The 125,202-nt window shown below is 41.9% G+C and overlaps 2 protein-coding genes across 4 annotated transcripts; one reads left to right on the forward strand and one right to left on the reverse strand.

The window, feature by feature from the left end:
• Positions 1-80,505: 80,505 nt before the first annotated feature.
• LOC142379741 (teashirt homolog 1-like) lies at positions 80,506-118,319 on the reverse strand. 2 transcript variants are annotated; one of them, XM_075464970.1, is made up of 3 exons: positions 118,188-118,319; positions 115,425-115,999; positions 80,506-85,407 (listed from the first exon to the last, which is right to left on the reverse strand). In XM_075464970.1, the coding sequence occupies exons 2-3, from the start codon at positions 115,462-115,464 to the stop codon at positions 81,881-81,883; spliced, it is 3,567 nt and encodes a 1,188-aa protein (XP_075321085.1). In that variant the 5' UTR covers positions 115,465-115,999; positions 118,188-118,319; the 3' UTR covers positions 80,506-81,880. The 2 variants fall into 2 exon arrangements, with proteins under 2 accessions (XP_075321085.1, XP_075321084.1); XM_075464969.1 differs by lacking the exon at positions 118,188-118,319 and adding an exon at positions 116,212-116,659.
• Positions 117,388-121,473, forward strand: LOC142379742 (prostaglandin reductase 3-like). 2 transcript variants are annotated; one of them, XM_075464972.1, is made up of 3 exons: positions 117,937-118,026; positions 119,949-120,195; positions 120,375-121,473. In XM_075464972.1, the coding sequence occupies exons 2-3, from the start codon at positions 120,086-120,088 to the stop codon at positions 121,303-121,305; spliced, it is 1,041 nt and encodes a 346-aa protein (XP_075321087.1). In that variant the 5' UTR covers positions 117,937-118,026; positions 119,949-120,085; the 3' UTR covers positions 121,306-121,473. The 2 variants fall into 2 exon arrangements, with proteins under 2 accessions (XP_075321086.1, XP_075321087.1); XM_075464971.1 differs by lacking the exon at positions 119,949-120,195 and having other exon boundaries at positions 117,388-118,026.
• Positions 121,474-125,202: the final 3,729 nt, after the last annotated feature.

A 125,202-nucleotide genomic window follows, 5' to 3' on the forward strand; every position in this document is an offset into this window, starting at 1 on the left:
ATTAACAGGAGTGAAAGGAGACAAGGGAGTCCTGGTGTATCTGATTCCTCTAAGATGATGCTTGGGTGGGCGCAGTGGTGGGATAAGAGCCTCCGCTCCTTGGCAGCTGCCAATCAAGCAGCTCTTTGAAGGGCAATCAATATCATCAAGAACCTCGTCAACCCGACTCACCTCAGAACAAAACATGTCTCAGTTCATTTGGGGAGAAGAAAAGAAGATTTCCATTAGGAATTGTGAAGTAAATGTCAAAACGCATCCGTCACTCAAACAACCCTCCTTATGTATCTTTTATTTGATGCGTGCCTGTCATCATAAAAGCACAACAACAAATGTTTTGGGAGAAAGTTTTCTTGCAGGAGTGCTGGCTGGTGAAAAAAGGGCTCGGGTGGGGCTCCCAGACTGTGGGACTAAAGGTGTGTCACAGGGGCGGTGGAAGGGGCGGGGTGGCGGTGGATTTGCGCTGACAGCTCAACACATGGAGAGCTGCTGGCTCCCTCATGACAGAAAGAACGGCATACTAAATGCCTACCTGAGGTGCTACAGATGGAGAAGTCAAAGACAGAGGATCCTTTACAAGGCATTTTGGAAGGTGCCATTAATATTTCATCAAAACTGCGTTTACACATGCAAACAAACAAAAAAGGAAGTATGTCGCCTTAATCCACCCTGCAGTCTCTCACTCACTGACGCTCACATATGCTCTATTCTGTACTTCTGATCCCCTCTTCACTCACTCCTCTTTTCTTTTTATTGCTTCACCCACAAGTCCCAGCCAAGCATTACATTTTGTTCTCTCACTTTGTTTCACTAACTCCTAAAGCAAATAGGTTTAGAAATGCTTAGCAATGACATACTTAACAGTTACAGCCAGGTATTTTGAGTTGTTAAATTCAGCATTTTATAAATTCCTCAGCAGGAGGTTCGATGGTGTTAAATCTTGTATTTTGCATGAGCTTTAGTCTGGCCTCTTATCATTTCATGCCAAGATGGAAAAGCTTCTAACAAAAGAATTGTAAGACCAAAATTCATGTAAGTTCACCTGACAGGCTGAAAGCTAACATCCACTTTTCTGTATGTGTGCAGATGAATCCATATACAGTAACAATGAAAAGTTCCGACACATATTCAGGATCAATTGGTTGTTGTGCCCAAAGTCTTAACCACAACTGAATAATCAGACAACAACATCTTCAAATGAGATGGGTCACCACCATCTTTTTTGTTGCTTCCGTTTCTGATAATTGAACGACACTTACTTTGTAGCTTATCTATCCGATCCATGTGTACAATATCCATATTGACAAAAGCTCAAACATTAACTTCCATATGAAAAATGCTAAGCAGCTTTGTACATACTTAAATTGGTCTCTGGCAATCTGGTGGCTCTTAAGAGGATAAGTATTTGTAAAGACTTTTACGATGGTATTTCAGCATTGAGCCTCTGAACTTATTTTGTTATAAAAGCTGCTCTATTGACAATGGATCTGTTGGACACATGTAAATAGTGGGAAAAGTATTCTGATCATTTACTTAAGTAAAGGCACAATTGCAAAAATGGAAAACACATGCATTGACAAAATGCAGCTTGAGTAATAACATCAAATATTAGCTTCAAAACTTGAAGTCTATCTAAAGCTGTGAGTTGTAGCAGGATGTACAGTAACAGAATACAAAACAGCTGAAATGTAGTGGAGTGCATGTAGGCTATGTTGGCTATGTTGTAGCATAGAGGTACTCAAGTAAGGCAAAATAACCTCAAAACTGTACCTAAGTGGGCTGTCTGGTCAGAATAGTATTAGTGGCTCAATCATCCATCTAATTGGTGTATGTTTGTGTAAACTGGTGAATGAGAAGCTAATTTGCCTTGTCTAAAATTGTTAACCTACATTGTTACACTTGCTGCTGTGAGTGCATACGCGTGTCAAATTGACAAGTACTGACAGCGTGACCGCCAACCAGTGTTTAGATGGAAGCTATTGGCAATGCTAGCTAGCTAATTAGCAAGATATTTATAGGGCATTACCAATATATGCTATGGCATTGCTCTTGTTTATAATATGCTTGGTGAATTGATGTCTAATGTGTACCATTTAAGTACAATTTGATGGTTTTGGTCGCGCACAGAGCTTTTTTAGGTGGTAGTTAATTATTATGCGCATCTCATTAAACTGCTTTGACATTACTTTAAATAGAGAGAATAATAGATAGTTGGGTTTCCATAATTGTTGAGTAAATTTTATGCCGACTTCTGGAATGTCAAAATGTCCCAAAACACTCTCACTTCAAAATGCCTTCAGAAGACGATGCTACAAGTTATATACACATGTCCATAAAACAACAGCAACAACAACAACACTTTATTTGGTAAGTAGAAATAAAACCATGAGTAAGTACTCTTACTTGGTTAAGTTTACTTGGCCACAGCTACATTCCAGTAAAATGACAGCGGCCATCTTGTCCGGCTCAGTGGGCTGTAGCCTATGCTAAGCTCAGCATCATGGCTCCAACTTCCACGCAATTGTCGTACGGTTGTGTGACTTGTTTAGATTATTCTTTCATATCTGATATCTGCAGCAGAAAAGGATGATTGCCAGTAAAAGTGAGTAAAATATTTACTTCATCAGAACTTATTTTTAAATGTTATTTCTATCTCCCTTCATCATCTTTTTCTGTGTAAAAACTTTTTTTTATTTCTTAGTTTAGCTGTTTTCATCAACCTTTCCTAATCTGCAACTTCAAAATGCACCACAAAAAATACTGATGGAAACATGACTGTGGTATACAATATCTCTCAGGCTACTTAAAATAATAGCACATCAAATTCAGAATGGCAGATGATGATCTGGTAACAATTCCATCTGAAAATAATAATCTCTGATGTCATAATCTAGCGTATTCTTATTAAGAGGCTGTTCTTGAAATACTGACAATTTTTTTTTCTGGTACTTAACTGCCTTTATTCAATAAAACCCACCAGCGTAAGGAGCACAAAATCAGAGACATATTCATTCAGCCTTTTAACCCTGCTGCTGCACAACAGATAAACTCTCCTCTGATCATAATGTGCTTCACTGATGCATTGTGTGGCACTCTTGGATTGTTGGCCAATGTGATCTGAAGCCATCAAAGTATTTATGGAAGCAGGCAGTGACCACAGACATCAAGGTAGCAGCAGGGTGGAGCTGCTTCGGCATGTTTTAACATTTCTTTAGAAAGGCATTGAACTGTTTAGATTAGAGATATTGGGCAAGCTGGAAATGTGTATTGCCTGTTCAGTCACTGTAAAATCTAGAGTAAATATTGCTGTGCTATGAGGACCAGTGCCTCCGATCCACTTAATCCAAACATTCAGTGGCCTGACCCGACTTTATTTGAACAGAACAGACTAGCCTAACAGAGTCTCCTTGTAATATAGGAATGCAAGATCCTTCAGAACACAGGAACATAAAGGCGCATAAAGAACAATGCCAATTCACACACATACCGTCTCACTCACACACACTTGGAGTAACACATGGCACAGTGGTAGATCAACATGTGACGGTGAGAGATAGCAGCAGCTTGCCGTCTTTGCCGGGAGCAGCCATTAAATAAACATGTCAAGTTGTGTGCGTTTTAATGATGATCAGCCGAGCCCTGTGAAGCGCCAGCCAAAAAGGATCGACACAGTGCAACTCCCCAGACCTCCTCTCTCCGTCTCTCTTTCTCCGATCCCGCCTCCCATCCGCACTTCCCTCACACTGACAGAGATGGAGAGAAAGAACAAGAGGCAGGGCCCTTTTGAATCAGGTTTGGGAGTGAGGAGGGGGGGGGGGGGGTTGTTTGTGTGATGACTTTTCATTTGAAAAGAAAGAAAAACATCAGTCAAGTGTATGCTTTTGTGAGGGCTTTAGCACAGCGCTATCCCCGGTAGTGCGCGTTTTAGTTGGTTCTGAGTGCTATGTGTTTGACATGAGAGTGAGTAACAGGCCGGCTGGTAAACGCTCTGTTTGTGTGTTTATGGTGTCGCACACCCTTAGGTGAGGCGGTTCTCTCTCTCTCTTTTCCTTACTTCCGTCTCGGCTTTGAAGAGCAGGGGCTCGGCGCCGGATTAAAGTTTGTTTGTTTTACGTTTAGCGAGCGAGAGTTGCCATTTCTCCCCTCCTTTCCTCCTCGTCTTCTCCCACTCGAAGTATGAATGCTCACACTCTGGCGCACACATCCCATAGTAAATCTCACAAACGCACCCTCACACACATACACCACACATCAGAAGTAGTGTGGAGTGCTGAGGCTGCATATGTAAATGCTGAGAGATTGTCAAGTGTCTGGGTGTGCATACATCAGGGTAATCAAGCCAGCGCTGATGGGGAGCGCTCGCTCCAGGAGCAGATCCGCAGTACTGGCAGTCACACAGCCGTCACTGAACTGCTGCCAATAATGGGTTTGAGAGGTGCTAGAGGAGGGGGTTTAGAGCATGTGTGTGTGTGTTTACTCGCGCACAAACATGCCCATCTGCAAGTTGCCATCTATTTTGTATGGCTTGTGTGCATGCATGTATGTTAATGTGACACCTCTATGATAGAAAGGCTGATTGAGAGTGTGAAGGTGAAGCCAATCTGCCCGCACTGGCGTTGGAGTTGCAGTTTGAGTGCTGCTGAGTTCCAATCTGATAGAAAAATGCCCGCAGATAAACTGGCGTTGCTTCACCTTTTTTTTTCCACAGAACCAAGTAAAATCCAATAATAACCTTTTAGCTCCTTTCCAACCCAATCACATCATAGGCGGCGGTTTACGTATCCCTGTGACACCAATCAAAGGCCAGATGAAGCAGTACCTGACTGTCAAGCTGCCAGCTCATCCTACCACACCCCAGCCCACATCCAATGAAATGTCCTGTACTTTCTTAGTTCCATGGTTCACAGCAATACAAATATGAAGTGAAAACGTCAGAGTACTTCGAACTCTGTAGTTTAGAAAAAAAAACAGCAAACGCCTTGCTTGCCACCAATTTCACTTATAAGTGTGGAAAGCTGGGAGTAAGAAATCCTCAGAAACCATAGACTAGAAAACAGCTTTTCATCTGCAGAAACGTGGGTGTCTTCTTTACGAGGGGTTGAGGAGGTACTCAGATGCATAGAGTAGCAACAATGCTGCATAAAATTGTTCAAATTAAAGCAAAATTTGAAAAAAACAACAAAACATGTAAACATATATATTCTGTTTAATAAAATTAGCCCTGTTGAATCTCACTCCCAAATAATGACGAATTAATTGATGCATGGGCACGCTGGCATCAAATTATCCGATATATTGTATCCTTTACCATCATTTTTGTGAGTGGGTGTATTTTGAGCCAAACAAAGATCTCTTAGTTACAAAGTAGATATTTTGACCAACCAAATAGTTTTGGTGCCGAAACCTAATCCCAAACCAAAATGATATTAACTGAGTGAACAATAGTCTCACACTGGACTCACAAGAGAGGTGAAATACTGTCTGCTTTTGTCCTCCCTGTCAGAGGAGGTAACTTACACTACCATGACTGACAACAGGAATACTTTGTTCATATGTCAGAGATCCGAGAGGCCTTTACAAAACCTGAGTATTTTATGCCTAGAGAATAAGAAAGGGTTAATAATTATTTACAGGTGAACTAATATGGAGACATTTTACCATTAGAGACAAGGTAGAGCAACTTTTTCCCTCTTACTCTCAGTAAGTATTAGTATCGATCATATTCATCTGCTCAGTATATGTTCGGCATGTAAAAAATCTTCATCGGCAGAACACCATCTTTCAGTTCTATAGTTGTACATATGCTGATATGAGAAAAATCTTCTGGTTCTTACACTGTGTCATTATTTAGTCAATAAAAACTAAGCCAAAATGCAGAAGCAGTATGTAAACACTAAGTACAAACCACGATTCAACAGCTTGCAGAACCAGCTTCAGCAGAAATAACTTGGAGTAATTACATGATCAATCTTTATAATCACTGTGGAGGATCTTTAGCCCACTCTTCTTTACAATATTGTTTCAATTCATTGAGGTTTGTGGGCATTGTTTATGCACAGCTCTCTTAAAGTCTCAACAGCTATTAAATCAAATTGTGATCTGGGCCATTACAACATTATAACCGAGCCATTGAAACACCTTTTTTCTTTTCTTTTTTAATCATTTTGTTGTAGATTTGCTACTGTGCTTAGACTTCAGTCAAGCTTTAGCTGTCAGACAGATGGCCACACATTTAACTCTTGATTATTTTGGTATACAGAGGAGTTTGTGGTCCACTGAGAGACCTGAAGCTGCTATGGTGCTATGGATGCAAAACAAACCCAAATCATGAGCCCTCCACCACCATGCTTTACATTTGGTATGAGGCATTTGTGCTGATATCCTGTGTTTGTTTTTCACCAAATGTGGTGTTGTGTATTAAAACCAAACATCTCATCTTTGGTCTCATCTATCCGAAGGATATTATTCTAGAGGCCTTGTGGTTTGTTCAGATGTAACTTTATAAACCTAAGCCGTGTTCTCTTTAGAGAGAAGAGGTTTCCAAACAAACCGTATTGATCAGTCTTTTTCTAATTTTGCTATTCTGAGCTTCAACATTAGTGATGGGAAGTTCGGCTCTTTTGACTCGGCTCCCAAAGAAGAGCCGGCTCTTCCGACTCCCGAATGGCTCTTTATTTAGGATCTTTTGTAGCCTATATTTTACCTTAACTTTGCAAAAAAAAAAATCATGTTTTATGTGTTGAAAACCCTTTTGCTTTCAGTGTTTTTATGAGAGACCTTATAATTGGCTAATTCTGTGCATTTATTCTGTGACAAAACCACTCTTACATTTGTTTATTTCAATTAAACTTTTTTATTGCACAAATTAACAATAAACTTCAAACAAATCCACAGAACAGAACCAAACTCAAGCTAACATTAATAATGTCCTCAATTGAATTTTTTTATTGGACAAATGAACAAAAAAAATTCTGTCCCGCCCCCCTCTCTGTTTACACATCCTTAAAGGGGAACTGCGGTATTTTCAACATTAAGCCTCTTTTCTGAGTCGTCTGCAATGTTTTAGAACCCCCCTCACCGCTTTTTTGATGTTTACTGCTGTCTCCGGTATTTGCCTAATTTTGATTCCTCTCAACCTGCTTCAGAATGGCAAGTCATACACATGTCTAGAAAGGTCCGTAAAAGCACCATAAACGTCCGTTTTCAAAATAATCAACTCACCGGAGTGGTTACTGGTGTGCACTGGTAATCCATATCAAATTTCGTGGCGAAAAGTTGATTCTGTCATGTTTTATTTGACATTTTGTACTGGATGTTCGTTGATATTACTCCGCCACCGCTAAGAAAATAGTGCGAGCATGAACGAGCTGCCAAAATAACACATGACAAAAGCAACTTTTCGCAACGAAATTTGATATGGATTACCAGTGCACACCAATAACCACTCCGGTGAGTTGATGATTTTGAAAACGGACGTTTATTGTGCTTTTACGGACCTTTATAGACATGCGCATGACTTGCCATTCTGAAGCAGGTTGAGAAGAATCAAAATTAGGCAAATACCGGAGACAGCAGTAAACATCAAAAAAGCGGTGAGGGGGGTTCTAAAACATTGCAGACGACTCAGAAAAGAGGCTTAATGTTGAAAATACCGCAGTTTCCCTTTAATTCTCACGTGAATGCCGCATGCTGGTCGCCATGCTGGCCAATCATAACAAAGCTCTGTCATAACCAGAGCTGGGACTGAGCACTGAAAGTGAAACTTAAGCAGTGAATGGAAAAAAACTGGGAGCCGGCTCTCAGAGCCGATGCTTGTGCGCATGACCCATCACTATTCAACACTAAGCATGCTAACTGAAGCCTGTAGAGTCTACTCTAAAGTGCTTTTTTTATTTGAAAATTCTCTTACTCTCACATGGCCTGGTCTCGGTGTGAACTTGCTGGGATGCCCACTCTGGGGAACATAAGTAACTTCCATGAACGTTTTTCACTTGTGAATAATGAACCAAATAAACCAAATAGTTCGGAAACCCTTCCCAGATTCAGGGCTCTCAAGTCTCACGCAATGAGCGTGAGACACACGCATTTCAACAAGTTCACACGCTCACACGCCACACATGCCATTTCTCACGCTGAGAAATTATCAACTTCGTCGCACAGAAATTATAATGGCCTATACTATAAACGAGTCAATGGCAGGTGCGCTCGTACAGCTCAGAACTATAGCTCTGGTACAGCTGTCTTGATTTAGCAACCCATCGGAAAATCACAAAATAGAATTTCTCAGCCAATCAGAAAACAGAATTTTTTGTTGCCGGGTGAGGTCTGAAATAGCTTTAAGCTGTAAGCACGCGTTCCATGAATGCACAGCGGACATAACCTTTATGCTCTGAATGCGTGCAGAAGTTGTAGACGAGCTGGAGGTGGAAGAGAACCGTCAGGATCTTCAGCAGGTCATATCTTCATTTATTTTAATCTTTTGTTAGTTACTATAGTTTTCCTACTCCTTGTAAAAGACCAATACCTGCCGATTAAAGTGTTCGTTGGAGTAGTAGGCCTAAATATTCAGCACACACCCTTGGACATGAGCAACTTAATAAAAAATGAAAAATATGTAGGAGTGTAATTAGGCTTCCGTGGTTAATTCTTTTCAAAGGTGACTGGTATGAGTAGATTCCCAATAAGGCTATCTACAATTGCCAAACTGGTATTAGTTCTGTCACACTGAAATGCTGATGCAGAGAGGGTTTTTTCCATGGTGGGGCTCAATAAAACCAAGACCAGGAACACTTTGTTTCTGAATGGAACTCTGTCATCCATCATGACTGTGAAAATGGCTGTGCTTTAAATGGGAGCCCCCAATATCAGTCATCAAGCATCAAAATCTGCCACAAACACTTACAACAACACTCATAAAAAAATTTTGTTTGTTAAGACTTTGCATACCTAAAACAATTTATTTTAAAATATAGCAGAATTTAGTGTAAAAGTGAAGATTTGTGATTTTGGTATAAATAAAACAATTGTTCTTTAGCTAGTTTATGGCGATGGAATACTGCAAGGGACCATATCATATGTCATGTGTCATTGTGCGTTTGAGGCTGTATCTACCTCATTTTCCAACTTGGTAATGACCAAAACTTTCATTATGTCCTGACATTTGAAACCTTTGGACTGAAAGAGCGCGCACTTTAGTTTTCACATGACTGAAAACAGAGAACTTTCTAGAGCTGACAGAACATTTTGTAAAGAAAGACTGTAACATTTCTCTATAAACTGCTTTTAACTGTAAAGTTTTAGCCAAACTTCACTTAAGACAATCCTCTACCATAATGTCAACTGGATATCCCTCATCTATGTAAACCCAGAACACTCTGCTCTTGCATGTAGTTACACTTGTATCCATTCCAGAGATCATTCTACATAACAGTGTATTGTCTTTTGTCTGCTATGTTATTCATGCTTAGCCTTACAATGCTATTCTGCTCTGAAGAATCCTTTATCTCATCCTTTTCTGTCACACCCTGCTTTTATATTGTATCCTGCACCAGTCTGCTCCCTAGCCTGGCAAGAGCATTGGCACGTCTGATCAGCTAAACAGATCCCCCAGCAGGCCTTATTCTTCCCCGTGGAGAGCCTGGGATTGGGAGGAATGTTAACGTTGCATTACAGCACGCCGCCACATACACCATGTCCTCGATGAACGACACGGCTTTATCTGTCTCTCATGGGATCTCAGCGATGCCTTCTTCTTTCACCCTCGTTATTCCTATGATATTCTCACTGTCCCCTTCTCTCACCTCCCCCTCCCTTTCTGCACACACATGTGCGATAGAAAGAATATCAGGATTACAGTATGAGCTGACATGGTGACACGGTGTTAATCGTTAGAGTCGTGTTTGTTTCCGCCCAGAAACTGTCACCCTCTAATAACGAGCCCCCAAAACCCAACACAATTGGCGCTGGAATGGCAGGAGCGGCACAATAGGCACAAAAACCCGGCAATCTTGTCAACATATACAAATGGAAGACGTGGAAGGAAGCCACACGCTTCCCCTTTTCTCTTGTTGTCATAGAACACATGCGCACCCTTCATGTCTTCTTCCTGAGTCGTGTCAGCAGAGGTCTGCAATTAATTTGTGTAATTGCTCCCTCTATACACACAAATCTGCACACGCACACACACACACACACACACACACACACACACACACGCACACACGCATCAATATCGAGTCCAAATCCAACTACCTCTCCATCCCATCCTTTCAACCTCCTTTGAGTTTGGCAGCACAGTCCCCTTGTTTTATCCCAACACATGCCAGTCAAGTCCTGCACAAAATGTGTCCAAAGAAACACAACAACACACAAAGACAGATTTTCATTAAGGCTTTATAAACAAAGTTTTTACAAGGCTTTCAAATGGGTCATAAAAGAACTGAAAGGCTTAAAGTAAATACCCTGCTAATGAAAGAGGAATAGACTTACGAAACTATTATCTTACAAAACAAATCATTTTTCCAGACTGTGATGGACTGGTGACTTGTCCAGGATGTACCCTCCTCATTACCTATTGGTAGCTGGGATAGGCTACCCCCTGTGCTCATAAGATGATTTAATATACTGTCAAAGTTTCTTCATGCAACAAAGTTTTGCAGTAAAGTTTGAAACTTTTAACTGTAAATCTTTGCTTTTTGCAAAGTGCTGATGTGCTTACAAACATGCCAAACTAACAAATTTCATTCTCATATTCAATGGTGCCATTTTGTCAAAGCTGCCTGATGGAAGGTCTGCTTCAAGAGAGACACTTCAAGAGACAGAAGTTTGTCGATGGAGTACATTGCAGGAATGAGACTTGTTTTCTTCCCACTTAGTTTTGTGTGTTTGGTTATCGATTCATTTTTTACACCGGCTTTATTCGCCCAATTCACGGTCACGAGAGTCTGGAGCCTATCCCAGCTGCCGTCAGCCAAGAGGCGGGGCACTTTCATCACAGGGCCACACAGAGACAAACAGCCTCACAGTCACTTTAGAATCACCATAATTACATTTAACCAGCAAAACTGGTTAGGGACACACCTCAAATGGGCAAATTCAAGACCCATGAGTCTGTATCCTCCTCCCTTAGATTTGCTCTTTGGAACTACTTTGTAATGTTCAGGCACAAAAATACTAAATACTACAAATACAAAAATAATAAAAGATCATGATTTGGCCTTAAGATATACCTTTTCTAAAAATGTAGGTTCAAAATACACACCAAAAGGTTTCGTACACATTTTCAGGATCTCTTGGTGACAGTTTTTAATAGACACAGCACCCTTCAGCAACACTTTTAATTGTAGCAGGAAGTTCAGTCCTATGGCTCTAAATTGTTCTGTTGACATGCTCCCACACTGACAGTCAAACTCCAACACCTGTCCAGGCCTGAAAACATGGACCCTGTGGGCCGTTATAAGACCTTGGCAGGCAAGATGCAGCTGTATATCAGCATCCTGTGTTTAAAAAAAACAGTCTCCAAAGGGGTATCAAGTTTGTCAAAATATAACGCAAATGGCTCTTGTCAAACCATCAGGATGTGACAAGTTGGGAGCGAGAATGTGTTGTCCTCACAAAGCGGCATGATGTGGAGCTGGGAGTGACGGAATAACATCAGCCCTTTTCCAGCGGAAACACCCTTTCTTTTGGGCTGAATGACTTTTAAAGCAATGGTCTAATGCATATCTGTAATGATTTCCTCCGAAATGGAGAGAATTGCAAGGCATACCATTGAGTAAAGCTCTATTTCAAAGCTGAATTTTTAATTATCAATTATTTCAAAGGTCACTGTGATTTTGAATGAAGTTCTCATACATCTGAAAGAGAACACCCCTTTGCTTTGTCTTGTTATGGCATGGAGAGTGATTTTTTTTTTTCTTTCTAATTACATGTTCTTTTGATTTGAAAGTTTCCTGCCAGAGACAAATAAAAATGTTCTCAAAATTCTTTTGCTTTCTGGGGTTAGGTCATGGTAAGACCACAGCACATTTTAATAACTACAGTTTTAATCATGTTGTTTTCCGTGCATCATTGACTACTGTGATTGCCTCATATTGAGTTTTGATTGAAGGCTGGTATCTGTAAAACAATATATCAGTCCAACGTCAGTGTTTGTGTGTGTGCTCGTCTTTGTGCTTTGATAGCAGCACTCCTGCACTGCCATAGGGAAAGCATGTGTAGAGCGGCAGCTGCAAAAAAGGGCCCTCCCAAACCCGAGCTGACGCGAAGTGACAGCTCTGCATATCTCTCACTGGCACTGACAGCTGACAGATGGATAGCACTCATACACCGCAGGAAAAAAGACAGGGAGAGAGTGGGGGGGTGGAGAAAGGGAGAGAAAGAAAGAGAGAGACAGAAAGAAAGCCCCCAGGATGATTCGCCAGCACTGCTCTCTGTTCAGAGGGCCGGCGTTTGATTGAGTGCTACAGAGAATAATAAACCCTCTACTACCCGGTGCAGTGCCAAGCTTTCTCTCCCCCTTATCTCTGGCTTTCTCCTCCCTTTTTCTCTATAACCCCTCTCCTCCCTTAATTTTCTCCCTCTCTCCCCAACCCTTTTATTGTCGCCCCTCCTTTGGCGCTCTGCTCTTGCTCCTTTTGCTCAGGCTCCTATTCCCAAGGCCCATCTTCAACACCTCGTGGGCTATCTTTATGTTTTTCTCTCTTGCTGCTCTCCCTTTCCCTCGTCTGCTATCTGCCTCTATCTGCCGTCCCGGTGTATTTGTCTCTCTCTATCTGAGGTGTGAGAGACAAGGGTAAGAGGTCCCTGTCAAACAAACCAACAGTACTCACTCACAGCTATTCCCCTGTGGATCTCACTGTGTATCTGGATCTTTACGGCGCTCTCTGTTTCCGCAACTACCGATACACCAGGCACACATGCACACACACAAACACACACACATGGCAGCTTTCCCCACAGCAGGGGAACATGTGATCTGCAATATGAGCAAAAGCATTACATCAAAGGCAAGTAAACATTCATTATGCTTGGAAACTGGTTGTATGAGAATACATAAACCCTTATGCAATTTAATTATCTCATCGGAAGAGTGCAGCAGCACAATTTGATTACTGCCTGTTAAAGTAATACCTTGTAAAAATAATAATCGTTATTTTAGTGATCTGGTGAAAGAATATTATTTGCCAGAATGCCCCAAATTTTTGGGAGATAGTGTAACATTTTAAGAATGTTACAGGCTGAATATTAACTCAGGGTGGGGGCAGGGTGCACCTTTGACAGGATGCGGGACCTTTATGAATCAGAATCAGAAAAGGTTTTATTGCCAAGTAATTTGTACATCACAAGGAATTTGGCCTGGTCTGTTTGGTGCCATAAGAACAAAACAAAAAATATAATAATAATAATAGAATAAAGTAATAAATGTAAAAAAAATAAAAATATGTGCAAAGTATTTGTAAGAAGAGTGGATCTGTTCACAGACTTCTTAAAAGTATGGAGAAGAGAACCTAACGGTGTGCAGAGATTGAAGGAGACAACTGGAAATCCAGGCTTGAGTGACAGTCATTATGGAACAAACCTTTGACAACCTTTGATCAGTTATTTAGAATTACCCATTTGTGGTCCGTTTAACTGATGTGTTTTTGCCAAGCATCTGATGGGAAATAAGTATAACAATGCTCATTTTGGTCTGCATTGTGGTTGAAGGTTAGATGTTAGCAATTCAGATTTTGGTTCACAATTGACTTCACACAGTCAACAAGACAACAATTATTATTATGATTGCGCATCTTTACCCAACAGCTCCACCAAAACAAGTTCCACTCTGACTGTACTGTTTCTGCATCCTGAGTTTAGCAATTGTGATTGGCTTAAGAAAAAAGTGCTTTCCTTCCTTTAACAAAATGTTAAGGCAGTACAAAGGGCCTTCCTCTGCTGCTGACAAAACGCTGCAGAAATACAGTACCTGTGTTCAAACCCAGCAAAAAAGCCCTGTCAAATTCAAGGAGTACATTTTCTGGATATCATCCTGCTGGTTCTCTGAACTGTAGATGTTACATCTGTCAATATAGAACATAAAGTCTTTAAATAAGATTAAAAAACACACATATATTTTAAACAATCTATTGACAGTAAGTTTTTATATAAAGTCATGTATGCTGGACCTGGCTTTAACTCCAACTGAGGTACAGTTGCCTAACATAAAAGAGGCTATTTATATTTGACTTTAAATGAGTTAAAGGATCTTCCTTAGACCACTCTCGATAATCCATTTACAAAAACAACACCAACTATGGCGTTTTTTTTTCAGTGTTTGAGATTGAACAGATTCAAAACCAGAACCTTCTATGAGGCAACACTGTTAACCACTGTACCAATGTGCCACCCTTCAAATGCAGGTGAAGAAAATAAACAGCATTCCTGCTCATCCTGATGTCAGGGGAAAAGCACTATAAGTGAACCAGCATGCTATGTTTTGGTCACATTTGGTGTAATACTCTATTGTACTTATGACGCATTTGTCTGGAGATTTAATTGTAGAAATATGACAATGTGATCCAAAAACCTGAAGAGGACTGTTACACGTCTGAATATGTCGTTCCACAAAGATGATGTCATCCGAAAGGTCACTTTTGTTTTCTTCTATTATTGAAATAAAATTCCCTTTAACTGTTAAGGAAGAGGAAATGTTCGTTATGATGAGTTCACTGACTTATGATGACACGTTTTCTTTTAATATTCTGGTTTTATATTTTCAGATTGTCAAGCTCATAGATCAGCCTAGCAGTAAATGCAAGTCATTTTAGGTTGTATTGTGTTCAATGTGTGTGGTTTACTGGTTCCATTTACTGCCGTGAGTGTTTACAGAACTGTACAGAACTGTTATAATAACGGACAATATAATCTGTTAGCACTCAGTGAAGATATTACAGACAGTAAATCCTTCAACTCCAACAGGTAAAAGTTATCCAGCAATGATAATAAAATCATTGCTCGTAGTTCAGCAGACATGTCAGTGAAGTGGTCAGGGTCTTACCTGCAGCAGACAGCAGTCAAAGTGCTCAGCTAGAAGAATCTGAGGAACACTGACGGGGGGGGGCTAAGCTTAGATTTACTCCAAAGGGAGCCTAAAAGAAGCAGATGTTTGCCATATAAAACAACTCAAACCTCAGAAATTTCATGGCAGTTTGAGTGAACTCTATGCAAGGTTACTTTTGCGGACAGCTGCGACTCATACGTCTGCCGGTCTAATCCTGAAATACCCCTACAGGACGGTAAAAACCGGAGGAAAAGCCTTGGAAAGTGCAAACACGTAGAGTCGTTAAAACAAAATATTTGTAACAAATAATGCCTGGCAGTAAGGTAGCCAAGAAAATTTGTTTTAGATGGAGAAAATGTTCTGTACTGTTGCCCCACTCTGAGTAGCTGTCAGCTTAGCTCCCCCTTCTGAATTCCTCCCTGCTTCTGCATACTGACTGCTGTCTACTGCACGTAAAACACTAATTACTCATAAGTACCTCACCCAATCTCTCTTTAAATAAGCAAATAATTAAACAAATAATCCTTTTAATCAAAGTGACGAGTGCAGATTCTCAATGTACAAGGAAAATGTGTGACCAAATCCAACATACATATACATACAGTATATGATATATATATACATGTATATATATATATATATATATATATATATATATATATATATATATATATATATATATATACACATGTATATAGTTTTGTAGAAACTCGAGTTTTTGGATGCTCTTGAGGCCAGATTATATTTTCTACAGTGACATTGCTTTTGGCACTTTGATCCATCCCAGAGAGAAGGAAGCCTCTCTCCAGCTGATATTTCCAGACAATATCTTCTAATTAAGAGGAACGTTTCATACAAAGGTAAAGGTAACTAACCACTTCTTGCATCCCCATCCCTGCAGCTCTCTTTTTTCTAAGTTGGCAGGTGGAAGGGAAAATGGGAGTACATGGGGAGAGATGGAAGGGAAGAGACAGGAATTAGAGGTGTGCATTTATGGTGTTTTGTGACTGTTAATGTCCACACTGTGAGATTTAAAATGAACATCCTCGTTTTGTGGTGCCAGACACATCTGAATGTCGCTGTTCATCCTTTCTGTGTTTCCCCACACACACACGTTTGCGCAGTTCCGCTCTATTTTCCATCTCCATGAGGGTTAATCTGTGGATGTGTTCCAGTGCCCTCCTCTCTTTCTCTGTCTCTCTGCCCCCTTCTTCTCCTTCTTTTCTTTTCCCCTCTCATCCCTCCATCCCCATGGGTCTGCAGACGGCCTGTTTCACTGCATCTCAGCGTTGAAGGGGAGAAGCTGAAAGAATGCCTAGCTGCTCGGCCGGCCGGCTGGCTGGCATGAAATTGAAAGATGTTTACTAAATAGCCCCCATGTCCCTGCGCCTGGCATTTAGTAGTCAAGACTCCGCTTGCCTGTTAGAGCAAAATATGAAGGGGAAATGACTCATAGCATGCCTTAGTGACATCGAGCATGCACAGTGCACTCTATTTGGGCCCAACATTCACAGTTTTTAAATATTTTAATAAGTCATTTCAATTATAGCACTCAGTCTTGAAACACAATTTTATCTGGGGAAACACTAGATTATCATTTTCACTTCCTGTAGCACCCTTCTTCACATTTACTCAGACAGAAATTCACACTGGATGCCACTCAAAGAAAATAAAGCACCTCCTCGTTGCTGAGGGAGTGCAGAGTTTCTCTGTTCGCTCACCTCTTTCACTTTTGGAATGAAGTTGGTGGTTGTTATACGACTAACTTGCCAAAAATGTGTACTTCTGTTGTGGATGGTACAGCCTGGAGATTTTCTTTCACACACATCCAATAAAACGCACATACAACCTCAGACTTGCTCATCTCTGTGTGGGAAAAACCAGGTTCATCATAAATCAAGATGATGAATCCCGATCATAAGTCAGTCAGGCTGCCGTCAGAGCCAGCAGGCAGACATGCCCTGGGATGACAGGGACACCGGTGACACACCCATCACCTTCACATGTCACCCAGCTGAGACACAGTGATTTCTCTGTCCACTACTGCTTACTGTCCTGTCCTTCAAATATCCCGCCAAGGACATACCCTTCCTGTCGCAAAAAAAGACAGAAAAGAAAAGAAAACGCACACACACACATTATTGCACTTGTTCTACTTGGAGATAGAGCTCTCTGTTACAGAGCCAGAGCTACAAAGGAGGAAAAAAAAAAACATGTCTACCTTCACTTATGTGAGTCAGAAATGGCCTTGGCTATTAGCCTGGGCCGACCCTCATTAAGAGATTACCATTGATTTCTCCGAACGAGTTGTGTTACCTAATTAAAAACCCAGAACCTCACGCTGGTTTACCCAAATAAATGTCTAATAAAATATCAGCACAATATGTGTAGTCAGAGGCGACGAGTGGCCTGTGCTGCCAGGCTTTGCAGGAGGACACCGAGGTAAATCACACTCAGAGAAGTGAGTGTTTGACAGACCTGGTCCTTGTGCCGCTTGTCACGCACATTTGATATTTTGATAGCTCCCCGTCTCTTCCCATTAGCCCCTGGGGTCCCAAAACCATTTTAGATGTTTATCGGCAAAGCGCTGGGGGTTAATTTCGTGTCTCGTCAGGAGCTCCGGCAAAGAACGGTATCGTGCTGTCACCCATCGTGGCCGACCGCCGCAATCGGACAGCTTATCAGGGAGAGTTGTGTTACACTGACTGACACATGACAATGACCCTGGTGACTCTCAGTGGGCTGATAGCATCTGGGTTTTTCTTTTCGCTAGTCTCTCGCTCTTTTCCACCCGCCTCCCCTCCATCTTTCTCTCTCACTGCAGGCAATGGAGAAATTGAGACTTTGTCTCAGGGGAAGTGAAAAGAGTAGGAGGGAGTCTTTGTATGGTGTCTTTGAAGGAGTGTAATGCTCACACACATGCAAAGATAGGACACATAGAGAAAACCCCCCATAAGCTCAGTGTGTGCGTGCACGCACACAGCAGCTCTGATTGTGCAGAGGGTGTGTGCATGGGTGATAATATGCATGCCTATCTGTGGCCATCCAGTTTTATCAGTGACAAAAAGGTATTGGTTTCACTGTTTGGTGTGGAACAGCATGGAGCCACAGGGCATGCCTGCTCAATAATCAGCTAACACACACACACATACAAGAAAAAGAAAGGCTCATAAACTCATACCATCAGCATGCCGGTGGCATACGTCAGACTGCACGTGCACAGGGCACGTAAAAGTACACAAACAAATCAACACACAAAAATTCAAGAGTCCACATTGCACAACACATCGTGGACACTATCCATCACGTCTCTGAGTCATTTCCACTCTCTGTAAGGCACATGTCACAGCTTGCCAAGCTAACAGTTTGTTAGCCTCTTTGCTACTTTGTTTATCCAGCTTTCTGGCTCACAGTGCGGCCTTTCTCCACAATCCGCTGCAAAAGTTCAACTTAATCGACTGACTTGAGGCATATTGATCATGGCTCCTGATTATGCAGCTCCACATTGGATTGAATGGATTTCTGGTCAACTAGTTTGAACACAAAACTATGTGGAGAGAAAGAGCAGGTGCACCATTTGAAATTTCATTTTGAAACTCTTAAGTAAAGCATAGTTAAAAAATAGGACAAAAATTGGAAATTTAAATAAAGTAATGGTGCTTTTCTATGACATGGCACAGTACACTTTGGTGTGGTACAGCTAGCATTTTTGTTTGTTTGTTTTTCATATCGGGTAGTAGGCCCATCATGTAATTGACACTATCTGACACTTTTTGCGATATTACCTCAGTTGAGTTTCTGAGTGAACTGAATCGAGACTAAGTCGACACAAAGTCGCGACGTGGAAACACTGCAGACTGCTGATTGGTCAGAAAGAATATTCACGTGTGGGTATAAACAACTCTTAACAGCAGCGTCAACATGCCAACACACTCGGTTGTACAACAAACAATTTACACAGATATCTCATTTGTGTGCACAGATCACATCTTGTGTGCATGACTAATGAATACATGAGCGTCTTTACTGTATTAACCGTGAGTATGGATTTATAAATCAGACTGTGTTTCTCCACTGACCGGAGATGAGCTTCGCAGATCTCAGTCATTATGATCACTACCAAAAGATATTCAACCCCTGCTGGATTAAAAGCCTGTTGGAAACTTATTTGGTGCAATAACTACTCTGAAGTCATCTAAACTTCTGACTTGAAAGTCACTGCTAGCGTCTGAAAGCATCTGCTAAATCAATGTAAAGCAATAAACACGCGTACACGATAAAGTTGTGTCTCTTCTCTGTCACCACAGCTTCACACACGCTGTAATAACAAAGAACTAATCCTGAACTGGGCGAGCGGACACTGCAGGGAAAAATGAAGCGTGGAGGAAGCATGTCGAGTCGATCTGTACTGTACCCTACTGTACCATGTGATGGAAAAATGCAATATCAAAGGTCTGCCTCAAACAAAGACCTGGTATCATCAGTTGTTGAGGTGAAAGCAGGTCATGGCCTTTGTTTTGAAGAAATAAGGTACACTCATGAATGTAATTTACTTACATTTTTTGTCTTTTTTATGGATATATATTTTTTAGTTTTATATTTTATTTTGTTGTCTGTTTTCAAGAGCTTTGTATTCTGTTGATGTTTGGGTTGGAGGCTTCAAATAAGCACGTATGGATATTCTTGCTCTTCTTGCACTTTTTGGTGTTTGTAATTCTTTTTCCTTTAACTGTTTTCCAGAATCCCGGGTGGGGTCACGCATATTAGGCCAATTGGTTATTCTAAAATGTCCCTCGGAGTCAGTGTGAGTGTGCATGGTTGTCTGGCTGGTTTGTCTGTGTGTGGCCTTGTGATGGACTGGTAACTTGTTCAGGGTGTACCCCGCCTCTCGTCTGATGGCAGCTGGGACGGGCTACAGCTGTCCCATGACCCTAAATTGGATGGAGTGGGTATAAAAAAAATGTATGGATATATGGATGGTTCTGTTATGTGTTTTAAATGGTGCTAACTAAACAAAGAGGAAATGCAATGACGTGCAAAAAACGTTATGACAACTCACAGATGATTACTTTGTAAAAATGGGAGGTTAGGGTCTGATATGTAGACGATGGTGAGTACATTGTTGGTTTTTAGTCACTGTATTAATCTAGGTTTAACAATTTGAACTGGTAAGATCCTAATGACCAGATGACTGGGCACAGCATCTTGTGTGGTGCTCGCTGACAAAAATGAGGAGAACTTCCTCACAATGATCTGAGAGGACCGATTCTTCCGACGTATGAAGAATAGAGGAGAAGCCTGCTGCAGAAGGAAAACATGTACCTTCCAACACGCGATTGTTGTTGGCAAAAGCTGCTTTTTAACACAAAGCATGATACTGTCCTAAACTTAAGTTTTGGTGCCAAAATGTAACCAGACAACAGGAAGTCTTGAGTTTTATTTATCCTGCACTCCTTCCTCTTCAAATTCCTGCAAAAGGAATACTAACACTAAAGGGCTACTCACTGTATTAACGGTGATGCCAAGACCCCCTGACCGAGCATCACCACATAATGAGCTGGTAGCAAAGATGACAGGTTGTTTGCTGATGTTTTGGAACAAGTCTGAGCTGCAGCACCTTCAGTCTTTAACATATGCAGCATCAAGGATATGCCGCCAACGTTTTGCTGCCAGACACCCCACCACACCCTCAGAGGTCTTGCAGAGTTCAGGCCTAGCAGGTTGGAGCTGTTTTGGCTGTTTCGCTGTGGACCAACAGTAGTGGTGGTAGTAATGTTTTGCATCATCGGTATGTCATTGCTGGGCTGATTTAAACTGAATTCAGTAACTTATAGTCAGTACAATTCTTTTCATCCTGGACTGCAGAAATACTGAATGTGTTACTCAGTCACAAGATGATGCATCTGTGCATGTTTGCTCAAGTGAAGAAAGCGAAAGGGGCGTGTGTGTGTGTATATGTGTGTGTAATTCTTTGGGCGCCAGCCATGTCAATCAGCCCCCTGCAGCGCAACTGCCCTTCACACTTCTGTTTATCTACTGCTGCTGAGGACTGGCAAGACTGATAAGAGTACATCACTCCCTGTCTCCCTCTCTCTGTCTCTCTCACAAGTATTAATACACACACACATGCACAGATTGCTTGCTGTCCCTTTTAGCAGTCTTCATCAGGAGTCAAGTTTATCCGGAGTGTGTGTTAGTACAGCCATAAAGAGCGCTGTGTTGTTTGAAGCAAGACCTGTTCATTGTTGATATTCACCCCCTGCTCTCCACATCCTGTGTTTTCTGCTCAGGTTTCATCTGTGTACTTTGGGGATCCTTTCAGTGGTGTCATGTTTGTCCTCCGATGCTGAGGAAATGATCAAACTTATGTATCTAATGGTCAGGGACAGACAATTTTCCTGCTTTTCAATTTGCTTCTTCAATCACCACGTGTGTCCGAGCTGTTTCAGATCGTTCCTTAAATTATAATCAAGGATCAGAATCCATTTTCCCATCAAAGAGCTTGCCGGCGGCTATGTTGATTAACACGAGACCCTAGAATGTTTTTTATTCCCGTTTTTTTTGTTCTCACTGCCACCTGAAATGTTCTCAATTCACGTCTGAGGGCTGGTGACTGCAAGGCTTTACATTTCCCTGGAGACTGGACATTGTTACCATGGTCTCCAGACATTATGGGCAGCTATTGTGCCACTCATGTACACCTGTCACTCATAGACAGGGCGGCTACTCTGAGGACGCAGACATAGGCTTTTGGTCTGAACGTGAGAAAATGGATGTCCTGAGCGTTTAGTGAGTCTATGTGTGTATGTCGAGTAGCTGGAGTTTACATGCATGTGTGTGTGTGTGTGTGTGTGCGCTGGGGTGAATATGTGTGCATGAAACCGTCTGTGTGTGTCCTCACTCAGTCAGCCAGCTGAGTCTGCAGTCAGTTTACGTTTGACTGCAGGGTAAAAGCAGGGCAAGAAATGAATTCTGACTCGCCGAGCGCCTTACATAAATTCCCTTTCTCGTATTCAGACACAAAAGACAACATATCTGCATTGCATTAGCCCTGGGACTCCTTTCTCATTCTGATGATGATTTAGGAATGTTGAGATCTCCCCATGAACGTCAGAGAGAAACAGTGAGACAGAGATGAGGAGGAAAGACACACAAAGAAATGACTTTAGGTTGTGGAGAGGGGGTGCTAAGAGAAGAAAAGAAAGGCTGAAATTATTTTCAAGCGGACGCAGAATTATTTGTTAGCCAACATTTAAAGGTGCACATAGTTAAATCAAAATTGCAATTTATAAAGAAAACGGCCATACTTCTGTCCATCTGTATAATCAAATATTTTTACTTATAACGTTACTGTTATATTTCATGTTTGATGATTTTATCTATAACATACATTTTTAGGTTTATTATAATATTTATTACCTCACTTTTACAATTTGCTAGAGTGCTTATATCTCCTAAAACCTTATGATGTAATGTCTGATCATTGTATTGTACAAATTTTCTATACCTTGCAGCTGTGCTGCACTGATTTTTTTTGACATGCACTGGCACATTCCATGCACTTTTTCATGGTAATAAAGCTTACAAAACAGGTCTAGATTTAAATGAGAGATGTCCATTTTTTTGTCTCAAACACTCCTGTCCTTGATGAGGACAGATAAACGTACCAGAGAATGTTTTCTTTTGATAAGGTGACAGACTTCGATTGTCATTTAGTCCCAGCAATGCCACTGTACCAAGAGGCAGATGTTAAAACAGAACACAACTGATTTCAAATTTGTATTTTCTTTTTTTTACTAAAAGATGAACTCTTTATGAGATATACGAGTGCACTTTACCTATATCTCACCTCACTGTGTTGCTACAATCATACTGCAATAGAAAACGTTGATGGAAACGGCAAACTTCGCAACAGCAAAAAGTTTCTTTATACTTCATATTCACTAAACACATTTATAAAGGTTTGAACATGGCAGAGTGTCATTTGTTCGTTCATGTGCATATGGCGCTGAGTTTCATATAAAGAAAATATGAACACAGTGATCACATGTCTAAATACTGCAAAATTGAGCATATTCTGCATTATGGCTTTGTGTTCTTTGACCCGGAAGGTGGACTGCATCAGTTAACCAATTTACTGGCAGCATCTATACCCACATTTGAAACAGTGACCTTTCAACACTTTAAAGCAACATACTTAATGGTCCAAACGGTGACTGCATCATTGGTGCTTCACTACATGTTGTATTGTTATTATTGTCTCTGGTACAGTACAAGTAAGAAAGGTTTTAACCTTCATTTGGTGCTCCAGGGATAAAGGTCTGGCACACAGGAGGGTGGGGTTTGTGTGTGAGTGTATGCGTATATGCGTGCGTGTGTGTGTGTAGTGGGGGGATGAGGGGTGTTTCCTGGTAGCAGAAAGGAAAGGGTAAGATGCAACTGTGAACCTCTCATTATCGAGTGGCATGTGTCCTGTCACTCATTCATTGTTACTGGCTATGTTCACATCTGAGCTCTTTCACATTACTCATCCTCTGTTTGCCCCACCTGACCTCCCTCTCTGACACACACACACACACACACATACACACACGCATGTGTGTTAGTGTGCAGCTGCGTACGCAGGCAGACACAGCTTCATTGCTCTACAATATTTATACATCTCAGTTCATGTGTGGTTGACTTAGAAAGAAGAGGGAACTGTCTACAAAATACCCCCCATGCAATATTTACTCCTTATTTCCCCGTTTATACTCACCATTTCTTTGTAACCCAACTTTATAAACACAACCATAAAGAAATGCCATTTCAGAGGAGATGTGCTGGAGGACAATTAATAGTCATAACCGCTTATAACGTCACATCAGACAATTTCAAAAGGTTTTCTACAGTAGGTAAAGAGACGTTATGACTAAATGTAGAAGACCAGAGGAAAAGTCTTTTTTTTTCCCCATCTTGGGGTGGTAGTGTGTGATTATTATGGTATGGGGAATTGCATTGGGCTGTGCTGTGCGCATCATTTCATGGGTGACAGAAAATGGAGAGCCCCCAGTGGGCGCCTCCTTCTGCTCGGAGAAGCCAGAGGACAGAAAGACTTTAGGGACTGAGAGAGTTAAGAAATGGAGTGAGAGAGGGGGGTTCTGCCTTCACATGGGATGGATCAAACCACAGCTGGCTGATTTCATTCGTCCCTTGCCTCCCAGTCTTCACATCTGAACCTTCGTCTCATTCTAACTTCTCCTTCCTTTTCCCTGACCTCTTTCACAGGGGAACATAGAAGATCTGAAATGTTTTCGGTGTTCAGCCTGTTGATCATATATGAAATTTTTATGAACATGATTTTTGTATTTATAAACTAAATACTTATAAAAATATCATCAACCCCCAAGTCTTTGTAGTATTGAAATAAATTAAAGTGTCCCTCTGGACAAACAATTGCAACATAATGACTGGAGAGAACAGGAACTCTGCTCTTTATAAATACAACCGTACAATTAACCTGACTTCCCATTTCATTGTATATGACTACGGTATGCAGTTGGCTAAAATCTACTGCTGTTACACTTAAAAAACAGAAAGGTTAACTATGTAGTTGGGATTATAATATGCTTTAATCTTGCTGTGCATTGTCATACTCTTTATATTTTCTCTGATATTAGTTACAGCAAACGTTTGCATAGCAGTACTTTGGGCTCAATGCTAATGCCAATGTGCTAACATGCCACTATCTTAGTTTGCCATTTTAACATGATATTTTTTGGCATTTACAAGAAGCTGACAGGAATACCTCAGGTGTTACTCATAAAATGTACACCTTATCAGGTGTACACTTTTAAATTAAAATATGAATGAAATTATGAAATTATTACAACAGGGGACCTGTAGTGGTACAGAGATTTGGCTGCTACTGCCTGAAGTCAGTAACGTATCTACAAAAAAAGTGACAATTGAATCCTTTCAATAGTTTTATAGAAATTATCGTCTGGACCAAAGTGGTTGACTGGCAAATTGACTTGTATCACTGAAGCCAGTTTAACTGATTTAACTGATTTAGTTCTATCTTCACCACGAATCAATTAAAATGTGCTGTAATTAAACAAAAAAGAAAAAAAAACTGAACATTGTTATTATTTTTAACTTTTAATCGCACATCAAAAAAGTTAAGACATCTGGCCCTTTAATATAGAAGCTTATAAGTCACTGGTCAAAAATCTAACACTAACATCTAGCTTTTGAGTGTAGTGGGAGTTGAGTGAGTGTTCAATCACCATTCAATGACTCAGCAGTGGCCATGGGTATTTACAAGTTCCAACTCCAATTTGCATTGATAGGATAAGCACGTGCACCCAGATGCAAAGGGTGGGGCTACAATAGTAGGTACAGTTCACTTTTTCTGTACAGAAACACACATTAACTGACAGCTGGCAGCTCACTCTAATCTCTCTGTGTGGGGCCGACATCTGTATTCCTTTTAAAGAAAATCAACTGGCTTAAATGCCTCAGAAAGTCGTGTTTATCAGAACAGTGTGCTCCAACACAGCCTTAGCATTACAGTGTAATGCTATAACTTAATGTTTGTGTAGCTACCAGGCCTGTCCCAAAGGAGGAAGTGGTAGTTGCTGAACCTGTTCTAGATAAATTCTAGCCCCCCAGATCACAGAAGATAAGTACAACATTAGCAATGGGGGAAAAAAATGGATTTGCTTTAGCAGGTGTAACCACGTTTAAGAAAACCTGTTAAAACATGTACATTTTTAAACAGCCTGAAAGACATCTAGCTGTGAAGCTGCAGACTGCAAACAACTGTGTACGCCTTCCCTCAATCTTGTGCTCCCTACTGGTCCCTAAAAATGCAAGAGATTGACTTTTCTGTTTTGGGCTAGTGTGAAAATAACTGTGTGGAAAAGAATTGACTCCATCTGTAGAAGAAATACTTATCCCAAGGTAACAAACACACACTTGATTCTACACAGATGAAAACACACTTATGAATATTACCATGCATTTCTGCCAACAGACGACCAAAATCCTACATAGTGGAACTGCAAGTGTACCCTTTCAGTTTCAGTCAGAGTGGGAATACATTCAAAGTTAGCCTTTTGAATATACCATGCAAGTAGCTTTTTTCCTGCTTTTTGTCAGTTTATGTATAACTCTTTTTGATCGCTTAAGCTTTCTGAGGATACTGCCAGTGGCAAGGGTTGTATTTATCACATACAGTATCAATTGTCTCCTTCTAAACTGTAAGTACAGATTACCTAACTCAAGGCCAGAAAAGTCCACATGACCACCAGCCCATGGCTATATTTCAATCAGCGCTGTTACCCCTACCTCCTACGCTTCCTGCTCCGTGCTCTTTTTTTTTTCCATGCAGAGAAGGCGGAGGACGGAGAGAGAGATCAGACCACACATACAGATCCAGGCCTCCACCCCCAGCCTCCAGTTCCCCCCGCCATCTGTGCACGTCCCTCTGCCTGCAACTCCACAACAACAAGGCCCTGAACCTCTGCAGAGGAGTCAATCCATCACTGGAGAGAGAGAGAAAGAGACAGAGGAAGGAAATAAAAAGAGAGAATGGAGAGGTGGGGGTGAAGGGGGGGTAGAGAAAAAAGGAGAAGTGAGGAAAAGCGAAAGTGAGATGCCATGAAACTTAATCATAGAAAGGGTCGTGTCGGGCAGAGGAGGGGAACAGATTAAATTAGCATAGCATTAGATATGGAAAATGATCTCTGTCAAAATCATCCGCTGCACAATTATAATATGTTAATTACTTATTTCATTAAGGAAGTTTATTATGGCCTCGCAGATGAAATCATGCAGGCCAAAGACACCTGGAGGAAAAGCACTGATGCCTGAATCTCTCTCCCTCCCTCTCTCCCGTCACTCCTCAGTCTCATCTGGCGCTCTCGCGTCCCCCCGCCCTCATTCCTTCACACATCTCTCTTTGTTCCTCAGCACATAACTTACAATGTCACATTTTTAAAACATCATGTCTGATAATCTCTCTGATCACTGCAGAAAAGAGGTTCATTGTTTAATTCTCTGTCATCTGACTCGTGGTCCATCGGGTAGAGAGTGTCCAAATAGGTAATCTGCATGTGTACACATAAAGACAAACACACACATATAGACGCTGTACAAATAATTTTATACACAGATAAACATGTACGGACTTCGGAAGCGGAATGATTTTTGTAACAATACAGGAGTTTGCTATGACTTTTTTTTTATCTTACTTAATCTTAAACTGCTACATATTCTAAACTAACTGAAATAAAATTCATGAAAAGGATTCTGTCAAATGTCGCTTTGAATGATCTAAAATGTTGTTTGAAAGAATCCTGTTCATAACCAGCTCCAAAAGAGGTCTGTGCCATTGTTATGCAACCCAGTCACCGGAATAAAATGTTACCATTTGATAATTATCGAAACTCAGAATCTCAACGTCAGTGAGCGTGATTGATACGCTTCATTAGTTCCCACTGGTTAATTATTGAAGTAAATTAAATAAATATCCGTACCTGTCAGACTCACAATAATAAAGCTGTGGTAGGTCATACGCGTGTGTATTTGAATTTTCCAACTATTCACCATCAAAACTCATGTGGATCCATCTAGCTGGGCTGCTTTACCTGACTCTGTCACTGCCAAGGTCTCTCAATGTAAGTTGCTCTTTAAACAAATCGACTACACTGTAGCGAAAAGATGCAAATCACTTTAGACTGAATGATTTCTATTGTTTTGTTATGAGTAAAGGTTTGAACTTGGTTGTCTGACTTCAGCTGTCCACTAAAAAAGATGTGGCTGCCAACTAATTGTGTTATTTTTTCCTTTCTAAACATGATCTACTCACTCCGAACCCATCTGATAAAAACACATGCAAATCTTGTTCTCTTTTTGATACACATTTTGTTGCATATCCATATTTTGTATGTTAAAGCTTAACAGCTTAACATCCGCACATGTGCCATGGGGCAGTTTGCATTTGTTTCCACAGTCCTGCTGTCTGGCTCGGTGCTCTTCTTGCTCGTCCACCCCGGTTGGACAGACAGGCGACGATGATGATGATGACAGTTATCAGGGATGCTGCAGTCTTCCATCTGTCCATCTGACCATAGGAGCGAAAGAAGCAGGTGTTGTAAATCGAGAACTAAAATGGAGGTGGGGAGTAAAGAGCAAAAAGACCTTTGTTTATTCCTGGCTGTGACGTTTGTGAGGTTATTTTGGATTATAATCAAGGTCAGAGAGACACATGCTCATTAAAAGTCTGATCCATCAAATCCTCATTTTCAAACATGTGTTTTTGCCAAAGTGAAATTCCTCTGCATTAATAAATCCTATACAACATGTATCAGTTTGTTGCACTGATGAGTAACACTTTACATTAATTAATTATTATAATATTAGCATATAAGGGTACTAAATATTTGTAGGAAGATGATATAGCAGATAGACCACCTACATAGAGTAGTCTTGCCATCACAATGATGTGCTTTCAATTTCCAAAACTTCAAAACACAAAGAGTTTGATGTATTTTCAAGATTTAAATAGCAAAAGTGCGATTTAATCTTTGCTCTAGGTATTTGATTTAGACAAAAGTACTAGATACATAACTGGGCGATGCTACCAGAAATGTTGGGGGACCACTGAGCTCACAACAGCTCTTACACAGTTACACAGTTCTTACAATATTTTATTTTGCATATTCTATATTAGTATGATTTATATGACATAGCCACGGTGTAACAATGTGATAAGATTACATTGGATGAAGTATCTAAAGCACTTTTTATAGAATATTGTACAACTGAAGTTTCAGTGTTGCAGACCCACAACACAGCTCAGTGTCAGCGTGTTTGGATTCTCCTTGCATCATATATGTCTGTTCCTAAGTCCTCGCGAATATCTCCTGCCGTCTTTGCTTAAACCCGTGACATTTTCGAATGAGGTTAAGGAGGACAAAAGATTTTTTTTGACAAATCAACCAGATCCCATAAGTCTTTCAGAGCTAAATTTAACAGCCTTCCATCAACGCTTGCTGAGATCTTTTGGTCAGAACCAAATCGGTGGAACATATAACTAAAAGACGGGCATTGTGATTCATGCTGCCAAAATGGCTAAAGAATTTAAACAAATTTGGGTGTTTATTAGTTGACGCTAAAGTGTGCGATTTTTATCATTACGCACAGGGATGATGCTTTGAGTTTGTGTTGCAGCCTGCGGCACAAGGAGTAGGAGAAAATAGACTGAATCAAACACCAGAAAACTGTGGAAGCAAACATAAAACAAAGCACACCCTCGTTCTGTTCAAAGGTTTTATGCATCATTCACTGTAATCAAAAGATCTGGTCCTTACCAGGACCTAAAATGATTTAATTACAACCTCATGTGAACAGCAACAAGTGACATATTTGGGGTAAAATAAGCTGCCAGGTGCTGCTGATAGAACGTACATTATCGTTATCGTGTTCTAAAGGTAAATAAATGTTGAGGGTTTTAGCTCTGGCACTCACAGTCCTCTGATCTAAACATCACTAAGAGAGCAGTAGTGTTCACTCAAGATGGCCCCAGAATCTCACGCAGCTAGAAGCTTTCTGAAAGGGGAAAGGAAGATGGAAATAAAAAAGGAATCTCGCTTGAAATATTAAACAATTGCGTCCTCTCTTTAAACTTCAGACCTTTGGCAACAGAAACTTACGTCCCCTTGTCAGGACAGATGGATAAGCCTGACAGCGATGTGTTTTTGTTATTGTTAATTTATTCTACATCTAATATTGCTTATTTATGCTGCATTATAATTTTATCAAGGTAGTCCAAGAGTGAAAAAAATTATTCTTAAGGAGAGTATAATGCCTAAGAATGTACTCAAAGAGGAAGTTGCACCTGAAAGCCTTTTATTGCCTGAGTAAAAGGTTATTAACACCATATATATGTGAATGTGATGCTTTGAAAACCCACTAGAGACACTAAGTCGGAACTTTTCATGTTCTAAACTTTATGTTTTAAAAAGTAACAAGGTCTCCACAGAAACCAAGCAAAATATCATACACAGTACAAAGTTGTTCAGTGCTGGTTTCAAATGTAGCATACTGATTTCAAAGTAAATTTCTAAATACATAAATATGCATATCACATGTTCATTTGGTAACGATAGCTGCTACATCCCTGATTTAATGATTCACTAATGGATTCACGAATCAAAAAAATGATATAAAAAGCAACAGAAAGATCAAAGATAGCTGATAAAAAGCTATAACGTCTCATGCATGTACAGTAAGCAGCTGGGAGCAGGGAAAAACAAATTCAGACATTCAACATCTATCCGATGATTCAAAATTTTCAAAACATCTTCACTGTTAAATATGTTTAGCATTCTAGCTTCAATCCCATGGTACCTCTCATATTGGCCGCCAAGCTTCAAGCGAAAACCGTATTGATCGCAAAGTGAGAGAACTTGCAGAAGATAAATAAAAGGAAAAAAGAAAGGAGACATGTGAAGAGAATTGGGAGATATACATGGCAAGAGAAAGAGAGAAAAAGAGAGACAGAGACAGGCCAAATAAACCAGGGGCAATCTTTAGTATCTGGGGTTCTGTTCTGGAAGAAACACCAGGAGGAGGGAGGGAGGAAGGAAAAGAGAGCAGAAAAAGTGGAGGAGAGTGAAAACATCTTAGGGAGTGTGTACAAAGAGAATGAAAACACACACACCCGAAGGCTGGGGTCACAGTCAGAATGCTAGAGAGGTGCTGAAGACCCAGCGGCTACGTAAGAGCACCTCGCTCTGCCTTTAATATCGCCTGCCCACCGCGCAGATTTCAAAACAGATAGTCAAAAACAAAAATCAACGCCCCCAAACAAGCACACATGCCTCTCTCAAACAGCCTCTGCCGTGTACATAAACTCTGCAGCCCCCATGCAGATGTACTGTAGTCTTGTTAGGTCGAGCTCAGAGGGTGGGAATGGGTAAATTCGACAACAATGGCAGCCTCTGGGGAATCGCAGAGTAGTCTCACACATACACTAAACTCTCCCTCTCTCCACATAATACTCTCCCCATCTTGATCTCTCGTACGTACGCACACACACAAACAGGGGAAGTGGAGAAATGAAAGGTAAGCTTTTCTTACAGTTTCATGCATAATTCTGCCTTATGGTGCCAAACACTGATACATTTTCACAGGGCAGTTTTTTTTTTGGTGATTCATTTAGTTTTTTTTCCTTTGTTTATCTTTCTTACTCTCATTTTCCTTTCTGTTTTCCTGTTTCTCTTTGTTTTTTGGTTGAGTACTTTTAGGGCCACAAGGTCCCGTGATGGGATGGTAAGATTGGTTCGGGGCAGACAGCTTGATTTCAATCAGGACATTTATGAGGAGTTGAATCATTTATGCACCGAGCGTCCTGGGTGTATGACAGATCCCTTGGAAACACAAATTATCATGTTGACTTGCAACAAACACAGTGTAATTACATCATGGCCTGTCAAGAAGCATTAAGGAATCTTCTCCCTATCTCCAAAGTAATGAGACGCTAATGCTGCTACATACGACATAGTCATCGGCATCTAAAAGATTCATCCAAATACACCGCCGCTGAATAATTCTAAAACATTACAGTTTTAGATCCAATGAAGTTAGAGAGTCTCTGGCATGTTGGTTCAATTTCAGTAAAGTGTTCAGTAATAAATTCACCATCAGGGACAAATGTCTCTGTGGCATGTTGTTACATCTGCTATATCCCCCGTGCATCAGAGCTGCCTCTGATTTCATTTGTACATTTCTATTCTTAGTCCTGCTCTGACTTTAGGTCCCATTTGAAATCCAATGCTAAAGAGCTTGAAATGGGACGGTCCTCCTGAATGTGTTAGCACTCCACTTGATCCATCAGGCACCTATCTATTCACAGAGGTCTCTTTATGGGCAGACTGCTCAGGGCTGTTTGCCTTCGCAATGTAAGTGTGAGAGAAATTGGGAGGGCCGTAGCCCTTAATGGTGTTGCCCCTCCCCACCCACCTCCAGCCTCCTATCCTTAAATCTGCAGGGAATAAAGAGTGCTGTTAAACCAAACTGGAAGACAAATGGTTTTGTTCAATGGGAAGCTGCCTCTATAAATCCCCACTTAATGCGGTAGAGGAAGGCTGAAGCAGGAACAGGTGAATTTGCTGCTGTGAGGGAAAACCATACATTACTTCTTTGGAAAAAGGGTGAGAACAGGAAGAGAATAGGCTGGGATGATGGACAGATGGATGGGCAAGATGAGAGATAAGAGCGAACACAGAACAGCTGTATTCCAGTCGTCCATGAACTCTTATTTGATGGATGCAGATACAACAAGTTCTCCAGACCATACAACATTACACAGTGTTGCATTAGGGTTAAATAGCACTCATAGGGATGTTCTTTAAGTTAACACCACTACAGGGAGCAGGTGTATATCACACAGCAAACAGAGCAAATATCATTATGGTAAATGGACTGTACTTACTGTATATAGCACTTTTCTACTCTCGTTGACCACTCAGAGTGCTCTTATACTACAAGTTACATTCACCCATTCACACACACCAATACAGCACATCTTAGTCTCCACGGAGTTGCAGGCTACTCTCTCTATTACACTCATTCTTGCGCACTCATGTCTTGCGGAAAGACAATAATATACCAGTGAACCAAGGAAACCGACCATGATTCATACAGAGGAATACAATCAGAAATTAACAACAGGTTTGGTAACTAGAACCCGCAAGTCCGTGTGTGGCAAATGGTGGAATGAACAAAGGAACTGAAATTAAAAGAAGGAGTAAAGGGAGTGAAATTTACTCCAATACAGAACATGAAAACAAGGCAAAAGCTAATACAGAAGAGGAGTAAAACAAAAACAAAGAACATAATAAAGTCAAGGCTAAACTAACTAAACCAGGAGGTATTAACAGGAATTGTAAGTCAAACTAAAAAGATGAAATCCAAACCAAAAGAATATATATAATATAGTAGAAGAATAGAATGTCTTTATTGTCATTGTACAGGTACAACGAAATTAAGGTGACGTAATATCCCCCAGGTGCCGTATAAAAAATAAGAATAAAAAAATTTACAAAATATAAAAAAAACACTAACATGTCCCATTCACACTCAGTATATATATATATGTATATATGTATATATATAAAATATAAATAAATAATATATATATATATAAACATATATGTATATATGTATATATATAAAATATAAATAAATAATATATATATATATATATAAATGTGTCAGATTCCAGACAAAATTCTAGCTCAATGGCAATGACAATCATGTTGTACCTGTAGTAATAATAATGGTAAACTGAGACATGTAATCAATTATGATCTGAAAATGCTGATATCTCGATCAGCACTCAAACATCTAAGTAATGAGCCTTGACAGAAATACTTAGTATGTACGATAACAGTGGAACAGATTTGGATTTCCTGCCAAAGAGCAAAAAGTGATTTCAGTTCAATAATGCAATACATGTGCACAGGACCATGGAGAGGAGATATTCACCAAAGAGATGAGGCGAGGATAAGAAAGAATAAGAGGCTAAGGGGGTGGGGGGTGAGATAAGTGAAGGGAAGGGAAAGGTAGCCCGGGAAGTGGGGTGCTGGACAAACAGTCGAAGGAGAAAAGGGGACTGGAGTATGGAGTGAGCAGTAAGTGAGTTATTTTTAAACCATTAGGCAGCTTATTCGCTCAGTACAAATGCAAATGAACCGGCATTATCATCATGGCCTCTTCCCTGGAAATCGACTCTTTCTGTAATACCTCAGCAGAAGTGGACCGGTCGTGAACCCTCCTCCTCTGCAGTGCCAGCTAGCCCTCAAATGACCTACATAGACAGCTAGATGCACACACAGGCACACACAGACACACACACACACCACACACACACACACGCACACAGGGAGAGTACCCCCTCTCTCTCAGGCACCCGCCCAAATCAGAGATCAAAGGCTGGATTTGTAAAGCTAATGGCTGCTGCGCTGCAGCCAGGAACAGGGAATAAGGGAAGAGAGAAACAGAGGGAAAGAAGGAAAAACAGACAGCAACAGTGGAGGCAGAATGACACAGAAGCACAGAGGAAGAAAATGTCTGTGTTTTTCACATGCAAAAATGCCTTAACACCATGTCGCATGTGGCCGTCTACTGCAAATGCCACGCTGTTTAAAAATAAGGTAATGCAGCATATAGTAGGAGGTATCTCTGAAACACCTAGACAAACGCCACACTGAGGCGTTCACACTTTAACTTTTGCTTGGTACAGTTTTACTTTTACGCAAAGTGATGAGAAACACATCCACAGATGGTGACTATCTCTCGCTCATCACTGTGTGGGATTGTGGGATTGATGGTGTTGAAACAGACCTTTCTCTTTGTCTCGCACATGGCGCAAGTGCTGCTGCTATTCCCACAGTGCACTGAGGGGCCATTGAGATAAATGGCATGAATACAAGAAAAGGAGTGAAAAAGAAGAAAGGAAAGGAGGAAAAATGTGCTTTTGCCTTTCAGAGGGAGAAATCTTAAGCCTTCAGTCTGCCAGTTTGTATTGTCCCAACATTTATAGTGCTTTAAGCCTGTCAGTAGTGCTCTGTCACTCCCACTCATTACATTGGAATCCTCACTGTCACACAAATGAAATAGAAATTAAGACAAGACTCTTTTCACGTGATTTTTGTGATCACAAAAACATACTGAGAAGCATATTCAAGTGGAAATTTTAAACTCCACATCTTCCACACTTCAGCTCACATCTTGGCTTTTTACTGTTTGCAGTTCGATAAATCAGGAGCCATTTTTTTTGGGGGGGGGGGATCAGCTCGCTGACAGTGATGAGTGAGGAAGAAGTAGCTCTTGCATGGATTAGCAGTGGAACCAGGCCAAAATGCTAGATTTCTCCTGATGACACCAACACTGTGACTTCATTATCATGACAATAAACAAGCAAATTGAGCAAAAATAAAATAGTCTGAGCAGTGAAAACGTGTCAGTGGCTGGTGAGAGCCTCTGTCGTGGTTACCTTTTTAAACATGTTATTCAAGACAGGTGGCAACTGTCAACAACAAGAATTTGTTTTTAACAGAAAACAAATTTTACTTCCCTGAATGATAATTAATTCCACGATTTTTGCAGCATTAAGAATCAACATTAGTCATTAATCTTTGAAAAGAAGAAGTAATTGAGTAGATGTGTAATGAGTAGCGTTGTTGCAGCAGATCTGAGGAAGCCTCTGGCTGAAGACACTTTGTTGTTTGATCACAGTTATGCAGAGGGTGAGCAGTGTTGTCCTTCATGTGTCGAAACTTTTGCAGCATTCTTGGCACAATCAGCGGGGGCTCTAAAGTTAGAATCCCTGCGTTATTTTAATTTTCTTTTCTTTTTTCTTTTAATGCCATAAAAAGTTTCCCTGGGATGAAGATAGCCTTTGAGTATTCCGTCTCCCCCCACCCTCTACTCCTCACCAATCCCTGAGACTCCATCAGTCATCGTGATGGGGTGCTGAGGCCCCTCCATATCCCCGTGAGAGAGAGGATGAGGAAGAGGATGATGCAAAGGGATGAGGGCCAAAGCCACAGCTCTTTTGTCAGATGACAAAAGCTTGCAAACACAACAATGGCTATCAGTCACTCCCGGAGCCTGTCGGATTATGCGGATCACTATACAGCTGCAGTGGTATGTGTAGGTGTCTGTTTAAGAGGTGTGAGTGGGTGCGGGGTTTTAGAGTTGGCAAGGAGGGTGTGGGGATTGTTAGGAAGCTGGTCATGCTTACAACCTGCTCTGACCCTCTACACATTCAACATGGACCAACAGTAGATCACAATCATTCTGCTTACCTGATAGACAAGTAGTCACACCTCCGGGTGACCCTGGAGCCACATGAAGTAACCTTTCATTTTGTGGACAATGCCAAAAAAAAGAAAAAAAAAACTCAAGTCAAAGCATTATTATTAGCATCCATGATTAATTCTACATGATTAAATATCTATTACATTGTTAACATGGTGTATTAATGAATATTTTTTGTTCAAATGTAGTGGCGATGGGTGAGTGAGGCAATGACAGTGACCTCCACTTCCACTCACTTCCAGGTCAAAGTTCAGGGTGAGGTGATGCTAAAGGATCCTGAATGTGAATACGTGGATAGGCTCCTGGTTCGAAAAAAAAAAGAAAGAAAAAATCAATTCATAGCTGGTGGTGAGTCTCCTTCTCAATCAGCCACTATGACAGCTGCTCCAGATGGCCACTGGGTAAGTTGGCTGTCAGGCGATCAGTATCATCATTACCCATAAGGCCCGGCATGGTCAAAAGGTCAAGGGGTGGCCTCTGTAGATTTGTCAACCTGAACCACCAGGGAAGCACCAAATATTTGTATCGCTGTCAATGTTTGTGACATTTATCTTCTTTTTTTTCTTTTTTTTTTGCAAATGGCACATTACAGAATCCACCAGCAAAACGCACACACACAGTGGAGCTAAAAGGGATAATTCATCATGGAAAGTCAGCATTTTACATTTTATTTCTTCGCAAAATGGCATAAATGTTTGCAGCGGAGACAACTGTGGGGACTTGTGTTTTGCTTTGTTTTTTCGTACGACAGTTTATGCAATACTTTTCCTCACAGTTGAGACTGAGGCTCAGCCAGTCAGACAGCACTTCTAGGAATGATGATCTGAGAGCGCACACGGCAGCTGGAGGCTCTGTGTGTCTTTGAACAGTAGATGACCTGTGTGAACTTAGCAGTAACGTCACCCTGATGAATCTGAGGCCTCGGGGTCATGAAGGGGTCAGGGGTCACAGAAAGGACTTCTGTCTGACCTTTTGCCCTGTGTCTCACTGATAACCTTGCTGTGGAATGAGGAAGCTGGGTGTTCAGAGAAAGTAAAAGGGGAGCATCACTTTTGAGCCTTTAAACAATAGCTGCATTAGCCATTGATCTCTTCTCACTCTGGTTTTCAGTAGGTGCTCATTTAGCCAACAACACATCTGGTTCAGTTTAGCCATATTTCTTTTCCCTTGTCATCCACATTTTGAGCAATGCCAGCTGAGAAGAAGATAAGAAACTACTATGATACAGTTTTCATGATTTTTCCTTTAAATGTATAGTTGGAGCCCTTAACCGACTAGCTTAGTTTGGCTTACCTGTCTCTCCAACCAAGGTAATAGTGTAGAAACCAAAACATGGGTTCACTAATTATCTATTAATCCTGTTTGTTTAAAAAAACAACGTGAAAACATAGCACATTAGAGAGGAATATATGTATATGTATAGATATTCATATATATATATGCCTCTTAGAAGAAAAGATTGTAGGTTAATTTCTACAATGTCCAAAATGATGCATGAAGTTCTGAATTATGGTTTGAACCATTCTTGATTTGTGAATAGGTATTGAATAGGTATTAAATTATCTTGGGAATGATTTTCTGATATAATATTCAACTTACTAATACCTGTAATGTTTATAATGGACAGCCATGGTATAGCTATCCTCACCTTTCAAAATGTTATAATTTTTTAATACATTGAATGGTATACTGAGACCCAAATTCAAACTCACTCATCCACACTTCCATAATGAGGGAGGAGAGTTAGGAGTTACCTGGCCTCTAAACGCTTTGGGTTGGAGTTGTTGTGGGGATGCTGGGTTGTCTGATGGGTAGTGAGGCCAAGACGAAGGAGGGGCTGCAGTGGCAGATGGGAGAAACAATAAGAGGCCAGAGTGGGAGTGGACACGAATGGGCCTAGGGAAACCCCGCATGAAATGATCAAAAGATCCCTCTAACTACACCCTCTATCCAAAGGACCAGCTGGGAAAAGTCCTCAGAGAGATCCAGAGACATCAACTTACCTTCTTGTCCTGGATGGGGAAGACAATGTAGGAGAGGCAGCTTGTCTAGGGCAAGCACAGGTGACTCATTGGGCATTACTGGACTGACAGTATCCTTCCATGCCACTAGTCTAGAAAAGCCTGCTCTGTTACTCTGAGGATCATGTTTGACTTTACTAAATTAACTGTGACTAACTGTGATGACTAGTCTGAGTCTGACAGCGACAAATCCTAATTAATCCCGTTGGACCTACCTCTCTCAGTTTTGCAGGGGTAAGGCGTCACTTTTCTTTGGGGAATGAAGGAAAAATGGACCTTTAACTGGGGTGTTGGGGTCCTTTTGCATGGCAAGAAAACTGCTACTCCTCAGCCCTCAAAAGAAAAGGGGTACCTTACCCCCACAAGATGGAGGAGTTGGGGCAATGAGACGAACTCATCAGGCCTGTGTAATAATGTATCTTTAACAAGGCTGCAATGCAACTTGAATGCATTCCACTGTATGTTTTAGAAGTATGCACAAAGCCAAATCCTTCTGAAGCAATAGATTAATGCAAATGCAGTCAATAGTCAGTGGAACTACACGCTGTCATATTAAAAGGCAGTACAAATTAAGGCAGTACCACCTTTGACAGACAGCTATAATGAAATATTTTCAGTTTCCTTTCCTGGCTTCCAGTGATTAAACACAATGAGGGATCAACAGCATGTTTTTAAGACTGCTGTCTGTTTACTGTCATGCCTGGTCAAAGACTAAGAGTTTGTGTATACAAACATTATGTGCTGTCTCTCACACACACGGCTGTATGGGGAAAACAGCATTCGTGTAGGAGGTAATGCAGTAGCTGTACGTCTGATGAAGCCACAGTCTGACACGACCCTATAAACAACAGATGTAGCCACACACACGCTGGCAAATCCAAGCACGATGAAACACACCCGTACCTACTCTGACTAACAGAGGCGAAAAGACATCCACATTCCATCACAAATGCACATAATACATGCGCTAAATGTGACCTTGCCCTGACAGTGGCATCCACCTACGCCACAATCTGTTTGACAGTAGAAAGAAGAAAATAAAATGAGATCCCCATTCTTCTTGAAATGGCATTTTTCTTTCTGGCAGCATTCTGTTCCGCTCTTGAGCAACTGCAGTTAAAATTGACAGAGATGTGGCTCTTGTAAGTTAACAGTAGAGGCTGAAAAGGTGACGGAAGTGCTCAGAAGAAGAATTAGAGAGGTCAGCCCATAGATGTTTTTATCTTAGAACTTGAATTCGAAATGCACTCGATATTGGATTTGTGCGTCCTTCAAACTTTAATAGGTTATATATAACAATGAATTGTATGAAGAACATTTCAGGTACCCCAATGTAGAAGCTTTTGGAAATCTTTTGTGTAAATAAGTAGGTTTCTTTTTGTGTGTTTGGTGTGCGCTGACGAGGGGTATTTTTCTGTTTGCGCCCATCGTCCACACGCAAACTTTTGCTGTTTGCTGTAACCGAACTGTTTGAAAAACTCCTTCCTGGGTGAGGATTTTCATTTATCCCGACTGTGGTTTTTGGCTAGTGTAGTCATATTTTTCACCTCAATCTCCTTGGTTTATCGTCAGAATACGTGCAAATCTCCCCTACGTCTAAAAGGCAGTGGTACACATTACTTGCCGGCTATATTGAAGAACATAAGGGTCAGAACGACCGATGGAGAGCACCGCCTCATAAAACAATATTCCAGTGACGCAGTACCCAAATGCCAGGCGCAGTCGGGCTTTGAGCTGTGAGAATGACTTTGAGAACAAGGTGGTTTTCGCTGAAGAATGGTGAGACTTTTCATATGTCCAGGACATTGACTGAGTTGCTTCTCCTGTACATTGAAGGTCGCTGAGATCACTTGTCACAAAAAGCTACACAGTTATTTGACCTGGCTGCAGCTGCGTCTGCGTTCTCGTGAGGAATGCTGCCGTGTGGTTGTGATTTTAAACTGTGTTTGTGTGCACTTAGTCAAAATATCAGTGTGATTATGTGCTTTCCAAAACTCACACTCTTCAAGCCTCTGATCTTAATACCTTGTTTCATCTTCAGAAAAGAGGGGGGAAGGAGGTTGTGGGCAACAATAGAATAACCTAAAGGCTGTTGAACTACATTTGTCTCGCAGACAGCACCTATAGTCTGCTCTGCCAACTAGAAAAACAAGGAAGGCGCAACAAGACGGAGGGGGGGTTGTTGTATTATCCTCCTCACAGAGGGCTGGAAGGGTGGGTAAGGGGGGTTGCTGTGCCATGTTATTGAAATCTCCAAGTCCTGAAGCACTCTGCTGTACTTCTCATTAACCGGCACAATGTTTGCCGGGGTGTCTCTTTCCTCTTTAATAATAAAACAACGCTCCCCTCTTTTCTGCCGACTTAAAGGATTTCCTAATTTAATCAACACGGGCAGAAACAATAACAACAAAAGCATCAACAATGGTATCATGGCCTCCAGTGTCTTGTCGCACTTTTGCAGAGCAGCGAACATGCCAGGATGTGGGGAAAGTCATGTGTGTGCGCCTGTGTTTCGAGTTCTCAGAAGCAGAGGATTTGGGGGGGGGGGGGGGACTACAGTGAGGTTGACATTTAGTTTGCCTTCTTCTCTATGTGCTAATAATGTGGCTGCCAATCCATCAGCCGCTAAGCGCAGGTGAGAGTGCTGCGTTTATCTGAGCTCACGTTTACCCTAAAGGATAATCAGCAGTGTGGAGACAAACTATCCAGCAGAGAGGCTCCTCACAGTTAGCCACAGTGACCACAGATTGACCCACACTGCACACACCAGCCTTGGTGTACATAGGCAGCCTGACCTGACTCTCACCCCAAATATCACTCCAACACCCCAACACTCCCTCGTGGGCACACACGTACGAGGAGACATGCGCATATACACACACACACATAGCAGTTCCAAGGGTCTGCTGACCTCATGATCAACCTCTCACAGTCCAGCTGGCCTCTCTTTCACCCCTGACCTCCGAGTCACCCCAGACAGCACCCTGTGAGAGGTGGGCAGGGTGAGGCTATAGGTGAAAGGCTGTGGTCATTTTCCTCTCTGTGGGTTTGAACAAATCCACTTTCAAACCTCCTGATGAAAAAAGATTCTTCATTCAGCATGCTTTTAAGGAAAAACATTTGCAGTACAACTGATTTGAGGCACACAATGTTAAATTGTAATGCAGCTTTTGGAGATAAGCTGTATTCACTTCAAGTTACCGGCAACTGGAAGTGGTAAAAGATGCACAACAAGTGTCTAGATATGAATTTAACTTGGGTGCTGCCCTTTTTCTTGTCACATTAAAAAACATGCATCTTATTCGTCTTATTACTCACATCCCATCATACTTAACCTTGATTTATACTTGGTAATATATTGACTATTGTTGCCTATACAAGAAGACTGAGCCCTTGTGAGCATTTATACAAGTGCACTGTTGTGTCTGTGTCACTTTGTAACTCCACAGCCAAATGCGGTTTGGCAGCTTTTCTATCCCACCGTGTCAAGTGTCTTTGTGTAATTCAAACAATGGCAAGCGAAAACAGTAGCTGCTAAACTTAACTCCAGTTCTGTGAGTATGTGGGTTGGCGGTATTGGAGCTAATAAATGTTGAGCAGCTGTTACAGTCGTGTGGAAAATAAAGCACTTTTCCTCCCTATTCAAAGCTTTATTGCACCAGGACATGTTGGGAAATAATCGAGTCCTTAAAGTCAAAACGAAGTAAATAAAACCTCAGATAAAAAAATGACACTTTACACTCTCATCCGTTATTTAACAAAAACAAAGCCAAATGGAAAAAGTGATGTGTGTGAAAACCCCATGATTCAATGGCTTATAAAACCACCTTTCTGTGCAATGACTTTCTGTATGATTTTATTCGCCTCTCACTTTGTTGTGGAGGACTTTTGGCCCTCTTTTCTTTACAGTGTTGCTTCAGTACATTGAGGTTTGCGAGCATTCATTTGTGCACAGCTCTCCTGCCACAGCTTTCCCATCAGGTTGAGGTCTGGACTTTGGAACATTGCATAACCTTAATTCTTTTCTTTTAATTCTGTTGTAGATTTGTGTTCTTGGAATAATTGTCCTGTTGCACGATCCGATTTCGTCCAAGCTGTCGCACAGATGGCTCGACATTTGACTCCAGAATGCCTTGTTATTCATTTAAGTTTGTGGATGTAATAACTTCTGGGTGCCCAGATCATGTGGCTGCAGGGAAAGCCCAAATCCTCAGCCCTCCACCACAGTGCTTGACAGTTGGCTTGAGTTGTTTGTGCTGGTGTTTAGTTTTTGCCAAATGTGGCACATTATGTCCAAACATGCCCATGTTAGTCTCGTTTGCCCAAAGGACAGTGTTGAAAAAAAAACCAACTTGTGGTTTCATCAGATGAAACTTTGCAAACCTAAACTGTGCTCCATGTTCTTTTTAGAGAGAAGAGTTTTTTCTCTTACAACCCTTCCCAACGAGTCACTTTGTTCAGTCTTTTCCCAATTGTACTGTCACAAACTTTAACATTTAACATGCTGACTGAGGCAGCTCTCTGGTCTTTCTGCTGTTTCTCTGGACATTACACAGTCTGACCTTAGGGGGAACTTGCTGGGACTTCCACTCCCGGGAAAGGTGGCAGCTGTCTTTAATAGTTTCCACTTGTGAATAAATAATTCTCATTGTAAAGTGATGGACTTGAAATTGTTTGGAAATGGCCTTCCCAGAGTGATGGGCAGCAACAGCTGCTTCTCATTGCTGATGTCTTTCCTCATTGGCACTGTGTTAACACACCTGAATGATCCTGAACTGAAATGATCCTGAGCACCCAGCTGCTGCTTCCCCATTGCCCTCTTTTCACACACTGCTTCTGCATTTTGGTTTAGTTTTTGTTAAATATAAATATATAATAAATTAGTTTAGAACAACCAGCGTCATACTGCACCATGAGCTGTTGTTATTCATCTGAGGTTGTATTTGTCTCATTGTAAGATCTGGTAATGACAACAGAATCTTTTTTAGTTTATTATGTTCTCATATGCTAAACCTTGAAATTGTAAGGTTTACTTTCTTTTTCCCATGAAAAGAGAAGAAGAGGCGTTTGAGGAGTGCATTTAACCACTGAAATGACGGTGAGTCTGAAGGCGGATTGATAAAACTTTGAAAATGAGATGGCATTTGGCTTCTCAGGGAGGATGCCGTTAAAAGTAAAGATTAGTAGCAAGCTAAAAACAATTACAACCTAGTTTGCTTTTTCTTTCTTCCACTGAAGCCTCATCTTTGAGCCAAGCAATATGTTGTTTAAAGGCAGCATACCAGGTGGACCAATCACAGTTGTTGGAGTCTGGTTCTCCGTGACATTCGACCATAAATCAAGCTTTACTTTATATCATAACTTTGTTTGCTTGCAACATACCTTCTTGAGTGTTATAGTGCCTTTTGTGCCCCAATGTTAGAAATATGTCTTGTTGAAAATGAACTTTTCCTCTGATTTTTCCCTACTCCGCTGGTTCAGGTGATGTTCATATGAGATGTAAATTACGCAGCAGTGTTCCGCTCCAGATAACAATGTCATAGAGCAAGACATTGTGGTTAAACAATATTTCAACATTGTATTAGAAAAAAAATCTAATTGTGTCTTCCAGCCAAGTAGAACGCGTAACATACAGGAATGCAAGGAAGCATTGGGGGAAAGGTAGAATTTAGTGCACAATACGCAATTGCTCCATCATATTTGAAATGCAAACTGGCTCTTTTGGTGAGAGACTAGTGGGAGTTGGAGGTGCACTGCAATGGCTTCTGGGAGTAGAAAACAAACAGCGCTGTCAAAACAAATGCTTTAATGCCTGCGGAGGCTGTCCTGCACTCTGCAGTTAGCAAGACTGGTCCATACCAGCCTGCTTAATGGGCTAATATGGATGAGAGGTTTTTTTTTTTCCTTGTGCTTTTGTAAGCTGAACTTTACATCAAAGACCTATGATTAATTACTGATAAGGGGTTAATAAAACATTAATACTTTTTGTAATTAACTACGAGTCTGAGATACAGTACACCACCCCTCTACCCCCCTGTTGCCACCACCACTTCTCTCCTCACTCACCCCCAGCTATGTCTTGTCTTCATCTTTTTATGTCACATTCTGCTGCAGCGTGCCATACTGCATTTTTTTTCTGAGGTTGAAGTGAAATCATTAAAACAGAGTATAGGATGGGCCAGAAGGGAACAAACACAGCCCCAGATTTGTTTATCCTGCTCCAGAGGAGGACAGGGTGGCGGGTTTTTAATTAAGGGCTTTTGAATATTAATTTGGATGGGTGATGGAGGCCCCAACAAGGTCAAGATAAAAAACAAGAGCTTCATCACACTGACTTTCACAAGAACTGAGCCTCCAGAAAACAAAACACTCTCATTAATTGTTTCGTGCAGGCCAGTGAGAGGGTTCAGACAAAAAGTAACGTTGCGTCAGATGTACCAGGGTTCTCACTGGTTTCTTCCACCTGACTCAGGAAAACAAAACCACGCTTATATGCTGGTATAAAATGACTTAAATGTTGACATATTTTGAATGCAGCCATAGATCTTATGGTTGTGGTATGATTATGCTGAATGAATGGCATCTGGTCTGAGTTCTGTAGTTTTTCAGCCCTTTCCCACCATAAACATGTAATGGATACAATTGTCCACTTTTCCATTTTTTAATGGCGTAAAAATACATGGTTGTTAATTGTGGTATGATAACATATCCCGAGGCAGTTGCTTTCTGTCAGCCTTCACATAACATGACGGGAATCATAATGCAAACCATAACCATGTAGGCATCGATTTTCCGATTCAAATAGTTTTACATTAAAAAAAACTCAATATCAATGCATAAAATCTTAAACCTTTTTTTATCATATGCCTGCTTCCTAAAGCAGATGATGCCTCTCGTTGCACAGTCTCTTAAGACGAGCTTCACATGACTTTTCTACCAACCCAGCCAAAAAGGGTATTCTGTTTATTCTTTTATTTTTGCAATTATTTTTGTAAAAACCTCTTTTAAAGCCAAACCAAATTTGCATTGAAACTGAATTATCTAAATCAAAAATAAATCGCAACCTAATGGTTTGGAATTGAATCGATTCCGCAAATCAGCAGCAATACCCAGTAATATAACCTTGTATATTTTTGTAAGTGTCTAACCATGTATTTTCCGACAAATAGACCTAACTATATATTTTGTACTGAATCTGACTTGCAATGATTGTGAAATTCCGGGCGGATACTGATGTTAAAAATACAATTTTGACTGATGGTTGATAGCTGATACTGATTGTTTTATCATTTATTTTTACTTTAATGTCAGCGAAACAATACAATATGCTCAGAATAAAGGGAAGTAAATTTTTTTTATATATTTGGCCTTTTCGTCAAACAGTCTTTCAGTGCGGACAGATTCTTTCGTACAAATGTATCAAGAAACCTTTATAATCGACTTTCACATAGAAAAGATTAGTTGTGTAAAGCTAATAACAGTTCCAAAGGCTTGTTTTAAACCATTCAATAACTTTTTAGCTCTTATTCGGCCTAACAAAATTTGAAACTTAAGCTGTGTAGGGAGCAGAGTAAGGAAAACGTCCAAGCTTTTTTGAGCCTTCTTTGTGAAACTGCTACATTTTGCATTGTGGACCATTGTAGCTGTTTCACATTCTGTCATATTTACATCATGCGCAGAAACAGCACAGAGCGCCTCTTAAGTGCAGAGGGACTTAGAGTTCCTAAAACATATGTTGTCAGTGAATTTATCACATTCCCATTTTTCTATACATCGTTTTCCACTGTACAGTGGCTCAAAGCACAAAACTGGCACAACAGCAAAATCACGGACACAAAAAGAAATGCACGTTGAACGTAGGCATTGGAATAAAACAAAAGGGAAAAACACAAAAAAATGCTAAACAGATGAAATGATAGAAATAAATAACATGTTACAGAAAGTGTACTTAGAGAGTGATGGACTGGATTTAGATAAGCTGCAATTTCACAGATATTTTGTATCCTGGTGATACTGTTATTTAAGAAAAGGATATATGTATATTTAAAAAAAATCAATATTAGGAACATGGAGGTGCAAAAGCCCGTCTGCCAGGTCATGTGAGCCGCTAAAATCCCCACCCAAGATGGCCTGCTTGTCAATGTCTGTCATCAACAGTTGACTCATCTCAGCGAGCCCCTCGATCGTATACTGCATTCATGGGCTTTTATAATTTTGTGTTTATTTTGTATTTCTCTGAATGTTTGTGCTTACATTCTTTGCCCTTAGGGGCTACAAAGCTTTAACACTAATAGAATCCATTAATTGCATTAGAAATTGGAAGCATTGACCAACTGCTAACACTTGATACTGTAACAGTATGGGTACTTCTGCAGTATAAACTTTAGAATGAGAAAAAGCCTCCCAAAGTGAACATAGCTGTCTCACTACAACACTGAGCAATACACTGTGGGCATCCAAGCACACATCCAGAAAGCACTTGCACATATACACGCATGCAAGCACACACTTGAACACACACGGAGAGGTCATACACATAGCTTCTCTATTAAATGCTTACACCTATGCACAGTGGTCGAGACAGTGGGAATGTGTGGTTAATATTTAACAAACAGGAACAGAAATAGATGGGCTTGTGTGCTCAGAGCTGAATGGGTTTCAGCAGAGTGGCCTTGGTGGCACATGAAACATTTAACACACTCCAAACAGTAAATCATTGGAAATAGAAAAGTAAAGTTTACATCAAGATAGACTTGTAAAAGAGCTTCCTCTGGGCTGGATGTGACGAGAATATGATCATCTGTTTTTTTCCTATTGTTTGTTTTTTAAGTGCTTGGTAAGACAGTGTAACCCAGCTGCAGTAAATAACTAAATAGTAAAGCTGTACTTTACAAAGGGGCAATTGAAAGAGTGCTTTGTGATCATTCAAAATCACTGGTTTCTGGCAGGTTTAAGAAACCACAGTGTTATATAATCTGCTCTTTCCCCTTTCTGAAGGAAAGGCCTAATAGTTACCGCTTATTATATATTAAGGCAATCAGCGGTGCTGATTTAAAGTCATCGTATTACCAGGTTTACTGTTTGTAAGGATCACGTTGCCTTGAAATGAACAAACATCTGGTGGGTGAGTTTTGTGGGTATCTGTTGTTTTTGCTTTTCTCTGCCTTTTTTGGAGCCTGCACATGTGCTACCTTTGTGTATGATAAATCTGTTCCCTCTCATAATCTATGTGATTCAAAATGTGATATATGTGAGCATGAACTTTGAATTATGACCCAAACAGTGGATCGTAAATCTCCGACATCACCCCCCCCCCAAAAACTCTCTCTCGGTATACACTCTTAGACTCTTTGGTTTGGTCCACTCATAAATCTCTCCAAACTGGAGCGGAGGTGCAAGCTCTTTCTTTCTTTCTTTCTTTCTTTCTTTCTTTCTTTCTTTCTTTCTTTCTTTCTTTCTTTCTTTCTTTCTTTCTTTCTTTCTTTCTTTCTTCCCAACACTCTCTCTCATACAAGTTGCAGACAAAACAGCTGGAGAGCCCAGTTGACTTTTGGGAATACACATATGGAGGACACACAAAGGAATTTGAGACTTTTGGAAGAGTTAAAAGTTCCAGAAAAGCCTTTTGAAAAATGTAAATCCAGGGTTTGACATGTTTTGCCAAATTGATAAGTGGCAAAAAGTAAGTTTTCTTGAAGTACTTATCCTAGAGCGATATATGAAAAAAAAAAAACAACAACAATAGAGCCCACTTTTAAGTTGCTGAAAAATAACGGTCAAAATCCTCCCACAGCTTCCATTCTGACCACCGATTCTGGAGCCTTGAGGGGGTTTTCCAGACAGTGTTTTCTCTCTCTTACTCATTTGTGTCACAGCCAAAATCGGATTTCAGGAGAATCACAGCATCAGCTGTCAAAACCAGAGTGGTGAGAGGACAAAGGAGTCATTTGCTATTGTTACCCTGGCTCTCTATAATTTGCAAGTTAGCATGAGGTGCGATATCGCAAAATAACGCCCTGAAACAAAGACATTTTTTTTTTTTTTTGCTATCTCTGCATAACTTCTGTCACCTGTGAACAGAAGCACCTGTGATGCACAAGAGTTAAGGCTGGCTGGTGGTATGACTGTGCAGTCAATATTCTCAGGCTGCTTCTATAGTCGGCTGTATACCTGAGCTGTACAGCCTGCGGTAGTCAGTCAACCTGATTTAGAGCTTCCTGGATGAATTTGTTACACCGCTGTGTAAATCTGTTTCTCACAAATATTTAAAACTGCTTCTTAATATTTTACAGTGCTGTGTTATCACAGCGTAAAGGATCAGCACACATTCATGAACTCATCAGCCTTCTACATTCCACCATCCATAATCGTCCATCTTTTGTGACAAAAGAATGGAAAAGAATCATTACAACTGATTAAAACAGTCACATGTGCATTTTAACGCTGTTCATGGAAGCTAAAATGGATGTGTGGAAGTCTGCATAGAGAGGAGTTAGCGTGGATAAATGTATGGGTCAACAAAACATTTCAATGCTATTAACTAAAAATACAGGCTCGAACGTTGACAAAGTACATTTTTTAACTAAAAGTATTATTTTTTCTGTTGTGACACCAAACCTATTTTGAACACTGTTTTTTTTAAGCATTTCAGGTTAATTGGTGACTCTGAAAAATGAACCCCAGGAATGAGTGTGAGCATGGATGATTGGTTGTTTGTGATGGACTGGCGACCTGTCCAGGGTGTACTCTGCCTCTCGCCCAATGACAGCTGGGATAGGGGTATAGAAAATGGATGGATATATAAACATATCTATTTATCAATGTAGATAGATAGCAACATTTTAGTTAAGCACAAAATTTGCAATACAGTCACACTCTATGTATAAGAGTTACGTTGGTCCACAACATGAAATGTTGCAATTTAACAATAAAGAGTTAAAACTATAACATGTCTATATTTTGTAATATTGTAAAAATAAGGCACTGTCAAAAATGGATAAATTACCACATGCTTTTGTGTAATATTATAACATACACGGTGATAGGATAACACCCTGCCCTGTTTTTTGTTTACCCTAATTCCAACCGTTTGGTGAGTAATTTTAAAGCAATCCTAGAGAAATACGTGAACCTCAAAACTATGTGCTGCTGACTTGTATTGATGTATGTTCACTTTGTTTTGCACATTACTGGGCCTTAAACTGCCCTATAGAGCACCTGGGGCTGAAATACCACAGTTCATGACATCCAAAGACTTTTGACCTTTCAAATTCGTTGAGAGTCGCAGTTGGTTAGGGTTAGGCATAAAAAGTGCATGGTTATGGTTGCATATTCACACGCACATGGTTAGGAATAGGAATTAATAAAGCATGGCTCAGCTGAGATATTATGAAGTACATGGGCTCATACATATCTCACAATTTCTGCCCCTTTATTGTGACACCACATTTTAGACATATGTTTTCTTGTGAAATAAATTGCTGTTAGAAGTTAAAGGTCCCACATTTACTGTATGTGAATTAGGTGTACAGTATGGCCTCTGCCTTATACTAGTAGTATTGCTATTGCCAGTTATGCCACATGCATATATATAGCAGAACATGTAATAGCTATGCTTGCCTACCTCGCGAAACACTGCAGTTTTTCCTAACTGCCATAAGAACTCTTTGGGATTTGGAAATGTTCATTCCAAATGTTTTTTATAGTTTTTGAACAAATGATGATATCTATCAATCATCTGCAATCCTATTTCTCTAATTCATCCCCAGACATACAGGCCTGATGATTTTTTTTTTATATTAGACACAGCTTGCATTTAGTGAACTGATGCACCTGATATGGTTCATTATGATTGTCATTTCCACTTCTGCTCCTACTGGTGCCGCTGCAGTCATTTTGCTGCCGGTAACAGCGCTATATGGAGTAATTAGCGCGACTGTGTCGCGGTGGGTTTACGGGACGCAGCGTCGTTGCCTCCATTACGGCTGACATTCATCGCTCATCAGTCCACTCACAGATGATGATGATCAACATACGGCGCATCATCGCTGCTAATGAGATGCGCTTTGCTGATGAAAGCCATTTGTCGAAATTCAAGCGTAAAAAATAGAGGCAGAGAGGAAGAAGACAGAGAGACAGGAGGAAAAAAAACACATACACAGGAAGAAGCATTCGGACAGCTCTCATCTTTCAATCTAATGGTGTTAACTAAGATTCATTAACCAGCAGCCATCTTTGTCCTACAGGAATCTTGGAAGTGTATTTGTGTGTTTCTCTGCTCTCTGTTTCTATAGACGACCACATACATTCTGTCATGTGTGGCATGTGGTCAAATGTGTGTATGTGGGAGAAAGTACCGCATTTGTATAAGTGGCCATTTGAATTAGTTCAAAATTCATCTGTTTCAATGGGAAGGTTCACCTCGTGCTAATATCTATGGTAAAAACACATTCGCAAATGACTTGCTTCTGGAAATGTGACCATGTGTGTGTGTGTGTGTGCGTGGGTGTGTGTGTGTGAGCGCGCGTGTCCTGGTGGGTGTGTGTGGGTGTACTTTGTGCAGACGGGGTGCTCATCATCTCCTGGAAGGATTGATATGAGCATTCTGTCACTCACGGGCAGCACAGATGGCTAATTTCCGGAAAAGAGCAGATTTGAGCCAGGTTTTAAAGAGAAAAAAAAAATAGAAATGGCACTTTTTCAAAGTGCATGTTTGTGTGTTTGGGAGAGACAGAGTCTGTGTGTGTGAGTGCCTATAATGTAGCGGGGGTTCAGTCAGGCTTGACCACTGACAGATAAAAGCTTTGTGTTGTTGAGCTGCCAGCCCAACATGGCTGCCTGTCAGAGTTTGAGTGAGCAGTGTGTGCGCGTTTGTCTTTGTGTGTGTGTGCACAGTGAAACCTCCAATGTGATCTAGGCGCCCACAGCTGTGGAGCTCTTCCAAAGTGCTAACATTTAAACAAACAAACCCTGCTCCACATCCATTGCGGAAAAAAGAGAGAAAGAAATCCAAATAACGCCACTTCAATACGAGTTTAACACTCTGCTCTGGCCACCAAACATTGGCAAAGGCTTTGTGGAGTATAGCACTGTTTACTGTAAATAACCAATTTAGTGGCCGCTGGCAAGCTTCAGGCAACAGGCCAGAGGCTCAAAGACAGAAGCAGAGATACAAATGTGAGTCATCTGGTTGCCTCCCCAATAGGCCAATGCAACAGAGGTTTTTTCGAGCTATGCTTATGTGATGCCATGAAACATAACAATGAAATAAAATGCTCCAGTAAAAGAAGCTAATTTGAATTAGAAGAACTTCCTCTTCAGTCACATGCTGAGTGTCTGAGCTGGGAGTAGGGTGGTCTCTTGTAGCCATAGCCTCAAGGGATACAAGAAGAGTTTGAGAAAAATCAGGAATTATACCAAGTTTGTTTGTGTTGGATGCGGTTGTGTGGACACATATCCTTTATTGAATAAGAAGTTGGACAAGCACAAACCAAACCAATTTTTTTTTTTGAGGAAAAAATTGCATTCGTCATGTACCTCCAACAAGTCGTCCAGTCAAAACGATACCATTGGTCTTTTTTTTTTTTTACTTATAAACCCCCCACTATGGCATCCTCTGTACTCAATATGAGTCAATATTTCCAAATCAGAGCAAATGTTACCCGGTCTTTCATTGTGACTTCTAGGCAAATGTTCAAGACCAACATGGCACTTCTAAGTTAGTTTCAGTTAGTTCCTGGTTTGGTTTTGGCAATAGCAGTACTTGGTTAAAGTTAGACAATGATCATTGTTAGGTCTAATAATACATTCTTATTACAAAGTGATCACCACCCTCTTGGACACCAATTTGTTGGTTGCCTTGGATACATGTAAATACGATGTTATGACAAACCTTTACCATTTCCTGGTTGCGCTTACACACTACAATCCCTTGGTTAGAGTGGGAAACAAGTCTTCTTGGTTACAGAAAATAGAAAATGATTACGGATGAAATACTTTGTCCTTGCAGTGACCCCATCACCCTCACCAACACCATTTTTATAATTCACATATAATCAAACCAAGTGAGGTTGCATATTCTTCTAATGAACTTGTAGGTCATTTTGGCCTGCATGAGTGCACAACCCATGGGATTTAGGAGGACAATCTCATTTTTCTCACATTGATATAATGTCTAAAACAAATTCAAACGTATAGACTTCTGTGTGTGCGTGAAAATGTGGATTTGTGCATTCACCCAAACACCAGTGCATCATAATCTTAAATGGATGGTTTGTTTTTCTGTATGCGTGTGAAAGAGCACTGTGTTTAAGTAGACATGCATGTGCAAAGCGGATGAGGGGCCCAGTGAGCAACGTTAAAACATCTAACTTCTTGTCCTTGCCCTTGTCAACATGGCGCCGTCCGTTATCCCTCACCTAGCACACAAAGACACTTCTTACAGGAGGGATCATCAGTCGCCTTTGCAACTCTGCAGATTCAGTCCATAAATCCTAATTATACCCCTCCCAAGCCCCCCCTCCTTTCCCACTCCACAAATAAATGGTCAGAAAGTGTAAAACATCTGCTGCATGGATCATCTCAGTGGCTGCAAAGGTAAATCATCCTCGTCTGTTTCTATTATAAAGGCGGGAGAGCCAAGGGACTTCAACTCCACTGAATGTGAAACATCACTTCACTGACTTGTTCCACCACGTCACTTCACTTTACAACTACTAAAACTAAGAACGGATGTCTGCTACCAGCATGTGTGTTGCTGACCTTCTTAAATAATGCTCATTAGGTACAACTCAGGGTATAATACACTGACGACAATATTTGTCAAAAAGCTTGCTTAATGTTTTTTTTTTACTTTTGGCTATTTGATGAAATAAATTTTTCTTATGGCTGGAAATTAAGGCTGAGTAAACATTCCAGTGCTTTTATGAGTCTATTATGCCGGACGACAGAGTATTTCACTTCAGCTTGAGTGCTTTGCATTCAAATATGAATTATGTGGCATCTTGTTAGTTTGGCAAAAACCATTTGAAAAAATTATTTCCACTATTATTTCCAATATTGTCCTAGTTGAAGCTATTTAAATGTCATGTAGATAGATAGATAGATAGATAGATAGATAGATAGATAGATAGATAGATAGATAGATAGATAGATTTCATATCCTTGTGATATCACCGATGAATAAGCACATCTTTTACCTTTCATTCTGTGATCAGCCTTATAACATAATGTTGTGTATTTCCTGCTCGCCATGATACAGAGTTTTTACTTTCGTGTTCTAAAGTAATGTCTGGAGTATATAAACATTGTGCAGTGCTGCCTTAGCATTAAAATAATGCTATGCATAATCAGATGTATATTTGAGTTTCACTTTTGCAATGTTTCAATTGTTTCTTTAAATTGTTTTATTCCAGGAATCACCCACTACTTCAGCCTCCTAATTCACAACGTACACAGAGCAGAGGGTGAGAAAATTGCGGTCTTTTCATGATTATAAACACATACATTGACCACTTTCCGCCAAGCGAAGCAAACATACAACAACACAGAACAAGCGAGCTAACCAGTCATTTACCAGTTCATGTTACAAGTTCACTAGCAACAAGTCTAAGTCAGCATATGACTTCCATCCTGTTTTTTCTCTTAGCTCTTTTCAGTGAGTAAAAGCCCGTTCCTATGTTCACCCTTGTCTTGTTTCTTGCTCATTCTCTACTTGGGTTTGTCTTGGATCTCTTTCCCGCATCATACAAGTCTTTTTATGATGATAATGCTCTTTTTTAAAAACTTTATTATGGTACTGTAAACCAAAACTGTATGTCCCTGGGATGAAAATCAAATTTTTTACCTGAGGTTTCTCACTCCCTGGATGCTCCAGATGCAATTTCAGGCCAGAGAGTGGGCATAATAAATGCCATTGTGGCATCGAGATGAGTCAGAAGCACATAGTTTTAATGTTCACATATATCTCTTGTGTTGCTTAATGGAAAAAAAAAAAACTGCAAAGTACTTCGAAGTGTGATAAATGAGGAAAATTAACACATCGAGAAAAGAGTGTCCTCTGACCAGGAGAATCTATTCGGTATGCTTAAAGAAAAGCGATTGATTTTGCATTATAGATTTGACCACTGCACAGTTACTGATTTGTTCAACCTTTTACTGTTGGATCTTCTTTCTGAAGCTGTGCTTTTTCAGTCACATCATAGTTAATGATCTCTCTATGGTTTTATGCTGCAAGATCTCTCAGTTACTGATGAGAGATTTCATGTCGCTTACTTAAGCATTTTACATTGTGTGAGGTACAGAGTGGTTAAAATGTAATCACTTAACTATTTTGGAGGTTTTACAACAAAACTGCAGTGTTTCGCGAGGTAGGCAAGCATAGCTATTACATGTTCTGCCATATATATATGCATGTGGCATAACTGGCAATAGCAATACTACTAGTATAAGGCAGAGGCCATACTGTTCACCTCATTCACATACAGTAAATGTGGGACCTTTAACTTCTAACAGCAATTTATTTTCGTTCAATATTAAACAAGTGTTCTCACCCAGCCCTGCTGATATTGACAGGGCATTGTTGTTTACTTGTGTATGGGAAAAAAAAAACAGATGGCCTTAACATATTTGATACTGGGGGGAGGGGAGGGTGGCAGCAGGTTCATGCAAGTTTCGTTTTGTGTGTATTTTCTTGGGGAGGCGTCTGGTATTTTATTTGCCCTCGTCCTTTTCAGCCTGTCTTTTCTTCCTTTCTCCCTCTCTTTCTCAGCTCTCCTCAGCCTCCAGCCAGCCTCGCCATAGACAGGAGGTCAGGCCATGCCACTCCGCTCTGCCTGCTGTGAGCACTGGGTCACCGAGCCAGATAACACCACCAACTGTTCAATATTTGAAGAAATCAAGCATTCTGTTTGTTTGAATTTTCACTATTTGTTCGCATCCTTTCCACCTCCCCTGATAAATCTTGCACTTTATGCAAAACAGCGGATCAGTTCAAGGTTGGAAAGTAACAAATAAAGGTTTTGTGAAAGCTGTAAAGCAATTGCTCTTTTGTATGCTTGCAGTTTATGAAGTAATATAAATGTATAGTTTACCTCCTTTACTTTTCTACATCCAAAAAAACATCCGTTTTGGAATACACTTTTCACTATATTTGCAATAAAAAACTCGGGTCAGACTCATGATGAATCAAATGAATTATTCCTAAAAAAATCGGACTTTCACTCCTCTTGTTACTTTGCATAGAAAATATTCTGCAGCCAAAGGCTTTTGTTCAAATATCTTTTGAAACACACCTAACTTGTATGTGCCCCTGGATTTTTACAGCAGTAGGAGATGGTTCAGAAAATATGCTTGGACTCGAGTGGGGCATTTTGGCACTGTCTGTTTCTGTTTACCATGAATATTCCAAACTGTGAATCATCACATATATCAAAGTCTCATACCAGCCAGATAAGCAAGGAAACCCTCCTGCACAATTCAGGGTGGTAAGAATAAAAGCGGGCTAATGTGAATGTTAAGATTTCTCTCACTTTACTCCTCTTTTTGGTGCACTACAAGAAGTGAATGCAATAATTGGTGACATAGTTGCACTTACTGTAAGTAAGCCACTGTTGTGCGTGTGTTATATAAAAAGGTTTTTAGATAGGATGTGCACCACACAATTATGCCCCCCCCCCCAATAAAGGTTTGGGGGAACTGTCAAGCGTAGCAAAAGATCTCCCCAAGTGTAATTTGATCTTGAATTGCTCAGTTATGTACAGCATTCAAGAAAAGGGCATCTGCGTTACTTTTCTGTACGAGAATTGCAGACATTTCATTCCACAAAATGCAGACCGTGTAGACATGAAAGCGCATCTAACAAAAACAGATTAAACATTGCTATGAGGGCCAGTATGACAGCATGTGGCAAAGCATGTCTTGAAGTGATGTCTAATTTTCTACTCAGCCTGATTTTTATCATTCCTTTACTCCTTACTACCTGCAACACCTGGAAACATACTGTGGGGGACAGTTATGAAAAACACCAGTGGCCAACAGAGGTCACAGTTTTAGACTGAGGCGGATATATTGGCAAATCTATTTATTTATTTCCATGTTGGGGAATGAAAAGAAAAAAAAATCCTTTTTTACACTGATGCAGGGTCATTCCATATCAGTTGAATCAAGGTTTCCCCACTCCATTTCTTTTATTTACAAATGCTAACATTTTCATGCTACAGCAATACACTGCCGGATTAAACCACTTGTAAAACACTGTTATAAAGTAAGAGTAGATTTTCTTCCTGGATATCTATTATACCTTTTGAGTAGAAAATGTTCAAAGTTTCCTGTATTTGTGCAGGTTTTGACCTAAAAAGAAGAGAAAATATCAGTGAAATCTGTCAAAATGACCAGAGCGCTGCAAATCAAGTAGGCTATATATCTGACCCCATAAACGCAATGATAGATGTACAATATCTCTAGGTAACCTTTTTGAACCTCTAAGTAATTTGCTCAGTAGTTTAGGCAGAAATGTAATCTTATCCAAAATCTTTAAAAATGGCTGATGTAGTGTAATTCTGTTTAACCCTATTATGTCAACAAACTTATTAGCATACAGTTTCCCAAAGTTTTACACTAGCTACAACACCTTCTACTGGCTTTAAAACTCTCCTGTCATGCAGTAAAAATAGGCACACAGCAGACATAATGTTGGAAACACAACTGAAAGAGTTATAGAGTGAAAGAAAATAGGTAATATGTAAGCTGTGAAGCTAATAAACTACAGGAGCATAGCAGTACTTTCTACCGCCATGTTAGCAGCTATGTGAGGCCATAAAAAGATCGTCTCTTCGACCAAAACAACTTATTTCAGGGTGCACTGATGGTTAAAAAAAAGAATAGTGGGCGCACTTTAAGAATTGTAAAGGTTGTATGGAAGAATAAAAGTACATTTGAATGTGCCTTGTATGATTTAAACTTTAGAGTATAAGAATGGGTAAATATGAAAATACTCTAGTATCTAAGGAACATTTCTGTGTTGTCAAACGTTGCTGAAGTGTGCTGCTAAGATACAGACAGGCCTTGACGAAAGTGAATTTTCTCCTTATTTGTTAGTCTGTAGAATATTCAAGTGTGCAGCTTTTGTAAAACTGGTCTGTTGTGTCCGTCAGGAACAGTGTCTCCTAAAAAAAACCTCCCTTTTGATGTACATACTGTAGTTAAAGCAATGTTGTGAGTAACATTTTATCATCCTGATATGCTCACAGGAACAATACTAACATTTTTGCTCCGATAGTCAACATATTCATAATATTTGGCATGCTAGCTTTTGGTTGTCAGCGCTAAACAGAGATTCGACCCAGCAAATGGTATTTTTTTTCTGTTTTAGGAAAAGCTAGGCATTAACAACCAATGCTTTAGGTGCAAAATTTTTAAGTCATATTCAGGAGCCAACGCATAGCCAAGCCATAGCCTATTATTGGATGTAATCAGTCAATATGTTTTAGGTTTATGAGATGAGGTTTACTCCTTTTGTCAGTTGATTTCACATCATCCTTTTCTTGTTATGGCAGCCTCTCTCTCTGCAGGCTATCTCCTCCTGTCTTGCTAACTCTCTCTTTCCATAATGTCCTCTCCAGACACCAGTACACTTGAAGGGTTTAAGGTAATTGCACTCAGGGCTTCATCTTAACGCTGCTCTCTCACATGTGGAATCGTTATCCAGGCTAACAATTACAGCCTGCTCCAGTAATTGATCAGAAAACTGTCTCACGGAGGTTAAAAGGTATTAAATATCACCACTTTCTTAATTTACTGCGCCTGTCAAATAAAAAAGAAGGAGAAAGAGGAGTGAAAATGAGAGTCTTCAGCCTTTTCACTCTCTCAGCTTAAATAATGACCCCCAATTAGAGTTCTTCTCTGTTACTGTGCACTGCTCTAATGCAGGTCGGTTGGCCCTGTGGCTAATTTTGTGTACACAGGGTCATGAAGGTTTTAATTTATCGTCTTTGCATCGCAGTGTGTTGCATGTGTGCGTGTGTGAGAGAACTGCATGTGTGTGCGGCATGTGAGCATGCATGTTTTTGTGCATTTTCTCCTATTTTCCAACTTAACTTTCATCAAATCACCAATTCTAATGAGTTGCCACTGGCAATTATTGCCCACTTTAGAGCTGACCCTACAAGATGGGAGGGTCAGAGTGTGCTACATTTTGCCTTTGTATTCGTCAAAACGGGGAGGGGAAATTATCAAAATGTGCAAAAACAAACAGGAGATGTTCATTGTGTTCTGAGTAAGCCATTATGTGCACACATCTCCCCTTATATGCTACAACAGCACCCTGCTCAAATTCTTTTTAACTCATTTTTAGAGCATTATTCCAAATTGTTTTTTATTTTGCTTTTATGTCACTTACTGATATGCAAACACATTGAAATACTATCTGATTAATTCTATTCTTTAGAGGTCTGAGTAAATACTGAAACGTCCAAATTTCAAAGGATTTTTGAGCATTTTTTTAATCAAAAAAGGAAGGAAAACACACACAATGATATGAGGGCAACCAGACTCTTGAAAATATCCACACCTTGATGTTACTGCTAATTCTTCCTTTTAACCTCTATTAAACAACAAGCCCCAACCCATCCTCTGCATCTCTCTGTTTCCCTCTTTCCCCCAGTAAGGACAGCTGACAGTGATGGGCAGACAGGGTGAGGTGGAGGAGGTGATGGGTGGAAGACGAGGAGGAATGGAGGGATAGAGGGTAACAGCAGGGGACAGCAGGGCTAGCAGGGTGAGCGACGCTCGGTGCCTCTCAAATCAGGTCCATTTTTTTCATTAGCTCATATCCTTGCCAAGCTTTACAGCTGGCTGATCAGCAATCAGCGGCCGTTTGTTTCAATCAGGCAGCGACTCCACTGTTACAGACAGGACCAGATTACTGAGAGAAGGAACAAGGGAGGGATGAAGAGGGGTGGATAGGAAGAGGAAGGCAAGGGAAAGGGTGGGGGGGTATCTCTACCTCACCATCAGTGTAATGAAAGGGGTGAAGCAGGGGACATGCAGATACAAAATGTACCAAATGAAGAGCAAGGCAGTTGCAAATGTAAGGTCTGGAACAATAGAGTGAACAGTTGTGGAAATGAGAAAATGCTCCCTGTCACTGCAGAAACAATGGAGTGAGGCTAATTTTATTTCAGCGTTGCCACTTGTGTGCTGGAGAAGTGACTGGTACACTGAAAGAAAGTATCTTTTTCCGCCAGTCCCCTTGATAGTGTCTTTATTTTTTTTCTAAAAACAATTAAAGTAACATTTGAAGAAAAACTGTCACTGAGCAAGACAAAGGCGAATTTGTCTTATTTTGCTTTTTCCTTTTTTTAATCGAGTAAACTGCATATTTTTAACCTCATCTCGAGAAATTGTGGCGCGTTTATAGCAAAAATCCAGTGACGGGTGAAGCTGTAAGCATAACAAAAGAAATTGATTCATCCTTGCCGTCCAAATTACCCTCTCATTTGAAGACAAATAAGACCTTAAGATCAGATATGAGATTAAAAGCTATCGCTGAGTGAGAGACTTGCTTTTTTTGCAGTGAGGGGAAGTGTGAGGAAATAAAGAGAAATGAGAATAATATCTCTCTCATCCCTCTTCCAGTCATCCAGCCAGCCTCTCTGCCTCACAGTGTCAAAAGGAAGAAGTGAAAAAAGATGAGAATGAGCAATGATTTAAGAGGTAAAGCCAGCACCGTGCCCAGGGAGGCCTTGTGCCTACTGAGCGTGCCCAATGACTGGCGGAGACTGAAGCGTGTTGGATCTATAAGCAAAGTATTTATCCTGCCAGAGACCCTGAGAGATTAGCCTCCGCAATGGTGATTTATACCGACACACAGCCATCCTTTACCTTATACTACAGACATCCCCTCTCTCCCTCCCTTCATTCCCTGTGGATTGTGTCTGTCAGTGGGCCCTGATGCCCAGTTAGCCTCCAGCTATGATATTTGATCATAGTAACTACTGACTCTGTCACCTCCATTTCTTTTCTGTTCAGATACATTATATATAAGCTGCTAAGACTTGGATGTATAGCTGAGAGGGCAGGAATCATATGGAGATGGATTAAAACAAGTCTGATGAATACAGCATCTTCAGCATCTGACAATTTGGTTGTGGGTTTATTTTGCTTCTGGACAAGCTGTTTGTCTTTCTGTACAAACAAGACAGCACGGAATATATTACAGCAAATCAAATTTATTTGACACTGCTAAAATGCAGTTAGATAAAACCTGAGACAGCAGTCAATTACAGAACACAGTGTTAGGTGTGGAGATAACAGCAACATGTTGGAAGTGCTTTTGAAGACAGATTCTTATCATTTTTATGATTGTTATAATTTTTTTTTCACCAAAACGAAAAAGAATGTTTTATCTATTTTAAAGGCTGGTCACATCAGATCAAATGCATGCATTAGTATACAGTCAACTTGATGGATATTCAGTGAAAAAAGTACATTATATTGAAATCACTGGATTATCTTCTCGGAGGTGCTTTTCAAACACATCCTATGTTAATGTCAGAAAAGGTCAATTTGCAGATATTCTCTTCAATCCATACATTATGGTAGAAGAAATGGTGCCGGCTTAACATGTGTAAAGTGCTTTCCCCCAAGAGACTTGGGTCGGACCAGTACCTTCTTTTATTTTTCTGTAATTTAATTTATTTATGTGTTTATTTTTGGGCAGTGTAAGGTACCAAAACAATTTGGTTGCATTTAAGTTTGGGCAAAAATAGACTCTTTTGATAGATTAACTATATTTCGAAAGGCAGACTTTCAGACTTTGTACATTTTACCTAAATTTATCAACACAAATGCAGAAAGCTGCCTAAGTGAGGACCTCAGGTTTTAATACCCTCAAATAATCTATTGATATTTTTGTCCTTTGTGTTCAGATAATTATATCAATAACAAGGCAACTTGTCCTGTTTACATTCCATCACATCTGCAGTGACACCTGAACAGTTACATTGATTACATTAATTCATCAATAGTCAAATGTAACATCAAAATCACATCAGTCTGCTGGTCAACAATAGGCACTGTTATGTTCATATATTCTGCAAATGTATTATCAAATGCAGCCGTGTGGAGGAATATAGCCAATTACATACAAAATGCAAAACTGTTACCAGCAATCTTTCATGCCACTCCAACTCAGAATGCACTGAACATCTGAGCCAGCATAAGCAACAAAGCCTCCCTTCAGCTGATTTACAGTCCATTGTCAAGTTTAATGTTATTAACAATGCATTACACTTAAATTTAGACCAACAGCCAGTGGGATGTGGCCGATCGTGTGAGCCTCTGTTTGCACCCGTTGAAAACCCCCACCCCCTCATTGTGGCTGTAATTGGCCGAGCGCAGACAAATACACTGTGACAGCTAAAAGCAGCAGACAAGTTGGCACATTATGCTAATTATGAGATGTCATTACATCTTTAAGGGAAATGACTGGGGGCTCAGAGAGAGGAAGGAGGATGTCGTCAGAAGCCATATCAACACAAGCTCAATCCATTAGATGTCCAGCTTCTTACTCCCACAATCCCTCCTGCCCCCCCCCCCTCTCTCTCTCTTTAACATCACACACTTGACACCAGCACCCTAAAGCCTGCAGTACTGTAGTCTGGCCCAGTCGGGCAAGCTCATCATGGCTGTTACATATCATCTCACGGCCTCACCAGAGTAGGCAAGAATACTTGTTTATTTGATAGCATTAAATGATCACACAAATATATCAGCAACTAAAGGCTCCTCTACAAGATATATGAATATATCACATTTTCTAGGAGTTTAAAAGGGATGTTGATTTTTTGTTTCTTTTTGAGGTTATGTGAAGCTTTCATGAGTGGTAAATGTCTTACCTACTGAGGACAGCGATGCAAGTGCTCTGAGTTTGCAGAATTAGGGAAGATTTCTGATGGCTGATCTAACATCTACTCAGAACGGGGCCTCAGAAGAGTGCATTTTTTGCCATCTAAATCAACTCAAATCTGAAAAATGTCATTGCATATTCAGCAAATGCAATACTCTGCAACCAACTTTCTCAACTGAAAATGTCTGTGTTGCTCTGCTGGATGCCAAATGAATGATTCCTCAGGTCTACGATCAAAATACCAACTGCAAGACTATAAGAATGAATCAAAAGCCTGGAAAAGCACCAACACTTACCATATTTTAAATCTTTAAATCTCTATTTCAACCCCAGCAATGAGATGGAGCAACTGGGACATGAACTAGGGGACAAAGTAAATAACCGATGTAAAGGAGATGCAGTGTAAAATTCAATAAATGCTCAAACTGTTATGAAATAGCGGAGGCTTTGAGAATTTGAGGCCAAAATTTCGCTCATCGCTGGGCGCCTTCTGAGTATAGTTACCTGAGCTCCACGTCAGAAGTGCCTCACATTCTCCACACTGAGCTACCACTATGACCGCTGTCTGCTGCAGGTAAGGCACTGACTTCCTTCTACAGCCCGAGTTAAAGAAAAGAAAAAAACAGAAAATCCCTCGTAGGGTTAACAAATCCTTTTAATTTCTAAAATTTTGTAAAACTGATTAAAAAAAAAGGTATAGTACATCTTTGCTCTTATCTATGTTATAGTGATTGATATTTCCACTTAGTGTTTCTGCACACAAAATTCAAATAGTCAACCTTAATTTCTTTCAGTAATATGTCGATCATTAATCATGTCAAGTTTCCAAAAGTTTCATGCACACATAAACTCGGAAAGCTTTGAAGAAATTCCATTAATCGTTGTATCTATTAATTAACTTTAAATAGAATGAAGAAGACACAAGCTACTTCAATCATAATATTATTTAAACTGACCAACCTTTGCTTTTGAAACAGCTCCAGTTCTTTGAGATACACTCAAAGATTGATATACAGTAAGTATATCAATTCTTTTGACAGGGCATCTTAGAACTCGCCACAGCTCCTCTGTGGACTGAAACAGTTTCACTGACTTCTGTCTTTGACTGTTGCAAGGCTCCTTGTTCTTCTTGTTACTGAAAGCTCCTCATTACCCTGGCTGCATGTTTGGTGTGGCTGCTGAATTTGAAGGATGATGAGATCACTGGTGCACACACAAAATTAAGTACGTACAATGGTTTTGTGTCTAACTAAAGATATCATACTGTGAGTATACTTGATCGTCCAAATTAAAGCATGAGCCACCGTGGGTATCAAAAACATTATTCCTGTGCTGCTGAGGCAAATGAGACAATATCTGGTATTTTCTCCCACGGTGACAACAGGTAAAGTGGGTAATCAGCAACTGCAAAAGCATTCGCACAGACAGACCTGAATGTTTATACACAGGCACAGAGCATTCATCTCTCACTAATCTAACCATGGGGATCCCTCACAGTTATGGCCCAAAATAGCGGGAGCTGTCAATATGGACAAGGTTAGTGAACTCAGGGTCATAACAAGCTAGACCCCTACCACCCACCAACACTTGCACACTCTACATCCACTTAGCACAAACACTGCCTTGACTGCACATTGCCTGGCTTTGATCACATAACACGAATGGGATTTCAGAGTATCAGAATAAGCGGCGATTAATGTGTGTACTGACACAAACTGAAAACTTCTTAAAATACCTCAGTTTGATGTTGGTTTAATGCTATCCTTTATATTCAAAGCTCTATAATTGTATATAAGGCAAAACAAGAGGAATACTCAAGGATTGATTTTCAATTACATGAAAATGTATGAAATCTATCACCAAACATCTATCTAATAAATGTATAGATTAACTCCGTGTGCTCATCTGGAGCAGAAATCTGAACGTATCGTAAAAGTGCTTGTCTGCCAGTGTTTTCTCTGTCCATAATTAAGATTAAATTAGAGTATAATATGAAAAAAAAGTCATAAGAAGAAGAATCATCAGGCCGATAATAGGATTATTGTTGTTTGTTGTGTGTTTGTTATGGATGGCGGATTAAAAAGAAAACCAGGGTTAAACGCAGGGAAGATTAGCACAGGCCTGCGTAGTTATCGCCCTGCCGTTTCATAAAATTAGCAAACGCAACAGACTGAGAGCTCATTTGCATGAGGAGATAACGCTGGCATTGTTGTACGAGTGTTGCTGCTAATTAGAGGTTGTGCGAATACTGTTATGATGAATTAAACCCTTCATCATTAACACTGAGAAAACTCACAAATGATTGGACAGAGGGGGGAATAGCTGAAACGGGAGCTTGAAAGAGTATTTACAGGGTGTCAACTTGACTGACACTCCCCCTCCAAAAAAAGGCGTCTAGGGAGGGGCGGCTTTCCCTTTCGAATATTATCAAAGTCAGTAAAGCCCCAGATTGAAATATTATGGGGTTTAATAAGACTTGGGGGGTGTGACCTGCTTCTGTGCAATGGTTTGTGTGTGTATGCCTTCTGGATTTGGTTTGTATCCGTGTGGGCACACTCATTTGTGTGTGCCTGTGAATTATGTGTATGTGCTCTTCTGTACCATGCTGTCTGTGTGTTTGCTTTATCTAAAGTGGTTAATTAAATAGCAGAGTGGAATTGTCATTTACTTTTAATTATGTGCCATAAATGAGGAGAGCCGCCAATTCGCTCTGCTCCTCTCTGTGAACTGGTCCTTCAAAAACATCACTGAATAAAACCTAATATACTGTTCTGTTCGACGTTATGCAATCTGACGAGAGTTGGGGGATGGCGGTGTTGGGCGGGAGGGTAAAAAGAGAGCTGGTGCTAATTAAAGTCAGCTCTCTGTCAGTTCTGGTGGATAAACACTTCAAGAAGCTTTGCAGATAGACGAAAGATGCCTTTGTGTCAGTGAAATCTCTCTTACGTGGAAACATACTCAGCAATGGGTGACAATCCCCAGGGAGAAAGCATCTGATAAGGACCTTGTCTTAGTTTTTAAAAAGCCAGAACAGGCCTCATTAAGGACCGAAGTCATATAGATATACCCTTTGCCTGGTATCTATAGCCAGCAAGATAAAAAACGATGATGATTTGCATCTTCTGAACATAAAAATATAGATTACTCAAATAATTCTAATACCATCTAAATGTCTCCCCATTCCATTTTTTTTCTGGCAAATTGTTGCAGACGCACGAGAGAGCCTTGCCATGAGATGAAATCAATTATTTTACTGCAGCCATATACCACTGTCTGTTCATAGTTAATTTATTTAGCTTATTCAATCAAATTCTTAAGGCTACAAGATACGTATTTGTCTCAGAAAACCAGAACTCTAATAAGTCTCTGTGTATCTGATTCGGGTCTGCCTGATGTCATTGTTGATAGCATCCCAGAGCTGAAGGGACAGGTGAGCCATCAGTGTTGCATATTTAGGATTTATAAAGCTTAATTCATTCCTTTTTGTTGTCTGTAGAACTGGCATGGTGTAAGGAGACATGTTACTCTGTTAAACACAGACGATAATTGGTCAGCTTAATATGTAAACACCGCATATGGCCTTGCCCAAGGATAATGTCTCTGTGAAACAAAATTTTGACTGTACGTGTTGGGCTACAACTGTGTATGGATTACTTATACTACAAACACAACAGCGGGTTCCGTCAAAGAAGCCATTAGCTGTTTTCTCGCTGGCTTGACCAATACGTCTATTGACTAAACTCATTCAGTGGTCTTCTCTCTTTCCTGTATTTCCATTATTTCAGTCAACACCCATGCATGGCTAATGTTAACAAGTCTTACTCTCAACAGTTGATATTTTTTTTATCCTCTATTGTGAATAAGATTTTGGTTTCTGATATTGACAAATCATTGCACTCTCTTTTTATTTACATTTTACACAGTGTTCCAACTTTTTGGGAATTTGAATTGATAGAAATAACAGTAACCCATTGTACTGCGTAATCACTTCACTTTTCTACTGACTGGTTTGACCAAAATAAAACAAAACCAGCTCAAAGCCTGTACCATGCACATATTGACCTTTTGAATGAGATTTGAAACTACATGGCAGTTCAAGCTAGTAGTTACTTTGAATAGGGGAAATGTTTGACTAGAAAAAAAAAAAGCCCATTACTGTGCAAATTAAAACAATAAATAACACATTAGTGGCATGTTATATTACATTGTGGTTACTGACAAGATTGTACAGCAGTTGGATCATGGCTGAATGATATCATACTGCTTAAATGAGCACTTCTTCAAGTGTTACCAGATATTCTGAAAAAAATTAATGAATTTTCTTGCAGATATCAGCTTCGGTTAATGGCAAAGTAACCTCTTTCACATTTCCAGACGATGATTCTGTTCTCATTTGTCTGCTTTGGCCTGCTGATGTTATTGTGTTACTTCCTGGTCAGCAGTTGCAACCAGGGCCTCACTTCTTGTAGATATTGGTCGATGGTGGAAGAGAGAAGCGACTATGGCTCCAAAGGACCTCCGTGCCTGGGGGCAAAGCTGACCCCGCTGTCCTCCCCCAACTATCTGTGATGAGGCGCTGATCCTGGCTTCAGGCGACAAATATATATGGGGGAAATGGATGGATGGAGCAAGGAGGGGTATGCAAGGCTTTCAAGGGGCAAAGGCTTAATTTGCCTGTTTTGTCGCTAAATTTTTAAGGGAGATGCTCAGAAGTGCAACGTTTCACACTGTGATTAATCCCACTCTGTCATGACAAACAAGGGGCTAATGGGGAAAAATGGGGTGAGGGAGTCGGGATGGGGGAGTAGAGAGGTTTTCCCTGAGGTGTGGGGAATCAGTTTAATGGTGGTTTGCATGGATGTTTTCCGTTCCCACAAAGCCAAATCTGCTTCTATTTATAAGGTTATATAGAACATTTAATCTTGAGTAGAAAGTAAGCATTTGGATTCACAGCAACATCTTTTAAAATCCTAAGAATTCATCAAAGTTTTTGGGATATTTATTCTTTCCAGAATGTAAACTTTAAACATCAGTTTCTTTAACATAAGTGTTTTCTCAGACTTTTCCTCAAGGAAATGACAACAGTAGTGAGTAATTGTATGGTTAAAAGCCACGCTTGACAATAACATGAGTTGCGGGTGGTCCGATCACAAGTGGAAAGCTCCAAGTAATAGTGTGAATGCACTCGGGATGTGCTGAGGACACTGTGAGATCGGACCACTCAGAGGTGGTTTGGAAAACATTCTCTAAGCCGTGTAAATGCAAATGTGGCCTGGGCCACACCGAAGCACCATGACCAACTAATGCAAGGTCTACATAAGGATTCTATCACCTCAGTCTGCTGCAACATTCACTGAAATCCTCCTGCACCTCATTTGAGTACATTTTTTACAGCGACATGAACACAAGAGCTTTCAGTTTGTTGGCAAAACTTTTGGTCTGTCCTAAAACTGTTTTGAGTCAGTCCACCAGTATTACTGGATGTCAAGCTGTATTTTAATCTAAAAAAAAGTGGAAGTCTGCATAAAGCATTGGGAAGAAAAATGGAAATTATTACATTTTCAGTTCGTAATGGCACGTCCAAATGTCCAAATGTATATGAAACATGATATCTCACACTTACCTTGTCACATGTTTTCTCGCTGCATGTTTACGGTGGAACTGATGTGCCTTCGGTGAGCATCAGTGACTGTAAGAAAATGTGGAGCTTTGAGTTATTTTAGATATCAAGACTTCACTTTTATGTGGCCCTGTTCAGGGTAGCTGTTAGCTCAGTTCTCCATCAGAGATCCTTCCTGATTCTCCAAAATGAGAGCTCACTGTCTGCTACAGATAAGACACTGACCCTTTGTTTCCTAGACATGTAAAATGGCAATGACTGGGCTGAAACACATACAGGCCAACAGATGAAAGGTAAAGTTGGGTTTTTCAGTGAGAAAAGCAGTTTCCAATGGCTTATCCTCATAAATCTCCATAGACATGAGTCTGTATCTCACAGGATACAAATAGTATTACTGTTTAGTATCTTGACTTTGGAATATGGGTGATTTGGGACAATGCTGATAAATTAGTAGACCTGCTGAAGCAAAACAGGAAAGAAGATTTACGCTGGAGACGACCCAAATTGTTTGCGTCAGGCTTACTTAAACCATTCTTAACTGGCTGAGTTGGTGGCTGTACATTATTCAACTTTTTTATTTGCTACTTTTTTTGATACACTCATTTCCATATCCCGTGAAAGGAATTCATTGCAAGGTAATTGGTGAAGGTTTTTTTTTCCCCTCTTTTTTCTTTTTCTTTTTTCTTTTTTTCTTTGGGATCTGCAGCACATTTCTCTTTGAGTGACAGCCAGCAGTATTTCCAAGGTTTTCCTTCCTAGTGATGCCCGGGCGACAAACTGCACATCACAAGCCGGCCAAGATGGCATCCATCTCACAGCCCTGCCACTGATCTCACCACCATCGGCCGCCAATCAGACTCATCATGTAGCTGCCTTCTGCTTGCTGACAGCAGCCAGGGCCAAAAAAGTTAACTCTTGCTGGACACATAATACTAGAAAAAAAACTGATTATTTCTCCCTCCCTCTTCTCTTTGTCTCTGGTCAGATATTATTTGCAGAAAACAAGATTGAACCACAGCAAGCGATCACTCTCTCCAGGATCCACCTCAGCCTCCTCACTGTCACCAGGACAGCAATGCAGCTGGGTTTTTTCTGTCTCTCTGCTTTACAGCTCGACCAGTCTTATCATTTCACTTTGCATAAACAACACTGGGGTAAATTATTGTGTGACTGTGCATGGTGAACATTTCTAACTTAATTGGGAATATTGAATAGCAGATAATTAGATATTTGATGTGACACGTGGCGTCTAATGGGCTTGATGCAGTGGTCTCATGTTGTTCCCATAGCGAGAGGCATTTTTGATGTGTTGTCAGGCTCCGGTGTAAAAATAACTGAAGTGACAGCAATGACTTGGTTGTCAGTGTTGTTGAGGCTGGTGCGGATTTTCACAGCCGCGGTTCTTGTGCATGTGTACGTGTATGTCTGTGTATATCCATGTTAGTGTTGTGTGTCTGTGAGCTTGCATGCACTTGTATACGTGTGTATGTTTGTGCGCTGCAATGTTGTGGGTGACAGTGCTGATCGCTGTGTGATGACAGCCTATCATTGTCGCCGTGCAAGAGTGAGAGTGGCAGGGGGGCCTTTTTGGCATGTGTTTTCTCCACGCCTTCATCTGTGTCTATGGCACTCCGAGCTTGGCTTAACAAAGGAGAAGCAGGGTGGTGAGGTGGAGGGGGGCACTGAGTGCTGGATGTCGGAGACTGGGTGGGGCAAGCCGTTGAGAAAATGTGATGGCAGTGCAGTCACATGGTGTCACTTCCATCCACAGTTCAGTAACAGGAGTCAGAATTCACAGAGTGTGTGGAGCAAAAAGCCACCACAGCAACCAGCTTCTTTTAAACTTTTCCACATAATAATCATACATCTGGTTCTTACCAAGTCTTAAAATCAGGTAAACACAACCTCGGATGAATAACAACACAGGACATATTTCACTGAATCTTTATCTATTGGACAAACTAAGGCCACCCTCGCTGCTTCCATAGAAGTGAAGATAAGTAGCAGCCAGGTGCTGCTAATCAAATGCACTTTATTAATAGATTATCAGACAGTGTGAGCACCTCCATAATAGCAGATGTTTTGGCAGTTGTTTGATCTGGAGTGCTCAGGAGTGTGTTAGTACAATGCCAAAAAAAAAAAAAGAAATGATCTGAGGGAAGCAATTGTTGCTGTTCATCAATCATCAGTTATATTTTATTAATTCAGGAAAGGCAAATTCCAAACAATTTGGAGTCCATCATTCTGCAGAGAAAGATTATTCACATGTGGAAAACATTCAAGACCGTTGCCAATTTCCCCAGGAGTGGACGCCCCAGCAAGTTCAACCAAAGGTCAGCCTGTGCAACACAAAAAAAAAAAAGCAAAACAAATGCAAATGCCAATAATCACAAGCAACATCTAAGACTCAACAGGCCTCAGTTTGCATAATGAATGATAAAGTTCATGAGAGTACACTTAGAAAAGAACGCGGCAGCACTGGTTAGGTTCGCAAAGTTGCATCTGAACAAACCACAAGACCTTTGGAAGGACACGACCAAAGTAGAGATACTTGAACATAATATACTGCGCCACATTTGTTAAAAAATAAACACAGCACATCAGCACAAACATCTCATACCAACTGTCAAACACGGTGGTGGAGGACTGATGATTTGGGCTCATTTTGCAGCCACAGGACCTGGGCATCTCGTAGTCATTGAGTGAACCATGAGCTCCTCTGTATATCAAAGTATAAGTTATATGAGGCCATCCGTCTGACAGCTACAGCTTGGCTGAAATTGGGTTCTGCAAAAGAAAAGTGATCCAAAGCACAGCAGCACATCTTCAACAGAGGTGTTGGGACAGTCCAGTCAAAGTCCAGATCTCAACCTGATGAAAATGCTGTGATGGGACCTTAAGATAGCTGAGCATAAACAAATTCTGCAAACCTGAATAAAGTGAAGCAACGTTGTAAAGAAGAGTGGGACTGATAATATTGTACAGAAAATGATTACCTCAAATTACTGATGCTAAAGGTGATTCTGGGAGCTGATAAATAATGGGGATGTAGCTCGATCGTTATCTAGTGCTTTGGCCTAGTTTCTGTTAAATAATGGCACAGTGTAATATTTAATGTGTTGTTGTTCAGGTGAGGTGGTGTTTACCTTATTTTAGGAGTTCACAAGTGTCATGACTATATGTGTACATATACAGTATTTAACTGTTAGTATTCAAGATGTTGAGAAGAACTTAACTTACAATAACTTACATCATATTTCTGTCAGGTTAATTTCTGGATACAGAGACCAAAGTTCCACCAAGACCAGAATCTCTGCATTGAAGTAATGGTTGAGCAATGTATGACGTAGCAAAAAACATTCCAGTAAACCTCATATTATCAACAAGTGCCATGTGGCAGCAGTCATTTGCTTTCTCAAGAATTAGGTATGGGAGAGGTCTTTTACAAAAACTTGCCTGAAGCCATTCTTCACAAAACATTTTAAGGACACGGATCACATGATTCTCTGTCAGCAATAAAGCCCTGCGAGCTGCTGTTGAAACACTGAAAAAAGTGTCTCTCTTCTTAGTGTTATAACTGTGCAAATGAACGAAAGCAGTATTCATGTTAGGGAAAGAAATCATTTAAACCAATCGTTGTTGGAGCAAAAACTCCCAGAGAGGTTGGCCTTGGCATACTTTGGAACAAGTCCAGTTCTTTGCACATTCAGTGCATGCAATGGGAACAATGAGAAGGGTAAAATTATCTTGGAGAAGTGACAAGGAAGTGACAGGCTGTCCATTAAATCAAAACCCAAATACAGCTTTCTACCTTAGTACTGCTATGGAGGTCAACTGGTGTGTCTGCCGATCTGTATCCTCCAAACCAAAGCTTTCAGTCTTCGGTAGAGTCCTCCTGGAGGAAAGCAATGTGAGATTTTAGGTGCAGATCATAAACACAAATTGCATTCTATGATATGGTTGATTATAGCCTTTTATTATCAAGAAATACATGTTAACATCTCCCGCTATGTGTATGTTCTTGTATCTGGTTTTCTGTTTGCCTCTTTTTTTCTTTTCTGTTGTTTTTGATTCATTTAGTTGAATTTACGTTTTTTTTTTCCTGTTATTCATATCAGACTAACTATGGAAAAAAAAAAACTGGAAGTCATTCTATTATCGGTGAAGAAAACAAACTTCTCAGATGCTTCAGTGACAAGCTACGACATGCTGAGGTTTGCTTCATAGGTGTGGAAGCAGTTAACCTTTAATAAACAGATGGACATCCCCAACTGGTGCTGTGAAATCAAGCAGGCTTTAAATAACAACAGGATGATTATGTTCAAGCTGCCTACAATGGCAGTCTTTCATTTTCCATTCATGTTACATTTTGTTTCATCCAGGGTTATCTTAGTTAGGTTTAGACTGAACCCACAGGCCCCTAACCGGGATTACTTGTTGCAGCCAAATGCCTTGTCTGTTACCTCAACAATAGTGTTAATTGTTTAAAGAAATCAAATTGACTATATTTGGCATCATCGGGTTTGCAGAAAAATTCTCCATTGTTCATATCTAGTGGGAACTCAGAGTTCTGCTAACAAATAAACACTCTTTTATGGCTAACACTTGGAACTGGATTTTACAACCATTACCAACATTAATGCCACATAAAAACGCATACTCAGAGCAAAAGAAAAAACATTGCTTCCATAGAAGCACTTTACAGGGTTGCTTAAAGTGTTAAGCAACCCTGTCAGCAAATTCTGACTGCAAAAACTGTGAAAACTGTTAATCGGGGATCACAAGTGAGTCATGATTGAGCTGGGTGTGGTTACTGTAGAGAAACGCCTCCAGACAAACACACTGCAGTGCTTTGATGAAGAGGAACAAACTACAATGTATGCCTTCTAAGCTCCAAATCCTCCAGGCGATGATCGTTTTATAGAATTCTCAGGAACGGCATTCAGCCTTTTACAGAACGCTAAAATTCTCCATTAAAATCCATAAATAACATTTCATTGCTGGTTTTCCAGACCAAGAAACGCCACACTGGAATTATTTACGTGGCCACACATCTGATCTTAAAGTGATATTAACAAAAGATATTGACTGGTTGTGGTCGGCGGAGAACCCACCACAAAGGGAATAGAGATTAGATTATGTGCATCCTGCCTGTGTGAGTTAATGTCTTAATCTCTTGTCTTTTGTAATAAGAGTCTTGTTCAAATAGGAAATGGTGGTCTCTGGACACATTTTTTGTACTCGGCACAAGCAAACTTTTATTCTGATAAAAAGCCTTCAGCAATATGTTAAAATTCCATCCATTCTGCTTTACAACCTACCACGTGAACATGAATGTCACTGCCTTTAAATTGCCTCCAGTCATACGGGCCTATTTCAAATGTTCTATTTGGAAAGATAAAAACTATTTTGTTATTCTGTCATTGTGCTGAGATTAGGTTGATTTAATGTAAAGACATTTCAAACCTAATGGAATTCAACCTCTTTCCTGTAGCATTGCTCTGTAGCGCTTATAAAAGCTGTTCACATTGTTTCCTAGTCCATTGTACAAACCATTTCAGTTTCAGTTTCTACACTTTCAGTAGTAGAGAATAAAGTTTCAAAGGGTCCACAACAGGAGAAAGACAAGAGAAAGAAGAATTTCACAGCCCTTTGTTTCTTGACCTTCTGTCTGCAGAAAGCAGCCAAGGCATATTATAGTTTTTGAAAACCTTTTGACAAAGGTAAAGCAACCAAAATTCTCAGTTAAAGTTAGCATTAATGCTCAGTTGCTATACCCTACCACATAAAAGTTAGATCTATGCTCGTCAGATAGCAGGCGGATGTGGGCCACTTGAGGCAACGATCCGGTACTGTAGGCATTCCTCTGGCCCGGACAAAACAGATGTGAACCTAAACTGGCCCATGTAGTAAATGCTACATTTGGGCCAAATATCACAAAATGAATACGGCCCAGCTTTGGCTGATATATGGCAAGTTAGCAACGACTAATCCGGATGTGATCTAGGATTCTGACATCCCCTTCAATTCTGTCACAGCAGATAATGTGCACTCAACCTGCATTAACACAAAAAAATGGCATTTAACTGGGTATATTAAATCCCAAATTACAGCGTTGTTTTTTTACATTTAGAATAATTTTTCAAGACTAAAACTGTCTTTTTTTTAATCAGTTTTCACTACACAAATATCAGTGCTAAAAGCCTTCAAAATAATGCTTTTATCAAAATATAAATAGAAAAGTTCAAATTGAATCATTTCTATAAGATAAATTGACTTTTGTAGTCTGTAGTCTTAAATAATTGCAAATATTCTGATTTTAAATCATATCTAACACAATATCAATATTTTCAGTTTTTTTAAATCATCATTACCATCAGTACTGATATATTGCGACATCCCAATTCAAGACATGATATTAGTTATTTGATGCTGGAAGAGACACAGATCAGGTGAGGTAAAACCTCAGTCAGTTGAACTCTTTCTTCTTATCGGCCCTCGCTTAAGAAAAATTTAAATTAAAAATTAAAAAACCCAGATAAAACCAACAAGAAAAAAACACGAACTTGATTCTAATCAAATTGCAATAAAGCTTCTTGTTATGTTATTACAGTTAAACGGCTGAAATCTTTGCAAAGATGACAATTATTTTAGTGAGTTGCATGTGTCCTGAGATGAGGGATGAAATGCTCACATTTATCAAAGCAGCTGGATGAATCCAGAAAGTGACTGGATGCAGGACAGATCTCAATAGCAACAATATGACATCAACAAACAACAAACAGTGTTCCAGTCTTCACCCTTGTTGTTACTCCTCAATAGCCTTTTGGGTTCATGACAAAACACTAAACTGAACTGAAATTAATATTTCCCATCACACACTGGTACTTGTGCTGTAATGTCAGTGGACAGGTGACCTTCAGGCCTCCAGGACCTCCAGACCCTCCTCCATGCCATCCCCAGTATAAGGCCTGTCCGGGAAAAGGCCTCGAGGGCCCTGTACTGTACTGTCTAATCTGGTTACCGCGGCAACAGCAGGGATTAGGAGTGTGATGAGGGAGGGGCCCTGTAACTAGACTAGTCATATGCATAATTCATGTAAACGAGCCGTACAGAAGGGGGGGGGCAGGAAAAGTTGATGGTTGATGAGCGTGTCCAGAAGAAACAAAAAGATGTCTAATCACAATATTAATGTATTTAGTCCATTTAATTAAGTCACATTTCACAGCTAAACCTCTTTAGAATGTATTCTGTCTTTAAATGATTATATGAATCAGTTTTTTTTTCTAATCGCAAACACATTCACCCTCAAAAGTGTTGATCCATTGATGCGAATATAATGCCAGGCGGATGAGAAGTGGTGTCAGCTGTTCTTTTACAACACTGCAGCTGAAGCCTGGAAAACAATCACATCCAATGGACTGACAAAGGGTCTTCCAACAGTATTAGTAATTTTCACTCATGAACAGATGTCTTAAGGGACAAGATTATAGCTGTGATTTCACTCTGTCTGAGTCAGTGTGCATGTCACCAACGTGTGTACATACATGCCTGTGTGTATGTGATAGAGAGACAGAGGCAGACTGCATTAGTGGATTTGAATGCACTTGTTTACGCGTATGTTGCTCCTCAGTGGACATGACAAATGTGTCGGCCCTTCAGCGTGCGCTACACCAACATGCCGCTTTCTGCCTTCCCTCGAAAACACACACTCACACCCTGCCACCTCTTCGCCCTCGTTCTCCTCCTCTTCCTGCCCCCCCCCCCCCCCCCCCACACACACACACACACATTCCACCTGCATAATAACGACCTCTCCACCAACCCCACCCCCACCCCCTTCTGCCTTCCTTGCCAGAGCGCCCATGTCCAAAGCAAACACAACAGATCAACAACTCGACATGCAGATCGTGTCACGGGATAAATTATGCGCAGCGTGTCAGCTTCATACGTGGGCTCTTGGCTGGCTGTCCGTGACATGTGTCAGGGCGCCCCTGCGTCTCCGCCGCGCAACGCTAATGACGGGATGCTGGGTTAGCCTCCGATGCTCTCCACCCCACCTCTCCGCCTGCCCCTGCCACCCCCAGCCCATCTACCAGCCCCCCATCACCAACAATGAGACAGTATGTCTCCGGCAGAAGGGTAGAAGATGAAAAAATAAATAAATAAATAAACAGGTTTTAAAAGGGTAAAGATGGACATTGTTTGGCTCTGGTGTAAGACTGTGGTGGCTGCTGAATGAGGGCCTTTTAAGTGTTTGATGAGACTGGATTTTTCAAATGTAACAGTAGTTAATAATCAGTGAAAGTAACTCCTTTACTCAGTATCTTTTATTTATCAGTTGAAATGAATTCAAACAGATTTTCACATTTCTTACAACTGAAACTGTTGGCGATAATACATTTAATTATCCATCCTTAACAACAATAATTAATGATACATTATCCTCAATACAGGTACTTTTCTTTCATTAAGTGTGCAACAAAAAAGACAGCATCAGATCTGTATATCAGTCTAACCCTTTTATGAACACAACATGACATGCAAGACCTTTTTAAAACTATTTACCAGCCTCTCTCTTCTCCCTACCTGATCGCCCCCCTCCCTTTAGGTCCCTACCTTGTCTTCCTACTCAGGATTGTGCATTTTTTATTTATGCCTTTTTTTTTTTTTTTTTTTTTTTTTCATTTTTAGTCTTTGTATGCAAATCCTGTCTGACTTGTCTGAATTATGTGTGTCTGTCCGGGAGCCTCTGTGATTCGGAGTGACTGAGGATTGCACACACGGTGATTGCATCCACTGGGCCCACTCTGAGCCTTGCATAAGTAATTGAGATGTCAGTATGTGTTCTCATATTCCCACAACAAAACTGTAGGAAAACATGCTCTGTTGAAGGTCATTTGAATAATTCCTTAATGGAAGGGAGGCCTTGTTTTTCGGGATGCATGAAAAAGCAAATGTCAATGATCAAAATCAAGCAGCATCATATCTCACGGAGGCAGCACTGATTCCTGGAGCACTTCACCCTCTATCTCCCTCTCTTTCTCCCTGAAAATATAGATAAGGGATAAGTGTCTTTGTGCATATCAAGCACAGCACAAGCTACTATTTCTCAAGGGTCTTTTTTGAAACACAAATTGGTTTTGAGACATTTTCTATGTTGACCTCTTTGATTTGAAATAGGAAATGACACGAACATGGTAGTTGTTCTCTTATTCGAGAAAGAAAGGGGGGGTGGGCTGAGAGGTCAATGTTTAAATCATACATGTACACATGGCATAAGGAGAAATATGTCATTAATCTTTCATATGCGGATTACTATTATAGCTATAGACATGTCCCCAGGTGAGCAGACAAATAGAGATAGATTAGCTCCTTTACAGAGGCGGGATGGATAGAAAGGTAAGTTACATGGAGTACAAAGAAAGAATAGATATGTGCATGGCTTAGAGTATTTTACTCCATGAAACAAAGATTTGCACCTTAAACAAACCTGAACAACTCCACCCCCACCAACAGAAAGAAAGAAAAAAAACGTGGAAAAAGGTGAAAAAAAGAAAAATGACAGCGAAATAGCAGAATGGATAGGTATCATATCTTGTTTTGTAAAACCACATCCCTCATCCACCAGGATGGAGGAAACATTTCATCCCCCTATGCTTTGTGTTTTGTCCGGACATGTGATGGATGAAGGGCCTGGCGACACACACCTGCACATCTCATCCACTACCATATCATAACTAAAGGCTCGGCAGACTGGGATGGTCTTCTGCATCTGTTAGCCTGCTGCTGTCAAACACCATCATTCTCTGAAGACAACTCAGCCATCCCACCACAAGATGAAGCCACCTCGATAAAAGACTGCCGCGTGTCCATCAAAAAAATATATATACATTACGCTGTCGCCTACACCAGATGGGGAGCCAGAAGTCGATCCCGATCCCACTGTGCTGCCTGGAACGATGTGGCATGGATGTAACTATCAGGGCGAACACGTTTTAATAAAATAATGAAGGATTTGTTTTTTTGTAAACTGAAAGTGGGCTCAGTGTAATGGATCTCGAGCAGTAGCTATGGGGCTCATTAGTGCCCTGAAAAGTTATGAGATCCCAAGCAGAATTCTAGCGTTGTGATGATGTACAATAAAAGTAAAAAATTTGGGAAGGAAAAGATGAATAGAGGAATTTCCGAACTAGACACATCCCTTTTGTGTTTGTCATTATATTACCTTAAAATATATGAAAGTTCCTTCAGTGCAGCTGATATGCCAAGAATATAGACTTGAGGTTCAGTGTTTATAGCTTCCAAAAGCATTTATTTTAGACAGAACATAATGAACAAAAGTTATTTTGTTCAGAGAGTATGGAAGGTAAAAATCCTCCGCATTTTTAGGTATGTAACCGAGGAAGATATGTGAATCAAGTCCACAAACTGACTTATATGAACTTAAAAATCGACTGTGACTGGTACCCTCTGCAAAACATGGATACTGATAATGTCTTCTTAAGAGCAGTTTCCACAATGAGGCATTTTATCGACACCCAAACAGATTCCTCTGACTTCACTCGCTGATTCTGTACAAAGGCTTCTGGTTGTTGCAGCTTTGTTTGCGGATTCTCTGGCAGACGTTGTTTGCTTCATTTAAGGTATTCTGGAGGAGTATTAAACCACACGTTGGAGCTGTGAGCAAAGTTGGGGGTTTTACAGACTGCAGACGCAACTCCGGGATCCGCAGCATGAACCTTGTCTTTGTTTCCTGGCTGACAATGACCTTCATGCAGCTATCATACACATACTGGGAGCAACGAACAAAAACATACAAAGTCTAACAAAAGACTTGTCAGACAAAACACAGGTGTGTTTCCTCTGAGCATACATGCATTTTGAGATAATAACACACCATGAAGCTTTAAAGGAGGGCCTCTGGGAGGAGTTCAAACATCACAGGCACTCAGATCAACGTGCTCTCTCTTATGTAGCTTCACTTCTCTGTGAACACTAGCTGTAGGGTGACACCTCTCCATCACTGTCCCTAACAGATAACATAAAGGTATACAGCAGAGCAGTACGCTTCGTTTAATGTACTAAATCAGAGTGGAAAGCAGAGTTCAGATTGACATGCAAACACTACTGTAACCCTGTTCTACCAATTCAGAGACAAGTTATGGAGGTTAATATTCCCCCCAGTGTTCCCACCAGCCCAGGTAATTTTGTTATTCCGTTTGTGGCCTCTGTCTACACCCACCCCTGTCTGCTGTACATAATGGTCCCAGCCCTGGGAGGAAGCAGGCATTTACTTATACAAAACCTTGAGGAAATCCCTACCAATCCTCAGGGCTCACGTTCAGCAGCGCCAGAAACACAAAGACTATGCAAATCTGCCCAGCCTGCGTTTATCTACCCTCGGTTTCCGTTCGCACCACGGGAACCAGCATTGTGCTGTGCGTGGCGATTATCGCATGTAATTTACATAGAATACGCACAGGAAACAGTGCGCTGATCTCTAACAATGCAGGAAAAGAGCCTGTATGGGCTCAGGAGCTATCTGACGGCACAGCAAAATTACAGGTTTTAGCTGTGGGGTATTAAACCTACAAGGTGTTTTTTATTTCAGGTGTGCTGGGAACACTATCTGCTCCAAATGTTGCTTGTTTATCTGCCTTGTTTGTTTTATAACCCGACTCTAGCAGCCCTTTTCCGAGAAAGCGGCGTCTTCAACCGGGCTAATCTGCCCTCTGCCTGTGTTTCCTTTGTCACTGAATCCATGTATCAACACAGCGAGGTGCAGCCAGATCGAGGAGGTGTGTAACTGCACAATGACACTCGTGCTAATATATCTGGGAAAGAACATGTGTGTATGTGGGACTGACTCAGCTGACATGAGACATGTTGTGAGTGTGAGCAGTGGAAGTCACAACACTGCAGCATGGATTCATCCATACAAAGCCTGGTACTGTAAGTACTCTATCAGGAACTTGAGACATGGGGGCGAGATGAGAGATCAAATTCCTGATATGGACGCTTCACCTGCAGGGCTGCCTGAGGAGGAAAGCACAACTCGCTGACTACCTTTGGATCGGGATCACGTCGAGGTCATTTTACATAATGAGCCACTTTCTGCTCCAACATCAGCTGCATGTTAAGGCAGTGGTGCACATTTAATGAGTTTAGACTTGCATCATAAGAAATACAACTGCAAACAACATCAAGAAAGGAAAAGTGCAAGAAAAGAACCTAAAGGACTCTGAAGCTGCTTGACTTGTCACAAAGGTGCCGGAATCTTCTGTCATGCTCTCCGAACATTCATGTATTTAGGAACAAACGAAGGCCGTCAGTGAAGCGGAGAGGGAAAAGGCAGTGCTTCCTTTCAACCAGCTACATCACATCTGATCGACCTCAGACAACCTGTGAAAGCTGTGGATATTTGCTAATGAGCCCGTGCATTTTGACAAGTGAACCATTTGGCTCTGTTGCATGATAATGGCAATATATATATCACATATATGTTATAATTCAGTTGTGATAATAGCCTCCCTCTTGCCAAGTCTTACTTAAGCAGTGCAAAAACCCATCTGATTTAGTTCCAAGAAGAAAGGCAAAAGTACACTCCCGTCATTAATATAACACTGATTCTTTCAGAATGGCCCTCCGAAGGCCAGTCACAAGCCTAGCATGGGTTTCTTCCAGCACAATAGGCACCCTTACAAGCTTATCATCCCCGTCATCTTCATCATTTTAATCATGGGCGGTATGATGCGGCTCAGTCATCAGTTATGAGTATGACACTAGTGACTCTCCTTTTCCTCTAAAAAAAAAATCGGCAAACATAAAAGCAGGCCTGTTGTAGCAAACAAACTGTGGACTGATAGAGACCATTTGAATCACACCTCTGCGGTACTAAGTTAAGAATAACCATAAAAGGAAATCCTGTTACACTGGGTTAGGATTTGATATGGGGGTGAATGCTTTAATTTGCCCGGGAGCTAAGAATCACACACGCTGAGTTCGGTGCACCGCCATGACAAAAGAACACACAACCACAAATATATGACTGTTAACAACTGCTTTGGGGTTTATTTTACAATTGAGAAAGAAATGAAACAAACTAATCGGTGCTAAAAAGTTGTTGGGTTTCTTTTTTTTTTTTTTTTTTTTTACAATATTGTTGATAAAACATTGAAATGTATAGTCATTGTGCATCGCTTATTTATTTTCCACACCATTTCATGCATCAAATTGGATGCAAGTATAATTAAAATCATTTCTGTAAACCGAGCCAAAGAAGCTTAATTTGTAATTTTCTTTAGAAAAAGGACATTTTTGTAGCTCTACAGCATATATCTATGTACACCATCTGTTTTTATTTTTTTCAATCATTTTTCTGTATAAAAAAATGACAATATAAAAGTTAGAGAATGCACACACCTTAAGATACAAAGAATGCTGAGCCGTTTCAAATGGTAAGATATGTCTTATGGAGTACTGACATTTTCACTGGTGGTCATTTACATGTAACGGACTGTTCTCTTTACAGCTGAATAAAGCGACACAATTTAGAAAGAGAAGGTCGTAACAAACCATACAACTGGAAAACTGCTATAAGGTGATACTTCACAGCAAGGAAAGGTTTTTGTTGAGCAAACTTGCATACCGACGGCCATTCACTGTCACCGACTGAGTTGTAACCATGAAGCAGCATGTCAGTTTTTCCACATAGTCTTGCTTCTCTAATGCACTGACAGATGTATGAGTGGGCCATTCATCATCAAATAAAACATTGCAGTGACAAAAACCCAAGGAGGAAAGTGTGTGTGTGTGGAGGGGGGGGGGGGGGGGGACGACTGATAATCCTGGACTTTTTCAAATCGGATTTTGACAAATGCGAGATATTTGAAAACACGTCCTCTTTTACAAATTCAAAATTCAACTGTCTAAGGTGCTACTTCAGTCTCTCAGGGTATGCTTTCGTTCTTTTGGTGTATACATTTAATTTTCATCTTCTTCATATCAAGTATTGTACAGTTCTCTCTTCCACCAATTCTTTCCACACGACACTGTTTTTTTTGTTTTTTTAAACCATCGAAGCAGTAGTTGTCTTTTTTGCCATGAAAAGATTAAAATCTTGTGTTTAACCTTGTTTCACTAAAATACATGCACAGGTCAGACAAATAGCATATAAATATGTTACAAAATAAGTGTAAAAAAGCTTGGCAAAACAAAACAAAGGAAACAACAATAAAAGACATGGTCCAGTCAGGCAGTTGTCAAAACTAAAAATAGTAAGACTGATTTTTTTTTCTTTTTCTGGCGGCTCAGTTCGGCCCAGTGCAGTAACTGTGAACAATGTCATTTTAGTGCAATGAAATTCTAGTCAGTTCCACAGCTGTCAGTCCTTCCCCTCAGCAGCTCACAGACTTGCTTGATTAAACCTTCTCCATTTTGTCGAGCTTCTCCAGTTTCTCCAGAGCAGTGACAAACACCAGGTGGTCCTCTGGAGACTTGCCATGGGTCTTGCTGAGGTGCAGTTTGACTGCGTGTTTGCTGACGAATGTCCGATTGCAAAGTCTGCACTGGTACACAGAGCCTGTGTCGTCCTCTGGCGTGGTCAAGGCTGACAGCGGGCTGCCGAATGTCATTTTGTCCGTGATCACCTTTGAGGCAGCCTGCTGCTCCCGTAGGTGCTCAGCTGACAGCTTGGACAGGTCCTTCAAACTGAAGCCCAGGTGAGACTCCAGGTGGCTGATGTAGGAGGAGGGAGTCCTGAACTGAGAGGCACAGTCACCACAGAGGAACACAGGCTGGCATGAGTCCATGTTCTTGAGAAACTTGGTGCCCCCAGTTCGTCTCAGCTGGTACTTGACATTAGCCAGCCAGTGAGATATGGTGGTCATGGACAGGCCTGTGAATTTACAGATGTGGACCCTTTCCTGAGGGCCCAGGTCCGTCATGGCGTAGCGGCCCTCTGGGGTCTCCCTCAGACTAGAGGCAAACTGTGCCTGCAGGATGAGGAGATGCTGGGGATTCCAGTTGGACTGCCTCCCTTTCCTTTTCTGCACCGGCGAGAGGTCCTCCAGGGCATCCTCAAACGCACTGCCGTCTGCATCTGACTTCTCTGAGATGGAGGAGGGAGTTGAGGATTTGGGGGTTAGCCTTCCTGTGAGGTTCTTCACCATATCAGAAATGTCCATCAGAGCATTCTCTCTCAGAGGAGAGGAGACAGATTCAGGGACGGAAATGAGGGGTTTGTTACCATTTACACTACTGTTGGTCATGAGCACACTGCTGCTGTTGTTATTGTTGTTGCTGTTAGTAGTGAACTTATTTTTACTCAGGTCTATAGGTTGGTCATTGTTTTCATACAGCTGATAGTGGCTGATAGGCTCAGCTGGCTTGCCCTGAGGAGGTGGGTTGAAAGCTGGCTTATCCATCATGCTGTTGCTGATTTTGTAAAGCATGGCTAGGGGATCTGCAGCTGGGCTTACTGGTTTGGATGCCTTGCCCAAGTGTGTGTTCATGATCGACTGGAGTGCACTGAGAGGGTTGATGAAAGGACTTTCAGGTGAGTGATCAGTGATGATGCCAAGACTATTGCCGTTGGTTACTGGGGACTGGCACGCCTCAGAGCTACTCTTTGAATGGTTGTTGTGGCCATCCACAAGGCTCTCTTTGGGCTCCTTCTTACAGACAAGCTCTGAATCAACACTACCTGGGCTGATGCTTCTCATACCAGACGGTTTAACTACAGAAAGGTCATTTGGAGACGGTAATGGCTCTCTTTGCTCTCTCAGTGCAGGGGAAGGGGATTTTACTAATGATGGGGGCCTGTAACGTTCCATGCTCACCATCTTCTCTTCCTTTTCCTTCTTAACAGTGGCAGCTTTTCCTGTCACTTTCTCCACAAGCTCCTCCATGGCAGTGACATTACTCCTGAGGGGTGTAGGGGAGGAAGGGCTCCGAGGCGAGTGGATGACTGAATTGGGGTCACTCACAAGACTTCGCAGGCCACTGTTAAACATTGGCTGCATCTGGATGCTCTGGACTGTTGGGGGTAGAACAGTAGCTGAGCTCTTCATGGCACCCTGCAGCTGGTAGGCTGCATGAATGCTTGGGTAGCCACCCCATGTGGGTGTGCCTGTCTGGGCCTTGCTGATGGCACTGGATACTGTATTCTCAAGGGATTTAAGAATATCTAAACCCTCTTTAGGTGTTTCCTCCAAATCTTCTTCTCTAAGGTATTTATATGATGTGGTATCAGTCTCTGATTTCTCACTTGAGTCATCTTTCTCTTCCTTAATTTTTTTCTCCATGGGTTCACAACCCTCGACTCTTTCTTCCTCACCTCCGTCCCTCTTTTCCTCTGAGCCAGAAGAAAGGGCTGGGGACACTGGCTGGGACTTAACACTACTAGGAACGGGGAGTCTTGTGGTGGTCGGTGGTAGTGGAATAGACTGAATCTTCTCTTCCACGACTGGATCGAAGACCAGCTGTTTGCCCTTCTTAGATGCAGAGTTTGTTACCTTCAAAAAGTGACCTGTAACCATCATGTGGGCGGTCAGCTGCTGTAGTGTATCGTGCGAGCTACCACACTCCATGCATTTAAGGATCTGCGCTTTACGAGCTTCAAATTGCCATGTGTAGCTGGCACCATTTTGGTAGCCATAGCGGTTGTTGGGCGTCACATAGGGGTTAGCTGCAGCTTTTGTGTCCTTGCCCATATCACCAAGACATACACTGCCACCACCACTACCAGCGTGGAGAGAGTCTGGGGAGCATGGAGAGACTATAGCATCTTGGATAGCACGTTTCTTAGCTGAACTTTGCACCAGCTTAGTAGCCAAGGCTGGCACTGGTTCTTTGAGAGGCACTTTCTGGTAATGCTTGGTCTTGATCATATGAACGCTGAGATCTTGCAGAGACTCAAACGAGTGGCCACAGTACATGCACTTCAGGACTTTCTGAGCATCTTCTTTCCCCTCCATCTCCATCAGGGAACGCTTGCGAGGTTTGGACCAACGCTTCCCATGATCCTCCTCTTTGTCCTTGTTGTCATCTCGATAATGGCCCGTCTCGTTCATATGGACTGTTAGACCCACCAGTGTGTCATAGGCAGCACTGCAGTCTTTGCAGCGAAATTTGCTCGCACCAGTAAAAACAGAGCCGTACAGCTTGTTGTTCTGCCGGTAGAGCTGCACTGTGCTGAACAGGCTAGGCTCGGGTAAAAGATGGTAGGGGGTTTGCTGGAGAGTTTTAGCAAGTGCTGCCTGGTGCCAGTCATAAGCTACACCACTACCGTTACTGGCCCCACCACTGCTGCTCCCACTGCTGCTGGTTGCACTGTGGCTGCTAACAGAGTTAGCTGCTGTGCCATTAGTATTGGCACTGGCACTGACTATGTGGTTGACAGTGGAGCTCCTGCCGTTGTGGTGACTGCTAGCTATGTTTACCCCACTGCTCTTGTTAATGGTTGTGGTTGTGGAAGCAGAGGCAGCAGAGACAGGTTCTGGAGTAGTGAGGGCACTGTTGACACTGCCAGCTGCAGCGGGCTTGGATTTCATGATGTCCATTGTGATGCTAGACCAAGAGGCATCTGAGATCAGGTTTGCATAGACGGCTTTCATCTGTGCCAGGCTATCCTGGAGAGAAAGGCCGTTGTTGGGACGGAAGGGCAGAGCGGTGCCTTCCCTCTCCTGGCCATCCTTGGAAGAGGTGCTCTTGAAGTCCGTAAGTCGGTCACTGGCATCACTGAGTGGAGACCCGTATCCAGCATCAGGGTTAGTGCCATTGCTGAGTGGAGAGTCTCTGTAGCTGGGGGGCTGGCCTCCATCCACATCTTCCTCTTCCTCGTTGCACAGGAACTCTGTGTCCTGGCCGTCTAATGAGAGGCCATCATCCTGCAGGTGCTCCTCCTCATCATGAGAGGCTGCCTTAAGCTCATCCTCGGGCATGTACGCTGGAGAACAGAGAAAGAGAGGGGAAAAAAAGAGGTCAGTTCAATGAAATAAAAGATTTACAGCACATTAACAGGACCACTTTCAAAATAACATGGACAGTAGGCTTTTATTCTCATCCAATGCAGTGGTGTGTATATGTCTGAATGCATGCATGCATGCATAAGTTTGTGTGTGTTTTGCACACATGTGGCTCAGAAAGCCAGTGGTGAAAAAAGCCTCCAAGGGAAATATAAATCACAGAGCTTCTGACAGTTGTCCTTTTCCTTCCCAACTATCTATGCTTCCACACATGCCTAGTGTTCCCTAGGAAATCACTGACTGTTTGGCCTTGTTAGTCAGCTGCACCCTTGCATGTTCAACTCGCTCTTTTCCTTCTCTCTCTTCTTTCCTAAGCTTTCTTGCCACTCACTCATTTAGTTCATTAAATTATGCTCCTCACAGTTTTGGATTATGCAACTGATTGGGAGCAGAAAGTAAACACTAATTCAGAGATTTTTCAGCCTTTGCTAACCACTCTGAAGGTTATTTTTATTTGAGCTAATAAGCAGGAAATGACAAAACAATGGCACTTGGACTGAGAAAGCTATATTGACTGGTGAAGGTCTGGGACAGAGGGTTCATGCATTTGTGCTCGCACTCTTTTGAGACAAACAAGGGCACAGACATTCCAGAAGAAAAAGTAAAGCAAAAGCATGATCAAAGGTAAAAATCAAAGATAATCATGGCTGAGAAGTAACAGGTTTACCCGCAAAATGTGGAAAGGCGAATGAGAGGAAGGATACAAGTTTGTGTGTGTGTGTGCATGGAAGGAAAGACTGCAAGCAGCAGTAAGTAAGAGAGACAGGAGGTGGTTAGAGGGAGAAGAAGTGAATGAAAAGATGTGGGGGGAAAAAGTGAGCTGGAGGTGGTGGAGAGAAGGGGTGTAAGGGAGAAGCGGGGGAGAAGAGTGGGTGAGGCAGGCAGGGAGACAGGAAAGACGGCCCCCTAGCTTCTTCCTTTATCTCCTTCCTGCATGGTGAGATATGTGTCCTAGATGCCAGTATCAGTCTCTCCTGATGAAACAGATGTGCTGTCAACTTCAAACGGCACGCTAACCTGTCACATCATAATCTAAGTGGACATAATACCTGATGTATATACACTGGCACCATTTACTGCTGCCTGAGAGGAGATGGGTGGAGGAGGTGGGGGAGGTGAGCAGCTGCGCCATCAACTGCGAATGCGTGATGATGTGTGTATGAGTGCTTCTCTAAGCGCCTGTGTTCGAAGGCGTGTTTGCCCGTGTGCTTACCCTCCCGTGCCTATCTGTGTGCGAGTTCTGCGGCTCATACATATTTGCTTTTACAGTGCAAACCTGAACCCACAGACTATAACATTGCAAGTCTGGGTTCACTGTGTACTACTGATACACCCCTCCCCAAATGAGCAACATATTCTCCAAAACGCCTGACAGGATTTCAGAGAAATGAGAGCACTACAGGAGAACCTGGCTGTGCTTCAATCCTGACAGACTGAGACCGAGACAGTTTCTAAAACTCCTGAAAATCCCTAACGCAGCAGATTAGCATTATGTGCTGTACTCTCTACAACACATCTGCAGAGTGTCTTCTGTTACTGTGCTTTCCCTCTCACTAACACGCTTCCACAAGAGGAGGCTATCAATACATATCAGCCATTTAATATACAAAACACCCCAGCAGAGTGGCTATCCATTCTTCACGAAGCCAGAGCGGCACAAACATACAGTAGGAAATACCTAGGTGAGTCACTCATGTCAGCTGCAGCCAAAAAATAGCTAAACCTCAATAGCTGGCAGTGTTTAGCACACACACACTCCCTCACACATACATAGGGAGCAGGCATGAGAAGCAGCAGATCAGAAATATCCCTGGGTGAGTGACAAAACACAGACTGCAGCAGGGAGGGGCTTCGAGCGATGAGCAGGTCGCCAGGGAACCCTTTGACGATCCCTGTCAATCAATTCCTGTCCTGCCATGTTGTCATGGAAACAACAAAGAGGAAGATATCAAAAGCACACAGACAAAAGACTGGCAGAGACAGACATCTGTAAAAATCACAGGCAGCAAGTGGACGGTTTTGCAAGCCATAAATGTGCAATATTAGTGATGAAATGTGGTTTGCATGAGTCTGATCTCTTCATCTGTTTTGAGAAGAAGAATCTATTCGGACAGGATGTTCAAATCTGAGGCATGAGGAAGGAAACCTATTAAGAGCTACACACCGGCTCAATCACTGCAACTTGAGGATATGTGTTTCTGACTGGCAAGCAGATTAAGCTCCTTCTCTCATCCTGGGTGTACATATGTGGCGCAACAACGGCAGCGCAGGGCCGGGCACGGGAAGGGGTAGGGCTGGCGTGCCGTCCCTGGCGGTTTGGTTTGCAGAGTGGGTGATGGCTGTGAGCAGGGCCATCTGCACGGGCGCCAAAGCGCCTGTCACTTTTGCTCGGGGATGTGCCGCCATCAAGGAGACAGGCGGCAGCGGGGCCAGGATAGGACTGCAGACTCACTGTCAGAAGCAGCAGCAATCAAGCCCGCCACCAGCCACACTGGATCACAGACAACACGCACCAAGGAAGCAAGAATTAGCTGCCCTGTGTCACTGATCTCCCAGTACCTACACACAAGGTTAATGTAGTATTAATAAATATGATAAGCAGCGTTTTGGAGAAGCCTCTTTATATTTTATGAAGAGCTCTTTTAAAAATGCATAATGCACAAAATAATAAAAACTGTGGTGTGTGTGTCACCAAAGGTTTTTGAGTCGCAGGCTATGAAGTATACTTTAGGCCACAGACTCTTACTTGATTAAAGAAGAGAGCTTTTAAAGATCTCAAGTATATGTTGTGTTCCCATCTGTCTCATTTATTATTATTCTTATTCAAATGAGAGTGTTCCTGGAAGACTAACCAACTAATGTGCTGTGAAGCATCCTTGATTCTGACTTGTGCCTAACATGTAAAGACTACAAAATGCTTTGTGTCATTACAGATTCGGTACTCGCAATCTGTGATCAGCTACTCAGAGACCACAGCAGAGCGAGCGCAGCCTCTTGTTGTGGAGAGCAGACACAGTTTGATACAACGTATATGTCCTGCCTAAACTCGACACCGAGCCTCACAGTGGGTCGGCACCATCGACCGAAGCACAGATCATCTCTAAAACATTCTCCCACATGCACAACTTTTTTGCACGACTTGACTTTTGAGAATCATCCCAAAGGAAACACAACCAGAAGACACATCAAGACTTTGTCAAGGAGCAAAGCAGCAGCATATCACTCCTTTTCAAAACTTTACTATCTCCACGCCCTTCCCATTTTTTTTTTTTTTTTTGCCTCTTCCCTTTTCTTTGCTGAGAGTCTGCTGGTTGTTAAATCAATATAACTCTCTGTCAGGCCTGCGGAGCTTCACCATTTGGCCGCTGTCAAAGCCAAACAAACCAGATAAGAAAGGCAGAAAGGCGATGAGACGTGAGAGAGGGAGAGAGGAAAAAGACAGGGATGAAACCAGTCAGCTTCCCCTCACCACCGACTCCGCCACCAGCCCCATTCCTCAACACCCCTTCTTCTATTTATTTACACACATTTCTTTATTTATTTGATGTGAGTTTGGGAAGAGGGGGCAATCACAGCAGTCATTTGTGGCACTAATGTCCAATCACGCACCCCTTCACTCATGTGATTTAGGCAGTGCAGGAGGAGAGAATGGTGTGGGGTAGGTGGTGGGTGCGGGTTGGCTGGGTGTGGGTGTGGGGGGGGTGGCAGAGGCCGTTTAGGCCGGCCCCTAATAGGAAACTGGCAGTCTTATTCCTTCCCAAGATTCTGTTTGTCACCCCACTCTCCATTACGTGCCTCTCAGCGTTGATGGCTTTGGACAGGAGCTGATCAAAAAGCCATCGCTTGACCTACACGCCGTGGCAGAACGGGACTCGCGCCCTGCACAGGCAGAGGGGGAGATGAGACGGAGGAGGAGGGGTGTATGTCAGAGCATGGCGCAGAGAGGAGGCAGAGGGAGGAAGTGGGGTGATAGCTCTCGGACTGGGACAAGAGGGCTGTAAATAAAATGACATTATTATTTCCTCTGTCCCGTCATGTAGAAAAGCCAATTATGGTAATGCTGCTGCTGGCGTGTCAGAGGGAATGCTGGGATGTGCTTCCCGTGAAGCGGCTAACATGAGAGCAATGCCCTGATCAGGAACACAGGCCTCAGTTTGACAAGAGACTGAACAGATAGGAGAAAGGAATAGAGGGGGAGAAATAGGAGAAAGAGATATGAAGCGGAGAGCAAAGCAGTGTGTGGACCTTGTTTTCCAAACGGATAAATATTGAGCTATCTGCAAGAGAGATCTTTTTGCGTTTTTGGTCTAAAGATTCAGTCTGAGGGGGAGCAGATTTTTATTGTGAGCATTCTCTCTTTTTTATTGTCATATCACAGTCATCTTTCAGCCGCACTGAGTTGTGCAAATCTCTTTTTATTTTGTGAGAAATCAACAAGTACAGAAACAAAACCACCCGGGAAGGATGGGTGTCATCAGAACCTTATTACATTCAGCTTTGTGAATGTAATGCGTGGGATGAGGCCCCAGCCCAAGAGAAGCTATCAACATGAAAAGTTCAACAGTTCATGAATTATACGCCGGCTCACCTCAAATTTTTGACGAGATGAATTATGCAAAGACAACGGTGAAAGAGCCGGATATTGAGGGTGAAGACGATCATTTACTTTAGTAGCTAATTCGTTCTCGTCTCATCTTAGGCTTCTCCCAGTATCCTATTCTTAAAATTCCTCCCGCCCTTGATCGGAGACCTCTCCTTAAAATAATTCCTCAGCTACCTTTCTCCTTTCACTCCCCTCCATTACCCTCTCATTCTCTTTTTCCTCCCACCCTCCTCCTCTCTCCAGTCCTGCTCACACGCCCACATGGGCCCCTCCCAAGCGGAATAATGGGAGCATATGGCCACGGCAGCACCTACAGGGCCTTAAATAACTGCTGCAGCTATCCAGCTCGCTGTACCAATTTATCTCTCACCCCCCTCTGCACCCCATTTCAAAACACTTCTAGCCTGAGTTGAGCTGAGCAGACAGCAACGGATGAGACATGTTCTACTTCAGACACGTAGATACATGATGGACTGATGATGAAAGGGGTGTGAGAGTGATATAGTGCTGCACAAACAAAATTGGTGTTGAAATGCTATTTCATTGGCAGATATCTAGCGAGTAAACCTTCAGCTTTCTTGGTAATCGTGTGTGCTGGTGGCTCCATGCAAACGACTCAAGTAATGCAGAGTTACAGTGGGCCAGTGGCCTAATGTGAAGTTGCAGCACGAAAGCTTTAGATAGCAGATTGTTAGTGTATTTTGCCCTGCAAGCGGAGTTTGGGATGGCAATGCTGGACTGCTTGTCTGTTAAACTTTGGTCCATATCGACGCGACAACTACTGGCCAGCAAAGTAAAAACTGCAACTCGAAGTTGACAGAAAAACTTTTTTGCATTGTAGAGCCTGTTACGTAACCGTTAACTTCTTCACAGATAACAGGGCCCCAGAGTGTCAACAATTTGGTTGCACATGTGACGGAACATCTGCGGAGTGCAATTAACTTTGTCACTAGGTCGCACAGGTACGTCAAAAATGGATCAGGTCTGTTTTTTTTTTTTTTTTTGCTTTTTTGTCACAGAAGAAGAATATGAAGGTGAAAGCCAATCAGAGGCAGTGAAAGAGTGGTCCTTCACCGCTGATTGGCTCTGCCACAGAGATTCTTCCAGGCGGATGTGTGTGCTTTTGGAACTGCAACCCTTCTCACCAAGAGCAGCATGTGCTAGCAACTGATGAAACAAAAGGGCAGGCTAGGTACCAGTAACACAACATGAAGATGGGAATTGGTGTTTTTTTTTGTTTTGTTTTGTTTCTTTAAAGGAAAATGCTACTTGCTTCATTCATGATCCTGGCTCTGAAAGCTATAGCCTAGAACTTACACCTCTGCTAAGATGGCAAACAGTTACCATGGCCTAGCATCAGAGGCTTGTAGGCAAAGCCAACTGAGAACAGTAAATATGTGCAAAATATTTGCATTTTTAGAGAGACTGAATGGCCCAGTGTCCCTGGCTTAGCTACTGTCTAATGTCCTATGTGATATATTCTGTTGCAAAGAATTTAGCCAAAGCAGGGGTGTGGAGTTCCAACATTCATATGAAATGCTGAAGAAACACATCGTCTCTCATCATAACTGTCTGACCAACTACGTGCCCTTCCTTGCTACATTTCAGCACCTGCAGAGGAAAGCCGAAGCAGTGAGGAGTCAGAGATGAAAAAAATCTCAATATTGCTCATAATAAAGCCAAAGAAGAGATCCCGCTCACTGAATTTAAGTCACAAATCATTCTCTTGAAAAATAACTGGTCAAATGTAAACCCGGCCAACAGCAGCCATCCTGCACGTACAATTACCTGCACTTTTATTCCTGTTTACGATCATTAACATTTGCTACCAGTGAGTACAGGAGATGACCAAATAGTAGTCCTTAAAATGTATTATTGAGGTGCTAAAGGCTTTGTGAAAAGTTTAGGCGCACCTAAATGTTGTGCTGGTGCACCTGACCTTGCACTGGAGCCCTGAATAATGCCTTTTTAACAACATTTTGAAGATATCAATCATGTATTTGCCTATGCAGCGTGTCAATTTAAATGAAAGCATCAGCTAAATACCTAGGTGTGTGAAATGTAGGTTGATGTGGGGGTTCACGTGATTACATTGACAAAACATGAAATAAGGACGGGTCAAAGGTCAGAAAGGTAGCCGGCACTATGCCAATACAGCTCATGCTCACATGTAAATATGTCAATATTTCCCACAGACATTCTTCATTATGACCTTTAGAGAGTGATGTATGGATTAATAGACAGTGTGTACATGAGTATTTGTGTAGATGATAGGATTTGGACAGGTGTGAGATGCATGAAACACGCAGGCGTGATTGAATGTGTGTGTGTGTGTGCGTGTGTGTGAGCAGAGGAGAGTGAGTGTGAAAGGTGCTGCTGTTTTATTTATAGAGCAAGTGCTATTTATACCCAACTCAAAGATCATTTCAGAGAAGCTGCTTGTGGGCCACAGCCAAGATCACTCTCCATTACAGTGCACGCACAACACCATCGACTCACACACATATGCATACACATTCATACACACTCTAGCTTATACCCGAGAAGGAACTGCAGTCACTGTGCTTTTTGCCTTTTAACACATGCATACAGTGACAACTCAGGGAGAATTATGTAGTTTATACAATCTAAGTGTGTGTTAGTTGATGGAGGAGAAGGGGAGGGATGGGAGGGGGTGCATGGGGTGGGGGGTGAACCCACACTGACTGACTGAGTGTTCTTCATGGAGTACAGCAGGCTTTAACATGCTCGGGGATCAATACACTGAACCAGCGCCAATCGATTGCAATTCATCTGGCTTTTTTTTTTTCTTTTTAATTTATTTTTTTATTTCATTCTCACCCTCTCGCACCGCACACTGAGCTGCAGCTGTCCCGCGAGGCAATGCATAAATAAACATCCACACATTTGCATACACAAGAGCACATAAACACAATACAACATGCACTCACACGCACCTGAGTGGCTGGAGAGATTGTGCCCTCCGCGCAAAGCAGGTTCAATAAACCCGTATGGAATTTATTTATTTTTATTGAGCATATCACCCCATCCTGGTCCTCTCTGCATAACAAGGCCTGTATAATTAAACCATAAATTTCAGTGCGCTCCTTTAATTACCACAGACAATGTCAGGAGGCAGCAGAGTAAACAAATGGCTTTGAAGTGAGCAAGTAAAGAAAGAAAAAAAGCTTTGACACAGCGATGGAGAAGCTGTTCATTTTGGTGCGAATGTTGTTGCACTTGAAAAGGATGAAATGTTCAAAAGGGTGTATGTGCGCAGGGAGTACAGTGTGCATTTTTTCCCTTCCGCTTTATCGAAGAATGCTTTTGAGGGATGCAGTTTTACTGTGAAGTGAAGGAGGAATCAGTGTATCGCTGCAAGCATGACGATGTGCAAATATATGTGTGTGTGTGTGTGTGTGTGTTTGTTTTTCCTGAATGCACGGAAGGTGTAATTCTATTTGTATGTGATTTACAGGGACTCTTGTCCCTCTTGACCACCACTGGAGACGCCTACCGAACTGTTTGTCTTGCACAATATAAGTGAGCGGGTGCGTGCGTGTGTGTCTGTGTACATTGTTTGCACGTGTGTACATTTTAGGTCAATGTCAACACACAGGCCTGCTTCTCAGCAGCTTAGCTAATTACACAAGAGCCCTGAAGGCCACTTAGAACAGGTTAGCTAATTAACAAACAGGCTGATTGCAGATTAATTGAGAGGTGTTCTTAATCTTCACCCCTAAATGCAATGACAAATGCTAACTGGCACTAATTAGGCCGGTATGGAGTGCCGAGAGTAGAGGTTGTATTTACAGTTAGCGTGGCTCGTAGGGATGTGTGGCTTGTATCGAACCCCCCCCTTCAAGTTATCCCAACAGGTTAAGGAACTGAAACCTCAGTGAAATTACTGGTAACCCAAAATGTAGTTACGACAGCTTCATCAACAGCCTTTTTGGATGCAAGTACACTGTTGCCTTAATATTAGAAGACACTGATTCTCATCTCTTACAGTAAACATAGTTTTAATGGCATTTTAAATTTGACTGTTAAGCAACTGGATATTACTGTCATTGTCGCTATAGTTTTCATTAGAATTGTGATTAAGTAGTACAACCCCAATTCCAAAGAAGTTGGGATCCTGTGTAAAGTGTAAATGTGAGATACTGCTATCAAATTCAAGTTGAGCCAATGTTTGTCATTAAAATAGTAAAACGCCTCATCATTTGATATGTTTTCTGTGTTCAATTGTGAGTAAAATATTGATTTATGAGATTTGCATATCACTGCATTCTGTTTTTATTCATCACTATTTCACAAAGTTCCGTAATCTTTTTTGGAATTGGGGTTGTAATTAAATATTGTATCTATTGCTTGTCATTTGTGATACTATATAATAATAGCACAAATAATTATAATAATTTTACATATATTTATGTATACACGCATGTACAAATATATAATACATTATTTCACCACAACTTTTTATGCATTACAAGGCACCTTTTCAAAGCTGGAACCATCTTCTGTTTTACCTGTGATGATTATCTTCTCTTTTTGAATATTCGTTTGCACATTCTCACTGAAAGCAGATTGTTAAGATTATAATGCTTTTGGCTGACCTTTCATTGAGTGTTTGCCCGTGTGTGGCTGCATTCACATCTGCTCCAGCATGAATGGTCTGTGTAAAACATGAAACCTGAAACGGTGTCAACACAATGGGCTGCGGTCTATTACAATGGCGAAATGAAGAGAAATAGTCCCCTCAGCGGGTATCTGAACTAGCACCCATCTGTGGACGATCAGCTGCCAGTAGAAAATACACCTTCCCTTCAACCCCATCGACACACACACTCACACACACCCACTGAATCTTGCGATTTTCCACATTCGCCACAAAAACTACTCCCTCAAGGTCCCACTTCTTCCAACTTCCATCTGCCTGGATAAATTTATCATACAGCTCCCCTGTCTATCACCACACACCTGTGCCTTTTAAGCCGCCCACCCTCCCCAAAAAACACACATACTCAGACTCCACCTGGCCTCTTTCAACCTACGACCCCACCCTCAACAAAGTCTGCGTACTTCCAATAATCCCTCCCTCCACCTATTGACTCCAGCGTGTCTTTCTTTGCTTCTACCACCTGCGCTTTTAAATCCCTACATCAAGAAGGACCATTTTACCTGAACGCACACTGCCAGTAAATACACACAGGAGGACCTCCACGTATTAATGTTTCCCTTGCCTAGATTCCAGGAAACACACACAAACATAGGTATGTACAAACACACACACATGAGCTGTCCCTGACGAGACAACAGCCTGCAGCAGCTGCTTCCATCTCCTAGCAACAGCAAGCCTGATAGATGACCCAACGATGGATAATTACCGTAAATCACCACAGCTCACACACAAGGCAAGAGAGGGGCGAGAGAGCTACAGAAAGACTTAAAAAGAAAGAAAGGAGAGAGGGAGAGAGGAAGGACTGAAAGGAATCCGAGGTAGAGGGTTGGGACCGGTCATGTATGCACTAATGCACCTCGATGATCACATATTCATCTGCCTTTTAAAGCGCACACATGCTCAGTGATGACTCAAATGCGCAGTGGCATGTAACAATGCATACTTACAAACAAGCAAATCCTATCCTCACTCACACACTCAAAAAATATACGTATAGTACATGAAAAGGTGCACATGGCTCCCTAAAGAGGTGCTTCTTTGTCACAGACTCACATATTTTACTCAGAGGGACCAATAAAAGGTATTAAAGTGCTGCAGGGTGGATTTAAAAATGACAGACTGGAACCGTAGACAGTATGAGGAGCAAATGTTGCTACAGTGACGTCACCCACTGGTTCGGTTATTGGCTGTGATACTTAAAAAAGTACCTCTTTTGGAGCTGCAATATCTACTTGTATTGATTTTTGGAAGGACCAGCAGCACACTGATGAGAAGAGGTGAATTTAGCAAATGGTATCATTGTGATTTGTGGAGAAAATTCACTGACTAAAGGCCTTTCACTAGTCTGTATTTTCCGTATCTGACAAAAAAAAAAAACGTGTTTTCGGAAAGCTTCCACACCAAGGCTGATGTGTTTTATCAGTTTTTACCTTTTTGCATAATCGCATTAAATTTTATATTAATTCCAAAAAGGATATGGTATCCATAGCCTTTTTTTCCATTTCTTCTTCTGCCTGTCCACTTCTGCCCTGATGCTCTCACTTGTTGCTCACAGTTTTGTCCCACAGGTTACGCCACAACAAACTTTACTGAACCAACTTTATTGAAAAGAATGAGAAAAAAAACAGCTACCAGTTTTTTTTTAAACAAAAACACTCAGCAGCCTACCTGCCATTTCCAAGTTCAAGCTGTTCTACAATAATCTGCCACAACCTCTCTTTTAAATTCCACATCATTTATCATAAAATCAGTCTGTCTGTAGCAATTTTGTGTGACTTTGTTTGCTCCGAGCAGTCAAACAACTCTCAAAAATATCATACTAATGTAAAAAAAAAAAAAAAAAACCCATAGAAGATTTAACCTGTTCCGAAAACCTAAATGATGGACAAAGGCTTCAGAGTCATTGTGTGAATATGATGCAACTAAAGCGACATCATTTTCTTATAAAGTGTGACAATATTGGATGAAAAAAAAACTTTGTGTGCAAAGGCCTTTCGCATTTGATGAGAGAAGTTGTTGCTTTTTGAGTGGGAGTCAGTTGGAGGCAGAGATGTGCTGGAGCAGGCAGTTGAAATCAGTGCCTCTGGTTTTGCTTGTCACACTCGATGGCTATGTCCATATCTTATAATCAACATGTTATTATTTTGTTCAGTGTAAGAAATCTTTAATTTACTGGATTGACCCGAAAGGTTACCCTGATGTGTGCCTTTTTAATTTGAGATTATTGTCTAAGGACAATGATAAAACACATTTACATGTGGCCATACCGAGTTGGCGTACAGTCTTTGTTCCATGAATTCTAAATGTTGCAAAGTGTTCAAACTGCCTCCAGAAGTTTGAAATAATCGCACCATGAAAAGTTAACTCCGAGTTGTCAACAAATCTTTGATATACACATGCAGCTGCTCCATTTACTTCCTCTTCATTTTCAGCTCTCCCAAACATGCAATCTGTCCCTCTCTTTCCCTTCTTTATTTCCTTGCCTCCCCTCCCATCCCTGTGCGAGTCCTGGCTGCTGCAGACATTTGATCTGGCTGCCTTGTGATAGATTGACAGGTAATGAGGAGGTTGAAGGGGCGTTGGGAGACAGGAGCAGGTGTTCAGCACAGTCTTTTTGGCCAGCGCTAAGCTGCCATGTCCTTCACCGCTATACCGCACCACTCAGCTTCCTCCCTCTCTCACTCCTTCTTTCACGTCTTTCTTTCTGCCTTTCTTTCTTTCTTTCTTTCCACCATCCCTCCCTTTTTCTTCTTGAGAGAAGAGGACTATGCAATCCATCACACGCTGACACGGTCGGACATAGACTGTCTTTATATGGGGAAAACGCAAGGGCCGTGGAAATAAATAGAGAAACATCAATTTCCATGCTGGCAGCAGCAAACTGGGCCTCAGACTGATCAGTCAAACTGTGTTGAGGATAGCGCCAGACTGATGTGGACGGATATGGGCTTTTAACATGCCAATACCTGTCATAATGTCACTTTTAAGTTTTTTAATGTACAAATGCGTATGTTTCCCTTTTAAGTGCATTATGTTTCATCAGAAAAAAACTTAAAATTGTATTTTATACATCAGATTATTCCAAAAGTATCTAAAACAAAATTAATACAATTTTACTTTAGATTTAGCAGCTCTTACAGACATGGTACTGTAGTGTCAAAACTGCATTACATTAGAAGTGGGCCATCTTACAGCCCGAGCAGGATGCAGAATATCTTTCTAACCTTGTCTGAGTCACATTTTGACCTGTTTCACTCCTGCTGACACAGCAAAGCATTATCACAAACTAAGGAGGCGAAAAGACAAGAGAGGACTGTGATAAGCAGGGGGAATGGGGTGAAATTTGAAGAAGAAGAGAAGTTAGGACAAGAATAATAACAGTGTTATGAATAGAAAAATAATTATTGTGTTAGTTCAACCAAAACTGGACATTTGAAATGCATATAGACATGTTAGTATAACTAAAACCGTAAAAAAAAATTAGGCTTCCACAAACCAGACTAACACACAAAAATAATGTGGTCATTGACTGAATCACTCCTGTTTATACTCAACCAGACTTAAATGGGCCTAGAAACGTTGTACATGCCCCAAAGTTGCATCTTTTGGCAAATTCTAAGAGTACACAAATACAGCCGATCTCCCAATAAAGCTGCTTTGAATTCATATATTTTCTCTGTACAATAAACTATGCTCAACTAGCATGAAATTATTTCCCCACAGTGAAAGCATTTCAGTCAATAACTCGATTCCCCTCCTGTGCATGTATATTTGGACAAAGACAGTGGTAATGTTAAATGGCCCAGTCAAGCTGTAACCATGGTTCTACTCAACTGTGGATGTAACCACGCTGATTGTTTTCTTGCATTTAGGGTGCATTGCATGAATGTATCAACTTAAATATTATGAAAGCCCACAAGGAAAGTAAAAAATTACTTAAATGACTTACTTAACTAATAATTACTTAAATTTTTTTTGCTCTTGGTTTGAATGACCTAATACATAGCAGGTTTAACCAAAAATGACCTATGTGTGCTCTGGTTCGGTTGAATATTTAACCCAAAACGTCCCCTGTTGTAAGATGCTCTGGCTTTGTCTGCTTTCTCTATGACAAACGACCACACAAGGACTAAGGGAGTTACCAACCACTCTATCTTTAAAAACACCTTAAATGCAATGAGGGTGGAGTCTGTTGTATCGTCACAGGAGCCAGCGGACAGAGCCGGTGGGGGAAAAAACAAGGCTTCAGACTATAAATCCACTCCTTTGGTTTACTACCCAGCATTAAAGGACATGTCACCCTCCTAAATCAGTGCACCTCGAGGAGACAGCAGGGCTAAAACAGGGAGCATTTGCATGTTCCTTCAAACATTCCTGAGGGGTGAACAAACTGCTCGACCACCTTCCTCCAGTTATATCAACATTGCAGCTCAAACTATTTGCGATTACGCACTACATGATGGATGTGAGGCTTGCTGTTATGACAAACCTCCCTGAATCAAAGAAAAGTTTGGAAAGTGGAGAGAAACTAATGAGTTAGTTCTGTTTTTATCAGCATTCCTACAAATTGATTTAAACATTGAAATCCAGAACCTGACCTGGTGTCTGACCGGCTTTTTTCACTTATTCAGAGCCACCAAACAGCTTCACCTGGACAATCTTACAGACAGCTTAATTATTTAACATAAAACTAGATAAGAGAGTGTGGAATTAAAGAGGAAGCCACCAAGCTTAAAATTAGCCTTTCTCAATTGTCACCCAACTCAAAGAGAACCTGTATTCATAAATTAAAAAAAAAAAAAAAAAGTCAATGACGTGCAATCACATTCAAACACGCTCGCCTGTCAGTTTATAACTCTCCGACTCACACACACAGACCAAACATCGACCAACACGCAAATAGACACCCACACTTGCACACTTTTTAAGCCCTCGCTTGGCATCAGCTGTCACACAACCTGTCTCGGAGAACTAAGCAGAGACAGACGCTGTCAACTTAGAGTGCCTCAGATGCCCACATCCAGCCAGGCAGAGGAGAAATCAAGCCCGTCTCCCAGTATAATTTGCGCTAATCCTTCATGGGAGATAGTGAAGTCTATGGCATATCTGCCTAATAGCATCAGTCACCGGCAGGTTCTAATCTCATATTTAGACCCATTTCCATCACGGACTGATGACAAAAGCACCAGCACAAAGTGTGATTACCTTCTTATTTTTTACATTTCCGCATGACTTGACTCCTGATAATGGTGGTGGGGGATTTTAAAAACGCTAGAAGCAAAAACTTTGAGTTTCTTTTCTTAGTGCAGTGAGAAGAAAGTCATTTCAGGCAACCGCAGGAGACAGGTGGATGGAAAAAGAAAAAAAAAAGTTAGGGACCAACTATCAAGAGAGAAAAAGTGGAGGTAAAGAGAGTGAAATCCTTTCAGTCAAGAGTCTGCACAGACACACTCACATTCACGTTAACACATCTCCATGTGCACACACCCTTACACATTCACATACACACACTCCTTTTTTAAAGCATTTACAAGCGGTGGTGTTTGTCCTGCTCTGCAGACCGCTTTACCACGTGCATTTGAATGCCGACTGGAGTGCATCCCTCTCATTCAGACAGCGCCATAAAAGACGACACACACAATGAGGATTCTTTTCAGCCGAGTGGGGCTGCCTGGGGGCAGGGAAGCACCTCCAAAACCGCCACAGCACTTCAACTCTCAAGGCACAATGAGGTGCTAAGCCTTGATGAATAATGACAGATTATTCATAAAGATGACAAACAGAACAGAAAACAAACTAAACAAAGTATTGGGATGAAAAGTCCTTTAGTTGCAGCTTTCCTTCAATGGTGTGTGTGTTGCCAGTGCAACTGGGTATGTGTGTCTCTATAAGACTGGCTGGACCAGAGGAGAGACGCAAAAAAAGAAGGGGAGGTAACACATGGATCCTAATGAAGCCGTAAATCAGCGTCCGATGAGAACAGACTCTGAAGGTGGATCACATCAGTGGAGATCAATGCGGACAGCTCCACACACACACACACACACACACACACACACACACACACTGATAAGAATAGAGATGAGAAACATACAGACGCAAACACATGCCAGAGTTCCCAAACTTATGAAGGTAAAAGCAAGAACATGAGCCCAACCATTCATTTGCAAACACATAAATGACGCACACCCACTCACGCTCATCTAAAATCTATTAACCCGCCCCCACCTAAAAGAGATCGCCTCGCCGAGGGGCTGAGAGTCCCACCTCCTTGCTCAATCCTGCTCATCTGAATAATATCTGCGGTGATGAATGGCACCATAACTCTGATATCCACAATCAATCTCTGCTTTAAAGACACATCCATCATCTGTAATGCTGAATTGTGTGGAGGTGGTGGTGAGGAGGGAAAGGGGGGATTGGAGGAGGTGTTGGGGTGCTTGCCTAACCTCCTTGGGGAAGTGGAAGGTTGGGGCAAGAGGAGGGCTCGAGGGTGCTGATGGAAGGAGGATGGGGTGTGGTGGTGGTGGAGGGGGGGGCACTGAGTGATGTCTGTCAGCTCACATCTGGCTGCAAAAATAAATGAGGCTTATGAAGACAAATGAAAAGGGGCTGTCCTCCCAGTCGCCTTACCTCCGTTAGAAACACACACACAGTACACACAGGGCCAAAAAATGCTCATAGGCAGTAGAGAATGGAGATGAAAAGACAAAGAGGAGAAGGGAAGATGAATAGGAGAGGTGAAAAGAGACTTTTTTTAGATCTCAAGGCTGTGTCATTCCTAACACACCACTGCTGTTGAATGCATATGGTGGCCTTGTCAATATGGATTGGCGTCATCAATAGATGGCCAAGTTTTTGCCAAGCTCAGGAGGTTACAATCAGATGCTTCACCAGGACAGTATTAACTTTAGTTTTTTCTTGTTATAATTGGCCAACATCCGGGCATACTAAGACAATTAACTGGAAGAGACACTCATGTGCAGTACAGTATCGTTGCTGTGGAAACATAGATAGTTAAAGTAAAGATATGTATTTACTATCTATGTTGTAAATGTTACTGAATAATTAATAATTACTTAATAATTAGTAAATAACCTAAGGCTACTTTGGAAATACATTGATAGTAAACCTCAAATCAGCTGCAGCTTATCAGGTAGAAACAGGTATAGAAACTAACATCAGGCCTCAGGGCTAAATTATTAAAGAGCATAGTATTGATAAGCTCCAATGTTATCAATTCTGTTTTTGGTGTACTGTTTTACTGTATTCAAGCTGAACTTGACCACATTCTGTCCTTCAGTTACAAGCTAACAGTGAGAACTCAACAGTAGAAACAACAGACAGTACAAGCAAAAACTGTGAGAGTCTTGGACTCACACCTATGACGGTGAGTACAAAGGGGGGGGGGGGGGGGGGGGGAGTGGTGGGGGTTAAAGAGTGAACTATCCATGACCTGTTTGAAGGGTCACCCTTCGGTGACACTGCTGCTGAATATTCCTCTTAATGATGCACCATTTCTTTTAACCCCCGCAGACAAAGCAAGGAAACATTATACTGTCAAAAGGACTCCCCCACGTCTTCTTCTGCTTTTTTTCCTCCTCCTTTCCCACCCATTGTTCACTCTCTCTGTCTAAGCTCACCACCTCGATCTGCCCTGTGTTACATTTTGAATAATTAAAAGGAGAATTCCAGGCTTTCTGGTCTGCTAGGACCTGCCTGGATTCTGCACTGTCTGCACAAGGAGAAATGCACTGTGTTTAGTATTGTATTGTATTGTAAGAATGCAGGCTTTAAAAAAAAGATGCATTCTTTCTAGGTGAATAAAAACTGTTTGTATGTGAACACTTTTAGCATTTCAAACTGCATTGATTCACTGAATGGAATGCAAGCAGTCTCTAAAAGTTTGTTCTTTTGATGTTGTTAAGATGTGTAACTTTTTTCTTCAGTACTTGTTCGCAGAGAAATTTCTATTCTGGTTTTCCCTATGAATTTTAGTCTGACATCTACCTTGACTGTAACTTAAAATAAACTATATGAAGTGAGCCTTAACTTAAAGGGAAAATAAAAATGACATCAAGGTAAGGAGGTGGATTTCGGCATTTAAGCCCCTTTAAATGTCTAATCCAACCGCGGTGCAGGAAGGGAAGGGCACCCAGGTGAGATAGTTTATTGATTCTAGAAGTGGCCAGAATGGAGTCAACCTGAGCCGCAGCAGATGATGGGGGTAGATGAAGGGTTAGGATGAAAGGTGAGCCGATGATGGATGAGAGGAAGCTGGGAATGGAGTCTGCGTGGTGAGGTAAGACATTAACACAAAAAGTGGTGGGATAGACATGTCATGACTGGACTGACATTACTTGCTATTGTATGTGGCAATTCGGTAACAACGGGCATTCCTATGTACATGCTGTTCCGCCACATAATTTGATCTTAAACAGGTCTCCCGAGCAGCCGGGAAAGCTGTAAGCTCTCCGTCAAACAACCCTTCAGTAGCAGGTATGGAGAGAATGTGTGTGAGTGTATGTCTGCACACAAGTTTTTCCAGACTACAAAGAGATCAAATCAAAATGTAAAGACTGATATTGGGTATATGCAGACAATTTTTCTTGAATAAGGCTTCTATGAAAACATAAAGGAAGATAAAGACTGTCTTCAACCACTTCTCTGATAAGCAGACAATTACCAAAATCATCATCGTTTTATAAAAAAAAAAAAACTCTGTACACTGTTGAGCTGTTTTGGAAGAGGTGTTGAATGCTTTCTTTAGTGACTGAAGAACGGATTTATTTGTTAAAACCTTCTTCAAAGTTGGCCTCATGGTGCAGCCAGTGCCTGAACTCGGTGGGGCGAAGTCTGCATACACAAACACACAATTGTACACACAGCTGCTGGGAAGACGGCAAACATTACAGGGCCCTTTTTCGGCACCAGGCAAAGCGAGTGAGGTATGGGGGGTGGGGGGTGGGGGGAGGAGAGGAGAGGAGAGGAGAAAAAACGAGGAGGAGAGTGAAGAGTGGGGGCGGGCTGAAGGAGCAGAGATGAGGGAGGGAGTGAGGGAGGGAGGGCTGAGTGTTGGAATGAACTCTCTCAGGCTTTGTGGTGCACGTTTCCCAAGGCCCCCGCCTGGCCCCTTTGATAAATGACACATGTCATTCTGTCAGCTTGTGACACTGCAGCTGGGAGGCCCGGTGATATATGGCTCTGCTGAAAAAGGAAATCAACTTTTTTCCCTTCTCCTCTCCCCTCTCTGTTTCTGTCCCCTTCTTTCTTTCCCTCTTCCTCCCTCCCTCCTTCCATCGGCCCGGGCTGAGTGCACGGCCTTTTTATTCGAGGATTTAGGTTTCCTCTGGTCCAATGAGCCCCCCCCCCCCCAAACCCCCACACACACACAGCGACAGATAGGCATGTGGGCAGCCAGGTTGCGGCTGGTTTGTTCTCTCACACACACACACTCGCAGTGACGCAGCTATCGTGATCGCGTTCAAAGCCATAACCCGAGGAAAAAGAGGGCTACGCTACATCGGAGGTGGATCCACGATTTATGGCAAAAAGCCGAGGAAGTAAACAAAGTGCGCACTTTTTAATAGCCAAGGGGGGGTGGGTGGAGAGTGTGTGTGTGTGTGTGTGTGTGTGTGTGTGTGTTTGGTGGAGGGGGGCACAAGATTCCGGTTGGGCAGGATGGCTGGTGTCTCCCACTGGGTCATCTGTCATCCATGTGTCTGACTGGAGTAGGAGCACACACAGCTCTGGAAATGTTGCACATATATGCACGCACACACACACACACTCGCTCCCACAGGAACTGGGATGAACTGAGAAAAGTATGCCACACACACACAAACAGGAATAGATACAGCACACACATACATACATATATATATATATATATATATATATATATATATATATATAAATATGTGTGTGTGTGTGTGGAGCAGATGAATATTCACACACTCTAAAAAGACTTTTCAGAGTGAATACTATCAATCTTCAAATGATGAAAAAAAGAAAGAAATGAAAACAAAACCACAGTTAGATTTTATTTCACAGGGCAAATGAATGTAGCCAATGAGGTGCTCCCGTGAGGCCTGCCCTAACCCTCCCTTCCTGGCAGATTAGCCTATCACGGCATACTATTGACCCCTCCACTCCATGCGCCACCCACGCAATGGGTGAGCCAGCATAAAGAAGACCAATTTTTGCCTTTATTTTCTCCCTTGCTTACACATTCTTACACTCTCTCTAATCACATCCTGAGTCTTGTTCTTCCTCTCTCAACCCCCCTCCCTCTGTCTATCTTCCCTGCTCTGTCTATCCTTCCACCCCCCCCCCCCCCCCTCCTCCTCCCTCTCGTTTCGCTCTCAACGGCTGACCTGTTATCAGCGCGCAGGAGATTTAACGGCCCAAAAAAATAGGGGGAAAAACAACAAAAACAGCCAGGCGTGACGGAGGGACGTTTCCCAGCGTCGCCTCTCAATCTCTATGCGCTACAAGAGAAACACACTGATTTGAAATTGGAAAATGTCTGAAGATCTGCACTGGCATTTGCCCGGTGTGGTCAGGTGAAAAAGAAAAGAAAAAACGATGAGGTGATGGCTATGCTGGTATGAAATCGCAGGAATGAGGAGCAGGATTGAGGCCATTCAGCAGGCTGCATACACACTAATGAGTAAGAGTTCACTATGTGTTGCTATGGGGACCAGGGCTACTTTTACTGAAGGAGTGCAAAAGAGTGGAGACACAGAAAAGACAGGGAGGAGAGAACGAGAAAAGAAACAGCATGAAAAGGCAGAAGAAGTTGGTAGGGATCCAGAAAAAAAAAAGGAAAACACAGAGTATGGTCAGACATATTGTATCATTTATCAGTAAGCATGAAAGGATGACCCTAACTGCTCCACAGCACATTTCATCATCAAACAGTTACTGTGAAAATAAACACAAAGCTGTGGTGAAAGCTTTCAGCCGCATTTAATTCTAATGCAGCGTTCTGATTGGATTACACAACCAGGCAACAATATTTTTAGTGTTATTATTATTATTATCATAGCCATTATTGTTGGCTTAGAGCGTTTTAATATCATGTCATTCTGGGCGAAACACAGAACATTTGGAATTTTTCGCTAGCGTGAAAAATTGTCAAATTCATACCGTGCAGCATTAAAAATATCAGCTATCGGCACCTTCCCGCAGCGGAACATTGATATTCTCTGTAAAAGGCTGGTATCTGTTTGAACTTAAATAGAATAGAGAGCGTGAGTGAGAGCTGCAGAGGGGGGCAACTGTTCCAGAGAGGGGGAAAAAAAGGGAGCAAACAAGAACCTGCATGGTCCAGACTGTGGCCACCTGGGGGTCACGACCTGCCTTCGACCCCGTCAGATGAGCGCTCTGGCCTGAGGGTGTGTGTGTGTGTGTGTGTGTGTGCAAGAGCAGGAGGGGGTATTCCTGCTGCAGGGCCGACACATTTATAAATGCCAGAGGGCCTTCACAATGCTGTCAACGGCACCAGTGTAACAACTTTGTGTATTGTGTGTTGAAGAAGGGTGTGTGTGTATCGGGGGGGTGGGGGGGGTTGGTGGTCAGTGAGCCACCCCTGGTAGTAGCCCCCTCCCTCGTTAACAAGCTGCCTCTGTAACCCACAGGATATTGCCATACACATGTAAACAACAAACACACTGGAAACACACAGCGCCGCTGCCACCAGAGGAACATTCCTACCACTGATGTCCTTCAACATGAATAGTGAAGCCACTGTGGCCATTTTGTTTTTGTTTAGTCTCCCTTTTGCGCAAAGTTTGCTTTGAGCGGTTTGATTTTCTCTTTTAATCACAGCTGGAGGAGAGGAAGAAAGAGGCACGAGGAAATGAGGGAAGCGATATGACAAGAGGGGCAGTGTGCAGAGGCAGGATCTCGGGAGTACGTCGCTGTTTGGAGGCAGCAATTTTGGACTCCAAGGTCAGCTGATAAACACCACATTCACAAGTCAAGAGCAGAGGAAGGGGGAGATTCCGCAACCTCCCAACCCCCACCCTCCACCCTCCCCGATTCCCCCAATCGGAGCCAAGTCTTCGCCTCAATTAATCACCGGAATTGTTACACCACGGTAATACCGAAAAACAATCTCCATGATCACACGCACAAACAAAATTTCAAATTGCTATCATCCATCTCACCTGCCCCTGTTAAAAGCACAGAGGTGGTGGTGGGTGGGGGTGGATGGCTGAGCCAGTCATCGGCCTCCCTCTCCTGCTCCGTTCTGCAGGCCTGGCCAGTTAGATGATGGTGAAAAATTAACGGCAGGCAGCCAAACAAGTAAAGGCGCCAGGGTGAGCGGGATCAATGTGCAGCATCCATGGCGGGAGCATCTATGTAAAACACTTGCCTTAAGTCAGCTGCATCCGGTTAATATTTAATCCCTCCATCCATCTCCATAAAAGAGCGTTTCCCTTTTAGCTTTAGCTGCCGTTTACTTTGATTACACACAACCGTTTGGGGTGGCTGAGGTGTGGAGTGGGGGCTTGAAGCAGGAATGATAAGAGAGCACGGTGGGGTGATTTTCATGGAGATGGAAAATATTCTCAGGCTTGATAATCACTCAGAGTAGTCTAATGCCAGGGTGAGACAGGGCAGAGGCAGGCAGAATGAAATAAATAGGGAAAGAAAAGAAAAGGAAAGACCTCGGTTTGTTAAGATGAGGAGCGAGAGAAAGAGGTGACGTGAACCGAAGCTCAGGAAAACAAGCCGAATTTGACTGCAAGGGGGCTGCCTTGTTTAAAACAAGAGATATGCAAATAAAGCAAGAGAAGCAAAATAACACTGATCTTATCTTCCCTGGTTATTTTCTGTGGCAAATGATTTCTAGGGAGAAAACCCAAAAGTGGAACTCCCAAGTGAACATGCAAATCCATCTGTGTATTCCTGGGAAGCTTTCAACGCTCGCTCTCATGTTGCTGTTGCACGTTGCTGTTTTTGCTTCCTTCTTCAGCCGACTCCAGCTTCAGATGTTTATTCTGCACCAACACTGAAAACTGCATTTATTACAGAAGCAAGCAATAACTACAGTGTCAACAGCATGACCGTATAATAACTTTCAAATTCATACGTACTTTTATCGTATGTGGAAAGTAACGGTTAACTCTATCACATATAACTAGAAATTAAACAGCATTTATGGTTCCCACTACATTTCTCTCATGCAAACTGTCACCACTTTGCAGCTTGAATCCTAGTCCCATGCACATAATGCATTCAGTTGAACACCAAAAGGGAAATTGAGCTAAATGCCACCATACCGATTCAAAACACCTTAAAACTGAGAAAATACGGCAAACGGAGAAAACACGTCACTTAGATTTAATTTTTTTGGGGGGGGTTTTTTTAGCTGTGAAGCCAGGACTCCGTCGGCCCCAAAATGTATTGGTCAGCCAGAAGCTTTACTGGACGGGATCGTTCAAGATGGCAATAGCAACCGTTCATTTTCTCACTCAATGACCTCAACTCCTCATTTTACAATGTGGAATTAAACCGGCTCCGTCCGGGGTGAGTAACACAGCGCCGGCATCCGGGTTGGTCTGCAGCCGCCATCGCTTTGCAAAAATGAACAGAATAAACACACACACACACACACACACCAGGGAAGAAAATAAGGCTACTTTTTAACCTACAGAATGGGGTTAAACATTGTAGAAAGGCCTGGTCTGAAGAACAATGTGGTTCAAGCCACCGTTTTAAGAAGTTTTAGCCTTCTATCTGGTACTATTTGGTTGCCTAAGAGCAAAGCGTTCTCCATGACCACGAATATGTGAGCTATTGATCAGACAAGGTTTGAGGAGGAGGGGGGGGTACTGACAAGGGTACAGTGTTATTTCTCTCACAAGCTGACAGCTGGACAAGAGGAGGGGGGGGTTTATAGGGATGGAGGGACGTGCGTCGGGAGGAGCGTTCGACCGGCCAGGCAGTAATTCTTAATTGACACCTGTCAGGATAATGGCGGCAGTCACAGCTGTTGCAGGAGAATTTGTCCATCGTCCTGTTCATCTGTCAGCTTTAATGCCCATCCTAAAAGCTCCCCCATCCACCCCCACCCCACCCCTCCCAACACATACACACACATTTAATCTATCCACCCTTTCCCATCCTATTCCCCCACCCACCAAGAACCAGACCAACAAACACAACCTTTCTCGATGCTGCTGCTGGGCTTAATTCTAGTACTCACTGCCACCTTACAAAAAAAACCTCTCTCAGTTCCACTCAGCTGTTAGAAATGACATCACCAAGCCGGACGCATTCAAAACGTGCCGAGATGATCTAGTATTTAGAGGAAAACAGCTTAAAAATCTGGAATGCGCCACGGAGCTCTGCCACTGCTTTCATTCCTCCAACTCGCTCCACCTAACTCCGTCTGAAGAAGTTCAACCAACAGGAAGGAACACGTAGCTAAAAGAAATATATTTTTATACTTTTTCCCCTCTTTCTGGCACTTCTCTCTCTTTTCTCTTTGATTTTAAGCGTCTGAGTGTTTATCCAAAAGAGAGGGGGATGTGAGATGAGAAACATGCTGGTGAAAACGAAAAGAGCAAGAAGGAAAGGAAGAGGAGAGATGAGAGGACGGAGAGGGGAAGGAGGAGGATCGGAGGAAAAAGAGACGGAGGAGAGGGAGGAGTACGCAGGCGTCGGGTGTCCCTGGACAGGGCTTTTGCTCCTCTGTAGTGGGCCCATCTCGTTTGTCTTGTTTGTTTGTTGGCATCAAAGGGCTGCCTCTCACTCCCCCTGCTAACTGATGTAATGAGTGTGTAAGCTACATGTTTCTCTTCTTTTTTTTTGCCCGCGCCAAGGAATTCAAATACTTATTAGACAAAATATTCTGTAATTGCTCATCTTTTATTGATAGTAGTAACATGTTAAATTTGGCTCTGGCAGACTTCCTCATAGCCTCTCGAGGAGGCCCGGCGCTGATCAAGAGAGCAAATTTACCCCCAGCAAATGTGATACTTTACTTAAGAAAATTTGAGATATCAATTTTTGTGCCTTAAATGTTGTATGACTACTTCTCTTGAATGCTTCCCCTCTTATCTTCCTCATGTCTCAAACTATGTGCCAGAAGGGGAAAAAAAAAACAACAACATAAAAATCAACAGTTTTTCAATAATGAGCTCTTAAGCCTTACATCCCTGCTGCGGACCCTTAACAAAATGTAATTACTCAGCACAACACCAATATTACATAGTAATTAAGCACACTTCACAGAGAGTTGATAACAGTGACAGGAGGCTGTGTATCAAAGCGCTGGGTTCCATCTGAATTTCACTAAAGTTAAGAAAAGGAGTTTGTTCTGCTGCTGCAAGACTGAAAATTTAGAAGAAAAAATTCTTTATTTGGGGGGGGAATTGTTTTTCTATGGCAGTCAGGAGTAAGGCTGCTTGTCAGCCCGGTCCCAGAGGGCTGCTTTCTATCTGTTTCAGACTTGATTTTCTCAGACTAGGTTTTTTTTTTTTTCCTTTTCTTTTTTTCTTTTTAGATCCGATGACTTGCTGCTGTTTTTATGTGCTGCGAAGCAGGCAACAAAGCACATCTGGCTGCTTTAATGATATGATTTCCCATCATACTAAGCCACCTCCATTATGACCTCCCACAGAGACGTACTGGCTGCACTTAAGCGTTAGGTGTAGGTGTGTGTCTGTCTGACTGACTGTCTGACTGTGTTTATGGTTGACGGTGTGTATGTGTGCTTAAAGTGCGGCGAGGGCAACACACTGCCGGCGATGGTGGCAGCGAGCCCTGAGGGCTGCTTTTGGTGAGAGTGCCCCCCCGTAAATAATCAGAAAAAGATGAAATGGGGAATTAAGAGCTGTGGTGAAAAACATAACTTTGTCTTCTGCGTGTATACAGGAAAAGCTTAAAGTCAGCTGTTTGATTATTTATCCATGGATAATGGACATTTAAAAAAAACATTATTTGTCTTAAAATTCTTTTTTTGAGACAGTTTGAGGTTTTTGTCCACAATCTTTACACAAGAAGACAACAAGGAAAGCAAACATAACTGATCCGTGTAAGACAGAAAAATGCCAGGGGCACTTGTGATGACTGGAGGCACTCGAAGATCAAGCAGAGCATGTTTGACCTCTGACTGGCCAGAATCCCAGATGCAAATTTAACTATCAGTTTCGGAGGGCGGTGCAGGAGCAAAAGTGGCTATCGACGAGGCCGATCGAAGCCACCTGCTAAATACGCTGCTGCTCCAATTAGCGCAACCCCTGACTGAGCCCGACTGCCAAGCAAACACGGAAACATACAGTACAGATGAGGGCTGGGAAAGAAAGCAGGCTGCGGTGGATCGATATGTGGCCCTGCTCTTTGTTGGGAATTGTGCAAAGATATGACAGAGGGGAGAAGCATGTGGCGCTGCAGTTTGAGGTTGTTTTCCTGCTCCTGTGGGGAGAGGGGATGTGAAGGCAGGCCGTGCTAAGGAGGATGACTAACATGGTGTGGTTACCGTTACACTCGTTTGAGTTATTCATTCCAGGAAAACTAACACCGGTCAGAGCTGAGCGACAACCGCGCACACACTCGCACCCTCCTTGTCTCGTCTCGTCTCTCCCTCTCTCTCTTACACACTCGCACAAACATGCGCACACTTTTTCTCGTGAAATTCGAACGTAAACTCTGTACTCGGAAGGGCCTCGACGTAAAAGTTGCTCCAGCTTTCAGGCCCGAGACATTACCATTTCCTTTTTCTGAAAATCTACTTGTTTTTTTTTTATCAGAACAAGACTGTACTGATGCTCAGGAAGGAGAGTCCTAATCAAACACAGCAACATTAAAAATGAAACACACACACAACTCGAGGCTATGCACTGCTGTATTTCTCAGGACGCTGGGGTACACAGAGAAGAGGGGGGCACATAAATCTCAGCATGCTGATAATTTTGAGGGGAGAATATCACATAACAGCATCGTCAAGTGAGAGCACAAAGGTCGCTGTGTAATCTTAGCTGCCCCCGAACATGCAAAATCATTAATCCCTGTGCACTGTGAGTTTTACTCCGGCTCGGAGTAAAACTGGAGGCCTTCAGCGAGGCGGCTGCAGCACCGAGCCGGGAGGACGTTCAGCCACAGTACGTGGAGGCCGTGTTTTGATGTGGCAGTGATTTACAAGCGAGCAGGCCTGCAACACATGCAAAAGTGTAAAAACTTCAAGAGAACGTCCAGGGTTTAAAAATGGGTTCCTGGGGTTTCTTGAGAGCACCGATATATCAAGCGGTTAGAACATGCCTGAGCTGCGTCATTACTGAAAAAAAAACAAAAACAAACTAATGAATAAATAATTAAATAAATCTCTAACAAACCGCTGAAAAATTTCCGCTCAAATGTTCCAGTCGAAAAAGCAACCAGAACTTCAGGGGAACTGCGCTGCTGTTTCAACACGCAAAGCTATAACTTTAGAGTTCGAATGAAAACAAAAGAAAATTAAGGGACAGGAGAGGGAAAGGCTGCTGAAGCAGGTCCACGTTGCTTATTACAAGGTTATAAGAGTGGTGGGGGCTCACCGAGGTCATTAACTGGCATTGTCTCCTGACATGATTAGTCAGGTAGCAAAGTCCATTTGTCACCTGCACAGGCAAATTGAGTTGGTGCTGCACTAGGGGCTATGGGGACTGTATAATATCAACTTGATTACATCAAGGCAGCTGCGGACTTGACACCTTACTGAATTTGTCAGCATTAATCGTTAGGGCCTGTCACAAATCCATCAGCTCCACAGATAATTAGGGCTCTCTCTAATGAAGCCAACGGGAAGCAACCTGACCCCCCCCTCCTCTCCACACCAGCCACCACAACCACCCCTTACCCAATCGTTCACTCACACACAGACACACATATCTCTCTTATAATTAACCAGCGTGTTCCACAGAAGTAGGAGCAACTATCTTATCTGCTCCTCTTCCTCGTCTGCCCTAACATGAAAGGCGGCTCCACTCCTTTCCGTCCTCCACTTGTTCGGGCTCTCACTCGTGTCCTCATCACCTCAAAAACAAGTCATTTTTGCAGATGATGTAAGTGTCACACGGGAGCAACAAAAAAACACTGCAGAATATATTCACAAACTACAAACTTTTTTCCTGTCTTGGTTTTCCAATTTCCAATTTTTCCAAGACGAGACTTTTCGATTCAAAGCTGTAAAACTACATTTGTTTCATTTGCAGAAATTTTCATTCCAATTTTCTCTCTATTCTTTTTTTTTTTTTTTTTGTAATTCTATGCCATCTTAAGTCCATACATAGACACACACACATTGTGCTTAAAAACAACAGATAGAATATTAAATTAAATATTTATTTTTTGGGTGGGAAAAATGAATTATTGCATCCAAATCAAATTGTGTCATTTGTGAACTGGAGTGTTTGCAGCAGCTTAAATACATACATAAATCTAAAATTCAAGAAATGATGACCATTGCAAAACAATTCACTTCTTTGCCAAAAACAACTGCTAAAAATGTAAGTCACTTAACCATCAAATTTATATGACTGCTCATAAAAACTTAATGAAATCCATAATTACGTCTTTCTCTATTTTTTTTTTTGTTCCAAGATATTTTAGTGTATGATTTGGTCTCCAAACCCTAAAACATAACCTAACCCACCAAATACTATCCTCCAATAGTAATAGGAGGTGGGAAATAAAATGAAACCTGCCGAGACAAGTCTGCTATTGTTGCTTTAATTGTCTTGACTCCTGATTTCCGTGCACTTTCCTATTTGAACTGCAGCACAGAATGGAAGCCACAGGTCAGGTCCCAGCTCCCAGCAGAGCATCAGGCTAGCCTGGTGTGTGTGTGTGTGTGTGTGTGTGTGTACGTGCGTGTGAGGGTGTCATCTCTGACCGGCCCTCTTGTTCATGGGAGAATGGGAAACATCCCGTTTGCCAAGCGGTGATTGACCATTACAACCCATGATGTTCACGGCACTCAGCGGACTGTGTAATGGATCAATGGTTTGCGTGTGTGTTTTCTGTGTGTGTGTGTGTGTGTGTGTGTGTGTGTGGTAAGAGAAGGGAGGGTAGGGAGGGGTCAGAGCGATGTCATGTTTTTTCATGCCTCCATCTACATGCAGAAACCTAACGGGAGGCACTCCGCTCCCACCGTGGTCGACCTTTTCGGAGCCACTCTGCTCCCACCGTGGCCGAGAGATATTTCCCCAAAACATTGCTGGCAACTCTCTCTCGTACACACACAAACACACACACACACACACAGAAAAATCCAGTGAGGCTCAGTATGGAAATCTGAATCCTTGCTTCTCAGTGTGGGCCAGAAATCAGGTGAACCCTACTTTGTTAGAAAGGCAAAGGAGGCAGACAGAAATTAGCAGCGAGCACCGGTTGAATGTTCTCCATCCTGCTCTCCCTCTCATCCTCCTCCTCATCACCACCACCATCATCACCAGCTCCCTGCTTAAAATGATAAAACCTGCTGAGTTCAAAGTCTTCGTCGGCTGGCCCTCCTGCTCGACCCGCTTTGCACCTCATATTTCAAAATCTCTTTAAAATTCTGTAACTGTCTTTTGTTCACTCCAGTTGTTAATGCCCAACTTCAAAGGCTCGGCCTCATTAGCACAGAGGTAGAAACCCCTGTCACTCATTTACATTTGTTTAAAGGCTGCGGGGAGACGAGAGGAAAAAGGGGGAGCCCAGGTCCAAAGCACTAGAAGTCAACCTTGTCGGTCCTCTGCCAACACCTGATTTTATCAGCTGGTCACATAGCAAATATCACACACCACCTGTGATTCCACTGCTGACTCCTAACAGGGATCTCGGGAAGGAAACGAGCAAAATCCTCAACGTGTATCCGTAAGAACCGAAAGGAATGTGAGGGGATTCAAAAGTGATTAAGAAAAAAAAAAGAAGAAAAAAGTAGTTTGGGCTGATTTTTCCTGCAATCGATCCAGTACACACACACACACATACACACACACACACACACACACACACAGAGAATCCTTTTATCTGCTCTTACTGCATACATCAAAATAAATTAGCAGATTTTTTCCACCTTAATTCATAACTTTTAAAAAAAAAATAAAAACAACAGAAGGGTTGTCTGTCTGAGTGGCTACCAGAGGCATGCTTGCCTTCGTGGAGGGATTTATTGATGTTTATCAGGGATGAATAGATCAAAGACTGCCACATGACAGGCGATCAATCACGCATCAAATCAAGGATGGCAATCCTCTAATAAAACAGAAAGAAAGGGAAAAAAAGCGGCTCTCACCACCACCCCACACCCCCCTTCTTTCTCTCTTTCCCAGTCAATTATTCATCATTACTCACTCACTCTTGAACCTCAAAACTCTCTTTTATCCTCCATAACATGCCATTTAGTTTATCTCACCGTGCTTTATAGGGCTTTCCTGGCAAAGGAGGAAAATAAAACTGCGCAGATACGTGCGTCATTTGCGCAGTTAAGACACATTCGGGGCGAGTTGTCCTAATGACAAAACTTAAATAGTTTAAACAGATTACTCAAACAAATGACAGCATGCAACACAGCCAAATGATGTGATGTGGAAAGAAGGGTTTACAGTTGGCACTTTGAAATGAAAAAGAAGTTGGCATGAGAGATGGCATGAGGACGGAGGGGCGGGTTATACCTGCTGATCGCCGCGGCTCTTGCTGCTTTCTCCTCGGCATAGTGACCGTCACGCTCCACGGTGCTTCTCATGCAGGAATTACAAACAAATCGAGTCTATCAGTTTGTAAAAATCATCCCGTTCACGGGGCAAGGGAGGAAGGGGTGAGGGAAGAGTTTGATATCAGGGCTTAAAGTGTCAGGCTTCTTCTGGAACCGGCTGCTCTTTTTACGGACGTGACAGCGAGAGCAAGCTCTGAAATTACGAAGGGATTCGGCCAGCTCCCTACACCTCCGAGTCCATTAAAAATCATCTTCCTTCATCTCTCGTTGGCAGGAACCCCAGCAGGAAACTAGCACCTTCAAACCCAAGTTCTCAGTTCACTCCTTCTGGGAAAAAAAAACTCCCCTATAATCTCCTGTCCTGCTCGGAGTGGGGCTGGGGAGGGGGGAGCAAGACAGTTTGCTGCGCCTTTTTACGCACGCCAAAACTGAAAAATAGATTATTTCTGGCGGTAACCAAACAAATAAGTCCAGTGTGAGCGCAGCGGACACCTCTGACGAGTAATGTATCCTTGTGTTTAGTCTGCCAGAGACCTGAAAGAGAGAAAAGGGGGTAGAGGAGAAAACAGACAGACAGGCATTAGATGGGTTAATGTCAATCCCGTCACCACCACGCCACCTCAGCCCGGATCCAGCCTCACCAGTCCGGCGGAGACTTTTTCCTCCCTCCCCTCCTGCCCTCTTCCTCTCCCATTGAAAAAAAAAATTAAAAAAAATGCTACGAGCAGGCTTCCTCTCTTACTTACGTTTTACGAGTCGTGAGAATTATTTCAACCGCTCGTCTCATCGCATCTCGGACAGAGTGGCTTTTTCTTTCTTTCTTTCTTTCTTTCTTTTTTTTCTACATTTTCTTTGGAGGTGGCTGATGCGGTGGAGAGGATATCACTTGAGAGAGAAGAGAGGGGTGAACAAACAGGACGCAGGCGCATCCAAGCTTCGCCAACAGCAGATCAGAAAGGCATGGATGAAAATATGTGTCTCTTTACAACAACAACAACAACAAAAAAAAAAAAAAACAGGGGAGGGAAACTCCAGGGATTGATCCGAGGTCTCTCAAACGAGGAAAAATGGAAACGCGGTGGATCTCGAAGCTGTTTCAGACCGTCTCAACTGATAGACAGACGCATCGAGTGGCTTTTCCTGCTACATTTTTACTCCTCCCCTCTCCACGAGCGTCACCCCTGACAGAGGAGCCTACCTGTCAATCTTTTTAATTGTCTTGTTTTCCCCCCTCTATCCCTCTCTCTCGCCTTCTCCATTTGCTTTTTAACCCCCACCCCCCCCCCCTACAAAAAAAAAAAAAAAACCTCCGACAAAAAGGAAAGGATCCTTTCGGAACTCCAGGTCGACAAAAAAAAACACACACACACACACAAACTTACACGAGCACGAAGGGCAAACTACAATAGCCCGAGTACTCACTTACAACTTGGGTATCGTGTTTAGCTTATGACTGCGTCGCAGTGACACGAGGCATGAGTTTAGGAGCTTGACTCCCGGGGAGGGTGGGACGAGGAGGGTTCAATAGTCCATTATCTTGTGAGAGCGCTGTTACATGACTTTAAAAGAAGCGGTCGAGGCTTCCAGAAAATGATAGTCAGATGACAAGAGACGATAACACAGTGGCGTGAAAGCTGAAAGGAGCGAAAACAAAACACTTAGGCGAATCACTGACACGGGCTTTGGTTACAGGTGAAGCCCAAAACAACGCTCCAAATAAAAAAATAAAAAAACGCATATCCTGCGGGTGATAAACGTGTGTGTATATAGGCTACGCATAGATACATATGTAGCTATATATGTGTGTATATTTGTCTTTATATTTCCTTATTTATCAGAGGGAGATCGTGCCGGGTTGGTGTTGTTTTCGTGGCTGAGGATACGTTGGGAGACGAGGATTGATTTGTTTCACCTTACTAGGAAGTGAGTGTTGTGTCCGGGAAGGGGAGGGACTCCGACGACAAGTCTGAGGCACCGCTGAGCTTCCTACCAAACTGCGGCACTGCTGCGTTTTAACGCTAAAAACTCCATCCCGCGCTCGTTTTATCCACCGAGCCTCACTTTACATAGCGGGGGTTGTTGTTGTTTTTTTTTAACATTTTTTTATGGGGGTTTAAACGCGCGTTTAACGCTGATCTGTTCGGCTCGGTTCGGCCTGGTCGGCACGCTGTGCACGTGCAGGGGAAAAAAAAGGAGCCTGTAGCGCAGGCTAATGGCTGTTGGGTTTATTACGGCCACCGACACACGTCAAGTTGAACTTTGTCACAATTCGGAGCCATGTCTAGCCTGCTGCTGCTGAGGAGCGGCGCGAGAGCGGCCACGGTTTTGGGCTGTGTGCGCAGAGGCACCGACGCACTTTCAGGAGTTCATCCGGTTACGAGGCGCTTCATCATAGATATGTCCTACTCCGCGCACTTCATGGATTTTAAAGGATCCTCCATACCGAGCAGCATGAAAAAGCTGGTCGTAACCAAGCTCAGTTCCAATTACCGAGAGGCCGTCGCCGTGCAAAGCGTCGCCGTTCCGACGCCCGGGGACGCCGACCTGCTCGTCCGAAATCGGTAAGTTGTTGTTAGAAAAGAAAAAGCAAAGAAAGAAAGGTGGGCAGAGACACCGCTTCTGTGGGGCGCGTTCGGAGGAGCCGTAGGTGACCCGGAGCGAGTCCGATTCGCGTCGATCTATCACTATATTGTTAAGAAGTTACAGAAAGGGCTCCGCTTACCTCGATTTAGCCGCGTCCGGCACCTGCGATCATCATCATCACAAGATGGCAAAAAATACGTGAGGAATAAACGCTGTCCTGTTACTCCAAGTTCCGCCCTCCCTGCGTTTGTCTATCAATCCATCTCTCTCCCTCTCGCTCTCTCGCGCTCTCTTTCTCCCTCTGTCCTCCTGTCTCTCTACGTCACCAACCTGCAAACAGAAAGTCGTGGGGGGGCTCAACTGGCATCAAGAGATGGAGATGATGGAGAAGGAGATGCGGTGTTACATGGCGCTGGAACTGCAGCATCATATAGGCCTATCTCTCATTCTCAGCAGCAGTGTGACGAGTGTGTTTGGTGGATTCATACACACCTTATGGAGCCTGATTCAGTCTAAATGATTAGACATGAATGCATAAATTATACTCAACTAAACATGAAGTCATTTCAGTCACACAAAGGCTTCATTTTTTTTTTTTCCTTTTTTCCCCGAAAATCCAGCTGGAAGTCATATCTTCCTCTGCTTTTGATTTGCTGCCACATTGCTGCTGTGTGCACGCCTGACGTGGTGTTTTGATGTTTAATCTGCTTTACACAAAGACTCCCCAGGATTTATTGTTGCATTTATTGCCAGTAAAATGCAGTTTTTGCCATAAGACTTGAGTGTAAAGCACACTACATTAGGACCTTCTTAGCTTGTAAGGCAGTGATCAGCCGCTTGTGAACCAAGACCTTTGACCGTCCAGCAGCCCGCAGTCGTGATGCTTCATGGTTGTGAGAGCCGGGAACATGTTTGAGGGATGGGGGGGGGGGTTTGGGTATCCGTTTGTGGAGGTAGTTGGGAACCTGAGATCCCTCCTGTGCATGTTTTAGCACAGTACGAGTGCAGCGTTCTAAACTGAAAGATGAATTTCAGAGTGAGCCATTTCTGCTTGAATAGATTGAGTCTGCAGCCAGAGAAGAAGAAGAAGATACATTTGCAAGACAGAGATGAAAGTTTTTCTCTGTTTTCCATCTTAGACTGATGACATCACTGCTGCAGATGTTTTTTAATACATCGGAAGTCTCTCAGTGGCAAAACTCCACGTATAACCAGTGTGCCGACTTCAATGCAGTCGTCCAAATGTAACACATGACGGGCTCATTAGAGACGGCCGTGTCATGAAAGTGTGTGTCATCAGTTTATGTTCCCAAATAAGACTTTGATTTATTTTTCGTTCATGAAACTCTTCCATTTGATATATTACAAATGGACATCGGTTGCTCGTTTCTAAAATTTAAAAAACCTGAACTTTTGATGTAGTACTTTTTTCAAGTGTGTCTTTTGTCACAGAAAAAAAATATTTCGATTATGTACGAATATTTTCCCACATGTCACTTTTTCTCACATCTATGTGCTATTATTCTACAGAGCATCATCTAGCTAATCGGCTTTAAAAGTTTTTCAAAGGTTTAGATTTGAACAGATTGTGGCAACAAAGTCACAAACATCCTCTTTTTTTTTTTCTTTCATCTCTAAAGGCTCTGTGTTTTTGGTCTTTACATCCAAATAGTTGTACCTTTTTGATAGTAACACAATGTGCGTCTGTGAGGAAACTGATCTATAGATGTAAAGAAGTCAAATCAAGGTGTATTGTTATATCATTGTTACCCATCTATAAACCACAGGAGCATTATCTACAAGCTCAAAGTACACGTGTGACATGCACAGTAATGAGGCACAGCATGCATGCCGCTCTAAAAGACAGTAAATGATTTATTTATACATTCCTTTCTCACAGATTTGTTTCCAGCGCGTTACAAAGGCGAGATGAAAACAGCCGCCTTCGTGTTGAGGCAAGAAGCAACTATTTAAGATTTTAAAAAGTGCAGTTTTGTCGTGGGTGTCTCTGAAGACAATGAATCATGACATCACGCAATGTGTGTTGTGATACAAGCTTTTCCCTGTCAGCGGAAGACTGTTCATTTCAACAGAAAAAGGGAGCCATTGCCAAAACAAGCCAGAGTGTTTGTTCTCGGCGCTCACAGGTCAGTAGACGTCTTGACCTTCAGCTGGGATCTCAGGAAATATGTGCTTACACTTCTGACCACCAAAGACCCATTGGTACATTGAAATGAGTGTTAATGATTAAGCTCACCACTTCACCATGCAGAAGTTTTGTCCTGTCACGCTTTAACCATCAGTTACTGTCTTCTCTGTATTTCAGTTTTGTGGGAATCAACGCCTCTGATGTTAATTACTCTGCAGGCCGTTATGACACCTCGGTGAAGCCTCCCTTTGATGCTGGTTTTGAGGGTATTGGTGAGGTTGTCGGCCTTGGCCTCAGCGCTAGCTCCCGTTATACCATCGGGGACACTGTGGCCTACTTCGGCAGCGGAGCGTTTGCTGAGTACACGGTGGTAGCGGCCAAGGAAACTGTGCCTGTTCCCTCGGTGAGGCCAGAGTTTCTCACCCTGCTGGTCAGCGGTGCCACGGCCTACATTGCCTTGAAGCGTCTGGGCGACCTAGCCAAAGGTGAGACTGTCCTGGTCACAGCGGCTGCAGGAGGAACCGGACAGTTTGCCGTGCAGTTTGCAAAACATGCAGGCTGCCACGTCATCGGGACGTGTTCATCCAATGAAAAAGCCGGCTTCCTTAAATCCATTGGTTGTGACAGGCCAATCAACTATACCGAAGAAGACCTGGCAAAGACACTGAGGAAAGAGTACCCGAAAGGCATAGATGTGGTGTATGAGTCAGTAGGAGGCAGCGTCCTAGAGCTCGCTGTGAACAGTTTGGCCAATAAAGGCCGGCTGATTGTGATTGGCTTCATCTCAGGATACCAGACTTCATCGGGGATTCCACCTTTCAAAGGAGGAACCCTACCGGTCAAACTGCTCCAAAAGTCAGCCAGCATCCGGGGTTTCTTCTTGCCCCACTTCCTCGGTGACTACAGAGAGGCTCTGAGCAGCATGATGCAGATGTTTGCAAAAGGGAAGCTGGTGTGTGAGGTGGACTGTGGGGATATGGCGCAGGAGGGGAAATTTGTAGGCTTGGAGTCAGTATTCCGGGCTGTAGACTACATGTATGCTGGGAAAAACCTCGGCAAAGTCGTGGTTGAAGTGAATCCACCGTCTGTTAGCGATAGTAAGCTGTGATCTAACCGATTAATGACGCACTAAAGAAATTATACTTGACTTCAACTGATAAGCTAATCAACATGATTGTTAAAGCCAAATAAATAAATGTAATGCTTCTACGTATAAACTTGGATAGCAAACTAAGATCGTTTTTGAAACTAAGCAATAAAGACTGACTGACTGTTATGTATGTTATGTCTAACTCTAAATTCAGTATGCATATTTGGAATCACCTCATAACCCTGCATTAATAATAGCATTGCTAATGCTTAAACTCAGAAACAGAAGCCCAAATATTTCACATATAAAAATATTTTCATGGCCTCTCTTAATTATTTGCACTGTTGCAAGTCCACCTCTGAAATGACTTTAAACCAGCTGCTATAATGTGCTTGCTTTTAGCACTCTCAAGCTCTTTATCTACCATAAATGTTTTATGATAGACTTCATTGTTTTTCTAATAGGGGCTTACGTTGGTATGAGCTTGTCAAAAGTGAGTGCTGCTCCAGGTGCGCTTGGCATTTCATTGCCTGTTTGTGGCTGACAGAAACAGCATTCACACAATCAATCTTTTCATTCACATGCCCCGAAGCTGCACATAATAAAAAAAAATTAGTCCCGCTAACCAGGAGTTGGACTAGAAAATGTCATTATTTTCTTTCACACTGGGTGAGTAAAAAAAAATAAATAAATTAAAAAAAATCGCTTGTAGTGAATGTTTTGGAAAATGCCCCCTGACACATTTTTTTCATTTTCATCTTTTTTTTTCTTCACAAAAAGCAAAACCATGCAACATTACGCAAGAAGTTTACGCACGTAGCACTTTCAGAAAAACTACACCACGGACAATTTCACAAAAAAAAAATACAACACTTAGAGTACGATTGTTTATTTTAATCCTAAAGGCATGCTTGGAACAAGTTTTTAAAAATCTCATGTGATTTTCATTTTTAAACTTAAGCAGCACATAGGAGGAGTCGAAGCAATCTTATGTTGTAATATCGTTCTGTTTGTCATCTAAAACAAACACCTGTTCCTACCTGGCAGGGAAGGCTGTGGTCTTCATGCACTGTGAACATGTTATTTCCTCATCCAGGTGGCTACTCAAAATATAACCCAGTGTGAAATGCATTACAGGTGTGACCCCAGCATGCAAAGCTGCTACCTTCACCAGACGGTGCAGGAAACCAGTAGCAGACCAGGCCAAGGCCATTTTGAATCCATGTTGGGGAAGTCAGAACACCACTTAAAGTCGATGTCATTGAAGACGGTGGTCATTTTCTAATGTGGGTGTTGGGATTTCTGCTCTCTTATACAGTCCCTGCATTAGAAATGAAATTATTATCTGATAATATCTGTATAGGTACTGCATTTCTGTCTGAAAAAAGGACTGCTTAGTATGTTGCCATCCTTGCACAAATAGTATGAAAAAAAGATAGCAGAGATAGAGCCGATAGAGAGCCTCTTAGCAGTGTAACCTTAGTGCTCGTACATATTAGTTTTTGGGGTTATATCACTTCATGTGGCTGGTAATATGTTTATTATTTTGCGTAATGTTACTTTAGAACTGAATTGTTTTTTTCAAGTGATTATTAAATTATTAGTCGGAAGAATATAATGTCGGACATTACAGTGGATATTTAAGACAATATTACAGTGCCTTGCCTGAATGTGAATTTGGTTCCATCCTGCCTTTGTTTGTTTTGGGACAGATGTCACTGTCACAGTCCAGAGAGCTACACGTGCTGCTGATAAATAGAGACGCAACGGAATGTTGGCACTTAATAAACAAGTTCTCCCAAAGAAGAAAACTGTAGGCCCATGCTTCATCCCGCAGTCCGAGAGACTGGAGAACATATCTGGAAAAACCCACGATCCATCCAAAATGGATAAGATTTAATCATCATAAAATAATTCTGATTTTAGCTTTGTTTCTAGAGTAGTTTAAAGCAGAAAAGGAGGCTTTGAAAATCATACCGCGTTTAAACGTACACACCTCAGCCGCCTCTGTAACGCCACTGTTTGTTCAGGTGTTAGACAGCAAAAGCAAGCTCATACATGCCAGCCGCATAAAACGATGACAGAGGTGATGATGTGCACGGATGTTTGTATGAAATTATTGTGCTTGAGCACAGTGTGCATTCAGGGTGGACCACAAGGAGGAGGACCAGGTTTACCATCTCTTCAATTAACAGAAGAGGCCTCGTCTCTGCGTCCTCTGGGGCCTACCTATACCTGCACTGATTAGTGAGCAGTCACAGCCCCAATTAGAGAACACAGGATCCTGAAGAGACAACACTCTTTATTTAATTGGATTGTGTTGCAGTCCTCAGCCTCTTACTGGCATTGTACTCAAGCTGTGTAGAACGGCAGAGCAAAACAAGACAGGAAAGATAGAGAGGCTCCTCTGAAGAGGGGAAAACTATTTTTTCTCTTTTTACTTAAAAGTGACTGTAGTATTGTAGTCTCAAAAAGGTCATTAAAATATGTCACATTAAAAATAATTGTATGCATATAACGCTAATGGAGGGTAAACTGAATTTCCAGTGAAATGCAAATATGGAGGAATTCCATACCATGCAGATTGTAAGTATTGTGGTCAAAATGACTGCCCTGGCAATGAGAAAAGGAGTGAACGTGCTGCTGTTCATTCAGAAAATTTGACTTTTTCAGGTTGGTTTACCTTCTAGGAAAGACAAGTATGTCTTTCCCCCCAAGAACGAAAAGTTTATCTCGAGAATTACGATGCCCCAGCTGAGTGGTGAATGCTCCAGCCATATGTGTTCCTGAATGGCTGCTAGCTTACTTTGGGATGGCAATAGCCAACTCCTGGAAGCAAAACAAAGATATTTGTTTCTCTATGCTAATATTGTAGGTTTTATTTCATTTGCATTGGCATTTACCTTCATTTTGTTGCTGTCACATGTTGCCATGTTGGATGCTACCACTCAACTCAAATTGAAAATATATCTACAGTGCACAGTGAAAATGAGTACACCCCTGTTGAAAAGTAACATTTTGAACAATATTTTAATACACACACAAGTAATTCCCAAAACGTGCATAGAGTAAGTTTAATACAACATCTGTTCAGCTTACAACAGAAAAGAAAGGTCAATAATATAACTTAAATGACATATTTGTCCATTTTTGTGAAATTATGCTGGTGCAAAAGTGAGTACACCCCTATGTTAAACTCCCTGAGAATGGGCCGTGTTGGCCCGAAATGTCATGAAATGAAAAGGCATTAAAAGGGAGGTCATCGTTGTGCGTTTCATCCTTGCCTTACATTGAAATTTTACATTTTGAGTCTGCACCAGGCTAAAAGAGACGTGTGTGAGATTTGACTGAAATCCTATGGAGAGTATCATGATCTGCTTCAGTAGTCACAGTACATGTTGACAAGCATGTTTCTTTTGGTGAAATTCAGCTTCCTACTGTTGATGGCATCCATACAGCCCCAAAAACCATGTCACTCCCACTACTATGCTTGACTTTAAGCATGGGGCACTTTTCTTTGTACAAATCACTTTTTACCACCACACATGCTTGACACCATCGAAAGCAAATTTGTTCATCTTGGTGTCATCAGATCACAGGACATGGTTCCAGCAATCCATATCCTTAGTTTGTTTGTCTCTGATGAGACAATGATAAACAAATTTGCTTTCGATGGTGTCAAGCCTGTGTGGTGGTAAAAAGTGATTTGTACAAAGAAAAGTGCCCCATGCTTAAAGTCAAGCATAGTAGTGGGAGTGACATGGTTTGGGGCTGTATGGATGCCATCAACAGTAGGAAGCTGAATTTCACCAAAAGAAACATGCTTGTCAACATGTACTGTGACTACTGAAGCAGATCATGATACTCTCCATAGGATTTCAGTCAAATCTCACACACGTCTCTTTTAGCCTGGTG

This window comes from Odontesthes bonariensis, chromosome 5 (assembly GCF_027942865.1).
Source record: "Odontesthes bonariensis isolate fOdoBon6 chromosome 5, fOdoBon6.hap1, whole genome shotgun sequence".
Lineage (NCBI taxonomy): Eukaryota > Metazoa > Chordata > Actinopteri > Atheriniformes > Atherinopsidae > Odontesthes > Odontesthes bonariensis.

Coding starts and splice junctions, on each gene's coding strand:
- LOC142379741 (XM_075464970.1), bottom strand. CDS start 115,464: ATGCCGAGGAGAAAGCAGCAAGAGCCGCGGCGATCAGCAG. Junction 85,408..115,424: donor AGAGCCGCGGCGATCAGCAG/GTATAACCCGCC, acceptor TCTGTTCTCCAG/CGTACATGCCCGAGGATGAG.
- LOC142379742 (XM_075464971.1), top strand. CDS start 117,743: ATGTCTAGCCTGCTGCTGCTGAGGAGCGGCGCGAGAGCGGCCACGGTT. Junction 118,027..120,374: donor GACCTGCTCGTCCGAAATCG/GTAAGTTGTTGT, acceptor TCTGTATTTCAG/TTTTGTGGGAATCAACGCCT.